The sequence below is a fragment of the Ruditapes philippinarum genome, unplaced genomic scaffold, assembly GCF_026571515.1.
Source record: "Ruditapes philippinarum isolate M1 unplaced genomic scaffold, ASM2657151v2 ctg3079_1_1_1_1, whole genome shotgun sequence".
Classification (NCBI taxonomy): Eukaryota; Metazoa; Mollusca; class Bivalvia; order Venerida; family Veneridae; genus Ruditapes; species Ruditapes philippinarum.
Genome location: NW_026859501.1, coordinates 7441 through 138047, shown reverse-complemented (window position 1 = coordinate 138047; position 130607 = coordinate 7441). Strand labels below are relative to the sequence as shown.

Sequence of the window (130607 nt, the reverse complement as noted above, 5' to 3'; positions counted from 1 at the left end):
AATTCTGCGAAATGCACTTCAGATAATTACATAAACCAAAAATAAAATTTAACACTTCCTTCTTCCGTGTGTATATATGTATAAAACAGAAATGTTAGTAAAACATAGCTAGAAGCAAAATCGCCATAAATTAATGTAAAATTATCATTATCAATTCGAATGCTAACTGTATTGGTAATATAGTAGAGCAATCATATTCCACATATTGGAAAATGTGAAACATTTATGCTAATATCTAATAATTAAGATTATATTTTCAAGATATGAAAGGTAATGGATACATCATTCCTATTCATCTTAGTAATTGCTAAAGATTGCTGTATGAACGAATAATCTGATATTTCTGACTTTACATTCCCCGCCTTAAAAACGTTGTTAAGTTTATTATTAAACAACTTTGCGATATTATACCAATATATCAGCATACCAATAGCTGATTGGGAAAACTACAGATGTGTCATTTTGCATACACGAAAATTAATTGTAAAATTGTAAAATAAGTAAGGAATGCGTTGACTAGAGGAGAAACGCATCAGCTAAAAGTATAGTGTTTTTGCTGAAGGTATACCACACATATGGAATCGGAATAAAAGGGAAGTTTAGTTAAAAAAATAACTAGAATAAATTCAGTACACGGTAAATGATCTATATATTCAGAAAAACTTCAAAGACAATTATTAAATAAATTATTTATAAATGGAAATGAGTGGAATATGCTTTCATGTTGCTTAGATATACACACCTATAAGGATGTCTATTAAGTTTCTCTCTTATTGGCCGCTGATAAATTCAGGTTAAAGATATGGAAACATGGTGATTGGCTGCGGATATTGCATGTCAATTTGACCTTATTGTTGATCGCATATTACTTCGGAAGTATGAATAGTTTTATAGATACATCGGGGATTAGCTTGGAAAAAACCCACATTTGCTGTATCCCGAAAAACATTTGCTGATATCAAGAGGGTTCACAGAAGTAAAATAGCAATAACTTTGTTAGGCTCACTGAGTAGCTATGTGAAAACAATTACTGTTAGAAACTGAACGTAGTAAAACATTTGAACGTTGAGCAGGATTAGTTTGATTTCTTGTTTGTTTTTGTCGGTCGCTGACACATGAAATATATTTGGCTAATTTCGGGTGTTACAATCTTAAATAAACACCAAATATTAATTCCACCTCACATACTAGAGCTAAGAGATGCACAGACTCCATTCATTCGAACCCATTTAGTCGCCTCTTACAATCACTCGAGGGTAAACGATGGCTACAAAGCTGATGCCTCACTGCTTACTGGGAACCACTCAACCACAAAGGAGGGGTGGTGGGGGTTGGGGCAAATTTCGTTGTATTATAAACTTTAATAACAAACAAACACGTATTTTCCGTTTACCCCAAAGCACATGGAACCCTTCAAGATTTCATATACGGATGATGTTTTATTAATTTAGTATACTTTATTGCGAGGATATCGTGTGATAACATTCTTTTTTCAGTTTGTTGACACTAATTATAAAATACAACGTATTTTATGTATTATCGGCATCTCCCTAATAAAACTTATTCCTACCAGTATATCTCGTTTATATGTAATTGATATAAAGAAAATACACATATTTTGACCTCTCATTTACAAATCGCTGCTTGGTAACGTACGTGTAAGATCCTCAAACTTTAGAATATTTTTTTTCATTAAACCTACATTTGTACTTAAATATCTGAGCTTTAAATAAATATTATCGTTCCACCTCAATTAAACATTAGACTGTTAAAAGCGATTTTTCTAAAAGTAACTGAAATGATGACTATTTATAAGCACATATAAATTATCTTTCCGCATTCTGTTTCTTTATACAAAGTCATTAACAATGATAAATGTAATTTTCATATTACAGCTGTCATATGTCGTCAATATTAGTGAGAGAATGTCGTTTGTTTTAGTATTTTGGTTAGAGATGTGAATTTTCAATTACCTCAAAGTATGATCAATCTGAGACGATTACCAGTATTTTAATGTTTCTATTGATGTAGACCAAATTGACATTTACATGCTCTTGGTTCCGTACTTTTCTTAATATTGGTTCCTTACTTCTTCTTAAAAAAAAAACAACAACAAAAAACACAAAAAAGAAACAAAAACAAACAATGAATAAACTAAAACAAACAGCAACAAACAAATCCTAAATTCTTAATAAACTGTTCCGATTAAACTCTTTCCAGTGTAATAAATTTATTAAGACATATTCTTTTGCTATTTTATTATAGCATTCAGTATGCATGTGTATCAACATGTTCTTTTTTATGTCTGAATGTTACTGCCGATGTCTGAAAGCTTAACATTTGTTTTTTATCAGACGTTTGATCGTTTTTTTTTCTGATAAAGGCAAAAGAAAAATAAATTTATTTTTGGACTTTAATTAGGTAGAGTTTTGGCATCTTATAAGTACATACATACACACAGTACATTATACAATAGTTGTATCCGGGACTCAGAAAATGTGAGTTTTCAGGTACAAAACAAATTTTGACGTTTTATAGCTTCACAAAGCACATAAGTAACAATAGAACAATAGATTAGTGAATATGTCAATATGTGTTATTTTCGAGCCGTAACTGTACATGTTGGTATCCCCGGACTAGCTTGGAAAACCCAAGATATTCCTAATTCCAGAGTGATTCTATTATAGACATATGACGAGGTCAATATATATTATGTAACATTTAGAACCTGTGAAAAGATACGATAATTCGTCATTTTGCGGACTCGTGATGTCGGCGATAGTCAGCTCACCAAAACGATCCTACTAGAACGGTATACGATATCAGAAGATAGATAAAAATTTAATTGATATATCAGTTTTGTATTGCACGTGGTAAATGAATTTAAAATATTTTGTGAGTGGTAAATGTAACAGGTGTGTTTGTGTGCAAGCTTTCCACTTTATCAAACACCGACAAACATTTCCGGCAGTTACATTAAAATCAAAAGTAAATAAGATCAACATAGTTTGATTCATTTTTTAAGGAAAATCATTTATATTAGACGTGCACATTTATATAATGTTTTTGTTCATTGACAACCCCCCCCCCTCAAAAAAGGGGGGGGGGGGAAACAACAGCAACAGTAACGAAAGAGAGCAAAGCTGTGAAGACCTCAGCTTAAAACATCAATTTACGAAATTCAATCTTCAATCTAACGCATGCTTATCTTTTTAACGAAATGCAAACATTTCTTGAAATCATATCTTAAAAAGACAAGAAAACAAAGCTTTTCGTTTATAAATTTAAATATTTAAGGATCTCCCATCAGGAAAGCCATAAAGATGAAAATAAAAAAAATAGATTAAGTGAGTACTTAAAATGGAAAAATATGAATATGGTGATAAGACGTATACGTAAAGTTAATTGTAAATAGACACTTAGGAGTAAAATTGTTAGTCTGACGTGAGTAAAATGCATTTAAAATGCAATAAAAATCATTCTTCGGGAAAAACGAGGAAATGGAAAGTTCTGAAATTTGCACATAAGTTATTGGTTCAGACCTTCACCAAATGGTACACAAATCTCGGAGAAATATTCTCCAGTCATATCGTGTCACAAAATTTCGGTTACATGGATATGTGATCTATTCATATCGTTACACTATGATGATAACATATTAAACTAACTCTCTGTGGATGAACTCTTACTTGTTTCTTTATATCATGTCTGGACATCACAAAATCTTCAATAAATAAAGCAGTATACAGTTGGAGCACATGCGTGAGATCGTCTTCTTTGTAAGAGGTGACTTGGGACAAATAAATGTCGTCTGATGCCATATTATAAGCTATATACATTTCATATCAAACATAAAGTGAAATAATTTGTCATTATATAAATATTAATGTTTCGATGGCTGAAGATAAAGACATGTCTTAAAGTAAAAAATAGACTTTTCAAGTATAAGTACTGTCTGGGGTCTATCATGCTATAGCAAAACTATGCAGTTATGATAAATCTGACCATGCCTTGAGACGTTTTGAGATGATTTATCTCTTCTCTTTTGAAAATACTTACGGTCTATATTTCGTTGTGGTTTTAGTAAAGAGTTTCCCAGTCAAGCTAACACTATGAAAAAGATATGGTTATGCCCAAGCTTTACTGGCAGATAATGACATTAAGTTCCTCTTTGTGCCATATGTATCAGGCTATTAGATACAAACTGTAATCGACAGAAATTATGATATATCAGTTCACTCAGGCTAGTGTACAATTGTACACAAAAATGTTCGTTAAAAAGACAATTTATTACCAATGATGATTAATATAATAAGGCCACATAAAACATGAAACCAAATATCAAGTAGGGTGAAAGCGAACTTGCCATAGTTACATACTAGCTTTTTTTTAAATTTTAACAACATTAAGCTACATTATAACTTATCTTAATAATTACAAATATTATAATTATATGACTGTGTTCTTTATCGAGTACATCAAATACAACACAGTACTTACAAATACAAATACTTACAGTATTTAAATCATTTTGTTGTATGAAACCAATATATTTCACTCGTGGTTATTGTGACAACTGAAAGTAACTAACTGTTTCTTTGACATGATTCCTTCATAATGATTACAATCAATGTCATACCGACTTCTATAAAAATTGCTGCAGTAGAACAAGCTACATAACTGAGCTATTAAGGAGAATAAGCATATTGAAAACAGTTTCTCGTCTTACCTGTGTTCCTCTTATTCTGTAGGATATAATCTTGTAGTCTTATTATATATGATAAAAAAGATCAACAAGGAATAGCGCCGTTCAATGAACCCTACACGACCCAGCAACAAGAACCAGTGGCGCGGACCCAAAGAGGACCTCAAACAAAAACAGGACAGGACACTGACTTTTATTATCATGATACTCATCTATGAACGTCATAGGGATTCAGTTTTTTTCCTAGGACCATTTTTATACTTTGTCCAAGGTTTATTAGACGCCGCGTTCACGATATGCATTTGTCCATACATCAATGGGGAACATCTAGGACTTGATTTTTAGTGTGTTTTTTTTTCTTTTAACAAACTCACAATGTTTTCACGCGCACTATCAGAGAGGTGGTTCTCCCTAAACCGCTAAGAAAGTACGTCAAACTCTGTGCACCGGCTACGCTACGGCCAGTAAGGGGAGATCACTGCAGAACAGTTCGTTCTGAAAATCATTGGAACATTATGCGATTCGTACAAATATTAAAATGGACATATTTTTGGCACATACTGTCTTGAATTTATTTTACTTAATTATACCAATCATTTCAATTTTACTTGTTATCAAATTTATTTTGCTTCGACCAGACGTTTCAATCTTTGTCGCAACAAACATTTTAGAATTTCAGACATGGCATTACCTTGTGAATTTATGCATTAGCTTCAACTTTTTTTACAAAAATATGTAACTTAACTTAACTAAATGGGACAAATATAGTTAATATGAGCAATTTTGATATTAAAAAAAAACAAACATTTAGATTGCTACAGACAAAATTTGATGATCATCCATTTATTAATGTGTTGTAAAATGTGCCTAAGACTGTCTTTCGGAATTGCGATCTTTCTTTTTTACACATCTTAGAAATTAGATAATAACATTATCTCAGTATATAATATACATGAAAACTGTTTGCCAGGATGATGCCACAAGTTAATATTTATTTCAAATAACATAGGTATATCAGTCAACGTGATCATCCGTCAATAATTTAGAATGAGATGATGTTCAAAGGTTTTTTTGTTTATTTTTTGCTTTAGCCGCCTCTAAAAGGGGTCAATCAAAATAATATGAGCAAACTTGATAACAGACTACCTAAGTATGCTACAGACAAAGATTTATGATCATCCATCAATTAGTTTTGTAGAAAAAGACGTTTAAAGGTAGTTCTATTTTTAGCATTAGTGGTCCCTAAAGGGGGCCAATCAAGTTAATATGAGCAAACATGATAAAAGACTACACAAGAATGCTACAAACATAACTTTGTATCTTTTTCAATGTAACAATTGTATATGCTATGGGCTGGTGGCCTAAATCAATAAATTCTGTTCTGTTCTGTATAGACAATATTAGGTGAAATTGGTTCTGTACAAGGAAACGTTTAAATGTATTTCTATTTTTAGCTTTAGGGGCCAATCAAATTAATATGAGCAAACTTGATTCAAAGACTACCTCAGATTTCTATAGACAAAGTTTGGTGATCCTCCATCAATTAGTTTTGTAAATGGAGACGTTTAAATGTAATTCTACTTTAACCTTCAGCGGCCCCAAAAAGGAGCCAATCAAATTAATATGAGCAAACTCGATAAAAAACTACCTAAGAATGCTACAGTTTGGTGATCTTCCATCAATTAGCTCAGTGGGAGATGATGTTCATACATTTTTTCTATGTCTAGCTTAAGCGGCCATAAAAGGGGCCAATAAAATTGATATGAGCAAATTTGATACGACACTACCTAAGAGGGCTACAGACAAAATTTGGTGATCATCCATCAATTAGTTCTGTAGAAGTAAACGTTTAAATGTATTTCTATTTTTAGCTTTAGCAGCCCCTAAAAGGGGTCAATCAAATGAATATGAGCAAACCTGATCAAAATCTACCTTAGAATGCTACATACAAAGTTTGCTGATCATTCATCAATTTGTTCTGTAGAAAAAGATGTTTAAAGTTTTTTTTCTGTTTTTAGTTCTAGCGACCCTAAAAAGGGCCAATCAAATTAAAATGAACAAATTTGATAAACGACTACTTAAGGATGCTACAGACAAGTTTTGGGGATCATCCTTCACTTAATTAAGTAGTAGATGATGTGTAAAGGTTTGAACTATTTTAAGCTCTTTTGACCCCTTTAAATTAGTATCCCCCTACTAATAGTTTAATCAAAATCTATAGAGCTCCACGACAATACATTCTTGAACATATATTTAACTGATCATAATTTCTCCTTTGCCCTATTAGAAAAATATATTGCTTTCTTAAGATTACACATTTTTTCATAATAATGCAAAAAGCGGAGAACACAATACCTGACTGGTAGCCTGTAGTAAGATTTATGCATAATTTGGAACAATATGTTTTATTGATAATTAAAATAATTTGATACAAAAGTAAAAAAAAATCTTACAAAGCACATTGATGTGAAAAGAGCCACTGTCTGTGCCTATTTCCTGTGGACATCCAGTTGGTCTCATTATATCTTGAACGGTACATCTATACAACATGTCATCATGCTTGGTAACAATCTGTATGTACAGTGTTTGTGTATTCCATTATCTGTTATCACCGTTCCTTGTCCACTTAAATGTTGTAGATTCAGGATTTCCGTTAATAATAGGACATTGAACATTTACACTCGAACTTGCAACAATGTCTTGATTATCCAATTTTGTAATCTCTGGAGCATCTGTTAAGATAAAATGAACAATTGCATTAGTGTGTGTAAAGCAAACAAAAAAGAAAGATACGGCTATAAATAGTTATCACTTGAACCAATTTTATGAGTTTGGATAGAATGCTAATCAAAATGATTTATTTTTATTGAAGCAAGACCTGTCCCCGCTTTCTCTGTACCGGGAAGTTGAAAAAGGCGACAAGAAGGGGACATTATTCTGTGAACATATGTAGTTTCATAACCACTGATACCTTGCCAAAATTCCAATTTTTTTTAGTTAATTCCGCCTATTTATTTGTCGTGTAGGCCGTATGTACTCTGTTATTTGAAGACCAAATGCCGCCTTTCACAGAGAATAGCGTGCCGTGCCGTATTGCATGTTTAGTGATAACCGCCGAATAAACACATTAGCAGCTACTTCTAAATTAATAACTTTATATCAATATTTAAATGTGCATTGCATATTCATAGACTCATTTGTAATAAAAACATGTGATATTAACACAGAAATTACATCAACATTTTATTATCAGAGTTTAAAAAATCATTTTTGAAAAATCATTTTAAACAATGCATGGGTGAGGAACTGTTACACGAGGGATGGAGTTCTTATGATAACTTGTTTGGAGTTCTTATGATATCTGTCACGGAATTCCTGGAAAATGTTACGGATTTCTGTGCAAAACTTGGAGTTCTCACGTGAAAAATGATCATTTTGTACCTTTAAATGGGGAGTTTGCGGTGCTAATTAAACTATGATATTTAAGCTTGCCCTACTAATTGTATAATGTTTCAGAAAAACCTTTTCTTCCATTTTTCACCGCCTTTTTTTAAAAAAAACATCTGGTAGTTTTGAGTAAAATTTCCAAATTACTTGCACATACGAATATATAGATTCTATTGACCTTTTCATTTGTGATCTTCTTCGTTGCTATACTTAATGACCTAATTATAAAGGAGAGTTGCAAGCATAAAGCCCAGGCTAACAAAAATATATCCGATTTTTCAAATGTCACGAAGTTCTTGTGATAACTCAAAATATGTGCTGGAGTTCTTATGATAACTTTTGTTACTGCCAGTGTGTTTCTAATATAAAGAAGGAGAATAATGAACACGTATTTTTTCTATTACTATGTCTTTTAAACAAACAACCGCCTAATCAAAGATTTGTTTTGAATATCTAAACATATGTGAATTTGGCAAGTAAAGATGTTCAATTATTTAGTAAGAAATGTAAGTACATAATATATTGAAGCTTAAGCTTTTGGTGTTGTTTCCTCTCTTTATTTCTCCAAATGTTGGTTCCATTCTGTTTGTGGCAAATATTGTATATGTTCCATTATGTTGTCTGTTGACTCTGTTTACATTTAGAGTTTTTGTAGATGATGTAGTAGGCCCCAACCAAGATTTTGTAGCTTCTGGTTTACTGTTGACGGAACAGGTTATGCTGAAGGAACTAAACTCCTTAACATCTATGTTGTTTGATACTGATATAGGAGATCCATTGAAGTATTGAAGTTTACAATCCCGGATTTCGGGTGGATCTAAAAGTAGGTTAATCATTGAAAATATGTAGATGTTAATTTCAATGGCTAGCAAAATGTATTTGATTAGGGTATCTAGCTGTGCATTATACGAAAATTCTTATCAACTTTGATTCCTCATTCAGGAAATTAAATTTAAATATTACACTTAAAACGTTTCTCAAATCGACTTAAAATGAGTATAGATGTGAAAATATGCACAAAGAAACTTTTCTTAAATGAAAATCATACACTTAATACAACAGTTATATCTAAATGACATACAAACAGGCTTCATAATATGCCCCTTTCAAACAGACAGGACAATCAAGTGCATTATTACAAAATGTTAAGTGCACTAAAACGGATGAAAAAAGGGGTAAAACATGTTCAAAATACCAATTACCCTCTGGTTGGTAGTCGGAGATGCGTGCAAATAACCACATATGTCTCCTCCTTTATTCTGTGTTCAAACTGTATGATGTGTTTGAACAGTGCATGCTGGTAATAGTGGCTTAAATGATTAACTACCAGCGTTAAATAGTAGGGAATTCCGAATAACCAGCTAGTAGGTACTTGGTTATTCGAATATCCAACAACCATCTACATTTACGTTCATTATTTAAAGAAAAAAACTTTTAAAGAAACAAACGGTTGGTTAAAAGAAAAAAATCACATTATAACAGACATTAAATATATTATGATCAATTTATTTTGTCGACATCTTTAACCTAGTAACGAAACTTACACAGTATAATAAACGTAAGTATGGATGAGTAAGATCCCTGCTGTATTACACCTTGTGTTTCCATCATTGTATTTTTAGCTGTACATGTCTTCTTCTGGTTTTTCTTGATTTATTTTAATTGTTAGACTGGCATTACCAACTGTCTGTCCTGTCCATGTGTAAGTTGGATCAAGATTTACCTCAAACTTGCAAACAAAAGTTATCAGAACATCTCTTATAACATAAATTGTATTTCCAGGCATTTGTTGTCCGGTAATTGTTTCATAATATGTACTGTTGGAGTTGATGGAGGAACTAAAGTTGTTGAATTAAAACATGTAAATTACTATGATAATGATAACATATGTTTGAGAATGTTTAAATACGAATATAATATAATTATTAAATAAAGAACGTTTAATGCCCCGACTCAGGTTCTTATCACTCAAACTATTCAAAAAAGGTTTACCCAATCACACAATTATGGACATCAAAATTGGCAAAAGAAAATGTAAACACAGTTATATAGCTTGACAGAGTCAATGCATTTTGCAATTATGAAAAGAAAATATGTTGCAATATACATGAGCAAAATAAGTGGAAAGGAGCGTTATAATATGCAGATAATACCCTTGAAATTGTTAATGGTGCGCTTATGTTAATACTTATTACTCTAATAAACTTTCTCTGAAGCTATGTCGACAAAGGCAAAACGATGCTTTTTTTTTGCTTCAACTCTCTCAATCATTTTAAATGTTTACCTTATAAAACATAATTTTAATTTTTCTAGTTAAATTAAGCACCAATTATAAACAAAAAACTAAAATACAAATCCTGTCATTTTAGATGACTACCAGTAACTTTGTCTTCTTTAATCACTTAAAACTAATCATAATTTTATCAGACATTATCAGGAGAAAAAAAACACGATATGCTCAATTTCATAAAAAAATCTTCAGGGTTCAAACTGCAATCGCCATGACTGCTATTACATTTGACTACTATCAAAGCAACAGTCTAGATTAATGTTTGCATCCTTCTTTATCAATTTGACAAGAAAATTTAGAATACTTACATAGAACATTTATTTTCACTGTATACCTATTGTTTCCTATTTGTGTATCTCCGCTTGATGGTACCATTGTGTTTTGTGCTGTACATGTATACTGACCATCATCTTGTTTCTGGACATGGACAAATTGGAGTGTGTTCCCAGCTTTTGTAAAACTACCTGTCTTATTCCAACTGTAGCTGTCTTGGTAAGGTTTACCATTACTTTCACAAACAACAGATCTTGACTTTCCATCAATAAAGTTAATAGGCCCAGAAATTGCAGTACCTTTGACTTTGAATCTTGGACTGTCGGGCGTATCTAAAAACAGACACTATATTCACTACAGATATTTTGAAACTTAAAGATAAGACATAGCCTAACCTCCAATTTAAGTCTATAATAGGTATCGCTTCAACAAAACTTTCTCTATTTTACCAGTTATGTAGATTAAAGCTTTAATATCACGAACTGAAATACAACGATTTGTACATAAACAAATATTGCTTGCACATTTGTAATTAATAAACTTTTAACATTTCGTTTTTACTGTAGAATTGCACGGTCCTATCCAATCAGCTCGTTTTGAAAAGCATTAAGTATTCACATTCGAATATGTTTGACGTTTATTTCCGCATCAAGAACAAACAAACTATAAAATGGCAAATTTAAATGATGTACAATTAAATGTAACATGACCATTTAACTTGAGACATACATGCATATAAAAATGCGTAAAATAAGTAATGCGTAAGCAATCGATATTTGAAATTCAAAGCTGTGTATTAAGTCAGCCATTCTCCCAAAATTGAAGCACTTTTGGTTAACAAAAAATGAAAAATCTGACTTTCATAAACAACGTTTTCAATGATTTGCCTTTAATGTTCAATACCTTGGACAGATTGTGTGGAAGTTTAACACACACCATTCGCTTCGTTTGTATACTGAAAGCTTTTGAAGTTAGTTACTGAATTACATGTACATTGTTACGGAACATATATATACCATAGGAATTACTTTGGAGGTATTGTTTTACTAACATTTTAATTAAACAATCCAGAAGAATATGCATTGTAAAGTTGAAGACCAATGGTTACCTTGAGCAAAAATATGTTATGCCATATCTTATTCTGAAACGTGTATACTTCGTATTTGAAAAGCTTGTATAAGCAAATATTTTCGTAACTAAAGATTGACATTGTTTCGATACAATGCTCAAACAAATACTGTCATAAAAGTTATCGAATTATATCTAAAATAGAAGCAGAAAACAAATAAAGCATATCTTTTTATCGGTGTAACGTTACCAAAAAAAACTTCGCTGCACAAATGTTCATCAAACAGTCCTTATGATCTGTTACGGAACATAGGTGAAAAATTATAAAACATAGGATTTATAACTCAATATTTTCACTCTTTAAAATTACTTAAACAATTTAAATGTGGTATCTTCACTAACAGCATCAATCATAAAACACTGTATCAATTAAAAATAACATCAACAGTTTAATTTAGTGAGTAGTGCAGGAAAAGATATCTGTTACGGAACATATGTTATGGAAAATAAAATATAATGTTTTTCACTGAAAACGAACAAGAATTCTTTTTTTTTCACTTTTATTTGCTTTATTTCTGCCTAATTTACACAAATTGGTTGTAATGTTATAATGTTTTATGTAGTTCTCTCTACATTTTCATCACCAGTGCTTTTTCTTTTTTGAATGGGAACATACTTTTTTCTGCTTTCTTTCTCTCTTAAATGATTTGTTGTTTTCCCCTCTCTGCTTTTGTCTTTTGTATTTCTGTATTCAAAAGCACCATTCTAAAATAGAAAATCGTTGCATATTATAAATTTATTAACCTTGATACATGAACATCATTAAAATAATTATTTTTATCATGATTATTATTAATTTAACAATTACATAATAATCATCATTTTTATCATTATTACATTAATATCATTATTAATATTACTTTTTTCATGATAACTGTAATTATAAAACTTTTAGATAATGTAAGTGACATAATGATACAATTTTGGTATTTTATAAATAGTTAAAAAACATAAAAAATCATATTCAAACATAGCATTTATGAATGCTATGTTCCGTAGCAAATTTGATATGTTCTGTAACGGAAAGCTGTAACGTTACAACACAATACAAATCATGTTAGACTTCCAGTTAATATGGGACACCAATTTCATATATTTTTATAATGAAAAAACTCACTGGAACAGTTTTTATAAACAAACTGAATATATTTATTATGGTGCTGAAAAAAGATGATAGAAGACTATGCTTCCGTAACAAATTGCCTTTGACTATTTGATAAACTGTGCACTTCTTTTTCATCGAAATATGTGTTCCATGTTTGAAACCAATCATTCATTTAAAATTGTTAAATAACTATGGATAAAGTACATATATGACATCAGATTATGATCTCAAAATAATTAACAATGTTCCGTAACAAATATTTTAAACAGGTGAAAATATGTTGCAATATGCAAAATAAGTGGAAATGAGCGTTATAATATGCAGATAATACCCTTGAAATTGTTAATGGTGCGCTTATGTTAATACTTATTACTCTAATAAACTTTCTCTGAAGCTATGTCGACAAAGGCAAAACGATGCTTTTTTTTGCTTCAACTCTCTCAATCATTTTAAATGTTTACCTTATAAAACATAATTTTAATTTTTCTAGTTAAATTAAGCACCAATTACAAACAAAAAACTAAAATACAAATCCTGTCATTTTAGATGACTACCAGTAACTTTGTCTTCTTTAATCACTTAATACTAATCATAATTTTATCAGACATTATCAGGAGAAAAAAAACACGATATGCTCAATTTCATAAAAAAATCTTCAGGGTTCACACTGCAATCGCCATGACTGCTATTACATTTGACTACTATCAAAGCAACAGTCTAGATGAATGTTTGCATCCTTCTTTATCAATTTGACAAGAAAATTTAGAATACTTACATAGAACATTTATTTTCACTGTAGACCTATTGTTTCCTGTTTGTGTATCTCCGCTTGATGGTACCATTGTGTTTTGTGCTGTACATGTATACTGACCATCATCTTGTTTCTGGACATGGACAAATTGGAGTGTGTTCCCAGCTTTTGTAAAACTACCTGTCTTATTCCAACTGTAGCTGTCTTGGTAAAGTTTACCATTACTTTCACAAACAACAGATCTTGACTTTCCATCAATAAAGTTAATAGGCCCAGAAATTGCAGTACCTTTGACTTTGAATCTTGGACTGTCGGGCGTATCTAAAAACAGACACTATATTCACTACTGTACAGATAGTTTGAAACTTAAAGATAAGACATAGCCTAACCTCCGATTTAAGTCTATAATAGGTATCGCTTCAACAAAACTTTCTCTATTTTACCAGTTATGTAGATTAAAGCTTTAATATCACGAACTGAAATACAACGATTTGTACATAAACAAATATTGCTTGCACATTTGTAATTAATAAACTTTTAACATTTCGTTTTTACTGTAGAATTGCACGGTCCTTTCCAATCAGCTCGTTGTGAAAAGCATTACGTATTCACATTCGAATATGTTTGACGTTTATTTCCGCATCAAGAACAAACAAACTGTAAAATGGCAAATTTAAATGATGTACAATTAAATGTAACATGACCATTTAACTTGAGACATACATGCATATAAAAATGCGTAAAATAAGTTATGCGTAAGCAATCGATATTTGAAATTCAAAGCTGTGTATTAAGTCAGCCATTCTCCCAAAATTGAAGCACTTTTGGTTAACAAAAAATGAAAAATCTGACTTTCATAAACAACGTTTTCAATGATTTGCTTTTAATGTTCAATACCTTGGACAGATTGTGTGGAAGTTTAACACACACCATTCGCTTCGTTTGTATACTGAAAGCTTTTGAAGTTAGTTACTGAATTACATTGTTACGGAACATATATATACCATATGAATTACTTTGGAGGTATTGTTTTACTAACATTTTAAATTAAACAATCCAGAAGAATATGCATTGTAAAGTTGAAGACCAATGGTTACCTTGAGCAAAAATAGTTTATGCCATATCTTATTCTGAAACGTGTATACTTCGTATTTGAAAAACTTGTATAAGCAAATATTTTCGTAACTAAAGATTGACATTGTTTCGATACAATGCTCAAACAAATACTGTCATAAAAGTTATCGAATTATATCTAAAATAGAAGCAGAAAACAAATAAAGCATAACTTTTTATCGGTGTAACGTTACCAAAAAAAACTTCGCTGCACAAATGTTCATCAAACAGTCCTTATGATCTGTTACGGAACATAGGTGAAAAATTATAAAACATAGGATTTATAACTCAATATTTGCACTCTTTAAAATAACTTAAACAATTTAAATGTGGTATCTTCACTAACAACATCAATCATAAAACACTGTATCAATTAAAAATAACATCAACAGTTTAATTTAGTGAGTAATGCAGGAAAAGATATCTGTTACGGAACATATGTTATGGAAAATAAAATATTATGTTTTTCACTGAAAACGAACAAGAATTCTTTTTTTTTCACTTTTATTTGCTTTATTTCTGCAGCCTAATTTACACAAATTTGTTGTAATGTTATAATGTTTTATGTAGTTCTCTCTACATTTTCTTCACTAGTGCTTTTTCTTTTTTGAGTGGGATAATACTTTTTTCTGCTTTTTTTCTCTTTTAAATGATTTGTTCTTTTCTCCTCTCTGCTTTTGTCTTTTGTATTTCTGTATTTAAAAGCACCATTCTAAAATAGAAAATCGTTTTATATTATAAATTTATTAACCTTGATACATGAACATCATTAAAAATATTATTTTTATCATGATTTAATTATTAATATAACAATTAAATAATAATCATCATTTTTATCCTTATTACATTAATATCTTTATTAATATTACTTTTTTCATGATAACTGTAATTATAAAACTTTTAGATAATGTAAGTGACATAATGATACAATTTTGGTATTTTATAAATAGTTAAAAAACATAAAAAATCATATTCAAACATAGCATTTATGAATGCTATGTTCCGTAACAAATTTGATATGTTCTGTAACGGAAAGCTGTAACGTTACAACACAATACAAATCATGTTAGACTTCCAGTTAATATGGGACACCAATTTCATATATCTTTATAATGAAAAAACTCACTGGAACAGTTTTTATAAACAAACTGAATATATTTATTATGATGCTGAAAAAAGATGATAGAAGACTATGCTTCCGTAACAAATTGCCTTTGACTATTTGATAAACTGTGCACTTCTTTTTCATCGAAATATGGGTTCCATGTTTGAAACCAATCATTCATTTAAAATTGTTAAATAACTATGGATAAAGTACATATATGACATCAGATTATGATCTCAAAATAATTAACAATGTTCCGTAACAAATATTTTAAACAGGTAAAAAAAAAATAGCATCAACTTGCTACTTTTGCCTCTGTGGTTTGCTGAAAATAAAGCTTGCAATCGATTTATATCTGTAAAATTTATCATGTAAGTAACATAATTGTAAAAATATCGTTATCAAATCAAAAACAGTGGTTGCCAAAATAAAGTACAGTGACTGCCAATTACCTCCAGTTGCCCAGTTGTATCATAAAAGTCAATTAAAATGTTGCATGTATACCTCTTAGTGACGTATTATTGGGAGCGGTGATAGGCAAAAAAGTCATGGAAACATAGTGAAATTAGACTTCTAGGGGGGTGTTTTGAAAAGATAATAAGTTATTTCCTTAGAAACGACCATGGAATCCTGCCAAATACGAAAATGATTGTGCGTTAAGCGTGTAATTTGTATGATCAAAAAGATATTAAAAGATGTATATCATAAGCACATAGTTCATGATGTTGATTATTTGTGTCACGTTATTTAAATCTTCCATAAAGTCAAAAGTTATTGAGAACAAATAACCTTGACCTTGGGGTAGCAACCTGGATATAACTTGGAGGAAGCAACCTGGATGTTTTACTCTGCAGATTGTGTTATGGTGGGCGTCATTTGTGACAAGTTATTTGAAAACCTTTAAATTATCAATAAGATATAGAGCGGATATGAAAGATTGATGTTTTAACATTTGACCTTAAGGGTAGTGGCTAAAATAGTGTGGTCTCCAAAATGTTTAATAACGGTGATCATTGCTGCCAAATTATCTCAAATGTTATGTTGAGGACACGAAATGTAGACTTCTTGACACTTGAACGTTAAATGTGACCTTGACTTTGAGGGTAGCGCCATAATAGTGAACACTTATGCCTAGTTATTTTAAAACATTTTCACCGGTTTTAACGTTATGGAGCAGACTCGAAACGTAGTATATTTGCTCGCATATTGGCATAGACTGATTTTTAAAAATGTCATAAAATGCCAATCATTTACCGCCTGGCGCCCACGCGGCGACCGTCCGATCCATTTATAAATCGCAAAAACGCCGTCGGGACATTGGGCTGCGACCTCTGGTCTTAAAATGCTGTCTGTAACATTAATTCGGCATAATAACGCCCGGCGACAGTTTCACTCATGACCACGCAAGGTATCAGATTAAAAATCGGCCAGCGTTTGCGAAATCGTCAAAACCGCCGATTTTGTAAAAATAGTTAAATCGGCGGCGGCCGTTTTGTTTGTGACCTAGGCATTAAGCTAGATAATTAAGCGTCGTTGTATTTGCTAAATGCTAAATATCTCGGACTAGATCTATCTGCTGACCTTAAATTTAATACACATATATCTCGAATAACTTCCAATGCAAACAGATCCCTTGGCTTTATTAAAAGAAATGTCATCACTAAAAATGAGAAAGTAAAAGAACTAGCATACAAGTCCCTGGTCCGCCCACAGGTTGAATATGCCTCATCTATTTGGTCTCCTTATACTAAAACCAACATTGACAAAGTTGAGATGATCCAGAGACGTGCAATAAGATGGGTTAAAAGGATTACTCCCCTCACTCTAGTGTCACAGCCATGCAGGAAGAACTGGGCTGGCGATCCCTTGAACATCGCAGACTGGACTGTAGACTGATAATGTTTTATAAGATATACCATAACCTAGTTGCAATTAATCTCCCAACTTATGTTCAAACCCCACATAGATTAACCAGACATATGCATCCCTATCCCTACGTCAAATACAGGTATCCTCCGACTACCATAAGTACTCTTTCTTCCCTCATAGCATTATACTATGGAATAAACTTCCTAGTAACATTGCCACCCTGCCCAACCTGAGTCAGTTCAAACAGGCAGTGGTGGGTTTGCAGTACTAGTCTTACTCCAGTCTTTTTAAACTATTTTATCTCTTATCATCTTGTTTCACTATTAACATTTTAACCATGACTAGAATACATTTTCAGTCTCACCTTCCAAGCATGTCAATGTTTGGACTTTTCTTTTTAGCTTTTCTCTTCACCTTTTACTAACAATCCGACGTGCACTAAATTCCTGCCTTTAACACTCGTAAGAGGGGTTGGCAGTATCCAGAGATAGATAGATTTGCATGTAGATTGGATTCCTTGTTGAAGATTAAATACTACTGTAAGATAAATACTGTTGCAACAACCTATCAAAATTAGTATTCGAGATTAGCATTCCAATCGCCGTAAAAGCATGTAGTGTTTAAATCATATAAGTTTAAAACTGAAATTACGTAGAGAAATGGATAGATAGAATAATAGATAACATGACAACAATAAATAGAATAACAACTAACACAAAACCTGCACATTGACAGAGACACACTGTGTCCCAGCTTATGGATGTGAAGATTGACAAGTACATGATCTATCAGGACCACGTGTAGCAAACCAGGTGACTGTCTTAGTAACTGTTGCTCCAGTTATTTCTGTAGACAATCCATTATTAAAGCAATTCCATGTCAATATTGCTAGTGGATTTCCCCCTTGATAATACATGACAGTTGACCTTGGCTATTTTCAATGACTTTGTAAGAACTTCCATTTGAATAATTTTGTATATAAGGTGCACTTTCTGGGCTATCTGTAAATAAACGATATCAGGACATGTACAGCGGTAAGAAATATGATCAAATGTAAATCAATGAGTTATATTATTTCTATAACACATCGCTCATAATCAACTCAACTCGTTGCAATAAATCAGTTTTTAAGAAACATAAAAACTTGTAATATTTGCATATAACACACTTCCATTGAACAAATGCATAACGAGCAAGTATTTCAACAGATGGATAATTGTTCAAAACATCCGACATTCAAATCACTGGTTATATCTTTACAGTCATACACGTATTGTGAAAATGTCTTTTAATGGAAATAATTGAGTGTGTTTTCAAAATAAAATTATATGTACGAATGAAAGAATGAAGTTTTATTTGTAATCTGCATTTTCCAGTACGTATAACTATATTTCTACTGCGTTGCTAACGCAGCAAGGGTTATTTTTGCATATTTTGACCAATTATTAGTAATTTACCTAGGTTGTAAGTGCCATTGATGATGTGTAAATTGTATTCTTTTGGTAACTTTACAATTATATACTGTTAACTACATTTTCAAGTTTTCAAGAAAATTAACATAAATCTGGAGATGTGCTGCTTTTATAATTTTGAATGTTTGAAACTTCTACTTTGAGTCGATCATATTCAACGACTAGTGTTAATTTAATTGAAAGAACTAAAAAGCTACAATATTTTCAATTTGTTATAATGTTTTTTGGCAAGTTCGTTGCTGTGAATATACTGGATCATATATCATGTTACTAAAAATATATTCTTATACATGTTTTTTACACCAACTTGCGCTATTGTGTGTTTGACAGTAAAGCTTACACTGAACACCCATTTGAAATTTTGTTGACATCACCGGGGTTCTTCCTCCTGGAATGTTTAAAACTTGGCAGTATATATTATATTTTATCTGTTGTCATTTATTGATGGGGTATACTTGAGCACACTTGTCGATTTTTCTAGATCACCAACACTTTCTGTTGTAGAAGAGACTTCACTTGTCACCTGTTTTTTACCAGATATCATTATACCATGTTATATTTGCTGCAGGTCGTGAAGTTGATATCTCACAGGTAAATATTGTCTCAACATTTTCTCTAATTGCTCCAGTAGGTGGTGTTAAACTTACACTGTTTACAGACACTGTAATATAAATAAAAAGTGGTTATAAAGTACTGTTTTATGTTGTTACAAAGATAAGTCAGTAAATTGGAACTGTGTCAATGTAAAATAATATATGCCAAGCATTTGACCGTGATTTTGAGGTCATTGTTCGTAAGATACGATATTAAATCTTCAGCTGTAATTTACCCAGAAAAAACAAAAACCCAGGAAAATTTTTTATCATATCGGTCTACCCGATTAATACAAATTTGAAAGCAAAGACACCTCTCGGTGCTCAACAGATATTTTATAACATTATTAGGGTATGACATTGGAATGAAAACAAAACAGCATGTAAACTTTCACTTTATATACATCATACAAGTATTTTGTACAGGGTCGCGGTATTTTTCTAAAGAATTGTGAGTCTTTTCATTTCATTTCATTTCATTTTTCATGAAAATATGCTAATTAATAATTTAAAAAGAGGTTTATATTAATAAAGCAAAAATATACAATATACTTGGATTTAATATATACATACCTATTATTGAGAAAGCGTTTTCTAAATTTCAAGGCAAGTCACAAAATGATGGTTAAAGATTCTAGTTCAATAATACCCTTTATTGTATGTTTTAATACATCTCTGCTTAATATTGGTGAAATCTTAAATCAATATTGTAATCTATTACTTTTGTCTGATAAAGAAAGCGTTCAGTATATACATACCAAATTCAAACCTATTTTAGCTTATAGACGTCCTAAAATATATTCGAGCTTATCTTTTGAGAAGTGCTTTACTTGATCGTACATTTTTATCTATCCAATGTTAACGAAGTAGATGTTCACATTGTAACAATATTATTGTTGGTTCACAATTTAATTGCAGCATTACAGGTCGTTCTTTTGATTTACATAATGATGTTAACTGTACTACGAGTAATGTAATTTACCTCATTGCATGTAAAGGCTGTAATAAGCAAAACGTAGGTCAAACTAATCAAAATGTATCGTGCAGAAATAATAAACATAGATTTGATATAAGAAATTGTAACGTTAATCCAGTTTCACATGTTGCGATCCATTTCGGATCACCTGAAACAAATTGTTCATTGTCAGATTTTTCATTTTTGCCTATCGAAATTATCGATAACAACATGGACCGTTTATGTAAAGAATCTTTTCGGATCTATGATTCCAAATGGACTAAATAATAGTTTGTTTTATTTATAATGTCTTAAATGAAATTATTATGCTTTTTTCTTTACTCTTATTTTTCTTAACACTGTCTTATAGAAATCTGTAGCACCATTGATCCATTTTAATTCATGTACCAGCTTTGTTTATAACATAAATATTTGTTTCTATATGTTATCATATTTTGCCGCTAAACGCCATAACGTTTTCCGCGCGTTTTACGCGTGTTCCGTTATGACGTGGCTTTCAGTAATTTTATTATGTTTTGCACTGATGAAGGCATATAGCCAAAACGTATGCAATAGATAATTACTGAATATTCGAGTTTGTGTGGCCCGTCAGTTTATTTAACAGTATATATATAACTGTTGACTGAAATGGCATAATATAGAGGATATTTGTTTGTTTGTGTGTAAGATGAAATTTTATTTCATCGAGTGGGCTTTAAAAACAGTATTCTCCACGAGTGAGAATACTGTTTTTAAAGTTCACGAGATGAAATAAAATTACATCTTACACAACAAACAGACAAATATTTATTTTATTTTATGCTTAAAAACAAGTGAAAACGAAATTTCCATAATTTAAACGTTAATATTAAAATTTGTTTCCCTCATTGAGAGCCCAATTTAGACGGAATTTCACATTAAAAACAAGAAGTCTTGAGCTGAAAAATAAGTCCGCCAATCAAGGTTAAATCAAGGTTAAATGACGGTGATATTTATTCATTTTATTAAAAAAATATGAATGATCGCTTGTTTTAATAATAAAAACAAACAATTCTTGTCGGAGAAAAAGTCCAACCATCCATCCATATTTCTGTTACTTACTGCGAATTTATATTAGACCTGGCTTTGTAAAATGTAAGCGGCATCCATTTTTTAAAGTTGTGTATTTCATGGGAGGAAAATAATTGTGTAAGATTCAGAGGGATATAATTTGGATTTGTTAGTCATACACCTTTTTAAAAGAAAGAAAACTTATTTGAGGATTGTAACAGACAAAAAATAAGTGTTGACAGAAGTGAAAACATTCAGAAAAGGAGCTAGGAAAATGGAAAACTTGAAAGCTTGCTAAGGAACGCTGGGTTGTTTTACTTATTCTACGAGTGATGGCTGTCAATGCTTTTCAATTTTTCATAAAGCATACGGCAGTTATTGCTCGTAGGATACTTTAATATGCCCAAATGTCATCAAGAGCAGTTTTGCATTGGGAACGAATGTATTTTTCAGACTGTAAAAACGAAACAAAAAAATTTAGAGACGAAATTTGGTGATTGGAATTTGAATGAATAGAAGTAAGTTTTCTCCATTTATTACTTTTGACATTTAAGTTATTTATCTATTTTAGCTTTGCTATTTCTTTTAACAGCCTGACATTGTCAGAATTGTCAGTAAAAATAAAATTGAGGTACCACATGGGGAAAATCTTAAAAAAGTAGTTTCGTCATTGAAAAAAGTGAAATTATATTTTCATAATTTTCTCTGTGAAATTATCAAATATAATTTTCACGGATAAATCAGTAATCCACTGAAAAGCATAAAATAAAGTTATCTTAATTGTTTTTCCACTATTATTGTTTATAAAAATGAAAGACTATTACCTTGAACTGTTACGGTAACATAATTACTGTATAAGTATTCTTGAGCAGCAACTGCACATTGCCAACTGTTACCATTATTCATGTTGGAAATCTGTTTAACGGTAAATGTTGCCTGATTTGTAGATAGACAGTCATATTCACATAATGAGGAGTTTGGTGGATCACGAAATGGTGTACATGCTGGTGATATGATAAGGGCAAGTGTATTTCCATTCAAAAACCATGAAAATCCAGACACTGTCTCACTACCAGTGTATGTACATGTCCATGTAAAGGATTCTCCTACAGCTGCTAGAGCAGGCCATGGTGTCAGTATAACATCAGCTTTGACCGCAAACAAACCTATAATTTAAATATCAAACAAATAATAACTAAAAATAATTAGAAATTTGCACAAAACTGTTATCATACAATTACAATTTTGAAATGATGATTGAATAGTTAGAACATGTCAATAGACTACAAAATGTATAAAAGTAAAAATGCGCGAATTTATATATATATTTATGTAATAAATGATATAGAATAATCACCACTGAATAATACAAATGATTTTTGGGGAGTTTCAGTTTTAGAGACACGATGTAGCGTGCACACAAGTCGATAATAATTTGAGATGGTATTAGATCACATCACGATTGTTAATTTATATCCAATTATCAGACAGGTAATGTATTTCTGGAAACTATATTTTCAATTGACTGTATCTGCTTAATAGGCATTCTTCGAAATGTATTAACATTTGTTCTATTCATCACTAAGTTCCATGTGTATATGTTTATATACCTTGTTTATCTTACTTCGCACACGGCAATAATCTCTACACCTCATTCATATTATCTATATATGTAAACGAATAGGTCACTCGTATTTATTTTAGATCTACTCCCATTCCGCGAGAATAAGAGGATACGTAACCAGGAGCTCGGGTTGAATACAAGTTTAAATTCTATCTGGATATATGAAGTAAGTTTTCTTTTAAAAATCTCTAAATTCATCTCCAAGTATTCTTTAATTAACATGTGTTGTTTTTAAATATGATCATGTTGTATATATGTTCACACTCATGTTCGTCTCTGAAAGTTAAAGTGATTGCTTTTATTCCCCAAAGCTTAGATATATTCATGGCGGAAACCTGAAAAACCGGGTCTCCGCTTAACCTGGCTTCTTAGCATGTCAGGCACAAGAGGTTGTTTGTTCTTTTCAAATGTGCAACATTTATTTAATTTTATTCAAACCATGATCGATTGTTCACTCCTGTTTTATCTTTTCAAAAGATTTTGTAAAAACATATTTCATCCTTAATGTTTCCAGGTACTCAAAATATATACAGTTTTCTGTAAAATCTTAACAAAGCATGGCACACATAAAAACGCATTCGTTATTAATATTATCTAATTTAGTTATAGAAGTTGTTGTCGGGATATATACGGGATAATATTGCCGCCAGTCTAGCAAGCCCGCGTAGATCAATCGGTTCAAGCGCGAGACTTATGACCTCGACATTGATTTAAACAAAATGATAACTTGAAATGCTATGAAACAAAATTATTGAATATAATTTGTTCCGACTTTTTTTGCACTGTTTATTTGAGCAGTCTGAATGTGTTATGCACTAGTACAAGTTGTCTGTATGAAATATTGTCAAAACTTTTTTCAAAAGTTGCTTTGTGGTATTACCACCTTTGTCATTAATATGTCCTGACATGTAATATAACAGAATTACTCTTCAATGTGCAAATATTTCTCAACAGATTTCGAACAAATGTCAATAGCATTGTTTGTCACCAAAGGCTGTAGTACATATTATCAGATGTTTGTTTGAAAAAAATTAATAATAATAATACATAAACAAACTGAATGTGAGAGTCAATATTATTAAAATAACTAAATTTAAAATTGAATAGTAAAATTATAGTAACAAATAACTGAGGAGACGGATAACTATATTCAAATAGACTATTGCCTTGTTTTCATTTAATTTAGTATAATCAAGGCATTTTTAGATTCAGTTTAACACTTCTTAATATATCAAGTACATATATACATAAAGGTTATACAAGATAACAGATATACATTTATATATTGACAACCTCAAACTGTTTAATATATTAAACGTATTTTTAACACAAATAGCAAGTATTCATTCATAAACTCTGTTTAACAATCAAAGAGTTACATATATGAAACAAGAGCCCGGTTTGAGCCGGGTGATGCTCCCCGAATAGGTTTTGGACACAATAAAGTACACCACTTGTAGTTTCAGATTTATGTCCCTGGAAAAAGTTCAAAGTGCAATGATTCCAAGATAAGGCAAGGCAGAGTTACTGTTCTTTGCACTGCACTTTTAATCAATGTGATCTATCAACCTACAAAGTTTCTTGTTCTTATCTCTTATGGTTTCCGAGTTATGTCCCGGACAACTTCAAAAAGTAAAAATAAACAAAGGGCAATAACTCCTGAATTAGGCACAGCAGAGTTATGATTCTTGTGCACTGTACATCTACCTATTGAGGTATATCTACCTACAAAGTTTCATGTTGATATCTCTTATAGTTTTACAGCTATGTCCTGGACAAGATTTTTCTAAAAGGGGAGATAATTCAAAAATGAGGCTTAACAGAGTTATAGTTCTTTTGCACTACATTTCTACTTAATGAGATCTATCTACCTACAATGTTTCATCTTGATATCTCTTTTAGTTTTAGAGTTATGTTCCGGACAAAGTTCAAAGTGTTAAAATTAACAAAGGGCAATAATTCCAAAATTAGGACAAATAGAGTTATTGTTCTTATGCACAGCACATCTACCCATCGTGATCTATTCACCTATAAAGTTTCATGTTGATATCTCTTATAGTTTTAGAGTTATGTCCCGGACAAGATTTTTCTATAAGGAGAGATAATTCAAAAACCGGGCAAAATAGAGTTTTGGTTCTTTGACACTGCAATCCCTCTCAATGCCCTCTACCACTGTATGAAGTTTAAACAAATTATCTCCAAGGGTTTTCAAGTTATGCTCCGGACAAGACAACGGACGGACAGACGGACGGACGTTCTAACAGGAGAGTAATAATGTGGCTACTCTATTGTTCTCTCTTTTGTTTTTTTAGCCACACAAAAGAAAATAGCCACATAAAAGCATTACGGAATGAATGACATCAAAGAGAAAAGAACAGTTACCTATTGTCCCTCTAGCCACATAATTACTCTCCTGTGAGTGCGGACGGACGGACAGACGGACAAGGCGCCGACTATATGCTCCCCTGAAATTTTTTGGGGAGCATATAAACATATTAATTATCTTCTAAAGATTTGAATGTATTATTCAAAACATTCCAGAAAGTATAACTCACATGTTTGCAATATCAAAATTCCAAAGAGCATTTTTAACTATTTATATTCCCTCCTAAGCCAATAACTTGTTTATACAGGATAAATCAGGAAGTAAAATATGTTAAACGCATGATCTTATTTATAAAGTAGGTTGTAAACATTTAGTCGAATAAAAAGTCAGGTTAAGATTTCATGATATGTTAATCTAAATAAATAGATTATTTATTGAACAAAAAAAAACTTTTTCTGTGTTTAAGTGCAGATATACGTATATATAAAGATCGATTAAACAACAGTATTCTCATGTATTTCAAGAGCGTTTCTATATGATTTCTTTCGTACAAATTTATTGCGTTTACGGAAACTGATAAAATGGTAATTAAATAGTGTATGTGGACCAAAAACCACACATTAATACCACATCCCAGCAACTCCTTATCACAGCCTTCTGATATTTGGTATACAGTATAAATAGATAGTTCCGTACCGTGGGGCTTGATAACAGGTCTGTCGCCCATCCACTTCTCGTTTACCGACTGTCAATAGTAGAAAATTTTCGTAACATCACAGCCTCATGATAATAGGTATACATAATGCTCTCTGAACCATGTTTTATTCTCAGATTGAAAACAATAGGACAGGATCATGATACTTAAAAACTGAAGTCTCGTTATTAACTGATGCCTTTGAAAATTTTTAATGATTTATACAGAATTGTTTCACAAATAACAATATTATGAAAATGTGTCTGAAATATGATAAAAACTGTCTTTCTAATTATGTATTCCAAGCAGAAAAAGAGAGCTTTATCGCTTTTTAGCTACCTACAAACTATACCAATGATACTGTTTTATAGTCTCCTGGGACATAAAATGTTTTCTACGGGCAGAATATCACAATATCTCATTAATATTAAAAGCATTTAATCCTACAGGGGTTTAACTTAATATCAATGGAATACAAGAATATCTAAGTTTTGTTCAGTGATGCTAAAAAGGAAGAATTAAATTGAAAACTAATAAAAATCATACAAGAAGAGAATTAAAAAATGTGACAAGGAAGTAAATGAACACAACATCTTATTATTTCCAAGAACAAGATTGATAACAATAAATCATTTATTTTGCTGATTATGGCTTTATTTCGCTGGTACGACGGGAAATAAGTCTGATATACTTTATGCAATGGTGTTATACACTTATAATTTAACAAAAACCCTATCTTGAAAATGCTTTAAAAATAAATGTAATTTTATTTTGTTTATATTGAATATCTTTGATTTGTGATATTGAATAAAGTCTATTGTTTGTCAATTACACAATTGTTGTCCTTGCTTTTGAAATGTCTGGCAAATGTGATACAAACGTAACTGCTGATGATTTTAAAGAATCTTACTATATTGTATTGTTGAAAAAAAAACACTATATCAAAATAGCATAAATACATTTTAGGTAATATTTTGACTGATAAGGAATAACATGTCAGCAAACGTCTTAACGTTAGTATATTTAAGTACCAGTTAGGAACTTTTAAGCAACGTAATGCTTGGGCAAGTGAATCGTTCTAACAGAAATTGACATAAATGATGATAATGATACAAATATGCCGTAAGATTTTAAATGATAGACGACTAGATAATGGTTAAAATAAGATGTGTTTATCAATTTTCCTCCCGTGTGCATAACAAACTGTCAATTCAACACAAGGCCAAAAATAAAATGAACAAATATTTATAAAATCAAGTTGTATGTCAATATTTTAATGTATAACTTGAGCATTATATTCCCCAGACTTCTTTTTTATCAGTATTAATGCTAGTGGAAAACATATTACACTATTCAGTTAAACATGACACATATCAGATTAACGTCATTGCAGTGATTTTTCTTCTTTTTAGTTCGGTTGAAGGGAAGGAAAGGCGAGACGTATTATATATCATGCATTTTAAAAATCTGTCGTCTCCTTATTATTATTGAAGGTTTTTAAGTTCATTGTAAAATAATGTAACATTTACTCAGGTAAAGATAACATGACATTCGGAAATGCTAAAATAGTTTAATCCACCGATATGTGAGGTGCTTGCAAGTGCCTGTAAAAAAAAGAACTCGTGAAGGCACACAATCATGAGGTCGCCACGTGTAAAGCTGGAAGATCAATGTACGGTGTGACTTAAAATCCAACAAAAACAGTTGGCATATCAAAATAATGAACACAACATGAAGAGATTAAACTGTCAGATATCATCTATAAATTTGAAGTCGGAACAAATACAATTCAGATAAAAAGGCAAAAAGTAGTGCACAGCGAAACAATCTTTTACGCATTTTATAATATCCAGGTCAATAATGTAAAAATTGAATGGTATCTTTTTCATATAAAGTTTAGTTCTATTAAGGGGGAGTAAAATTCATTTTTTTTCAGGGGAAACAACAAAATTGAATTCAACTGTAGCAGGGTTAATATACCTTAGAATATTTACTTATTTTGATGTATGTTGTTTTTTTTTATTTTCAAAGTGCTTAAATATGTTAAGAAATAACCAGTTAAGCGCTGACATTGTACTTATATGTTAGTAATTTACACATACATGTATATGTCCTTATCTGAGAAAAGTAACGCGACAGCCGCACAACTCATTTAACGGGACATTTTTTAAAAAAACTTTATGGTACACCAAAATACATAAGACAAACATGGATCATGCCTAAAATTCGCCGAAACTAGATGTAAAACCTGAAAAAATCACGTCATTTGAGCAATAGAAAATAAGATAAGCGCAACAAATTTCAGTTGCTTTCTCAGACATCTGAAAAATGAACGGCTTTCTGATGCTGCATATTAGTGATTAGTCATTTGTCAGAAGATTTGTTGCGACTCCTTTGTTAAAGAATGTATAAAATTTCAAACCATATTGATAATTGAGTCAAATTGAAATAAATGTCTTAGTTATACTTTTTTCCCTTTGTTGAGAAAACTTTATTTTCCCAACTTGGATAAACAGTAAACAAACCAATTGTAATAAAATGTTGAGTGTAATAAAATTTAAGAACTTATTGATAGAAACAGAGGAGTTTTGATTAATGACACAAGTACAAATTTAAATAACTGTTTTGAAATAATTTCAAACAAGATGGTAAGCAAAGAAATACGCATTATTTATGAAGTGGTAAAATAAGAAAACATATTATTTCATATGGTGTTGACATAATCTGAAGATTTTTTTTTAATTTGAAAGATAAAATAACATTTATTTTGATGACTATTATATACTTTCTTGGCGAATATACTGTGCTTTGGGTGAACACTTTCTTCTCACGATGTCGTTTACATTAACAGCATTTTATCTAATCGGGAATAGTCTTACTGAAATCATATGCGCTAATATCTCGTCTTTCTAAGATAGTGGGAACAACTTTATTATAGTTAAAAGCCAACACTCAATCGAAATAACAATTTTTGATCCGTGTTATTGTAGTATACATTACTTGTGAGAAACAAAAAAATATCTTTGTAACTAATGTACCTAATATAACTAAATCACACAGGAATTCGTCAATTCTATAAGATTTTCTTTTCTTTATATTTTGTATAGAGTGTATAAACAGGCTGTCAGTGAAAAGCCAGCCCGATTTTTATCAGAGTTTGAGAATGAAACAAGAGCCTGGATGATGTAAAATGTGTTAAATTCAAAAGGGCCATATTTTTTATCTCCAAAGTCCATGTTAGAAATTATCAGTAGTGGCCAGTGCCCATTAATGCTCTCAAATTAGTGTATGAATTTCAATCATATCCCCTGAATATTTTTAATGGATATACTTGCAAATTTACCGATTTCCAGGGGAGTACAATTGCTTTCCTTTTTCGTTTCGAGAATAAAAGAATGTGAAATAAGTCACAGCAGAGACAAATAAAATGTCAGTATTGATGATAAGAAATGAAAAAAAATGCATTTAAAAACTTGACATCTGAAAAAAGACAGTGTGTCCCATTTAGATTGACTGTCCGCTGCTTTTCTACATGACATAAGCTTAGTTCTTCAAATATAGTGATTATTTTTATAGTAACACGTATATATAACACATATAGAATAATCAATATATTACTGCGTACTGTATTTGATATATTGTATCTTGTGAATATTGAATTTCCTTTTATTGATTTTTGAATTCAAAAGAGCATATTCTTCAAGTTGATATTTTAGAATAATGTTCTTCTGTTTTATTGTATTATCAACTTGTTGTTTAACAGACATCACATACCTTCAATGGTAAGAAAACAATTCAGATAACAATAGTCAATAGATTCTCTTTAAGAAAGAAAAGATGACCTAAATATTATTTAGTCTGTACAAATATGAATCGTAAATTTACAAGTTAAAATCATTTATACTCACATGCTCTCATAAGCTGTATCACTAGTAAGCTTCAATAAAATCTATTTTCTGTCATTTTGTTGTCAAATTTCGCACAAATACTTATGACATTTAAGAACAAGGAAGGATAGTTTTATTATTACCACCATCAAACGATGTTTAGTTACACAGGAAGTAGTTTATTTTTTAACATTAAACGAGTAAGAAGTATAATTAACCATATGAAAAATACACAGATATACTGCTACATTTTAAATAAGCAATATTATTATTGTTATCATTCATCATCATCATCATCATCGTTTACGTAGCCATCGTCGTTGTTGTCGGTCATGTCGTCGTCATCATCATCATCATCAATATCATCATCATCATCATCATCATCAATAATATCATCATCATCATCATTATGAACATCATCATCAACATCATTAACATCATCATCGTCATCACCATTATTATTATTTGAATTCGTTGAAGCTCTACCGATCATGAAAATGTCAAAAGACAGCCAAAATATTTCAACTTATACCTGAACGTTGTAAGTTTTATATATTGCAGAACCTCACTGTTTTTTTTATAGAAAGTTGATGAATCAGTAGTCAATTCAATATAAAGTGAATTGGTTCATTATGAAAAATTTGCTAATCTATAAAAATATATTGACAGTTTTGAGTATCATACGTGACAACAAAGTCAAACATAATTATATAGTTAGATTTTATTGACTTGTCAATTATGAATACATTATAGCACGCACTTAAATATTCGATCCCACTTCGATTCTGTCAGTACAGGTTGCGAGAATTAATGTGGAGTTTATAACTAACCTTTGGAAAACTCCCACTAGCTTAATTTATAGCTTCTCTTAACATCGACAATATCACAGTTTGTTACGTGATTACCTTATATATGAGAGGTGCAAGGTTCGATCCATTCTTTTACGAGGGGTGTTCAAAAAGTTTTGAGACTAATGTTCTATCGTAGAAAACAACCATTCAATTTGCAATTCTTATTTTTAGCCTTTCGATGACAATCGTGTAAAATTTCATTGAAATCAATTTATGCGTTTAAAAGTAATTGTATATTATTTATCATATACTCGAATACACTGGTCATTTGTACACGTAAATATGAAACCTAGTGAAAAAATAGAAATTCGAGGATACATAAAAGTGCGGCGTAGTTTAGAAATAACTGCAGAGAAGATTCTAAATGAAGTGCATAGTCACCTTGGAATCAATAGTGTATCGAAAAGCACTGTGTACAGGTGGTTCAAAGCATTTACTAGTACTAAAGACAGGAACCGTTCTGGCAGACCTCAGACAGCAATCACTTCCAGAAACATTGCTGCTGTGAAAACAAAAAAAGATGATGCTCGGTACACGGTACGTGAGATAGCTTATTATCTGAACTTATCAACGGGTACCATTCAGACCATTCTGACGAAGGAATTGAATTTAAGAAAAGTTTGTGACAGATGGGTACCCCATCTCCTGACCAAGGATCAGAAAAAGGAAAGAGTGCGTCTTGCGAAAGAAACATTGAAAAAATTCAAAAAGCTAGATTCAAGGAAAATAAATGAACTAATTACGGGAGACGAAACATGGATCTACTATTTTGAGCCCAAGAGACGCATAAACAACAAGCAATGGCTCCGCAAGGACCAGGCTAGACCCACCATTGCTAAAAGGACTAAGAGCGCTAAAAAAGTGATGTATGCGGTTTTCTTTAATTCGCAAGGCACTGTGGTACAAGTTGCAGTTCCAGGAGGGAAAACTGTCACTGGAAAGTTCTACCGGGATAAGATTTTGAAACGTGTCAAGGCGTTTTATGAAAATCGTCGCCGAAGAACTGGTTTAAGAGGGTTGTACCTCATTCATGATAACGTTTCATCTCATAAATGTGATATAGTACAAAGGTTCATGGAGGAAGAAAAAATTGTACAAGTGAAGCACCCCCCTTATTCTCCCGATCTAAGTTCGTGCGACCTTTTCCTTTTTCTTGAAGTCTGGACGGCGTTACGAATCACGCAGTGCGCTGGGATATGCGCTCTACCAGTGCCTTTTGGGTATCCCCAAGGGAAACTACTCTGACGCTTTCCGGAGGTGGATAGATCGGCTTCAGAAGTGTATTCGGGTTCGTGGAATCTATTTTGAGGGATTAAAAAAATCAAACAATACATTATTGAGTCACTACAGATACATAATCCGGTACTGCTTACTTTATATACACGTAGTATCCAAGAACAAACTATTATAATTCATCATATAAATGTTAAAACGAGATCACATAGAACTGGATCACATTTTCTTTCAAGAAATATCTTGTATGAATACCTAAATGATACATTTCCATCAATATTCAAAATACTTATTTAGCATCGTAGACCAAACCGCCCGTAACTAATTTTCTAACCAATTGTAATGGTGAAGCATCGAATTTGAATTGACAGAAGATGAAAAACATAAAACACAATATAAACACGTGTTACGACAACATTGGATAAAAGTAGCATACCAATAAGTAATGTTAACAATAAGAAAATAAGTTTTGGTTGAACTTTTAAGTTTTGAAGTTTATCTTAAATTCCGATAACATAATAAACGGTTTATATTCTTTATTCTGCCAACAAATGATTATAAAAATAGTTTCAATACCATAAATATTTGATCCTTAAACTCACGCGAGTATGAAGATTCAAAGGGCAACATTACATATTGACGAATTAGGCATAATAAAGTGTAAAAAATGCAATAACATAGCTCTATATTTAATGAGCATTGTATCAAAATAATAGGATAGTGATCGTCTATTGTTTAAATATTGTTGGCCATAAATCATATGCGTTAATATAATTTATGAATTAAAATATATAAATGACAAAGGACAATTAGGATTTTTTATGTATGCAACAATGTTTTAAAGACATAAACGGACCTAACGAATCTTCTTCAACAAATTGTAAGATGTTTTATTTCATATACATTTGTATGTAATTATATTTTTTCGTAACAAAACAACTCCGATATAAAGGTTAATACTACTGATATATAGGAGATATAAATATTTATAATATACTAATAAATAAAATATAGAGAAATATTGATGAAATAAAATTCGTATTTTCATTTTCCGATTTTCACTGCAGTCTACCATATTTTCCGTATTTTCACTGCTGTGGAACATTTTTTCATATTTTTACTGGTGTCTTGTCGGACTTCTTTTCAATTCAGAAATATGCAAAATTTAAAGGCCATTCTTTCAAACTGTGAGAAAAGAGAAAAATGTAAACAAAATTCAAGTTTATTGGTATAAATAAAGGATTTATTTTCATCTCGTTCAATTATTATTTCACTAGTGGCTACAGCCGCTCATGGAATTTTTAATTTCATACCACTCGATGAAAAAGTTGAATATCCTCTATATCTTACAGATAAACAGCGACCTTTCTTCATTTTTGTATAATTTACGATACAACATGTCAAGATTTTTTACCTGCTGTAATGATCGTGTCAACTTCATATATTCATGAAAATATCCAGCATGACAAAACTCATCATTTTTGAGAAAATTTGATTAAAATAATACACTATAACAGTCATTTCTGTAAATTAAGAAAAAGCAAGATTCAAGCAAAGGTATAGCTCTTAGAGAAGTTTATAATTAAGAAATAATATCGGTCTTAGCGGTGTTTTTAACACAGGTTTGGAGTTTTGATGCGTAGGAATTGAACACGAAAGCTGTAGGCCTGAGTGGTTAAAACCGGTGTTAAATAGTCGATCAAGACCGCTAAGACCGATATTATTTCGATTCTAACACGAGAAAATAAGGAAAGTCACTAATGTTACTTTTTCAAGCGGAAACATAACTTCCGGTGCCGATTTTCGAATAACGCCGTTCGATTGTCGCACCCTACTGTTGCGAAGATATAGAAATTATTAAACAAAATAAATGATAAGAAAAACACGTTATTTTATCAATTAAAATTTATGTCGTATTGTGTTTACATCAGTGCTTCATTTATCATTCTTGTATGTATGAAATAATGTAAGCTTGTTTCTGAATTAGTTAACTGTTTTGGGATACACTTTTGCTTGTGTCCCTTGTTGTTTTCTCGTCTACGGTAAGTATCTTCCCCATTGCCTCTAGTTTTTATTTCTTTGATTAACCCCCCCCCCCTTCTCCCGGTCTCCTGTCCCCTTCCCCTTTGTGGGCCTATTATTATTTTCTTTGAATTCCTAATCAGTTACAAATTGTTTGTCGTTTAATGATTAACGTGTCGTTGCCCTGTCCTTTTTATGTTTGGGGTCCGCCTGGGCTCCTTGCCATTGGTTCTTGTTGCTGGGTCATATGGGGGTTGCGTTCATTGAACGCCGCCTTTCCTTGTTGATCTTGTTTTTCATATTTTACTTAGGATGACGTCATTACGCTGCTTACGGATTGGCGCCGTTTTGTCAAAATAAATTAACTGATATGGATCAAATATGTGGTGTTAGTGTATGTGAGACATTTCGGTATTGTATTAAAAGAAAACATTATAGGAACTGAAAATATAGATAAAAAATATTTTTATTGTTGCTTTAAAAGGCTTTGTAAACTTTATCATGGAGGTTCGTTTTTGCAATTAGTCGTCAGGTTGACAGCTTAAGAAAACCTCTGAGACATAAGATACATCTTCGAAGAATTTATTCTACTTATTGGCCAGTACCATGTTAATTTAAATAAAATGGTTAAAAACCCAGTCATGCTCGTTTTACTGATCAGATACGAATTTTAATGTTTAATTATTCATTCTTCTTACCGAACAACAAGCTATTGATATGGAATTTTATTATACAAAATGTTGGACATAATCCAAATATTGTAAACTGTATTTCATAATATTCTTTCATTAATGTATTTACATTTTACTGATCTTTAGTGTACATGCAGGCGAAACATCTATTTTTTGAACATTTTAATCATCTATAAATATTGGATAAGTTATCCTTTAAATGATAATGTATGTCTTTTAGGTTTTGTTTTAACTTTGATATCAACAATACTTTGAGCTTTTTTTTCAGACCCACCATGATTTGTAAACTACTGATATCAACAGCTGTTTTCCACTTTGCACACGGTAAGTTGTAGGTCACGTGACCATCATTTATTGTTATATTTTCCTTCAAATAGCACTATATAATCTACCGAATAATAAGAGGTTGGTACTTGGTTGATGCTCGCCATTTGCCATTATCGCATATCTGTGAGCAATATCCATGTATATAATTTACGTCTTTAAATAATATCTAAAATATGCCTGCAATAAAATATCATGAGGTGTGTTGCAACAAAATATCACGGTGTTTAAACACCACAGCTTATATTGGTCGTCATCCTGTCTAAGAAACGAACAGTTGTCAGTGTTAACAAATATATGTCATTCAGTTTAAGTTTTCCAAACTAGTTGGACACTATTATGTGCCTAGAAACAGATTTCACAAAATAAAGACGAGAAAAATTCACTCTATTGTTGTTTATGTTCTTTCTTTGTGACAATGTCATTAAAAGTTGTTCTTGTCAGGCTTGGTGGTTGAATGGATCCGGTGTTTTCAAGTCACATATCAACACAACTCCATATAGATGTCCCGCGTCTCCTGATTTAGATATTTCCCTTGTATTGTTGATGTTGGTTTCATATTGTCTTTAAAATTTCATATGATATATTTGGAGATACAGCTCTAGATCTAAGTTATAACTGATAGACTCTTTGTCTTCTATTGTTTTTAAAAAAACTTTTGTCTTCATGTCTACTTTCTATCTGAAATTCATGTAATTTAAGGGTTTTCTGTTGATCACCTTTTGCTCTGGCATAGTTATTTGAATTTTTGTCTCAAGATTAAAGTCTTTGTTGATTTCACATGATAATGTCATGCTAATCTAAAATTTTGTCTGCACGTAACTACAAATATTTCAACTTAACGACAATAGCAATCTTAAAAATTCACTGAGAGCTATTTGCGCACGTGCGCTAATTCACTCGCCATTTATAGGAAAATAATGCCGAATAGCAAGGCGACTGAAATTGGATAATGACGTAGTTTTTGCCATAATGACCTTGAAAAATCCTACATTCTGATGCAATATATAGTAACCTAGGTATTTAAGGTAAATTAAACATTTTCAATCTGTTTAAAGTGACGATTTCTTTATTGATTCACTATACATTTCGAAGAATAATACTAAAATAAATATGGAGTCAACAACATTAGTTGTATTGAAATACTAGTGACTCAAATATACGTATTTATTACAGGTATTACCTTAAGTTGTGTTCCTGACGTGCCTGAAAATCACTCAAATATATCATGTACCTGTACAAATACAACAAAAAATGGCATTGAATGGCGACGTAACTCGCAAATTGTTACAAGATGTTCAGGAACTAAAGATAATTGCTTTCCGCCTTCCCTAAAACACAAGTCATCTGTTTCTAGTGATGAATTTTACCTGGAAGTTAGCCCTTACTCATACAAAGATTGTGCAACATATAGTTGCAAAGACATAAGCACAGCTGAAGAAGTCTTTGCCACAACATCGATAGCAGGTATTGTGACTCTGTTTATCAACAATCAAAGAAGAATATTGTTGCATATCATTTTCGAGAAATAAACACAAATATAATAAAACCATATATTCGCATTGTTTATAAAATTAATTGTATTATTTGAATTTTGTTTAGCAAAAGCCTTTTGATTCTTGTCTTACAGGTAAAGTTTTCTTTTATTTTAAAGAAACCGAAACCTCAGATCTTCCCCTTTAACTGTTACATATTTAAGCATATTGTATTAAAAAATATTTGCAAGACTGATCTACCTTTTCGGTCTAAAAGCTTTTTTAACTACATATTTTGTTTTGTTTTTATTTTGCCAAGTTTGTTTATGTCAAAGATTTTTTTTCTTTACAATTGCAGACTTTGACAAGAGAAGTATTACAACAGAGGAACCTGGAGCTAATACAGATGGCCAAATTATGGTCAATACGGGATGCGTTTTCCCAACATCTAACATAACTGTTACATGGTACAAAATTGAGGTAGGTTGATAGATGTTCTTCATCTATTTGCAAGCACTTTTCTAGCAATTAGGACTTTTTTTACTGGAATTGTCCTTAGAAGTGAGTATTACACTAAAGTTTATCACTGCAATTAACCATTTATCGTAGCAATAGTGACTGTATTGTAAAAGAAGATACAAAATGAAGTCGCTGGAACTTGAACCCATAATCTCAAAATAATAATTATACCTTTCCCTTTAACGTTTACTCAATAAGTCAACTAAAAATTTATGCAAGTACTGTTCTGACATTTTTTTAAATAAAATCGCCTCTATAATTTGACATACGTTTGTAAGTATACTTAGCAAATAGTAAGGAAAAGAAGAGTAGTGTCGTTTCGTTTATTATTTTGGCCCGTCTGTTATATATTGCTGGGTTCCTTGCCGGTGATCTTGCAGTGGGGGATGCGGTCATTAAATGCCGCCCTTCCTTTTTGATTTTGTTTTTTAATGTTTTGTTGGTGAACTTACCGAATTGTCTATAAGGTTTTGTTTATGCCTGTCATTTACTGTTAATTACTGTTATTTAACTGTAAATGACAATTGTATCTGACTCCTGTGTGTCGTGTTCAGTGGAACAGAGACATGACATCAAGTCTGTATTACTTTAAAGTTCAAAGCACAATTGTAGTCGGAATGTCACAAATTAGTCAAGAGATGTTTCGTTTGCAAAGATGCAGTTCGAAAGTGGTCTCAATTTTGCTCGTACTAAGCAACAAAACGGCATCTTCATGGCTACGTGTTAGGAAGCCAATTATGCGGCAACTGCAACGACAAAGACATTTCCATGACAATGTTTCTTTGTTGAAACGTTTTTTTTGAAAACGTGCTGTTAAATATAAATTCCGTTAATACTAAATTATCTTATCTTACACCTTACCTCAATAATGTTTCAAAACACGCAAACGAAAAGCTGGAAACAAAGTGATCCCTCGGAAGCATTAATTACAACATAATTACATTAAAATTGAAGACTCAGTTTGATTGAGTCAGTACATGAAGGATTATGAATAAATGCAACATCCGTCACACCACATGGATAATACTAAACTGCATACCGAAATGTATACTTGCCATTTGTAGATGGTTGTCTTGAACGGATAATATCATATTTCAGACGTTGAATGACAACTGAACAACAATATTTTCGACTCCAATTTTCGAAAAGCGGAGCTATTGTAATGACCCACTGGGTTGAATTGAAGGCGGCGTTGGAGGCGGCGTCAACATTTCTTACTTTCGGTAACAGACAACAATTTTAACAACCTTATTAGACGTTGATGTACCTTGATACATTTTACCGGTCACACACATTTTTTTAAAGTAAAAAATCATTAGTTTTGTAATAGGATAAAGATTATGGTCCATTTCTCAGAAACTAACAAAGCTTTCCACTACAAAATTGGAATTTTGTTTTTTAATCACAATGTCAAAAAAATTCGGACAATTTCGATTTCTTGGGAGCTATAAGTATAACAGAAATATGAAAATTGAAGACTAGGTTTGATTGGGTCTCTACATGAGGGATAGGGAAAAAAGCGGTACTTATATGTCAAAACATAGAAGTGACTGAAACACTAGTATTTGCATTTAATAATATTTAGTCTTTATTTTGTAATACTAGGATATTAATAACCGCTGGATACACGCTACAGTAAATCGAAAACCGGTATTCGATTGATACATTGTTTTGAATGTTCCATCATTGGCATTTACTTGGAAACGGTCAGCAATTGTTTCTTGAATTTAAATACAGGAGAAAATTGTTTAAATTTGTTGTGATTAATACTTCCGAGTGATCACTTTTTCTCATTTTCCTTTTTTTAGATACTTACTTAAAACATTCAAACATACAACACATCAATCTTAATGTATTTCTAATATAATTCAAAAATATATTCCATTAAACAATTTATTTTCTCAAAAAAACTATTCTCAACCTAAACTCAATCTCAAACTAAACATGTCCTATATTTCCCTAATTTGATATTTCATCAGTTTCTTATTCTTTATTTCTCACCAAAAGAAATAAAAATAAAATAAATAAAAATACAATTCGAAAAAACATAGTTCCTCATTTGCCTTACAAATATAGCACACGTAATACCGGATATTTGGAATTTCTTTGGCCCGAGAGGAAACAATAAAATAATAAAGTACCTGATATATAGGATGTATAAGAAAATGTTACTATTATTAGGACACAAGTCTTTCCCTCATTTACAAAGACATTTTCAGACTTATCTAAATACCAATTTCTCAAACGTCCTTTTTTCAACAGAGAACACGATATCGTAAGCACCAGACATCTGAAATTTCTGCGTATCGGTAAATAAAATACTGCTCTGATCCTCCTCACGGACGAAACCAAACTGACCCTTTCGCACGTATGGCTGTGTTTATGAGTTTGTTTACCCTCGCCACCGCTTTTTCAATACAAATGCTTTCTTACATATCGTGTTGAGAATAAAACAATGATTTTGATTAGCTCATTACAGAAAAAATTATAATAATAATACAAATAATAATAATAATGATAACAAAAAAAAACAACGTTTCTTGATACTGATTCTAACTTAATCTTATTAGCCTCTGAAGATGTTTTACGTACAAATTATTGTTAAACTGAAATATAAACTGATCGAATGATCATTCCCTATACTAAGACAGATTTAATAGTAAAAATGACTAAAATATCTACTCTTTACATCATGATAACTTTATTTATAGATTTTTTTTCCTAATGCAAATTGCAAATTTCGAAAGGGAAGGAAATCAGGTTCAAAAATTTTCTCGTCCTTTGAAATCATTGATTCCAACACATAAAGTGTTGAAATTGAGTACTTTTTCGTTATTTCTTATGTACAGATTCAATCAAACCGTGTCTGCAATTTTAATGTTATTTTGTTGTATTAATTGTTTCGATTGATCACTCTTTATCCCAGAAATATTTTTTGCGTTTCCTGGTACCATACTTAAATGGTTCCCTTAGGGAGCGTGAGGGATATGTAACATCTATTCATTATCCCTCATGTACAAACTCATTCAAACCGAGTTTGCAATATTCCTTTTATTTTATTGTGATTACTGCTTCCGGGGGATAATCCCATTTTCAGATTTTAATATTCACAACAACAGATGTCAAGTTGTAAAAAGTTGTCCGTACTTCACTTTAGTGCTGTTGTTTCTGGTCCATCGCAATCAATGATCCAGATACAGTTAAAATTTGACTACCGCTTAAGCCGGTGGAGGGGAGTTGCATCTTTCTTAAGCCCTCATTATACAGACCAAGTCTTCAATTTTCATGTTATTTTGTTGTGATTAATGCTTCCGATTGATCACTATTTTACCTTATTTCTTTTCTTAAAAACGAAAGTCTGGGACAGAAGTGATTTTTTTCGAATGTATTTAAAAAAATAAAATTTATGACAGAATGGAACAGAAGAAGATTTTACAGCCATACAATCATCAGAAAGGTCGAATTGTTCACGTACATGCAATACAGAGACAGATGAAAAAGTTGAAAGTGGATTTACTCATACTGAATATACTGGTTCCGACTATGTGGAGGTCGTCTATAAGGTTACAGTCACACACAACTTATACATAGACGAAGTATTTACATGGACGTCATCGAAATACCGACTTAAAGCAGGTACTACTAAAACTGTGTGTCTTCTTTTTGTTTCATGTATTCCAAGACTGCGTTTGCATATACATGTATTAACCATAATGTCTAGCATAAATATATTATGTAACATATCACGTAACCGCGCTTTTCAATCATTCAGGCGTCATTATTTGTATAATATTTAGTTCAAAATTTTTTGCACATTTTTTTTTTCATTTTCAGTTCAAAGCCCTTAAAACTATTCAATGTAAACACAAACCATGTTTATGCAAAGTTCAAGGCACTAAAACTATTCAGTGTTAACCTTTTGTAAATTGCATATTGCATATTTGTAGCCAACGTAATGACAACATACATGTCTAATGACATTTCAGCATAAATATATAAATTAAATTGATTATGTGTGTTCTTAATATCAGTACCTTCAACTTACTTAAACAATTAGCAATAATACTTGTAATTTTATAAATAGAGGCATACGATGGATTAAATTTAGTTGTTGGCCACATTTTAGTAGGATCTAGTGCAATTATGAATTGCAGGTGAATTGTGACATAAAATTTCATTCTATTTTTTATGTTAGAGAACGAATAAATATGTTACAAGTTGAAAATTAAATGCTTTGTTGTTGTAAGCTTGACTTTTAATATGGAATTTTGATTATATTTTGTACAAAAAATGACGTTTTCTAGGACAATCTTTACTAAATTTTTCTCCTATGTTTAGAAAATATGAAAATTGTTTTGCATGGACCTTGCTTGGTTGTGGTTTTTTAAATGTTGAATTCTGCTTAAGCCGGTGCTAGGGGACGTGGACGGCAACTTTCACTTTACAGTACCGTCCATTAACAGGCTCAATCAAACCGAGTCTGCAACATTTTCAATTTTGCCGTGTTGGGCTTTCTTTAAGGATTCTTATTTTCTCTATTTTATCGCCACGTCAGCGTTGTTTGTGCCGTGTGGAGGCTGTAAAAGGTCGCAACGTACATTCAATCAGAGATGTTATATTTCCGATCCTTAAAGATCGTTCAGCACGACATAATTGTTGTGCTTGTGGTAATTTAGTTCTTTCTATTCGGCTATTTTCTTGTTGGGTATTCCTCACTTGAATACTGTTGAATCACCCTTAGGATATGTGGGCTGCTTTTTAAATTTGTCTTTTGACGTCTTATCTGTGATATGCAGGCTTCATTACATCTGATCCCCTTTGTAAATTCCATTTTATTTAGTTCCGCCCATTGTTTTCTCGTTTAGGGCACACGCATTATTTTACTTGGGGACCATATGCCGCTTTTCATGAAATGGCACTTACGTGTCACATTGAAGGTTCTATGATATTTACCGCCATATGAACACATCTGCGGATGTTTCAAAATTCAAAATTATACCATTTTCATTTTAAATGTTGAATTCTGCTTAAGCCGGTGCTAGGGACGTGGACGGTAGCTTGCACTTTACAGTACCGTCCATGAACAGGCTCAATCAAACCGAGCCTGCAACATTTTCAATTTTGCCGTGTTGGGCTTCCCTTAGGGATTCTTATTTTCTCTATTTTGTGTACTGATGGGAGCACACATAATTTTGAAACAAACATCACCAATATAAAATGAACTGAATGACTGTCGTCATGTAAGGTACCACACCACAACCAACTCCATATGCCGGTCCTGCATCTACAACAACCAAGTCTCAAGATATAGAAATACCTGCTTTTTTATAGTTCAAAGTCTTGTTTTTGTGGTTCTGATTCTGATTATCATAACCTGTATACAATTAAGGAAATACACTAAAAGAAAGATGATTAACGGAGCTGGCCCAAATACTAAAGATGCTAAGTAATTATTTCCAATTACATCATAAATGTACCAACAAAACGACAAAGTACTATGACAATAATGATGATTTTTTTATTAAGAGCATATGTCATGCACAGGGTATCTTAAGCACAAAGAAAAAACACACACAAACACAGTATGATTGAAAAATGTATATAGATGAAATAAATTGTAATATGGTGATATGGTTAACCATTGTTCTGTAAATCTGAATAACCATGGCTATATCTGCATTTTGAGCTTGACTATATGAAGTGTTATGATAGCTGTCCTACTCACACGGTGTTCGCGACCAGATTTCAGATTTAAGTTTTAGTATAGTAATTTTTTTTTATTATTACCCACACCTTTTTCGTAACATAATTTCCCATAGGCCTCTGGAAGTTATTCTTACTGTTAATGCAAGTGTACCACCTGACAAAGAAATATATACTGTTACATGCGTTAAGTATTTTTCACAGTATATAATCTGGTCACGTGGTCTGTTTTCTAAATACAATGGCCGCCATTTTTTTCTCGATTCATTGTTATTTTCGAAGTTTACCACAGTAGGGGATCACAAGAGCTACTATGACCACCATTAAAATTTAGATGCTTGCACCCTGGAGTGCTTTTCGCGTATAAAATATCTATTTGTTGAAAAGTCCAAAAGTAAACATCCGTTTTCACCGGAATTTATTGCAATATAATTAAGTATGTGTCAAACTGGGACATACAGGCTTGTAAAGGATTATTTAACAATTTTAATCAGTGAAACATTACAGATATGCTGGGCATACATAGGATTTCGTCGTTATTTTGAAAATACATAGGTCAAAAACCATGCGAAGAATATTATGGATACAGAAGGATCAGATTTTACTGATCATAACCGTATAAATGGGTTTGTGTTTTGTTTTCTAAATAAAACACGGCTTATTTTATGTTTATGACTGGTAGATATCATCACTTGCTTAAAGAATAAAAGAAAAACAACTCAAGTAGGCTTACTGTACAGTACACTTAAAACTTAAAAGTTGAGGACAGTTTAGTTATTGTTACTCTTGGTTTATTTTTGTTACAGTTAGATTTAGTTGACAATTTCATATGAACACAGTATTTGTTCGGGGTAATAAAATAAATAACACATGGGTTTGTGAGTAACAGTAAAAATATCATCCCTAGTTAAATACTGTTACCCTCGGCTACGCCTCGGATTTTAGTATTTTCTCAGGATGATATTTTTACTGTTACCCACAAACTAGTTCTGGCTTCCAAAACTTTATATGCCGCTTTTTTGTTACATGTGATGCGGCATTAAAGTTTTGGATTAGACCCGTTACGAAACCTATCCAGAATAACAGAAGTTGATTTAACCTTACTTTATAGCTAGTTCAAATCTTTTTTGTGCATTTTTCGATAGAACAATTATTTTTTATATTATTCTTTACCATTTAAAGTATCAAAATCTTAATACCGTTATTAAAATTGCCTATTTAACTGTAAAACAACAATTTCGCCGATTACAGTCGGTCATGGCATTTAGGAGCTACGCGAGACCTCGTAGGACGTCATTCGCGGGAACCGATTAAAGTAGAGTCCTCACGTGAACTATATTTTGAACATCTTTGTTGACACGATTTCAATATTTATAATTCAAGATAATGTTTTTATTTATTTTCTTTAATGTTTAGTACTAAAATATGATAATATTGAATACAAAAGTCAGTAAATCACCTTTTTCATTACCTTAAAACATGTAATTTATAAAAATGTTTAAAGCACATGGGTTCTGTTTTCTTAACCGTCCGCCCAAATTAACCCGTGAAGGACAAACTCGTAATCACGTGGTCACACAATTTTGGCAATATGGCGGCCAGGTGCTGATTTTCTTACCTGTCGGAAATTATTAGGTAGTTTATGTTCGTAATAAGATTTTTATATGCCCATCCTTGGCTTATTAACATATTATACATAGTTTTATCAAGGTATGCTTCATTATACTTCATGGCGTGTTCGATGAATGAATACGAGCGTGTCAGATTCCTGGCACGATTATTGGTGGACTTTCCCTACGGGTCTGTCTTCAGCGGTCACGTCCATGTCATAGTATATAAACGGGTACGCTGAAGACCTTTAGCTACCGACAAACCAATGTGTTATTGATATACTATTACTTTTTCATTTGTTAAGGTAAAAACTTCAAACTTCAAATATATAAATTATTATCACCCACATTATGTAAGACAGAACTCATAATATGCATGCATATTTTCTGAATTATGCCCCGTCCTTGAACTTGGCGTTTGTTCTCTTACTTCTTTATTTTTTAACGATTTACTTTAAACGTAAAAGTCACGTTTCATATCATCTCCCATATGATTATAATATGAAAGGTTCATAAATCAAATGTTTATATTTAGAATAATCTTTCAGTTAAAATACTTCAAGATCTTTCCTTATCTTTTTCTGTTACTACTTTATTTCTTCAGGTATTTAAATCAAACTTCAAAAATATGTTTCTAATCAACACATTTGTCATCTTGTTGGATTTATTACAGTAGCTCTAGTATTTTCAGAATAATATCATTATGGAATTTATTTTATAATAGTAGTATATTTTTGTACGCCCGTCAATATAACATATTACAAATATTCACTGCAGAAGGGGATTTAGCTGTACTTCAGACTGCCTTGTTTATGTAACGATGTCTTTGGCAGGTAGTTTCCTTCAATGGTCCTTTATGTTTGTGAAATAAGGGGTCACTATGGTCAAGGTTACCTTTTTATAATAATGTTATTTTTTTGCTCTTTTTTCTTTATTTTTAAATTCATTTTTTTCGTGTTTAATATGGACATTCTAGGGACATCCTGTTCCTTTGTGATTAATGAAGGGGACAATGTAAAAGAGAGTTTTAATTTTTTTTTATAAACAAAGGTTAACTTTATTCAATTGACTGAAGTCTTTTATATTTGGTAGGAACATGTAACTTAGGAATCTTTGGGTTTTTTAAAATGGAGCTACGGTCAATCTGATAAAGGTCACCTGTGCTAAAATAGATCTTTTTGCCATATATTTTTATTTATTGACAGATGCCTTTCATATTTTCATTCAGTTAGGGTAGGGGTCAGTGGGTCAAGGACAACTGTGCTAATAATAGATTTCTACACATTTGCTTATACATTCCTTATTTTTGGCTTGATGATATTTTTTATATTTGAAAGGACAGCATCTTGCACGATTATTTTTCTATTGGATTGAATTAGGGGTCAGTTGAATCAAGGTCACCTGTGCTTACAATAGATTTTTGCACTTTTGCCCAATCAGCCTTTATTTTTGGACATATTCTTGCATTTCTGACAGGACGATATCTTGTATGGTTTTCTTCCTATGGATTGAGTTCAGTGGGTCACGATCAGGGGTAAAAATTCTACTTTATTTCTTCAGGTATTTAAATCAAACTTCAAAAATATGTTTCTAATCAACACATTTGTCATCTTGTTGGATTTATTACAGTAGCTCTAGTATTTTCAGAATAATATCATTATGGAATTTATTTTATAATAGTAGTATATTTTTTGTACGCCCGTCAATATAACATATTACAAATATTCACTGCAGAAGGGGATTTAGCTGTACTTCAGACTGCCTTGTTTATGTAACGATGTCTTTGGCAGGTAGTTTCCTTCAATGGTCCTTTATGTTTGTGAAATAAGGGGTCACTATGGTCAAGGTTACCTTTTTATAATAATGTTATTTTTTTTGCTCTTTTTTCTTTATTTTTAAATTCATTTTTTTCGTGTTTAATATGGACATTCTAGGACATCCTGTTCCTTTGTGATTAATGAAGGGGACAATGTAAAAGAGAGTTTTAATTTTTTTTTATAAACAAAGGTTAACTTTATTCAATTGACTGAAGTCTTTTATATTTGGTAGGAACATGTAACTTAGGAATCTTTGGGTTTTTTTTAAAATGGAGCTACGGTCAATCTGATAAAAGGTCACCTGTGCTAAAATAGATCTTTTTGCCATATATTTTTATTTATTGACAGATGCCTTTCATATTTTCATTCAGTTAGGGTAGGGGGTCAGTGGGTCAAGGACAACTGTGCTAATAATAGATTTCTACACATTTGCTTATACATTCCTTATTTTTGGCTTGATGATATTTTTATATATTTGAAAGGACAGCATCTTGCACGATATTTTTCTATTGGATTGAATTAGGGGTCAGTTGAATCAAGGTCACCTGTGCTTACAATAGATTTTTGCACTTTTGCCCAATCAGCCTTTATTTTTGGACATATTCTTGCATTTCTGACAGGACGATATCTTGTATGGTTTTCTTCCTATGGATTGAGTTCAGTGGGTCACGATCAGGGGTAAAAATTCGATTTGTACATTTTTGCTTATGCGGCCTTTTTTTGTATACTGTTTCATATTTGGAATGAACAAACATTGGATGGTATAGTGTTGAGAGGAGTCACAAGTACATGATCACGGGCTAACATTATAGCTTTTACACTTTTTATGCAGTGATTAATGCTTACAAACGAACGCCTTGTTTCCAGAATTTGTATTTTTTTACCAAGGTCTCATACTTACAAGGAACATCCCTAAAGGTGGTGCTCAAAGTTTTGATGAAGTTTCGGTTGACTAGGTTCAAGGTCAAGGTCTTGCATTTACATATATTTGATAAAGATTTATTGGTTAGTTGAATAGTTTGTAACTTCATCACAAGTCATATCAATGACTTGCCAACTTATATTTTTAACAATTACAAACGCAATGACTTTGGTAAGTTAAAACTGTGTTTTCAGTTTTTTAGCATTTTTTCTGTCCAGTTATTAGTCAATCGTCGCTGCCTCTTCTGACAGCTCTTGTTTATGAAGTTTTTGACTCTCTTACAATTATTTTGTTTTGTAAATAAGTCATGATTATTCTCCAAAGCATTTGAAATGTGTTCAATGGTCTGATGTCATTTGAATTATATATTTTCTTAAAGAAATCAAAATGGACCGACTCTTTTGATTGTTGTAGTTTGTGTTAAAATATAAATTTCTGCTCTATTAAATGGTCGCATAACTCCTCGTTATAACCGGATCTCGTTATAACCCGGACAGAATAACTTGAGAAATCGACACCGTCGATCATCATCTATTTCTATTTTTGCTTTTGTACATCCTTTTTGAATGTTATATACTGAGAGGTTACTATTTCCACTCAGTTTTTTTATATAAATACACATGTATATACAGTCAGGACTCAATACATCAGAATCTATTATACTGACAAATTCAAATAACGTCAGTGAATTAGTAGGAACCATTTTTTTCAACGTTATTATAATCCTTTATAACGGAAAATTTGTATTCCGACTCCGACACAATGAAATTGGAAACCAAACGTGTTAGTTTCTATACAATCAGTACCCGTTAAACTGACACTTGGTCAGTCAAGCGCGCGTATCATAGAGCCGTGAACAAAAGTCGCAAGGTGTTAAAAGAGGTATTGTAGCTTGGTAAGTTGATTCTTACACCTTATTACAATACCAACGCGTTTTTGTCAGCTGAATTTTGTTACTGTACACTTGCCATCTTGTGACTTTTTTATTAAAATAATTGCAGAACCTCAAGCTAAACGTCAACAGACTAATTTAACTTTTGAACAAACTACGAAATCATTTCCTATAAATAAAGGCCTATCATTGTATGTGCTTTTAGTTTATAAAGTTTTATCATTTTCATGTCAATATTTAACTATTTTATTTGTTATCATTTTAATTAAGTTGTTGTATTATGTGAAAGATATGTAATGTGTATAATAAAATGTTTATTATAGATCTAAATACATAATGTTCAGAAACCAGTGAATAAGCATATCATTACATGATGAACGATGAAATTTAATATACTGACAAATTCGATATACTGACATATCCTTTGGGAACCAACAGTGTAGTTGTAATGAGTCCTGACTGTAAATATATCTAGCTATCATAGAATTTAAACAAAACATATGAAAATACACAATGCACTGTATTAACAGGTCATGCTTTGTCTTTCCTTTGGGATTCATCAAAGGATATCATTTTCAAAACAACCTGCTGGTTTGATTTTATAAGACCTGAATGCAAAATGTTATTAATATTGCTAAAAGTTTGTAGTATGTTGGTTTGGATAATATCTAGTAAATCTTAAAATGGTTATTATCTTGATCTCATTTTCAGGTGTGTGCTTTATTGTCGATACAAGTAGTTTGATTATTTCAACTGTTCTATTTAATTCAAGCAATGATGTCACTCAGTTTATGATGTAATTTAAAGATACAATTAAAGTATTTATTTTTTTAAAAGTTCACCTGAGCAAAGTCACAAAATCATGTGATAAATTTGTTCCGTTTTAAAGTGATAAAAAGCTATACAAATGTATTTGACACACACATGTGTCATTCCATTATATTACCATAATATATTACTATAATGAATTAATCGTAACTTACTTACTTACTTATCGTTGTATCTGCAGATCTAGCAATATTATCAGGATTTTGGTATATTAAACTTTTGAAAAAAATAATACGTTCGTACATATAAAGCTTCCATGATATGAGGAAAGTTTGTAACTCTAACAAACTTTTGTGAAGATAAGTTATGATATACTTTCTTCTCTTTGTTAGCATCTGAAAGGTGATCAATGATCGGATGCCTTTATAATTATATCCTTTCTAGAACCAATCAAAATGAACCGAATTCCACCTCATTTAATTTGAAGAAGCTTGTGTTCTGCTCTATCAAATAACTGTTAAGGCTTGAGAGCAAATATTAAATATTTCAATTGTTTCTCCGGGTTATACATCCAGTTGAAATAAATCTTAAAGGCAAAATTTATTTTGGAAGAAGTCATATACCAAGGATTAGAAGCATTTATTGAGGATGAAATTTTGTCTTTATCAAATACAGACCTATTAATTGTTACAGCTGTATAATATATTTGTCTGAATAAAAGATCCATATCTATACTGGGGTCACAGGGTCAAAGGTCAGTATCAAATGACCTTAATATTGTTAACAATTTAATACTGTCAAACGTAATAGGATGATCACTTATATCGAGTACATTAATTTTATGCCCTAAAAATTTTGCTTATATTATGTTATTATACCACTTGCGTCTTTCCGTCCTTCCGTCGTAGCACTACACCTACAACAATGTGGCCATACCACGTGACTTTTCGGGTACGGAACACGCCGATTTTTCACCCGATTCAGGTATGTTTTTTATTCACAACTTATTTATTACTCAATCGATTTTGATCAGATAAGGCGCAGAGTACCCGTTATTATATTAGCTATCCACGGTATATCAAAATTCTGAAAACCCCTGAATGGTTTTTGAGAACATTCGAGTACAGTTTTCTTTTCATTGCCTGGGCCGAGGGGAACGGTACACACTCATTTGTCATAACAAGCAATTTCTAGCAAGTCATATGTTTTTTGACACTATTTCATAGAAAAATACATGTTAAATCTGATATATTTACTATGTCCAATGTATCGAGTGAATGCAGTGATGTTTTAGCATATTTTCATAAAGTTATGTTGAAATAGTACGGAACACACTGTTATTTCAAAAGATACGGTACACACACAATTTCTGTCTTTGTAATAATTCTAAAATAATTAGATATATTAAAATTTAATTTAAGTTATAATGTGAGTGATTTTTTTCATAGTTATAGATCTACATTTTATTAATTTAAACGAGAACCCAGGGACCTGTTTTGCAATGTATCATAATGCTTACTGTTAATGTTTATATGTATTTGTGCACTATATTTCAAGAGATCACGCTTAACATTTACAACCTCCATGTAATTATCCTATTTAAAATCACCTAGGGTATGTTAAACACTTCGATCTTCACAGAATCAGGTAGTTGCGCTCTATAGAAAAGAAATGTTGTTACATAATGCTGTGTTTGTTGTTGTTTTAGTTTAAGTGAAGTAAGATATGTCTTTTTGCTTCATCCTGAAAAAAATAAAACAAGGTCCTAAATCGCTGAAAAGTATCATTACTTGATAACAATTTATATATATTTATATTTTGTTAATAATAAGCAAGTCATTAAGTACAATTTTGCAATACCATGGTCATGTTTAATTAAATTAAATCACAGAAGGTGCTGAATTTGTTTGGGTCTCAGAATGTCAGAAAGGTGAAGGCTGTGAGATTGTAAACCAATTTGTTTTTGTATAGTGCCACCAATGTTGTTTCTAGTGTCATAACTGGTAGTAAATTGGCTATAAGGCTTATTGCAACACTGATATGTAATTCATTGTTTTTTTAGCTTAAACAATTAAAAAAAAAAAAAAAAAAAAAAAAAAAAAAAAAAAAACATGAGTTGCCTTAACTTGGATTTGAATTCAGGACATTTCTCTTCCTAAACGAGGTGTAACCCCTCGACCACGGGGAATTTATAAGATAACAGCCTGAAGAAAACCATATCATTCTAAATTAGGGTTTGTAACCCTTATTAATTTCGTTTGACACTGATGTAAATAATCATGGAGCTTAATATTACATGTATATCTGTAAAGTATTACACAATATTTGAAATCTTTGACCAATCTGGAACTACTTTTTCTTTTGAGAAGGCTTGAAAATTAATGCGCCCGTCATTTGACTATCTTAACACAGTGACCCCCCCCCCCTTATTTTTTCAGCGTTAGAGTACATATAAGGGTAAGTAACCGCTTCCAGGGGTTCGGACTACTTTCTTATTCTGCAAATAAGCATATCAGAGCCTGAAATTTCGCTACCATTATGTGTTTGGTCTCACGACCGAAACAAATAAAAATGTAGTCGCCATTGCTTAAATTTTTAATGTTTAAAGGCATAAAGCTTTAAGAATAACTTTTAATTCATGTAATTAGGTCATTTTAGTTTGGTTTCACGGCTCATAAACTGACATTATTATGTGGCGACTTTCGAGTTTTACAAGTGCCCCTTTGGGTATAAATAAAGGAACGAACGGGCACCTGAGTAAAACGACCGACTGGTAGTAAGAAAACTTTCTCACATAAAAAATCGAAACATCGAAGTCACTTGTGGTCTCGTACCTTCTTCATGTAGTATATAAAACAGAACGCAGCCTCCAAAATTCATAGCATTTGAATGACAAAATGGGTATTATTAAAATATCATTTTATTTTTAACACAAGCACGCAAGCACACATATCCATGAACTCAAGTGTTAAATGCATCTTGAAATGAAAGTGCAAGATAGACATAATGTTACCAAATTTCCTAACATGTATACCCTTACATGTATATGTAAGAGGGTTACCTTGTATAAACTACGTTACGTTATATAACAGGCCTTGTTCCCATATGGGTTCTTCAAATTATCAAATTATTAATTTTGATTGCACGTAAAACTGCGAAATATAATTGTCCATATGTAGATAATTTGATAATTTAGATACAGGCAGTTAGTTTGGGACCCTGGCAGATGATGTACCAAATATCATGTGACCGAAAAAAACTTTAAACTTTCCGTGATTTAAAAAATCCACTGACACCAAAACCAGCGTTTTTTCTCCAAATTCGATTATTTAAACAACAGTTTGCAAGGAACAATTATTTCCAACTTACTCCAACTAACTTCTTGTTTGTTTATACATTCATGCTACGTTTAGACAGTCATTTATATATTCGAACAAACAAATCAAATGAAATAATATTCGCACATAACAGATGTCCATGAATTTCACAATTCGTTTTATAATCCAAAAAATATACCTAATTGTTTCAAATGAAAATCAAAACAAAACAAAATTTTGAATGATACCCTCCCTAAAATTTTAACATTTTATAGCCAAATATTAATTGCTCAACATATAAAATCGAATTTTGCGCAACGTACTCTCAAAATGTTCTTTTATTTTTTGAATAATCCTGTTTACATCAAACTGTAGGCATAAGGATACTTTGCAGAACAGGTCCCAGGGTTCTCGTTTAAATTAATAACATGTATAACTATGAAAAAATCACTCACATTATAATTTAAATTAATTTTTTTATACATTTTATTTTAGAATTGTTTCAAAGACAGAAATTGTGTGTGTACCGTATCTTTTGAAATAACAGTGTGTTCCGTATCATTTCAACATCACTTTATGAAAATATGCTTAAACATCACTGCATTCACTCGATACATTGGACATAGTAAATATATCAGATTTAACATGTATTTTTCTATGAAATAGTGTCAAAAAACATATGACTTTTTAGAAATCGCCTGTTATGCCAAATGAGTATGTACCGTTCCCCTCGACCCAGGCAATGAAAAGAAAACTGTACTCGAATGTTCTCAAAAACCATTCAGGGGTTTTCAGAATTGTGATATACCGTGGATAACTGATACAATTACGGGTACTCTGCGCCTTATCTGATCAAAATCGGTTGAGTAATAAATAAGTTATGAATAAAAAACATACCTGAATCGGGTGAAAAATCGGCTTGTTCCGTACCCGAAAAGTCACGTGGTATGGTCACATTGTACAAGATAACAACTTGATGGTAGTGCTTTTGAAACAGCAACTGTATATATATGAAGGCTCTTCAGTTATAAAGGAGGATTACTTTTTGGAGGAGGTAACATTTTATTGAATTCCCATGTCTTACAAATGCTTCATCCTTACTAAAATAAAAAATCTTTTGGGCTTATGATGCTCCGCCTAGTGGTGCTCTTGTTTTGTATTTGGATTTTACAACAAATAAATATAGCTTTTTTTCCTTTTTATTTTTGATGATGTTTTTCTTTTTAACTTATTTATAATAGAAAATAATTACATTAATGCCTTTTACTGATGACAAAACCAAAATGATCTGCATATTCTGACCTTTATGATACTAACACATCTTTTCATGATTCAGGGGCTTTGTGAGTGTGTGCCTGCATGTGCGTGTTATATAGTAAAATTTAAAAAAAAACAACACTGGTCCAATTTCCACCAAGCTAATTGCCAGGACCATTCCTTGGGTGAAGGTCTTTTAAAGTTGTTCAAAAGAATAGATATTTTGCATAAGGCATTGTTTGGTGAATCCCTACCAAGATTTTGCAAATTCTAGCCCAGAGGTCAAATTTGGCATACCCTGTGAGCAATGTGTTTTCCTTATAATTATGAATAAATAAGTAAAAAAAGAAAAAAATCTGCATAATTACAATGGCTATAGATTAGTTATTTAGCATGAAATATTGTCTAGTGAAGACATTTTGTGTCAAATAATTGAAACTGTCAAATGCAATTCCTTTTCTTCAAATCATAGTTGAATAATGAAAGGGAAACAACTCATATTTTAATGTATTTCATACATGTATACATATTTATAATTTTTCGGGAAAAAAATCAATAGCTGGAAGTTAGTCTAAAGGTCATGGCCTGGTAATTTTCAGAGATATTGATGAAAGGATTTAAGACAACAACCTCTGGCAAGGGAGATGAGAGCTTTGCAAGAATATTTGTGAAATAATTTGAGCACATAGTCATGATAAGGACATTATGATTCTTTCCATGTATATAATGATGATTTCAAACTGTACGTGGCGACATGGCCGAGTGGTTAACGCGTCCGACTAGTAGTCTCTAGCCGCATGGGTTCAAACCCCGTCAGGGTCAAGTTGTTTTTTCCTTGAGCAAGAATCTTTACACTCATTGCTCAGTAGTGGTTGGTTCCAGGAACGGATTCGAAAGTGTGTTTTTCAGCTTATAGCTTCCTACACAGTCGAACTTAAATAAATTCTGTATAAACCAAATTTTAACTGTTTTCAGATTTAGGTAATGCTTAATTGCAAAGATAGTATTTAAAGCTTCACACCTCAAGATGAGCCAAAGTATTTCATAAAATTCAATCTGTAGAAAAATGTATTAAGATCTTAAGAAAAGTTAAAAGATTCAATATGCAATTAATTATTTACACGTTATGTGCGATTAATGACTGATTTTGCAATATCAATCACTATTAAACTACTGCGTTTGCGCAGTAAAAGGTATTTATGTATATTTTGACCTCTTTTCGGTTACGGTAGTTTACGTGGATTGAAAATGCCGTTTGTAATGTGTAAATTACTTTCTTTGTTTACTTCACTGTATTTTACTTTTAAATACTTTTTTTTCAAAATTGTCATGAAAATTAGCAAGAATGTTGAGGCATGCTTAAAGAGCGATAACTGTAATTGTATTTCAAAGTTTAATACAGCTATGTAATAAAGGAAATGCCTAATTGTTTGTCAAGTGAGAATTCTTTTATTTTTAATCAATTATTACACTATGGCCTTTTATCTAAAAAGTAAGCATATCTCATTTGAAATGCTGAAATATGACCTTGATTTCACTAGACAGTGCTGCATTATGGCAAAATTCAATTATACAGAAACAAAATACAAATATACTGTTCCTACTTTTTGGTGTTGAATTATTGCGGTGGCATAGCATTTTTGCTATGTCTTTACTTTGGAATTACTGGATGTTTGCTTCAGGATATCATTTTCAAAACAATCTGATAAGAACTGAATGCAAAATAATTGTTATAGCTGTAAGTTTGTAGTATTTTGTTTTGGATGAAAACCTTATTTGGATTATTATTATCTTTTTCTTATTTTCACATTTGCACTTTATTTATTTCAATACTTGTACTTTGATTATTACAACAGTTTTATTTTATATAAGCAATGCTGTCACTCAGTTTTTAAAAAAAATCACAAAAAAGCTTGCTTTCATCAATTCTCCAAAAAAATGTAAACTGTAAATGGATATATAATAAACAGCCTAGTTATTTTATCACGCAGTACTTTACTTATAATGATATCATGTATAGGAACAATGACACAATTAACCATAAAGCTCACCTTAGCAAAATCATGTGATATCTTTGTTCCTTTTGCATAAATGTGTACAGAAGAGTCTGTATCAAATAACCAGGAAAATATTAATATATTTAATGTCTTTGATGTAATGTAGTAATGTGTAGGTATGTCATCTAATGACTCAAAGGTCTGAATAGATTGTCAGAGGCACTATAAGAAAATTGATTGAATTATTTAAATATTACTTACAATGGTAGAGTTGTTCAAATATATTTATACCCCCACATAACATAGTTTTGGGGGCTTTATAGGAATCACTTTGTCTCGTTCCATTCTGTATTTTGCCATCCCACTATCTTAAGAACTACTAAAGGTATAGATTTGAAACTTTAAAAATGTGCCGTAGTGGCTATAGTTGTGTCACTTTAAATAATTAATTCTGATTAAGAACATGATAAAATGAAATGAATGACTGGTGTCTGTGTAATTTCAGGTACCACAACACCACCAACTTCAACTACCACATCACCACCACCACCAGCAGCTTCATCCACCACTCCCCCATCTACAACAACCAAATCACCAGATAAAAAAACAACTGTTATTATTATAGTTGCAAGTGTTGTTGGAGGGGTTGCTATTGTGGTTCTGAGTATCATAGCCTGTATAAAGTTAAGGAAAAACACTAATACGAAGAAGAAAGAAGGAATACGGGGCTGGCCCAAAAACTAAAGATAGAAAGGAGATGTCCTCATTTTGACAGCAAACTTAGCAACAAAACAACAGAGTATTATGGCAATAATGAAAGGGATTGTTATGGTTTTGAAAAAGTGATAAAAACAACACAAATATATTTCATTATATTACGATATTGAATTTATTGTTGCATGTGCAGACCTAGCATTTATCAAGATTTCGCACTGAAAGTCCAGATCCATGTATCGAACTTCAGAAATGTAATATTTTAGACTGAAAACTTCCAATATGGGGAAAATTGGTAACTCGTTTACAAACCTTTCTGTAAATAAGTCATGAAAAATTTACTTTTCCTACACTTATGTTTCCTTTGAGCATTTGAGAGATGATCATTGATCCGATGTTCTTTGAATTATATCTTTTCTTAAAGAAATAAAAATGGACCAAATTTTACCAAAGAAAAAAATTGTATTTGCTTGTAGTAGATTGTGTTAGCATATTATTTTCTGCTTTATGAAATGGTCAAAGATTAAGAGCAAAGAATATATTTTTCAAATGTTTCACCTGGTTATACATCTTGTTGATGTAAACCTGAAACACCAAATTTGTTTTGAAACAATGAAATATATATCAAAGGATAGCTTTGATATAAACATTTGTTTACGATGTTATTGTATGTTCATCAACTATTATAGACTTTTAATTATCATCTTAAATGGTTTTCTCTGTATAAGGTAATTGTATCTTAATCAAATTTAGATTATTAATTATTGTCTTAAATGGTTATCTTAATAATGTATTTGTCTATTACTAGAACACTTAATCAGTATAATAAATTCGTTGCAATATAGCAGAAATGCGTAATAACATTTGTTAATGTCATACTTATTTTAAAATGTGCCATTTGTGTTATAATTAATATATTGGTCGTAATTTTGTATTTGGATTTTGCACAAAAATATATAGTGCCTTTTTATTTTTTGATGAATGGATATTTTTTTTAATTTAATTTATTTATTATGTTGATTTATTATAACATTGACCTTCACACATAAATGACATTGACCTTGAATATTAAATGACTGAAATGTACTCTTCTGTGGTGTAACTGGCTATTACTTTGTTCTTAATAAACTGATTGACTTCATAATGATACCTTCATGTATATCAACCTACTGCTTATAAATGTTCTTTTCCATGAAGGTTTAATTAATATATATTATAATATGTTATTAAAAAGCAACCATAGGAAAAGACCTTCTAAAAGGTTAAACCGACATTGACCCTTTAATTGACTGTTAAAGTCTACTAATTAAACCTCTATAAACATTACATAGGGTCCAAATTGGCCCTGTCACAGGAGGTCATGAATGTTCTTCAATCATTCCCCTTGCTATAAAATAGTCCAGCACGAAAGGGTAAACTCGTATTTGAAATGCCTGTCATGCATGTGTTTCCGTAATGAAATGTTTCAAAAAAGGTTCGCATTGCTACCAGAATAAATCTTAGGACTGTTAAGTCTTATGGTGTTAAATAGAATATTTTTAATTGTATTCGACGGATATAATGCGGAAAAGCCATAACCCCTGGCCAATTTTGACATTTTCATAATGAAAGATAAACACAGGCAATTGTCTGATACTGCGAATTCACTTATATTCGTGGGCATGAAATTTCATAGTTTTATCGAAAACGGCATTTTCGTTGGTTCTTAAATTCGTGGATTTTCAATTTCTTGTAAAAAATAAAATAAATTACCTTATGTAAAGTTATCTTTGACTTAATCGCATCGCATTTTACTTACCGCATGTACATATCTTTAAGCATCACACAGCGCTTGTCAATAGATTTAATCAATGCCTCTGGTCATTCAGTACACAAAAATCGGCTGAAAAGCGCCGATGCATGTTTGTAATATATAGAATAGAGACATGACAAGAAGTATTTGTTGGGATAAAATTTCGTTGGATCTTAAATTCGTGGATTGACCTACCCACGAACACCACGAAAATTCATGCCCCACGAATAATAATGATTTTACAGTATCAAAATCTGGTAGTCAATCATGACTAAACAGTAAATGTAAAAGCTTAAATTTGGCATGTTTAAACTTGACTTTGACCGTTATTTGACCTTGACATTTAAGGTAAAAAAAGTGAATTTGCTTGAATTTGACTAAGAAAAAATTAGTAAAAATACTTTGATATGTAAATGATCCATACCTCAATGTTTTGAAACAGCACAATTTTATGCTTCATATAATACTTATCTAAGGCGTGGGCGTTGGTAACTCTGTTACAAATTCTTGTTTTTAATTGGTTGATCAAATAATCATTATCACTAAGACGTTTATTGTATCATATGATATTAAACATTAAGTGAAAATTGTTTGTTTGTTTAATTGGGTTTCACGTCACACCGACACAGTATAGGTCATATGGCGATGTTCCAGCTTTATTGTTGGAGGAAAACCTCAGATGCCCTTCCGTTCATTGTTTCAGGCACCTGAGTGAAACCACCGAACGTTCCTAAAGCAAGCTGCATAGCTCCCTCATTATTGAAAATAGGTATACTAAACGTTTATTCTAATGTAACGTAAACTAAGTTATATTGGCGCAATTTAAACAAATAACATAATCATTATAGTGAATAAACACTTAAATCATTTCAGTTAGCGATAATCTTTATTCAAAACTAGCATACAAGTATTATAAAAATGTCTAAATATAATAAGTGTTTAACAAAAGTCATGTACAACTGAAGATATTAATAAAGAGGTGGACAATGCTAAATACTTTACAACTTAATTACATTGCATATCTGGATCTGGAAAAGACACATTGAACTGATGCTCAACCGGTACCGCTCCATTATAAGTATGTGTTTTTATGTACAAAAGCATTATATACGTCCTCGTTTTGATCCCCCATTTTATACATTGTCCTCCTCAGCTTTAAAGTTAGTCAGAGAGAAATACAGCTTGCCGTGTACTCTGTCTTGTGGGCCTTTCCTTGGAGGATGCGTTCTTTGAATGCCGCCCTTCCTTCTTGATTATGTTTTTTTTATATTTGTTACATATATGAATTTGACCCGAGTGTTTCGTTTATAGATGATATCTGCCTCCATTCTATAATAAAGGTAAAACAAGTCTGTAGTGACCATGGAATTCTACTATATATTATACCAGTTATATAGATAAAGACAAAAGCTTGGTAATTATAAAAATGTTTCAAAACCAAACTCTCTACGGAACTTGCTATATAAAGTGCAAACATCTTATCTAAGATAACATGCCAATGGAAGGCCGTGTGAAAATATTCTACATGGCGAACACAAAAATGTTTATTCAAGAGTATAAGTTTTAATACGTCCGGGACTGGCGTTCAACATTGATAGATGCAGAGACTTTGGAAAAAAATTCTGAGGGAGGATTTTTAAATTAAATTTCAAAAGAATCATCTAAGGTAAATCAGCAGTTTCTGAACCTTTAATTTTCAAACTATAACGACATGATGTTAGAGGTTATCCGGATACATTTCAATAAGAAAATCCGCTCCTCCAAATAAAAAAATATAAAATATAGAATGAAGGTGATGATAATATTGTGTTTTTTTTTTAATGTTAGCAATTGATACTAAAAGAATGGTATGTAAAAACAACATTTCCTTACTTTTATTTCTTTTAACAAAGGGTTTGCTTCTGTTGATTATTTGTATGACTATTGAACGAAATTTATGTTTGTTAATAAGATATCTTTGATGGACTTCTCTTGTCTTAAAACTTTGTTTCAAATTTTGTTCGCTGTCCCTTTATAGTTCTTTTATGTTTTTATTGTATTTCTATCGAGTGGTAACGCGAAAATACGATGTCATTTATGGTAAACCGTATTTCTGTTATGGGTACGTCAATCTTGAAACGCAAAATAACTTCTCTTGACGGAAGGTCGTTGGTTCTATTCATGCCCGCTGAAATATTGAACTGAGGTCTTCCTCAACTCGTAAAGCTAGGGAGTCGTCATATGATCATTTAGATTGTATTGCGTCGTGAGAAACTCAGTTTTCTAAACAGTAACATTAATCCCAAAGCTTTGAGTGTCAAACACTGAAAACATATATTGATGCTATAAAGAATACAGGAGAAAAAACATTATTACAAAATTTATAGATGACACAACATTTAGAGATGAATTCGGAAGCTTGCTTATTATTTAATTAATGGATTTTGTTTATGACTTTCATTTATAACGAAAGCCCATACAGAAACTTAAATATGTCTTTAAGTTAGATAAGGCATGTTATCTTTCTAAGTATGTACATATTGAACTTAAAGACGTTATTATAGTGTTTAGTATACAATAGCTCGATGATTGCATTCTTATTATAGCCTGACATAAATGATAGATAGAAACATTTTAACAATTTGACACGTACTTGAAAAGCCTACAGATAATTGCGTTGTTTCTTTTAAAGTTATAGCTCGGTATAAATTTGATCTTAATATACCCAGAAGATGATACCTCACATACAATGGTTTTTAAATTCTCTCTCCCCCCCCCAAAAAAAAAACAACAAACAACAAAAACGATACTAGTCCTGTGTAAATAATGTCTTTGATTATAGTTATACATGTCATATTTTACAATTCCAGATCATTTCTTAGTGTTTTTCTTTTCAATTACTTGTATCTTTTTAACTTTCTGTTTGTCATAATAGAAAAAGAATGTCATAGCCAGTACAATATCTAAAAAAGATAACATGTTATCTATTTGAAGATATAGAACTAACATGGGAAGAAATGTATTAACTATAAGGAAGCTCAGTCGGTCAAGCAATGGAACGATATTCCGAAAGTCTCAACTTCGAAATTCCAGCCAGACTGCACATTGTCCCCAAACTGTTACGCTTATGTCATTTATCTATCTTTCGTAACATTGGGCATTAGCTTTTAGCAAAATCGAAGAATGGAAATTTATAATGTTAGTGGAAAAATAAAGATTTGGCAAAATATCCACATACATGTCTTTATAGGTCGTCGGTGTGTACACATACCATTTTCAGATAATTCCTTATCAAATAAATGTAATTGCTATTTTAGTAAAGTATTTCCATGATATATAGGCAGTGAAAGTATACTTTCACAATACAATTATTAATATTAGATTTCCTTACAACCGAATTTTATTTAAATGTGGATAATAAAAAATGAAAGGAAATTCCGCCAGAAATACACCTAGTCGAAAGTAACATGTACTAAATACACTAGGGAAAACGAAAGTAACATGTACATGGTTACGAAACGCACAAAATACCGACATACATCATTAAAAATCGTCAAAGTTTACATTCGATAAATAATCAATATAAACATTGTAACGTCAGTATTTGATGACGTCATAAATGACTTAAAGCCATTTCAATGCATGCAAATAACAGACAATTTGTTTCTTCGTGAATGGAATATAAAATTATGTTTCAAATTGTGAAGACCGGCTCCTACGCCTCTCCTGAAAATATTCCATCTGATGCTAATTCGATGAAATATACTTTGATCTTTTATGCTAAAAACCAAACAATCTATATTTATACGATGACGCCATTCAACACCTCTAAACATGAAGATATTTGAACATGTTTTTTATATTCCACCGTATAAGAATAAAACAAAACAACAACAACAAAAAAACAACAAATCAAGGCTTGAAAGAACATTCATTTAAACAAGAAAATGTGAGATATAGTTTATCCAGATGAACAACAGTTACGTTTGTATATGAAACATTTGTCCGATTTGAATGTATATGGAACAGTTGTTCAATTAGCTTGACCATTTTTAGAATAGTAAAAATATCATGGAGTGTCCGATAAAAAAAAGTTAAGAATGTCAAAGAATTCAGTTTGTTATCTAGGTATTGCATACTAAACATTTCTGATAAAGACAAAACTGAGCAGTAAACGATATGAATGCATTGGTGATACTCTCCACGAAATTTGCAAAGTAATGTCCATACATCTTATCCAGGCTTAAATTTCAATAAAAAGATGGTGTGAAAGTATTCCACATGACAGGCACAAGTATAATTGACGAGTTTCTGAACTCTTAATACACTAGGGAAATTCATATTTTATATTTTTGGTAACGCTACCTATCATTTATATGTGCACATAGCGTTCACAAATTCTTGTATATAAATATGATGTCAGCACTTTGCACGACCATTAAATCCAGAAATGATTTAATTTAGATTTCCCAAAAGCTTTTATATCTTTGGTATAATACTTTAAATTTTATATTTGGCAATAGTTATTAATTTGCCAATAGCGCCATCCGTCTCTTACTGTTGTTGCTTTTTGGCAATAAGTCCAGTTATAGTGATATTGTATTTAGCATGGAAGTAAAAATACTACTTTGTTGATATTTGACTGCTTCTATAACAAATTATTTCTCATTTAGCGTTTTTTTCTTAGCATGGTCTTAAAGCATTGTTTAACGTTTTAAAACTGATGTTTGTCATTTCAAAAGAAGTAACTATTTATTCGCGTGTTAGGTAAACCGTGCCATTAACAAAGAAAAAAACCCGCATAAATAGCCACATAGCCTGGTAAAATACATTCTTGTTACAATAACACTACATTTTCTTATTTCAATTGATTACACATTCAGAATTGGGCTTTATCATTACAATGACAATCTTTATGACGGTTGATTGGTTGTACATCCTTGTATATGCTAAAAAGCACCATATTCATCTCCTAGCAAGCTACAGTCTACAATATTTATTTCCAAACATTTATATTGTTTCTTTTATAAGATTTAACCAGCACTTTTGAAATATTCATAGCAAGCTATACAGATTGGAGTAACGTCTTCCGTTAAAAGTTGAGCATCTATAACTACATCTAAGAATAACATTTTGACCATGACGCTTAAGGAGAGATATATAGAGGATATTTGTTTGTTTGTGTGTAAGATGAAATTTTATTTCATCTCGTGGGCTTAAAAAACAGTATTCTCACTCGTGGCTACGCCACTCGTGAGAATACTGTTTTTAAAGTTCACGAGATGAAATAAAATTACATCTTACACAAAAAACAAACAAAATTTCTTTTTATTTTATGCTTTAAAACAAGTTAAAACGAAATTTCCTTAATATTTACGTTAATATTAAAATCTGTTTCCCCATTTAGAGCCTCAAAAAAGTCGAATTTCTCATTAAATACAAGAAGTCATGGGCTGAAAAATAAGTTCCACAATCAACGTTAAATGGTGGTGATAGTATTCATTTTATTAAAAAAAATATGTCTGACTGCATGTTTAAATAATAAAAACAAACAATTCTAGTAGGAGAAAAATCCAACCATCCATCCATATTTCTGTTACTGGCTGCGAATTTATATTAGACCTGGCTATGTTAAATGTAAGCGGCCGCCATTTTTAAAGTTGTGTATTTCACTGGAGGAAAATAATTGTGTTTGATTCAGAGGGATATCATTTGGATTTGTTAGTCATACACCTTTTTAAAAGAAAGAAAACTTATTTGAGGATTGTAATAGACAATAAATAAGTGTTGACAGATGTGTAAACATTCAAAAAAGTGGATAGGAAATTGGAAAACTTGGAAGCCTTACGAACGCTGGGTTGTATACATATTCTTCGAATGAAAGCTGCGGCATTGCTTTTCAAGTTTTCATAAAGCATACGACAGTTTTTGCTCGTAGGATACTTAAATATTCCCAAATGTCATCAAGAGCAGTTTTGCAAGAGGAAGGAATGTATTTTTCAGACTGTAAAAATGAAACAAAAAATTAAAGAGACGATATTTGGTGATTGGTAATTTGAATGAATAGAAGTAACTTACTGTAAGTTTTCTTCTTTTTATTACTTTTGACATATAAGTTATTTATCAATTTCCGCTTTGCTTTTCTTTACACAGCCTGACATTGACGGAATAGTCAAATAAAATTGAGGTACCACATGGGGGAAATCTTAAAAAAGTACATGTAGTTTCGTCATTGAAAAGTGTGAAATTATATTTTGATAATTTTCACTGTGAAATTATCAAATATAATTTTCACGGATAAATATGTAATCAACTGAAAAGCATAAAATAAAGTTGGTGAATTTATTAAGACAAAGGTTGATATCGTGAAGTTGGATAAGTACTGCTTTATCCCAATTTGGTTTCCATCTAGATGCAATAAGTTTACTTATTGAGGTTTTAAACTCACTATTTGGTAACGATGAATCTACTTGTTGATGATTATTATTGGATGCATACTATGATAACCCTGTAGACAAAAAGAAATTGAAATGTTTCTGTGTTAGTTAATGGGTATACGTAAGTTTTATCTAATAAAATATTTTTCATAAAAATTATTAACAGTAAAATTGCATTGTTTCCATAAACGAATAGTAGATTCTCGAATGTAATATAAATTTCGTTAATTTTTAACACACATTGAAAGGTTCTTGTGCAAAATATTGTGCCGCTCTTTTAATAAAGATTTTAATCGTTTAGCAATGACGAGTCATTCAATTTTAGAAAAATATACTAACAGTGACGTCATGCCCATCCAAGGGTATAATTATAGTTAGTTAATAGGTGAAATTCAAAATAAATTAACACTCCAAAATTCCATTACATTTTATGATTTGATCTGCATAAACGATAAGATGGAAGTACATATTTATTTTTTAGATCGATTGTGATGAAATCCGTTCCTAGTACCAACCAGTTGTAAGCAATTGAATCCCATGAGAAGTTTCTTGCTCAAGGAAAGAACAGCTTGCCCCTGACAGGGTTTGAACCCACGCGGTCAGCAATCCTTAGATTAGAAGGATGTTTATGTTAATATCCATTTAAATTTACTTGTAACGTTCAATTTATGAAAAAGTTGGGCAATATTTGTATATTTGATTCTGATTTACATTTTATCCTAAACATTTTGCAATGTTAACAGTAAGTCAGTTACCGTTTTAACAGTCATTGTTTTGAAATGTATTGCTAATTTTGTTCAACATTACAAACACATGATCATAATGTCACTTTAAACCATGTCCCCTATATACACATACGTGTATACAGGTCCGCAAAGAAAGGAGAACAACGTGCTATATACACATACGTGTATGAAGGTCCGCAAAGGAGAACAACGTGCTATATTATAGGTTATTTTTGTTTACTCGATATCAAATACATGTAATGATACTTTATGATACTAGACTATATTTAGAGTTATCAGACTGCATTTAAATAAAGAGTGTTGGTGAAATATTGATTACACTTACCATCTCTTTTTTAGACGAAGATATATGGTTTTAGTGAAAATTGATGAAGAATCAAAATGAAAGCAATAGAATGCACACTTTCTCACTGTCAAACTGAGATAACTCAGTTGTATATTTCAAAACTTGGAATATTTATGTTTATGTTTGGCAGATTTATCTTTTTATCCCAAACATTTTCCAATATCAACGGTAGGCCAATTGCCGTCATAATAGTCAATCTTTTGATATATGAGCGTAATGTCACTTTAGTGTTGTAAGTCTTATTCAAATTATCTTAAGAGTTCTCGTGCAGTACAAGTAAGAATATTCAATAGATTTAAATGATTTCGCCGAAAAGTACAATTATAATAAAATACACAGGAACATATGTTTTTTTGTGCCCCCACGTTAGTGGCGGGCATTTAGATTTACCCTTGTCCGTCCGTCTGTCCGTCCGTCCTTCCGTCCGTCCGTCCGTCCGTTCACTTTTGTGTCGCACGTAACTCAAAAATTATTTGACCTAGAGTCATGAAACTTTATAGGAATGTTGATCAGCATGTGTAGTTGTGCACCTGGGTATTTTCGTGTGGATATTTTCAGTATTTTCAGAGTTATTGCCCTTGACTTAGTAAAATTTTGCAATTTTCAACTTGTGTCGCATGCAACTCAAAAAGTATTTGACCTAGAGTCATGAAACTTTACAGGAATGTTGATCAGCATGTGTGGTTGTGCACCTGGGTATTTTCGTCTGGATATTTTTAGTATTTTCAGAGTTATTGCCCTTGACTTAGTAAAAGTTTGCAATTTTCAACTTGTGTCGCATGTAACTCAAAAAGTGTTTGACCTAGAGTCATAAAACTTTACAGGAATGTTGATCAGCATGTGTTGTTGTGCACCTGGGTATTTTCGTCTGGATATTTTTAGTATTTTCAGAGTTATTGCCCTTGACTTAGTAAAATTTTGCAATTTTCAACTTGTGTCGCATGTAACTCAAAAAGTATTTGACCTAGAGTCATGAAACTTTACAGGAATGTTGATCAGCATGTGTAGTTGTGCACCTGGGTATTTTCGTGTGGGTATTTTAGTATTTTCAGAGTTAATGCCCTTGACTTAGTAAAATTTTGCAATTTTCAACTTGTGTCGCACGTAACTCAAAAGTATTTGACCTAGAGTCATGAAACTTTACAGGAATGTTGATCAGCATGTGTTGTTGTGCACCTGGGTATTTTCGTCTGGATATTTTTAGTATTTTCAGAGTTATTGCCCTTGACTTAGAAATTTTTTGCAATTTTCAACTTGTGTCGCAAGTTACTCAAAAAGGATTTGATATAGTCATTAAACCTTATGGGCAGGTTGCTCAGCATATTTAGATTTGTACCTGGGGTTTCCGTTGTGGATTTATCCAGTATTTGTAGAGTTATTTCCCTTAACTTAGTTAAAAGATTGACAGAACAGTGGCGCGGTGGGGGCACCCGTGTCATATGGACACATTTCTAGTTTCAGTAGTTAATTGCATCTGAAGTATATTTGCTTTTTTTTTCATTTTCTTAATATTTGGTGTTCATTATTACTTATTCGGTTATGACACATACAAGGAACGATTATCTAAGAGGCAAATGCCATTTCCATTTTACTTTTTAAATTGTATGGTACTTTAAATAGAACGTTGAGTCGTCTTTTAAGGATTCGAGAACGTTTCTGTCGTCTGAAACGAGAAAGCTTTGTTATTGCATGTTTCTGTAAAGTTCTCAATGCTTAAAGATTAAAGAGTCTGTTTTGGATATTATGGCCATTGTTGAATATACAATGTCAGAATTTAAAGTTACAGCTAAATACAAACAATAATTGAGCCGTGCCATGACAAAACTACCATAGTGGGTTTGCGACCAGCATGGACCAGACCAGCCTGCGCTTCCGCGCAGTCTGGTCAGCATCCATGCAATTTGCTATCAGTTTCTCTACTTGTAATAGGGTTTGTAAGCGAACAGCATGGATCCTGATCAGACTGTGCGAATGCGCAGGCTGGTCTGAATCCATGCTGGTCGCAAACGCATTACGTTGGTTTTGTCGTGACGCAGCTCAATTGTACACTGTCGTCCTAGACAAAGATTAAAAATCATGTGGCTAACTCAATTTGTCGAACATAAGTAAGGATATTATCCAATAATGCATTATTGAAGCAAATAAAATCACGTAATCAAACCTGTCTACTTTAATTCTAAAATTTAATAACAATATAACATGTAGTTTGTAATTAAGAAGCCGTATCTGCTCACCTCTTAGAGATCTTGAACATGTATGTACCCGGAAGAAGGTTGCTCAGCCGTAAAGATGGTATATTAAAGGGAATTATAGAATTTGCAGTTGACTTCGTATATTTTAGCTCACCTTTCACAAAGTGACATGGTGAGCTTTTGTCATCGCTTTTCGTCCGGCATTCGTCCGTCCGTCGTCGTCCGTCCATAACATTTTGCTTTAAACTACATCTTCCTATTAACCTCTGAGCCAACTTCACAGGAATGTTCCTTCGGTAGTCAACTTAATCATTTAGTTAAACTCTGCAAACTCTTCAAAAAAATCTGTGGGATTTATTCATATGTTTTCCTTTCAGTACTAAAAAAAATGCCGCAGTTTTGGTTGAAATTATATGGATGTTTGCTAGAATAAAAAAATAAAATCAAGTCTGTCTGTCTGTCTATAAAAATGAGATAAATGAACTGAATGGCTGATGTATGTGTATTTTCAGGTACCACAGTACCACCAACTGCTTCTACTACATCAACACCAACTCCATCTACAACAATCATAGTTCTAAGTGTTGTTGGAGGGGCTATTGTAATTCTAATAATATGTATCATAGTCTGCATACTAATAAGGAAAAAGTCTAATAGAGAGAAGAAATACAGAGCTGACTCAGAAAATGAAGAGATGCCACAAGTAGACATAAATGTGACCAAGCAACAGTAAAACAAAGTATTTTGACAATAACGATGTAATGATGTTTTGCTTATATTGAAAATGCAATACAAGATATCTAAATGAAAAAAAACATAGCAGATACCATTTCTAGACTTCTAAATTATTAATTGAAGTTTTGAAAAAAAGTTAAAAAATAAAAAAAATACCCAAAAGTATTTCTCTTGCCTTCCATTATATTACTATATTGAATTTGTTGTTGCATGTGCAGACCTATCATTTATCAAGAGTTTGCACTGAAAGTCCAGATCAATGTATCAATCTTCAGAAATATTACATTTGTAGACGCAATACTTCCAACATGGGAAAAATTGGTAATTCTTTTACAAACTTTTCTGTAGATAAGTCATGATAAATTATGTTTCCTTTGAGCATTTGGGAGGTGATCATTGATCTGATGTTCTTTGAATTATATCTTAAAGAAATCAAAATGGACCAAATTTTACCATACAATAAAAATTGTATTTTGATTTTAGTGGCTTTATCATGCAATTCAAAAAGGAAAAAAGGTAATGCTCGACAGTGAAATATTCATTGCAAGTTATGCAGATTAGAGTAGATCGCCTCTAGTTAAAATGTGAGAATGTGTAGCTACATCTTAGCAGAACAACCTGAACATGAGATAAAGTTCAACTTGGTTATTTTATAAAGACAAAGTGTTGATATCATGTAGTTTGTTAAATACAGCTCTGTCCCAATTCGGAAACAATTTGGTCTCCATTCAGATTAAATAAGTTTACTAATTTAAGGTTTAAACTCACTATTTGGTAACGAATCTTTTCCTGGTTAAAATTATTATTTGGTACCTACTATGATATTACTGTAGATAAATAAATTTGAAATGTTTCTGTGGTACTTAAATTGTAAATCCTATGTAATGAGATATATTTTGTTATAAAATTTATTAACAGTAAAATTGCATTGTTCCATAAACTGATAGTGGATTATCGAAAGAGATGTACTATAAGATGTCGTTTATATTCAATACACATGAATATTGTACAAGTATAAGCCATTCTATTCTGAAGAAATACACTCCTTTTAAATAAAATAAGAAACAATAAAAAACTTTAACATTAACAGCAAATAAAACGTGTGACATAATGTCCATCAATGGTATATAGTATGAAAACAGGTGAAGTTCAAAGTAAATTAACATCTTGCCAAAATTACTTTCAATGCTATGTTTGATTCGCATGAACGAGAGGAAGTAAGTTTAGTTTTAAAATAAAATATTTTAGTTCGATTGTATTGGAAACTATAAGCGTTTGGAACACTCCCGAATCCGTTCCTTAATTTAAACCAACCAGTACTAAGCAATTAATCTAAAGTTACTTGCTCAAGGAAACAACGGCCTGCTCCTGACGGGATTTGAACACACGCGGTCAGCAATCTTCAGATTTGAAGGAAATTTATGAAAATATCTATTGCAAATTCACCTTTAGCGTTCAGTTTATAAAATGAGTTGGGTATTTTTGTTATAGTTGAGGCTTATTTATATTTTATCCTTAACATTTTACAATGTCGACTGTTGGTCGATTACCATTTTAACAGGCAATCTTTTTAAATATATATCCAATTTTGATCAACATGACAATACAAAATGAACATAATGTTACTATAAACCATGTGGTCTATATCAAAAGACGCGTATAAAGGTCATCAAAGGGGAACAACGTGCTCTTACTAATATTGTAGCTTATTTGTGTTTTATACTCGATATGAAATACATGTAAGCATACTTTATGAGACTGGACTATATTTAGAGGCCTTAGACTGCATTTAAGTTAAGAGTGTTAAGTGTTATTGACAGAGTGATTATATTTACCATCTCCTGTTAAGACAAAGATATATAGTTTTTGAGGAAAATTGATGACAAATCAAAATGAAAGCAATAGAATGTTCACTTTGTCACTGCCAAACTGAAATAACTCAGTTGTATATTTAAAAAAAATGAACTGTCTAATGGCGATTGTATAATAATTGATAATTACAAATGTATAGGATAAAACTGCCTAAAATATAAAAAGACTGACCAACTATTTTCTTAAGTTAACATAATAATTTCAAAAAGATATCTATAAATATTTATGTCGGTCACGAGTGTTATTTATTACTCACGTGACGTTAAGTATCAGGTTGAAAACAAATATGACAAAATAAAAATATTATTTACAGTAAAATGCAATGAACCGCTATCATATTAATTTGATTTCCATCGTTATTCATCGTTCTACCCATTTAAAGGTATATAATGAGTGCATTGGTGGAAATCAAAATAAGTTTTTTGTGATAATTCCTTTCAATTTTATAATTTCCTTCGCACGAATGATGAATAACTCACGTAAAAGGAAATGGCTGTGAATATCCGTCGGAGTTTCTCTGCAACGTTAAAATTATAACATATTTGGAAGAATTATCATTTAATCCCAAACATTTTCCAATATCAACTGTTTGCCAATTTCCATAATAATTGTCAATCTTTTGAAATATGAGCAAAATGTCACTTTAGTGTTGTAAGTCTTGTTCAATTATCTTAAGGGTTCTTGTGCTGCCAAAGTAAGGATATTCAATAGATTAAAATTATTTTGCCGAAAAGTACTCGTACAATGAAAATAAATTTAACAGGAACATATTGTTCATTGAGTAGTTTATTGGCTCTTCAGTAAATTTGCTTATTTTTCACCTTCTTGATATTTGGTGTTCAGTGTTACTTGTTCGGTATGCGACACATACAAGGAAAGAGTATCTACGCGGTAAATGTCTCTCTCTTACATTTTACTTTATAAAGTGTATGGTACTAAAAATAGAAAGTTGAGTGTTCTTTCAAGGATTCGATTCATATTCAGTCTGAAACGTTAACTAAAGTTTTGTTATTGCATGTTTTCTGAATGTTCTTAAAGCTTAATGATTACTATATCTGCGTTTGGGTAATATGATTGTTCATTTTTGAAATATACAATGTCAAAATTTAAAGTTACACGAAATACCAAACATGACTGAACCCTGTCCTTGATTACGAGTTTATTCCATATAATGTAAAAACGCAAGATTGAAAATCATTAGCCTGACATAAGTAAGGCTATTATCTAATACCGAGTTATTGAAGCAAAATATTATAGTTCAAAGTATAACATCAGAGTGGGACAATCTTTTTATAATTACATTAAAGGGCATATAAATATATTATTCTAAACATTTTTCGAAACCAGCTGTTAGTCAGTTACAGTTAAAACAGACTGTAAGTCAATCTTTTGAAATATATAGTCCATTTAGCAGAACTTGGCAATTAAAATGTGGGTATATCCCTTTAACTGACGCACCATCTGCATGATGTTGTTTTGTCTGTGAAACCTTCTTATAGCAATAGATATGTATTTTGTAACTCGCATAACCAGAACTAAAAGAATGGTATATTAAAATATATAGCAAGAAAATGTTAAAATAAAAGTAAACTCTCTAGGGGTCTGACACATAATGCAGAAACACGTTATTCAAGACGAAATAAAAAACAACCGTGCGAAAGCATTCTAACTGCCTTATTATGGGTGTATAGTATATGGGTGAGAATGCCCGGAAGGAAATTTCAAATCTCAATGGGATATAGCTCAGAATATGTTTGATATAATACATATTTTGTGGAGACTTTTGATATTAGAACACTGTAGACGTTCTTGATTTATTTCGAAGAATATAAACACACCAGACACCGAACAATTCATCATGATATCAAATATTAGTAATGAAAATAATTAAATAGTAAATTTAAAAGAGTGTGAATTACGATTAAAAAGAACTAAACCCTATCCAATGAACCAAAACTGACAAGCTACAGCTAATGATATTATATGACTACAAATTTTCTCTTATTGCTTTTGACAGTTAATATATGGAGAATATTATATGAGAGAAAGATTTATACTGAATTTGTTGAACGAGTTGTATAAAATTATATTGTTCGAGCCTCTGGACAACATATAATTATTTTATTCAACGAGTTCAATAAATTAAGTAATGAATCTACACGAAAATAATATTCTTTTAATCACATAACAAATTAACCATCTCATTCGTAATTTTAGAAAAGAATACAAATATATTTGTTTTATTAACACCAAAGTTGTAAGTTTAAAGCATTCAGGTTATTTTCTATAATTAGATAGGCGTACCATACCTCAACACTAAAATAATGATATGATTTTACTTGCTGATGAGACTGCCAGTGCACTTATTTTACTAATCCTCTTATTTAAGGCATTTTCCCGGAATAAATATTCGTGAAATACATGTTTGTCATGCTCTGAGACTCTGTTAATCCTGACTGAAGAGAATACAGATTATAAATATGAAAATCACGTTATTGTTTCTCTGCACGTGCCATTCTCTTAATTAATAGTTTAAAAAAGTTATAAAGAATATACAAACTATTAAAACATGTTATATATACCGATAACACTAAGACTCTACAATAATTTAAGGGTACGCTGTAAGAAAGTTTTCATTTCAAGTTTCATTTTTTTCCAATTACTATTGAATATTGGAAGAAAATTTGTAGGTTCTCCTAAAAGTATTTTGATAATAGTGTCACCTGTTGGAATTTGCTTCTGCTTCGGGAACTATATATTTTGCTTGCGTGTATTTATCTAGCATTTGAATTGTGGAGTATGTGTTTTTGAAAGCCAGGTTGTTCCAATATGATACGTAAATGAGGTTATAACAAATTCATCGCAAATATAGGTTTCAGATATTATTGCTGCTGCTCTTTTCCGTTAAATACCAAAATTGAATTGACTAGTTAAATGAAAAAGTTTAACTTAAAAAAGCAAGCAATTATTCCCAAAATCATGTAGTTTAGGTTCATCGGACCGACGTTAATGTGGAGGTTTAAAAACATCAATAAATTATAGCAGTTCAATTCAATACGAAGATTTTATGCACTTTATTGATAATAATAAAAATTGAACATATTAATAATCCTACGTATTAGGATAAAAATTCATTTTGACAGATAATCCATTATTTTCGGAACATGATGTAATTTCAGTACCAACATTTACTTCTTAATTTTGCTGTTGTATAAAGTATTTGTTTCCGCAGGTTTACAGCATGCATGCATGTGCATATATATGTAATAAAACGATATGCTAAACACATATCGTGGTTCATCAAAATACATTTGTGTTGTATCAGCGTATGCTATTATACTACAAGGTGTGTATCACGTCGTCTCGCGAGAATAAATGATAGTTAAAATGACCACGCCCTAGTACTTATTCTCGTGTAATAAAGGTTGACTTAAAACTATAATTTCTCTGTTATACGGCTGATTGCCACTGTCATGACACATCTCATAGAAGGATAAATATAATAACAAAACAGATATAAGCAGACACATCCTGTACGAAATTTTCTGCACGGAAATGGGGCGGAATTCAAAGGCAGATTCCGCCCAGAAATTTAAATTCTCCCCCGAATATACAAGTGTTAAACCATTTGCTTTTGGCACGGATTCCGGCCGGATTCCAGGCGAAAATGGAACGGATTCTGGGCGGAATTGGGACGAAATATGCAAATGAGTTGGGCGAAATTTTGAAGCGGAATCTTGGGGAGCGGAACCTTGGGCGGAATTTCGGAGCGGAATTGTCAAACAAGATTCTGGCGGAATTCTGGGGGCGAATTTTATGAGTTTAACATGATCACATATTTTGGGATAAAATTATCAATAATGTATCACATTAAATTTTCTTTCACAAAATTTAATAAAAAAAAAAATATCATATCCTTTAGTCCAAATACAGAATAGAATACCCTACATTCACTATAACACAAACAGTTTTTTTCTAGCTGCAGGTTTTTGGAATCTTAGAATCCAACACTTTGTGTTTTTTTTGCAATTTATTTTGCTGGAAGTGTTTCAATCATAAATTTGTTTCAAATGTTTCTGATTATTTAAATTACTATTTCTTTAATCCATGTCTGTTTTAAGTTCACTGCCTGTGTTTCCTAGAACTTCTTGTGGTTGTGCTCACCTTTAATAATAAAATTCATAATTAATTAAACAAATTTTTTGTAATGAATTGAGCCGTGTCATGACAAAACCAACATAATGGGTTTGCGACCAGCATGGATCCAGACCAGCCTGCGCATCCGCGCGGTCTCATCAGATCCATGCTGCTTACAATCCCTAAATTACAAAAGTAGAGAAACTGATGGCGAACAGCATGGATTTCTGATCAGACTGCGCTGAGGCGCAGGCCATGGTCTGGATCCATGCTGGTCGCAAACCCCATTATGTTGGTTTTGTCATGACACGGCTCAATTAATTTTTATTGCATAATAATATGCAGTTATATTTTATATTTTTTAATAATATCAAATTTATGTTTCAACAGTATTAATACAGTCAGCACTTAAGTCCCTGAGCAGCCTGCAAATTATGAGTGTAAAATGTAATTTTAGATTGTTCCATTGGAAAGACAACACAAACATGTAAAATAATAAAAGATTATGATGACCCTGTTTCAACTGTACAAACTACTACTGATGTACCATTTTAGTCCTATTTAATCAAATTTATATTACCGTAATTTGTTTAATTTCCAGGGAAATGAAAAAGATATACTTACATGCTATTTATACAATATAGATCTACACAATCATTATATTAACAAAAAAATCATTGAATAATTTTTAACTTGCAAATAATACATGTATTAAAGATTTAAAACAATTATCAGAAAAAAAAAAAACAAATGTATGAAGTTGAAAATATTAAAACAACAATGACTCTTGTTACAAATTTTAGTTGGCTACTTTAGTATTGATAGTCTGTCATATAAAATTAATGTAACTAAAAGTTAATAATTACCTGATTATGTTATACATCTCCTTGTCCCATGTTATCATACCAATTACTTTAACACTTTGAGATCTTAAACAAAACTTTACCCCAAAATTGTATTAAAATATCAAGTACATCCTCTTTTTTGCTGACCAGATATCTTAGAATTCAAAATTCACAACAGTTTTACTGTATAATGGACCGGTCCATCATTATGTAAAACAGGGTTTAATTTACTCATTCATCTTAACTTTCATTCATTGAATGTAAAAGAAAAATCAAACAACAAATAGATATATATAAAATTTAAAAAAACAATTACAAATTTTTGTACAAAAAAATTGCATATGTCCTAGACAAATTCTACATATGCAATTTAATAATGTTTTCTCTCCCCAAAATAATTACATGGAACAGCCTGATCTGATGGAATGATCAGTCATGCATAGATGATGGGAAACTGCTGGTCAGTAGAGTTTTATCAGAGCTGTGATCTGTGTAGAGTGTAAAAAATCTGGGTGAATATAATTCAGTGAATATAACATTTGTAGTATTTATTTACCTATGGTAAATAAAAGCAATTATTGGGCATATTGGGTTGATCAATTTTATATACATTAAAAGGGCATAATATATGAGATTATTCATGCACTGTTTTGTTTTGTTTATTTTTTTCTATAACAAAATCATGAATTCTTAGAATTTAAAATGGCAAGCACACTTATAATCTTGTCCCGATGTGACTGCCCTATATTCTATAGTATATTCAAAATTTAAAAAAGCATTATTATTTTTTAATGTTGCTTTTAGATGATTTGTCCTAAATCATATTTTAAAAATTCATAATACAGTAAATGTATTATAATTACAAGCTGTATGAAAAATCTTTATATATATAAACTTAAGTATTTTGGAGGTGAATGTTTTTCAAATTTCTACACTAAGATTATTACAGTTGTTTTCAGTACAAAAAATATAAATTAGTCTGACAATATATTATTAATGCCACATTTTTTATCTAAAAAGAAGGCCTATTTTAATGTCTAAAAAAAATATTAATTCTAAAAATACACCTGTAATTATTGGTTCAGCAAAAAAAATAAGTACAGTAGGTAAAATTTCAATGTCTGCAATTGCAAAAACAAGAGTACAATTATGATTTGGACATCTTATATGTGAAATTCTGTTCAAGAAAAATATTTAAGTATAGAATTCCGCCCGTAGTGAAGACTATTCCTACCCAAAAAAATTTCAAAGTGGAAAATTCTGTCCAAGATGAAATGTTTAAGTATAAATTCTGCTCAAAATAAAATTCCAGCCGGAATTTTTCTAGTTTTCCGCCCAGAAAAGTGAACAAAATATTTTTCTTGTGAGACAGAATGGCACGGATTTTGCGTTTCCGTCCCTGGTCCGCCCATTGCGTTTCCGTCCCTGGTCCGCCCAGAAATCACTGATTCCGTGCCAATTCCGTGCCAATTCCGCCCAGAATCCGTGCCAAAATTTCGTACAGGATGTTTCCATTATAATAAAAAGCACATTATACCACAGAAACGAATCGTTTTTTTTCTTTCTTTAAAAAAAGAAAAAAACGACTTTTATAACATTTAAAAGATAGGTTTAGAGGATGTCAAATGCTTATCACTTACAGTAAGTATCAAAATGGATATATAGTAGTATTTTGACTTCCGTACAAAACTATACATATTGACAAAGGCAGCAGAGACAATACGCATGGTTCATGTAAATGGTCAATGAGTAACGTTTCGGAAACTATAAACAAAAACACTAGAAATAAAAGGTTACTGGGAAATTAACATAAAAAATGTCTTAGTCATAATGGGCCTTTAAGTTACATAGTACTTTTGCAAATATCATAGATTGATTTACAATAATGTTAAATGACAAAATTATATCTTATCCACTTTAAATAAGAAGATCTTCAAGCCACACTTATCTTAAATTAACGTCCATTTCAAGCTGTCAAGGATATAGACTGTTTTGAATCCCTTGCAATATTGTGAAATTCTGCGAAATGCACTTCAGATAATTACATAAACCAAAAAAATATTTAACACTTCCTTCTTCCGTGTGTATATGTATAAAACAGAAAGGTTAGTAATACATAACTAGAAGCAAAATCGCCATAAATTAATGTAAAATTGTCATGTATCAATTCGAATGCTTACTGTATTGGTAGTATAATAGAGCAATCATTTTCCACATATTGGACAATGTGTAACATTTACGCTAATATTTAATAATTAAGAGTATATTTTCAAGATATGAAAAGTAATTGATACATCATTCCTACTCATCTTAGTAATTGTATAAGATTGCTGTATGAACGACTAATTTGATATTTCAAACTTTAAGTTCCCAGCCTTAAAAACCTTGTTAAGTTTATTATTCAACATCTTTGCGATATTATACCAATATATTAGCACACCAATAGCTGATAGGGAAAACTAAAAATGTGTTATATTGCATACACGACAATTATTAAAATTGTAAAATAAGTAAGGAATGCGTTGACTAGAGGAGAAACGCATCAGCTAATAGTATAGTGTTTTTGCTGAAGGTATTCCACACATATGTAATCGGAATAAAAGGGAAATTTAGTTTAAAAAATAACTACAGTAAATCCAGTACACGGTAAATGATCTATATATTCAGATAATTGTCAAAGACAATTATTACATAAATAATGTATTAATGGAAATGGGTGGAATATGCTTCCAAGTTACTTAGATATACACATCTATAAAGATGTCTATTAAGTTTCTCTCTTATTGGCCGCTGATAAATTCAGGTTATAGATATGAAAAACAGCGTGATTGGCTGCGGATATTGCATGTCAATTTGACCTTATTGTTGATTATATGTTACTTCGGAATTATGAATAGTTTTATAGACACATCGGGATTAGCTTGGAAAAAATCCGCATTTGCTATATCCCGAAAAACATTTGCTGATATCAAGAGGGTTCACAGAAGTAAAATAGCAATCACTTTGTTAAACTCACTGAGTATCTATGTGAAAACAGTTACTGTTAGAAACTGAACGTAGTAAAACATTTGAAGGTTGCGGAAAATGAGTTTCATTTCTTGTTTGTTTTTTCCACTGAAACATGAAAGATATTTGGCTCATTTCGGGTGTTACAAACATAAATCAACACCAAAGATTAATTACACCTCATATGCTAGAGCTAACAGATGCAAAGACTCCATTCATTCGAACCCATTTAGTCGCCTCTTACAATCACGCGAGGGTTAACGATCGGTACAAAGCTGATGCCTCACTGCTTACTGGCAACCACTCAACCACAAAGGAACAAATTTCGAAGTATTATTATCTTTAATAAAAAAAAAAGAAACACGTATTTTCCTTTTAACCCAAAACACATTGAACCCTACAAGATTTCATATATGGATGATGTTTTATTAATCAAGTATACTTTATCATATGATAACATTTTTTTTTTCAGTTTGTTGACACTAATAATGAAATGCAACGTATTTTATGTATTATCGGCATCTCCCTAATAAAACCTACTGCTATATCTTGTTTATATGTAAAAAGACATAAAGAAAATACACATATTGTGTCCTCTCATTTACAAGTCGCTGCTTGTTATCGTACGTGTAAGATCCTCAAACTTTAGAATTATTCTTTCATTAAACCCCTATTTGTACTTAAATATCTGAGCTTTTATTGAATATTATCGTTCCATCTTAATTAAACATTAGACTTTCTAAATGTAACTGAAAATAATAAAATATTTATAATCACATATAAATTATCTTTCCGCATTTTGTTTCTTTATACGAACTCATTAACTATGATAAATGTTATTTTCATATTACAGCTGTCGTGTGTCGTTTATATTAGTGCGAGAATGGCGTTTGTTTTAATATTTTGGGAAGAGATATGAATTTTCAATTACCACAAAGTATGATCAATCTGAAATGATCACCAATATTTTAATGTTTCAATTAAGGTAGACCAAATTGACATATACATGCTCTTGGTTCCTTACTTTTTGTAAAAAAAAACAACAACAACAAATAAACAAACAAAACAGCACCAACAAAAAATACAAAAACAGCACAAACAAACAACGAATAAACTAAAGAAACAAAGAAAAAAAAAAACCCGAAACCTTGATAAACTCATTCCTGTGTTATAAATTTACTAAGACATATGGTTTTGCTATTTTATTGTAGCATTAAGTATGCATGTGTATCAACATGTTTTTTATGTCTAAATGTTACTGCCGATGTCTGAAAGCTTAACATTTGTTTATTATCAGACATTTGATCGTTATTTTCTGATAAAGGCAAATGAAAAATAAATTTATTTTTGGAATTTATTAGGTAAAGTTTTGGCATCTTATAAGTACATACATACACATAGCACATTATACAATAGTTGTATCCAGTACTCAGCAAATTTGAGTTTTCCGGTACAAAACAAATTTCGCCGTTATAGCTTCACAAAGCACTTCCGGTTACAATAGAACAATAGATAAGTCAATATGTGTTATTTTCTAGCCGTCACTGTACATGTTGGTATCCCCGGACTAACTTGGAAAACCCAAGATATTCTTAATTCCGGAGTGACTCTTTTATAGATTTATGAGGAGGTCAATATATATTATGTAACATTAAGATCCTGTGAAAAGATACGATAATTCGTCATTTTGCGGACTCGTGATGTCGGCGATAGTCAGCCAACCAAAACGACCCTATTAGAACGGTTTACGATATATTTTTGTAGACACACCGATAAGTTGAAAAATTCTAATATGTATTGGAATGTTAAACACGCTTTACCACTTAAATACACTGATTTAAACTTTTTTGTATTTTCTACCTAATCCCATATTAAACAATTTATACCATAATGTACAGTGGTTGACAGAGTCAAATGCCTTTTTCAAGTCGATAAAAGCACACGGTAATCGCATATTTATGTGGTAAAACCTGGTTTATGTTGCACTTTTTCATTATCCTTCTTGTACAGACTCAATCAAACCGAGTTTGCAATTTCCATGTAATTTTGTTGTGATTAATCTTTCCGAGGGATCGCTTTGTTTCCAGATTTTTATATAAAATAATGTAACACAAAATTGCATCTTCTGTAAAACAAAGTGTGCGTTATTCTCTTCAAAGTATTGATCCACCTTATTTGTCAAGATACCCACAGTTACTTAGTAATGCGATGCAACGAAAATTGTTAACATTACCATTATCGCCCTTTTTATGAAGAGGTATTATAAACCCTTTAGGTCAAATTTCTGGAAAAAAACTGTATCACAAAAACTCAGTGATATGACCTACTAATATATTAAAACAATATACCAATTATTCGTTAAACGACCAGACGATTTGTTTTGTCGTCTATCATGTATTCTACTTATTAAAATTATTTTTAAAAAAAAGTTTCAATTTCTACAAACAAATTCGAACAATATTCAATTAAAATGAACAATACGGTATGTAAATATGACCGTTATAGAGTATAGAGTATATTTTTATTAAATCTTGAAATCAACTGATCAGATTGTTTATTATCTGAAATAAGTGGACCTTTTAAATAACTTTATATAAGGCAACCAAAAAATAATAATAAAAATTACAACGTGATTTTAACGCTGAGTCACATGTATATTATTCGATAACATCTTCAGACATTACAGGTCGTATCAGTTTATTTCTTGTTATCCAATTCTGTTTAAACAATTCCTAACGTTTTGCATTAATAACATCATATGTCTCCTTGTTTTCCCTCAACTTGTCATCCAGTGACATATACTCGTTCGTATCAATGTTTGAACTCGAAATCACAGCGTTTGACATTTCTGTACATTCGTGTTCATTATTTTCCGTTGCTGAGTATGATAAATTAGCATACGCTGGGACGCCTTTCCCTGCCCTAGATAAGAACATAATGTATGTAAGGTAAAATATATGCTTTTCAACAATACAATTTAAGCAATTGATGCAAGTTTTTTTTTTACAATTGATGCTTATGTTCCTTTACATGTACCGGGCTAATGTCAATTTAATTTAACCATACATGAACATAAAAGGTGTCAACAAATAAGTATTAACAATAATATATAGAAGTATATAAATCTAGACTTACGAGGAGGTCACGTGCATTTCAATTTTATCTGAAATATACAATGTTTTAATAGCTATTAAAGAGACATTTACTCAAATAAGAAGAAACTCCTTCAATACAATTTTAAACTCAATTCACTTTGGAGAAATTTAAAGATACGTATTTAAAATGCAGAAATATCAATTTTATCTTATAATGTAAACAATGTAATTCATTTGTAACACAATTTAAGAATTTGTCTAGAACAAACATAAATATATTTTCGCTTACTTATTTACCTGAGATAAGCTTATGTTTCTTATAAATCAAAAGTAAATATTAAAAGTAAATGTTATAAACATGAATTCTGTAACAAAAATCAGAGACAGGTTTACGTTGTTCACCCTTTGTTCGCTTCAAGAGTAAAGTGATGTATCCAGCATAACATGCCAATAAGATTATGACTATTCCGAGGACACATCCAACGATTATTGTTGTTGTCTTTTCATTATGGCAACTATCAGTATCACAATCTGATGATCTTTCTGAAAGAGAGGAAGTCATTTTCATTTGCATAGATTTGTTTTTGCTTTTTTTTGTTCCGTTGAAGTGAAAGGCTATGTCATACTTTCATATATAAGTTATGCAATTTATTTAATATGTTTAGGATCAAACATTGTATCTCTCATAACATTATTTTAGGCATTGACAGGTTAAGGAAATGATTCTATCTATCAAACATGAATAATTCGATATCTTAGTAAATCAAAAATGAAATCAGAGGCGAGTGAATCCAAGTGGACCTATTCTAACGTACCGCATAGAACTTAACAAAGGGTCAGACTTAAATGTCGTGTAAAGGTTTTAGATACATTATCTATTTTATGACTCAAAATATATATCTTTTAAAATAAAAACTCATTTATACTTCACGCTTAGCTAAACGAATAAATATTTCAATCTTCGATGATAGAATTTATCCTTGATAACCCGATAACCTACTAAATTCTGTAATACATGTGCATTTAAAGTATGCATATTCTATCAAGGTCAGGCTTTAACGTTAATACCGAATTATAAAAATGCCATTTTATGTATGACAGTAGGAACTTTACCATTTTATAGATATTTGTTTGTTTGTGCGTAAGACATATATTAAGTTTTATGTCATCGAGTAAGCTTGAAAACCAGTATTCTAACGAATGGCTCCAACTTAAGCCAGACTGGTTCTCAACTTCAAAGCGCGACACTTTTTAATGCAGTGAAGTTGAATTTGTTGAAATATTTTGTAAAAGAAGTATAACGGTCAGATATTTAATGTTGATTTCGCCTGTTTCATTGTTTACATTGATGTGTAAGGTTAATATTGACCATCATCGTGGAGAATAATATCTACTGTGCCGAAGGACAAACACACAAACAGGATGATGTGAAAATATTGGAAGTTCAATGAAATATATTTTAAAGTAGATGTTTTTCCGGCGAATATTTATATCTTGTGTTACAGTATCATTATAGAGGTTGACCTAATATATTTTATTTTTCAAAACAGCTTGAATAAAGTTTTAATGATTTAGATGCCGGAAATGACAAAGGTACATTTGATTTGCAAATTAAGGCGTTTGAAGCGCCGCACCCGAAGTGTCTATGTAGATGACCGTGGCCTGCATTTACATCCTTCTGCGCTTCTACAAGATTTGTACATTCTATGTAAATGTAAAACGCGTATATTCGCCTTTTGATGCAAGTTAAAAGATTTCAGTGTTAATTAAAAATTGGCATTAGATACAAAACTGTAGATGTTCTTATAAATGATACATTTTATTCCCAGAAGCCAGCGCAAACGTTCACATGTATATTTTCTTCAAACAAAATAAGGATTCGCAAAAAAGATTTTTTATATGCCTTACGTCAATTTTGCATAACCAAATTTCGTTTGTAAAAATGATGATAAAGTAAATGAATGATAGTTCTATGAATGCTGATTTACCTGTTCTAATTCCCAACACAGCAGTTTGGCTTGAATTTCCAATTTTGTTTCTTGCATATAAAACAAAATTATACAGTGTTCCACTGGTAAGTGATGTAACAGTATAGCTCATATTTTTCTCTCCATTATCAGAAATATTGATATCTGTCCAAAACATATCTGAATTTGTCTTGTATCTTAGAACAAATGTCTGACGTGGACCACCATCAAAACCTGGTATCCAATGCACTGTTATAGATGACTCTGTCAAGTTTTCGTATAAATGCTGAAATCCCTGTGGATTCTCTGGTATATCTTTTAACAAAAAATATTCATTTATTTATTTTTACTCATAAAACGGTGTAATATCAGCCAAATATATATCATATTTGTAAACAAAATAGATATGAAAAATAAATATGAAAGTTGGCAGAGCAAATAAATTATTGTATACTATGTTCTCCGATGTGTCTCTACTGTATTCATTTCATCATCATCGTCAGAATTAAACTGCTTCTGTTTAAGATAGCTGGTTATGTCAAAGATGACTGTGAAAATACGTGAACTGAATTTGAACCGCGTGAAGCGCCAATGAAAATCAATGTATAACTGTGCGCTACACAATTTCAAAAACTTAGAATATAGGTGTAGCCGAAGGCAACATTTTTTTTTTTTGTGAATGTAATATAGAATAATATGGTTATTTGTTTTCATTTTTCGTGACTTTTTGACTTACCATGGCAAAATTTCTATATGAATGAAAATGAAAATATATATGGCATTTCATCATATTTCGAGAAATATATTGCATACTTCACTCAAACAAATTGATAACAGCTTAACTCTACGTACTTTATTGATATGTTTATAAGCAGTGATTGTGTGTGTGCTCGCGCTTGCGTGTTTGCGTGCGTGTGTGCATACGTGCGTCCGTGCGCGCTCGCGCGTGCGTGTGTAAAATGTATGTTCATAACATAAATGCATGAATTATCTTTATAAGGTAAAGTCACAAATAGATTATCATTAACACATGCATAAAAATTAAATTAACAAAAAAGAAAGGTTAGAGATAAAATATTTAAAAACAAAACGATTGTATTTACCTTCTGGAATAAGAGTATAATGTTGTATGAAGATATCAATTTCATTTTCAATCTTCAGCTGATATTCTCCATAATCAGACGTTGACACATTGTTGATAGTAAGATTTGTATCTACTCCTGTTATTGATATGGATGTATGAGTATTGTTTGACAGTTCCTTCCATACTGTTCCTTGTTTTCTGTACCATGTAAATATTGGAATTGGGTATGCAAGTCCCTTAAAGCTAAATGAAGACTGAATTCTTAAGGCACTATTCACATTTCCTTTTACTGGGGTCAAAGGCCGTGGATAACCTGAGAAGAACATTTATAACATTTATTCCCTTTGGTATTCATGCAACAGGAATATAATTTTTAATAGTGTAATAAATTACCTCCATATATTTCGATAAAAAAGAAATAACCTTAAAGCTAGATATAAGTCCACTCTTTTGTTTACGAACGTACAGCATAAAAGCAGTTAAGGGCGTTCACATTGCCTAAACACGATTTTGTGATTTAAGTGGAGTTTTTTATGTTTACAAATTATCTTGTTGGGAGTCCAGTTTTAAATTGACTGAAACATTTATCAAACTTAAGTATATTTCAATGTCAATAATGAACAACCAATAAACATGAATCATAGTTGAAAATTTGAATATCTTTAATACTCACATCTTACAAACAGAGTTAGTTTTTTTTCAGATACTTTTCCTAAATTATACGCATTACTAGCAGAGCATGTATATACACCAGTATCAAGACATGTCGCCTTAGTGTGATTGTAAATCAAAGTTTTGGTACTTTCCTTTCTATAAAATGTTTTGTCTGGAAGTTGAATTTTAATACTGGAGCCAGGGTTACTGTCTACCGTGCAGATGAATTGTACATCTGCTTTCTCATCCACTGTGACAGAAAGTTGAGAACTTTGATTTCCCTTGACAATAAATGATGTAACTGATGCCATATCTGAAATAAGTAATTAATAAAGCTAGTAAAATTTGTAACTACATACTTCACCACAAAAATCTTAAGTAGTACTTGTAAATGACAGTTTTACGTTGTATACTATTTTTGTGTTAATCGGATACCAACAAAAACAAACAGTTACACAACAAAAGCAACAGCCGAGCAGGGGCAACGCGCCACTTTTTCTTATTTCCAAAAGCATACACATCTAGGGAAGTGTATGTTCAAACATTATATATTTATGTGAACAGTGGACAAAATCAAATTAAAATGTCATATTTAATCTATATAGTTAAAGTCATTTACAAATAATATTCGTATTTGAATTTTTTAATATGTCTATGTTTTCAGTTATCAGAGTTGCTTTTTTCAAAGTATCATATCTGTCATAGTCACTTTAATTTCAAGGTCAAACTTGAATAAGTTAACATGCTCGTAAGGTAATTAGTGTTGTTTGTAAAAAAATGAGTCAAATCCAAGTAACAAAGGTAACACAACTCAGGTGAACTTTAATAATTTGATTTTAAAGGTCGTGGTCATTATAAGGTCAAGGAAATGTGTGAATTTCTCAACAGATCGGTTTTTAACATGCGTGTCATTTTTTCAAATAACTGATGTTATCTTAAAATACATAGCACGTTACCACCAAATTTAGGTAAAATTCAATAATTTAACCCTGATGCCAAGGTCTTTTAAAGGTTTAGGTCAAGATTAAGCTTAAACAATTCAATACATCTGTTTTCACCAAGTTAAGGCTAAATTTTTAATGAATAAGAATGTTTACGTAAGTTAAGCAAAACTAAATAACTAAAATAGAGAAAAAGGAATCCATAAAGAAAGACGTCAAAATTGAAAACAATGCAGGCTCGGTTTGATTGAGCCTGTTCATGAACGGTACTGTCAAGTGCAAACTACCGTCACATCCCCTAGTCCCGGCTTTAATACCATTTCAAGGTTTTAATTTGTTAATTTTTTTTTAAATTTATTTTAACAGAAATATATGCAAAGATAGTTAAGAAATATACATTGAAATAAATTGAAAATCGTATTTTTATACTTTTCTTAGCCAATTTTTTAGTGAAAAGCGTTTAAACGTCTTTTATTTTGTTTATATTTTTTTACAATTTGAATAATTATTCCGAAAAACGAATTGCGCGAATGATCTGAAATTTTGCACAAAGATAAGTGGTCTAAACCTAGTTCAAATGGTCCATTAATCTGGAAAAACTGTTTCCAGTCCCATGATGGCAATTTTTTCAATCACAATATTGCAAAAGAGGAGAACACATTAAACTTATAAGAGGAATACAATACCTGACTGGTAAACCTGTAAAATGTATGCATAATTTCGGACGCTTTTTTTTGGTTGATAATAAAAAGAAAATAATACAAAAGTAAAAAAATTCTTACAAAGCACACTGAGGTGAAATGAGCCACTGTCTGTGCCTGTTTCATGTGCACTTCCAGTTGGTCTCATTATGTTTTGCACGGTACAAGTATACATCATGTCATCATTCTTAGAAACATTCTGTATGTACAATGTTTGTGTACTCCATGTTCTGTTATCACCATTCCTTGTCCACTTAAACGTTGTAGGGTTAGGATTTCCTTTTATAATAGGACATTGAACATTAACACTTGAACCTGCAACAATGTCTTGATTATCCAATGTTGTTATCTCTGGAGCATCTGTTAAGATAAAATGAATAATTGCAAAAGTGTGTGTAATGCAAACAAAAAAATAGATCCAGCTATAAAAAGCTATCACTTGAACCCAATTTATAAATTTAGATAGAATTCTAAACAAAAATGACTTATTTTAATTAAAACAAGCCTTGTCCACACTTTGGAACATTGGAAAGTTGAAAAAGGCGACATTAAAACGAACATTATTCTGCAACATTTGTAGCTTCATAACTTCAGATACTCTGCCAAAATTCCAATATTTTTGTAAGTTAGTTTCTTCTATTGTAGGCTACACGTACTCTTTTATCTTGGGACTATATGCCGCTTTTCATAGATTGAAACTAACATGTCGTATTCGAGGTTTTATGACATCCGCCTAACAAACACATCAGCGGATGTTTATAATCCAAATAACACCATTTTTGATAAAAACATCCGATGTCAACCAACATTTTATAATTCAAGTTTAAAAAATTATTTTAGAAAACTCATTTCAATCAATATGGATGCAGAATAATGGAAACATTCCTCATGTCTTTGACTCTATCTGTCACATATATTTATAAAGAATTTTGAAATAAACAACAGCCTTAAAAGTAAAAGTAGAAATTATGAAGCCATTAGTATAAATAGAACTAAAGATATACTCAACTTACCGGGTTAGGTTAATAATATCCAAAAGGCTGAAGGGTAATTGCTTAAAAAATTGAAACCCTAGCTTTGTTACTTGCCCAGATCACGAGCTGTGTATTTATTAGTAAATGTGTAAAAATATGAAGCCGTTGGTACCAGTAGCACTTATGAAAAGTCCAACATGCCATTTAAGATTATCCTGGTGCAGATTATGGACAGACAGACGGGCGGACGGCTTAATTACCATATCCTGGTACATAAAAATGGTAGAAGGGGTATACAGTTATTTCCAAGTCTCGTAGAAACAGTTTCATTAATGTTTGAAGATGACATTTCATTACTTTCTAATACTAAAACAATAATGTATTGCATCTGTTTTGTATTTTTAATTTATTGTTAATTATATCGATAAGACTAAAGTACGTGTTTATAAATGAAGAAGGCAAATAAGTAGAAAAGAGCGTTGAAATATGCAGCTAATTAATACCCTTGAAATTTTTAATGGTTTCGCGTATGTTTCGCTTATGTTAATACTTATTACTTTAATATACTTTCTCTTTTTAAAAATGCTACAAAGGCAAAACGATGCTTCATTAGGCTCAACCCTCTCAATCATTTTAAATGTTTACTTTTTAAAAAAAATATTTTTATTTTCTAATTAAAAAATGCATCAATTATACACACAAAACTATAATACATATCCTGTCATTTTAGATGTCCACCAGTATATTTGTCTCTCTTAAATGACTTAATACTAATAACAATTTTATAAGACATTCTCAGGAGTAAAAAACAAATATTCTTAATTTCATAAAAATCTTCATAAATGTCTTCAGCGTTCACACTGCAATCGTCATGATTGCTATTACACTTTAAAAGGTTACTTAAATGATCAAATCAACAATCTAAAGTAATGTTTGCATCCTTTGTTATCAATTAAAAAAGAAATATACAGTACTTACATAGTACATTTATTTTTACAGTAGAACTATTACTTCCTGTTTGAGTATCTCCGCTTGATGGTACCATTGTGTTTTGTGCTGAACATATGTACTGACCGTCATCTTGTTTCTGGACAGGATTAAATGTGAGTGTATCTCCAGCTCTACTAGAACTACCTGCCTTATTCCAACTGTAGCTGTCTGGGTTAGGTTTACCATTACTTTTACATAAAACAGAGCTTGACTTTCCATCAATAAAGTTAATAGGCCCAGAAACTGCAGTACCTTTGACTTTGATTCTTGGACTGTCTGGCGTATCTAAAAACAGACACTATATTTACTACAGATATTTGAAACTTAAAGATAAGACATAGTCTAACCTCCAACTTAAGCCTATAGTAGGTATCGCTTCAACAAAACTTTCTCTATTTTAACAGTTATGTAGATTAAAGCTTTAATATTACGAATTGAAATACAATGATTTGTACATTAACAAATATTGCGTGCACATTTGTAATCAAAACAATTTTAATAGTTCGTGTTTACTGTAGAATTGCACGGTCCTTACCAACCAGCTCGTTTTAAAAAGCATTAAGTATCCACATTCGAATATGTGTGACGTTTATTTCCGTATCAAGAACAAACAAACTATAAAATGGCAAATTTAAATGATGTACAATTAAATGTTAAATAACCATTTAACTTGAGACATATAAGCATATAAAAATGCGTAAAATAGGTCATGTGAATGCAACCGATATTTGAAATTCAAAGCTGTGCATTAAGTACTGTATAGACAATTGAACGCTTGCTGATCCTTTTGTTTATTTATATAGAATTTTTTTTTAACATTTTGTTTTTCTGAAAATAGATACCGGTCAACTAATGACAAATTATTTTCAAAGATGGATGATATAATTCCTTAAGCAAAAATATGCGTTGTAAAAGCCAATTTTGATCGTATTGAAACCTGCCTTGTCACTTATTTGTCGGATGACAAAATAACGATAAGACACTAAGCGGAGAGTTTATAATTTAATTACGGGACATGTTTACTATCTGCTAGATAAAATAAACACGAGATCAACAAATCAGACACCACCATTGTTACCCTGTTAATGATAATTATCTGTAAGTTGTTTCTTTTAATATAAGATGGCTCAATACGTGCGTTATTCTTGCATATCACACTGGTGTTTCCACGCCGAAAATTTCATCTGGCATGGGTGTGCCAGATTAGTGGCGTGCTGTACAATGGCACGCATAGGATGACGTAATTTTACCGTTATAAATGAAATTGTAATTTCATACGCTGTTGTAAGAAAATATGTACGGGCGTAATGATATATATTTCAATGGAAAATTGTTTTATTAAGATACAGAGTTTAAGGTATAAGGATATATAGTAGAATATGCAATAAAAAATAGCTATATAATTATGTTTGCGGTTGTGATCGTTATATCCGTCCCTCGGGAATCCGCCCATGGGGGAGGAAACTCGTCAATCCTCGTTACCGCCAAATGGACGGGTCCCCTCGGGACGGATATTACAATAGGATTTTTTTTTAAAGATAAAGAGTTTAAAATATAAGAATATATGTTATACAGCAATGCACTCAAAACTATGTTTTCATTTTTTATCTAAATAAATATATAGTAATTTTTGTGCATAAGATACTAGCTTAAATAACAAATACGGTACCTTCTATTTTCACGGACTAAATAAAGGTTAAATCTTTATGAACCCTTAACGATATAAGTGTTTAACTATATTTTTCAAGATCAAGTAATAAACATCTAAGGAAGCGTGCACACATTGCATGTAGTAGATTAATTTGATTTTTATTTATTTCTAATTCGACAGTCTTTGATCAAACAAATGTTAAAATGTGCCGGGTACAAGTTGTGTAACATTTCTACACATTTTTGTGTAAAAAAACATTTTTTACATGTGTAGTTTGTGAGCTGAGTATTTCGAAATGATAGCAAGTTATTACAATAAATCGACCATGGACTCCTGACATAATACGAACATGATTGTGTGAAACTTGAGATGCATTAAGTGTGTAATTTGTGATATCATACAAATTCTCGGGTTGACTGATAAAAGCCTTATCTTAATAAAATTGCATAGGTTGAACATTCTAATGTTGTTTTGTTTGTAATGTTACACTTAAAAATGAAAACGTTATTTAGTTATCTGCGGATTTCATTAATTCGTTGTCTAATATCTCTTCGTCTGATAGATGCATGTATGACCTTCAAATGTCTGACTGTAGGGCAATTAAAACAAGGAGACAGCTAAATCTCCTATCGCAGCGGACATAAATATGTACTTCTTGACCTTTAACCAACTACGACCTTGATGTTGTGCCATGCATATCATACGTAAATAAACTTATGGTGGTGATTATTTGTGCCCCGATATTTAAAATCTTCCATAAAGTCTATAGTTATGGAGAACATATAACCAAAGTCTAAAGTTATGGAGAACATATAACCTTGACCATGGTGGTAGCAACCAGGATAAACTTGAGGGTAGCAACATGGATGTTTTGCTCTGCAGTTTTTTTTATGGTTGGGATCATTTGTGCCAAGTTACATGAAAACCCTTGAATTGCCAATAAGTTATAGAGCGGATATAAAAAATTGATGTTTCAACATTGACCTTTGAGTGTGACCCTTGCCTTAAGGGAAGCGACTTGATTGTTGTGCTCTTTGTATCGTCTTATAATGGTGATTATTTCTGCCAAGATATTTTAAAAACATTGCAACGGTTTAAATGATATGTAGGGGACACGAAAGGTAGACTTCTTAACACTATACTTTTAAGTGTGACTTTAACCACACCACGAGGGTAGCAACATAATTCTACGCTCTGCAAATTGTCCCATAATGGTGATTACTTTGCCAAATTATTTTAAAACGTTTTCACCGGTTTAAAACTTATAGAGCAGACACAAAACGTAGATTATTTAACACCTGACCTTTAAGTTTGACCTTGGCCATAGGGGTAGCTACTTAATGTTGGCGCTCTGCCCATCGTCTATTATGGTGATCACTTAATATGCTAAAATGTTGTAGTTTTTTTAAGAAAATAAATCAGCGGTTTAAATGTTATGATGCAGAAAGGAAATGTAGCCTTTTAACACTTAACTTTAACGCGTGACCTTGATCTTGAGGTTAGCAATCCATTTATTGCGTTTTGTACATCGCCTCATAATGTTTATCACGTGTGCCAAGTTATTTTAAAAAATCCAGCTGTTTAAAAGTTATAGAGTGGCAACAACTTATCAAAGTTAGCATTCGAGATTAGCATTCCAATCGCCGAAATAGCATGTATAATTTACGTCATGTAAGTTTAAAGCTTGAACTAGGAAAAGAAAATTTATATAAATAGATAAAACGACAACTTACACAAAACCTGCACAATGACAGAGACAGACTGTGTCCCAGTTATTGGATGTGAAGATTGACAAGTACAGGATCTATCAGGACCACGTGTAGCAAACCAGGTGACTGTCTTAGTAACTGTTGTTCCACTTGTGTCTGTAGACAATCCATTGTTAAAACAATTCCATGCCAATGTTGCTAATGGATTTCCTCCCTTAATAATACACGACAGTTCACCTCGGCTATTTTCAATGACTTTGTAAGTTCTTCCATTAGAGAAGTATTGTATATAAGGTGCACTTTCTGGGCTATCTGTAAATAAACGGTATCAGTACAAATGTAAGAATTATGATCAAATGTGAAATTTTAATCGTTGACTTGTACCTTTTATAATAACAAATCGCACATTATCACCTCAATTCTTGGAAAAAATTCTGGCATAATTTTATAAGAAACTAGCTTTGAAAAAAATGCATGTAGAGCATATATTTAAATACATGGATAATTATTCAAGACGTCCGTCAGCCAAACCAGTGCTTATATATTTTCAGTCATATAGGTATGCACGTATTGTAAAAATGTTTTATTAATTTGATTATTTTAGTGTGTTATCAAAATAAAATAATGTGTACGAATGAAAGAATGAAGTTTTAGTTGTAATGGTTTTATGCAAACTTAATTAAGAAAATTATTCTTACTATGGAGTAAATTCCTCTTTAAACTTTTGTTCGTATATAATACTTTTAAAATAAAGAATCCAAATCATATTCAGTGAAACACTAAAGGATTATTGTTTGGTTTTATTAACCTGTCAATTCCATACTAATTACACGGTCAATGCACACAATATATTAATCTTCGAAAGATTTTCGGTAATTTCCGTGAGATTTACTCAGTGAGATTTGATTAAATATAATTTGTGCCTATGGAGCAATTACACTGTGCGGTATAGCGAAGTAGGGTAAACTACAGGTTAATGATTTCTAAATGAGATCGAGACCGCGTACCTCCAATGTTTTTTGGGGTTTTTTTTCTTCTTCTTATAACTATTTTCAACATTATCGGAACTATAATTGCTTGTTATGTTGTTCGTTTTGATTTAATATGTTTAGCAATTAAACTCCTTTTAAAAAACATGCTTTCATAATAAAAATTTATTATGAATTCGGATTAAAATTAGAAAATGTCGTTTCAATGGTGTTAAACACAATACAAATTGAGACAATATTTCTTAGTTGATTCATATATATGTGTAGACAATATTGGAAGCACTCGGCCATTTTCATGAAAATGTACTGCAAAAATAAAAAAAAGAGTAGGCCTTAAAACAACGGCAAAAGTAGGGATCGAACTACAGTCCCCCAGTATATTATACAATCACTCTACCGGCTGTGCTATCGCGGATTTGACAAGGGATATACATTAAGCTGGTGTGACTTCTCAAAACATTAATTTTTTACTTCATATTAATTCTCGTAAACAACACGGACAGAAACGAAGTGAAATCAAATATTTAAATGAGTGCTATAAGGTATTCAAAATTGACAGGTCATTAAAATCAGACTATACTGGTTTGTGTTTTCATTTTTTAATATGAATTAATCAAATATGGCCGTTTCTTTTGTTAATAATTTTTAATGTTTGAAACGTCGATTTTAAGTCGATCATGTTGATACCATCTACATCAACGGCTAGTGTTAATTCAATTGAAATAACTAAAAAGCTGTAACATTTTCAATTTGTAATAATGTCTTTTAGACACGTTCATTTCTGTGTTTCAACTGGATCATATATCATGTTTCTAAAAATAAGTATGCATGTTTTGTTTTACATCAACTTGCACTGTTGTGTGTTTGACAGTAAAACTTACATTGAACATCCATTTGGAATTTTGTTGACATCATCGGGGTTCTTCCTGGAATGTTTAAAGCTTGACAGTATATCTTATATCTGTTGTCGCTTCTTGATGGCGTATACTTTAGCACACTTGTTGACTTTTCTAGATTAACAGCACTTTCTGTTGTAGAAGATACTTTACTTGTTATCACCTGATTTTGACCAGTTGTGGACTCTCTATACCATGTTATATTTGCTGCAGGTCGTGAAGAAGATGTCTGACAGGTGAATATTGTCTCAACATTTTCTCTTATAGAACCAGTAGGTGGTGTTAAACTTACATTGTTTACAGAAACTGTAATATAAATAAGGATTGGTTGTAAAGTACTCATGTTTTACACAGTCAAGTCATTGCCAAAAAATTGTTGTCTAAACATTTTATCTTATAGATCTCCAGTAGCTGGTGTTAAACTAACACTACTTACACACACTGTAAAATGAGTAAAGATTGATTGTAAAGTACTGTTTCATGTTTTTATAAAATAGAACTGTATAATTATATATGGCAAACACTTAAACTTGATTTTGAAGTAAGTGTTCCTAATATATTACCAAAAAAACTTAAGCTGTATTTAACCTCAACAAAATAAAAAGCAATAATATCGGAATAGCCGATCTGATTTTTAAAAAGTATAATTTTCAAACACAAATTTTAAGTTTTTATATTATTGGATATATGGACACTTTATTAAAGAATACATAACACATTACCAATGACTATTAAGATCACGTTGTTATTTTTAACAGAACAGAAGAAAATATTCAGCATGATCAGCTACGATTGCATCATTTCCAAATTACCACGAATGTTACTTTATAATTATTGCATATATCAAAGAACTGTGACTTTATACTTTTGTACTTATTACTTGATCTAAAAATGTTACTGTCACATTAACAATGAATATATAAACATAAAATGAAATAAAACTTTAAATTGTTATAATTAAATGTATATACACTATTTGTAAATAATGATTCAGCATTTATAAAAGGTAATAAATAAAATTACTGCCTAAAAAAAAAACAAGAATAAAGATCAACAAGGCAAAGGCATCGTTCACAGGACGCGGCCCCCGACACACTCAAAAAGCCTAGAGCGGACATAAGGGTGAAAGGAGTGGGACATGTAATGTAAACTGTCATAGTATTACTTGAACATTATACTGACGTATTAGATACTGCATATCTTTAACATTTACTTGTATAAACTGTATGTATACAATGTTGTTATAACTGTAGCATTATAATAATCATTCTGTTTACACAAATTCTGGTCAAAATGCTTCTGTATGCAAGAATAAAATATAGCATACATCAATTTGTTGACACTGTAAGAGTTGATACATGGTGTATATATATATAATAATAACCTTGAACCAATACAGTAACATTATCACTGTATATATATCCTGGAGCAGCAACAGCACATCGCCAATCGTTACCATTATTCATGTCAGAAATCTGCTTGACTGTAAATGTTGCCTGATTTGCAGATAGACATGCATATTCATATAGTGAGGAATCAGGTGGTCCGGGATTCCCAAATGGTGTACATGCTGGTGACAGGATAACGGCAAGTGTATTTCCATTTAGACTCCACAGAAAACCCAACACTGTCTCACTACCATTATATGTACATGTCCATGTAAACGATTCTTGGTCAACTGCTAGAGCAGATAATGGTGATAATATAACACTGCTGTTTACTACATACAAATCTGTAATTTAAAGATCAAATATTAAAAAAAACCTTGACATAATTAAACATTTTAGCAAATAACATCATCATAAAATTTCAATTTTGAAATGATATTTGAATAGTTAAAACGAGTCAATAAAATGTAAAATGTATAAAAATTAAAATATGTATGTAATAAAGTATTTAGAATATTCAAAACTAAATACTTCCACTGAATTCTTTTGTTTCACTTAAATAGACACGGTTTAGCTGTTGCTAAATTTTTACACACATGTCAATCATTGCATTGCATGTAACGAAGCCGAGAATAATTGGAGATGTTTAATTTTTATATAAACGCATTCGTTATTTATATTTTCTAATTTAGTTATAGAAGTTGTTGACCGGATTAAGGGAGAATATTGCCTGTACAAGATAAAATGGTCCATGACACAACTCAAGCAACCCCGCATAGCTCAATCGGTTCAAGCGCGACACTTGTAATCTCGACATTGTGGGTGGCCAGCTATAATGTTTAAGTCTTTCATATAAGACTTAAAATCAAGGTCACGTGTTTGAGTTCTTAAACACTAAATAAACAAGAGATGCTTCTGGAATTGGGGCATCTTTTTATCCTCCAAAATCTAAAATGACTAAAGCTCGTAAAATTGACTCTCCTTTTTTTCCTCCAAAATCTAAAATGACTAATGCTCGTACTCGCCAATATGGGAAAATAGTTGCTAGTAAAAACACAAACACACGTACACGCGCACTCATGCGCGCGCGCACTCACACACACCTACCAAAGCTCGCACGCACGCAGACATATCTCCCGTATATCAAAATCTGGCAACAAAAGTGATCCCTCGGAAGCATTAATTACAACAAAATTACAAGAAAATTGCAGACTCAGTTTGATTGAGTCTGTACATGAGGGATAATGAATACGTGCAACATCCCTCACGCCCACTAGCACCGGCTTGAGCGGTACTCAATTCTCAACACTTAATAGTGCTGGCATCAATGATCCCGAAGGACCAGAAAAGTATAACAACACTGAAGTAAAGTACAGCTGCCACACAGCACTTCACACCTGCTGTTGTGAAGTATAAAATTCTGGAAACAAAATTGATCCCTCGGAAGCATTAATCACAACAAAATTACAAGAGAATTGCAGACTCGGTTTGATTGTTTCTGTACATGAGGGATAATCAAGTCAGTACTTGTATAACAAATTTATCATAACGCAAAATGTTATCAACCTCAGTTATACGACTGTTGGTAAGATTAAATAAGATGGCGTCAGACGTCAAATGGCTACGCATGTGATGCGCAATTAAAAAGATTTTAAATATAAAGTCATCAAAGCGTTGTAATTTTTAACTCGAAGTAAACACACATAATTATAAAAATATGCCATAACGACAAAAACGCAATATGAAATTTCATGCACATAAAACGGTATAACATGTAATGATCTGCGATGCAGAAATACACTCAATTCCTCTTTTTTGGCGTGTTTTGGTTCTTCTTGTAATATATGGCAGATTATACAAAGTGTTTAAGACAATCTGAATTCGAGTTCATTTTCATTATTACAAATGTCTGTATATATATGTTTATCGCAATATCGTTAATTGAAATACAGTCAATTCTAATCTCCGAAATTAAGCAAAATGATAACTTAAAATGCTATGAAACAAAATTGAATATAATTTAGTTCGACTTTTGTTATATGAGCAGTCTGAATGTGTTATGCACTACTAAAAGTTGTCTGTATGGAATATTGTCAAATTTTATTCAAAAGTTGCTTTGTGGTATTACCACTTTTGTCGTTAAAATGTCCTCACATGTAATATAACAGAATTACTCTTCACTGTGCAAATATTTCTCAACAGATTTCGAACAAATGTCAATAGCATTTTTGACACCAAAGGCTGTAGTTCATATTATCAGAGGAAAAACATAATTATAACAATATATAAACAAACTGAATGTGAGAGTCAATATCATTAAAATAATTCAAAAATTGAATAGTAATATTATAGTAACAAATAACTGAGGAGACGGAAAACTATATTCAAATAGACTATTGCATTGTTTCCATTTAATTAAGTATAATCAACGCATTTTCAGATTCACTTTACACCTCTTTATATAACAAGTACATATATACATATATGTTATACAAGATAACAAATATGCTTTTATATGTTTACGACCTCAAACTGTAAATTAAATATATTAAACGTATTGTTTAACACAAATAGCAAGTATTCATTCATAAACTCTGTTTAACAATCAAACAGTTACATATATGAAAAACATATCAATTATCTTCTTACGATTTGAATGTATTATTCGAAACATTCCAGAAAATATAAAATATGATAAACAAGATCAACAAGGAAAGGCAACGTTCAATGAACGTTTAATAAACTCACATGTTTGCAATATCAAAATTCCAAAGAGCATTTTGTTAAACTATTTATATTCCATCCAAAGTCAATAACCTGTTTATAAAGGATAAATCAGGAAGTAAAATATGTTAAACGCATGATCTGATTTATAAAGTAGGTTGTAGACATTGAATCGAATGAAAGGCAGGTTTAAATTTCATGACATGTTTATCTAAATAAATAGATTATTTACTGAACAGAGAAACAACTTTCTCAGTGTTTAAGTGCAGATATACGTATATATGGAAAGATTGGTTAATCAACAGTATTTTCATTTGTATTTCACGAGTGTTTCAATGTGATTTTTTTTTTCGTACAAATTTACTGCGTTTACAGAAACGGATAAAATTGTATTTAAATATTGTAGGTGGACCAAAAACGACTCATTAATACGCATCCCAGCAATTACTTATCACAGCCTCCTGATACACTTGTATTTGTTATACAGTATAAATAGCTGGTTCCGTACCTTGGGGCTTGATTACAGGTCTGTCGCCCAACCACTTCTTGCATACCGACTTTTAGACATTATTGGTCTATGGTTGAAAATTTTCGCAACATCCAAGCCTCATGATAATAGGTATACAAATGCTCTCTTTAACCCATTCTTTATCCTAAGATTGAAAACAATAGGAGAGGATCATGATACTTAAAAACTGAAATATCGTTATTAACTGATGACTTTGGAAACTTTAAATGATTTATACAAAATTGTTTAACAAATAACAAAACATGTATAATTAAAATGTGTCTGAAATATGATAAAAATGTATTTCTAATTGTGTATTCCAACTATTTTAAGAAAGCTTTATCTCTTTGTTTTACCTTTTCTTCCTACAAATTGTACCAATGATATTGCTTCATACTCTCCTGGGACACAGACTGTTTTCTACGGGCAGAATATTACAATATCTTGTTACCATCAACAGCATTTAATCCTATAGTGGATCTTTAATATCACTGGAATACAAGAATATCTAAGTTTTGTTCATTTATGCTAAAAAGGAATAATTAAATTGAAATCTAAAACAAACATACAATAAAAGAATTTAAAAATATGACAAGGAAGTAAATGTACACCACATCTTATTATTTCCAAGAACATGATTGATAACAATCAATGATCATTTTATTTTGCTGATAATGGCTTTATTTCGCTGGTACGAAGGGAAATAAGTCTGATATAATTTATTCAATGGTGTTATTCACTTATATGATTTAACAAAAACCCTATCTTGAAAATGCTTTAAAAATAAATTCAATTTCATTTTGTTTATAATAAATATCTTTGATTTGTTATATTGGATAAAGTCTATTGTTTGTCAATTACACTATTGTTGTCCTTGCTTTTGTAATGTTTGGCATATGAGTTACAAACGTAACTGCTAATTAATTATCTTGAAGAATCTTATTATAATGTATTGTTGATAATAAAACACTGTATCAAAGCAGCATAAATATAACTGTAGGTAATATATTGACTAAAATGGACCGTCTGCCTACTTTAACTCTTTAAGAATGACATGTCAGCAAACGTCTTAACGTAAGTATATAAAAGTACCAGTAAAGACCTTTTAAGCAACGTAATGCTTGGCCAAGTGAATCGTTCTAACAGAAATTGACATATATGATGATAAATGATACAAACATGCCGTAAGATTTTAAATGATAGACGACTAGATAATGGTCAGAATAAGATGTGCCTATCAATTTTCATCTCTGGTGCATATACAAACTTTTAATTCATCAGAAGGGCAAACATGAATTGAACATTTTTTTTCCAATGTCAAGTTGCGTGTCGATATTTTAGTGTGCCTTCTAGGTACCCTGCTGTGGTAGCTTGGGTGTGTCGGGCTGCGTCCTGTAAACGTTGCCCTTGCCTCGTTGATCTTTATTCTACTTTTTTTCTTTTTTTCAAGCATCATGTTTCCAACTCTCTTTTTAACAGTATTAAACCTCGCTGAAAACATGTATCACATAGCAGTTAAACAAGACACTTAATATTTAAAGACCAACAGCATGCCAGTGATTTAACTTTTTTTTGTGTGGCTTAAGAAAAATGGTGGCAAGAATTATTCTGTTTTGTACATTTTGACATCTGTCGTTACCTATTTAATATTTTAAGTTTATTAAATTCTTTGTAAAATGATGTAACATTTACTTAGGTAAAGGTAGAAGAACATTTGGAAATGCTGTCGCATGGAATATTGTATTTCACCGACAATTTTGGTGCTTGCACGTGAAGGAAATAACACGCGAAGGGGCACAACTAGTAAAGCTGGAACAGCGTGGCTTAAAATCCAGTTCGACATTTTGAAAAATAATGAACACAACATAGAGTGATTAAACAAATTAAAAAAATGTGCATAGCAGGACAATATTTTACGTATTTTAATACATTTATAGCAATACGTCTTTGCTGAATAATGTGAGAATTACACGCAATCTTTTTCATATAGAGTTAGTTCTAAATGCCGGTATATGTCTTTATCTGAAAAAATAACGTGTCCGTCAAAAATGTTTAATAACAAGGCGACAGAGACACAGCTCATAAAACGGGACAATCGTTGGAAAATACACCAAAAGACACTATCATGTGTAATCATGGATCTTGTCTAAAATTCATTGAAACTTGATGGTAAACCTGAAAATGTCATACTTAAATTCAGTTCATTTGAACAATATGAAATAGAACTTGAGCATAAAAGTTATTTTGTTTGTTTTGTCAGACATTTGGAAATGTACTGCTTCCTGATGCTACAGATTATGATTAGTCATACGTCAGAATATTTGTAGCAAATATATTGCTTACGAAACTACTTACATAACATATGAAATTCCAGACCGTATCGATAAGTAAGGTAAATTAAAATAAATGCCTTACTTGAGGTTATCTCCCTTTGTTAAGATGACTTAATTTCCCTGTATTAAGATGTAACAATTGGAATAACAGTAAACGACACAAAACCCATTGCAACAACATGTTGAAAGAGGATAAACCAAAAATGATGTTATGTATCATGAATTTTCGGCAAATTGTTACACCTACTCGCCATACATACATATAATGTATCATATAGATTAACAATTTAATATAAACATAGGGGTTTTGATTAATGACACAAGTTTAATTTAACTGTTAAATACAATTTCAAACAAGATTATAAGCAAAGAAATATGCGTTACTTATAAAGTGGTGAAATTGGAAAACAGAAGTGCACATATTATTTTATTCCATATGATGTTGACAGAATCTGAATGTTTTTTTTTAATTTTAAAGATAAAATCGTATTCATTTTGATCATTATTATATACTATACTTGGGGGATTTACTGTGCTTTGGGTGACACTATCTTCCAACGACGCGTTGTACATTAACAGCATTTTATCCAACTGGGAATCGCCTTACTGGAATCATCTGCGCTAATATCTTGCTTTTCTCAGATAGTAGGAATTTAGTTGAATTTTCCGCCTACGAATGTTTTATAAATAAAAGCCAACACTCAATCTGAATAACAATTTCTGATCCTTGTTATTGTTGAATACACAAAAAGTATCTTCGTAACTAAAGTAACTAAATCACAGAGGATTTAGTCAATTTCATAAGATTTTCCTTTTTTAAATTTCTTTATGGAGTGTATAAAAGAGCTCTCAGTAGGACAGCGTGTCCGACTTTTTATCAGTGTGTGTCAATGAAACAAGAGCATGGATAATGTAAAATTTGTTAAATTCAAAAATTTTGAAAACTTCATGAAAACATTTACAATGATCTAAACTGCGGATTGCAAAATATGTTAAAAAACAAACCATATTTATCATGTAAATTTCAGATTGAGACAACATTTCAGTTAAAGCTGAGTCCAGGGACATGTAACCATCACCATTGTATACACAAAATAGCTAAAAAGATATTTCATATTATAATAGAAATATAAAAGCAGGTGACAACGTTTGTAAAATAAAAAAAAAAAATAAAAAAAATAATAAAAAACACGAAAGAAAACATAATGAAAACTTATAACAATTATCAAAACTGCGGTTTGCAAAACATGTTAAGAAAGAAACCTTATTTATTATGTAAATGATCTAAGTGATAAATGTTAAAATGAGAAGACGCGTTTTGTGACATTACACGCAGATTTTTAAAGCTGATTACGGTACTTCACTTGATTAAAATGGCATCCCTGTGTATGCGAAGTGCAATGAAGCAAAGAACATTTCATCTCAAACCTACGTTGCTGATTTAAATAACGTTGCATCCCTATATAACGTTATGTTTATGATTTATTCATTGTTTTCTTTAGTTTTTAAATCTTCTTATTAAAATTAATAAATGATAAAATGCACAAATGGCACTATAATGAAAATGTGTATAAAATACGTTAAAATGTCTTTATAATGTTGTATTCTAAGCAGATAAACAAATCTTCATCGCCTTTTACTTTTCCAGCTAAAAACTACACCAGTGACATTGTTTCATAATCTCCTGGGGGTAAAGAATGTTTTCTGCAAGCAATCTATCACAATAACTCGTTACCATTAATAGCTTTTAATCTTATAGGGGATCTTTTTAATATAGCTTGAATACAAGAACATCTAAGTATTGCCACAATATTATTTAGTTATGCTTAAAAGGAACAATGGAATTGGAATATAAAAAAAAATTACAATAAAAGAATGTATAAATGTGTCAAAAAAGTAAATACAAACATAAATATTAATTTGAAAAACGATAAGGTAAAATTTAACCAATATTCATGTAAATATCCATACCTAAATGAACTCAAACTCAAAGCAGAGCCTTACCATTTCCCAGAACATGATTAATGACAATAAACCATTTGATTTTGCTGATTATGACTTTATTTTCCTAGGACGAGGGAATATAGGTCTGTACTACTACTACTAGTATATGTTTATTTAATTCAATAAATGATAGGATTAATACAATTTTGATGAGTGATAAAATATGTTTTTGCCAATTACACAATTATTGTCCATACTGTAGTAAGGTCTGGCAAATGAGGTACAATCTTTTGAAATAGCACAATTTTATGCTTCATATACTACTTCCCTATGGCGGGGACGTTGGTAACTCTGTTACAAATTCTTGATCAAAATAATCATTATCACTAAGACGTTTATTATATGATATTTAACGTTTATTGAAAATTGTCTGTTTGTTTAATAAGGTTTTACGTCACACCGACACAGTATAGGTCATATGGCGACGTTCCAGCTTTACTGGTGGAGGAAAACCTCCGATGCCCTTCCGTGCATTATTTCAGGCACGAACGGGCACCTGAGTAGAACCACCGACGTTCGTCCCGTAAGCAAGCTGGATAGTTTCCTCATTATTGAAAATACGTATACCAAACGTGTATTCTAAACTAACGTTAACTAAGTTTTATTGCCGCAATATAAACAAATAACATAATAGTTAATTAACACTTAAATCATTTCACTAAACGACAATTTTAATTAAAAACTAGCATACATGTTTAACAAAAAATATCTAAAAGTAATAAGTGTTCAACAAAAATCATGTACGACTTAAGTTATAAATATAGAGGTAAACAATGCTAAAGACTTTATTACTTAATTAAATTCGGAAGATGATTTTAGAAAACAAGTCCAAGACATATATAAATTCATTTCCATTGTTTTTTATTTTCATCATCAAAAATTTAAGCCAAACAAGAAATGAATTTCCGTTGACAGAAATATCTTTACAAAACATTGAAAATACCCCAGTGTTTCAATATCTGCATATCTGGATACTCTAAATGACAACTTAAACGGGTGCTCCACCGGTATCGCTCCATAATATGTATGTGTTTTTATGTGCAAAAGCATTATTTATGTCCTCGTTTTGATCCCCCATTTTATATATTGTTTTGATGTCCTCTTCAGCTTCAAATACGTCATAGATAATTAAAGCTTGCTATGTACTCCGTCTTAATTGGTGTCCTTTTTGCTCCTTGTCGGTGGGCCTGCCTATGGGGGATGCATTCATTGAGTGCCGCCTTTCCTTGTTGTTCATGTGCTTTTTTATATTTGTTACTTAATATATGAATTTGACCCGAGTTTAAAAGTCACCAAGTGTTTTGTTTATAGATTATATCTGAAATAAAAGCAAAACAAGTCTGTAGTCACCATGGAATTCTACCTGATATTATACCAGTTATATAGATAACGACAAAAGCTTGGTAATTATAAAAAACATTTTAAAACTAAACTCTCTACGGAACTTGCAATATAAAATGCATACATCATATCTAAGATAGCATGCCAATGGAAGGCCGTGTGAAAATATTCTGCATGGCAAACCCACGAATCTTTATTTCAGAGATTAGTTTTAATACGTCAGGATTGGCGTCAACATTGATAGATGCAGTTACTTTGGGAACGATTTCTGAGGGAGGATTTTAAAATTAAATTAAAAAAAATTATGTCAAATAAAAAATTTTTTTTGCATATCAGAAGTTTCTGAACTTTCAATGTTCAAACTGTATCAGACGACATGATGTTGGATGTTATTCAGATACATTTCAATAAGAAAATCCGCTCCTACATAAAATACAAAAATATACAATGAAAGAAAGAAAGTGAAAAGTTTAAAGTTACACGTGTCATAAAGTTGATGATAATATTGTTATTTTGTAATGTTAGCAATTTACGTAAAATTTTCTTCTTTCCCGACAAATTCATGCTCTCATATTACTGTCCTGTCTAAATAATACAATGCCGTTATAGTTCGTACTAAAGGAATGGTATTTAGAAACGGTATTTCCTTACTTTTGTATTCCTTTTAACACAAGGTTTCCTTCTTTTGGTGATGTGTATGGTTCTTGAACGAAGTTTATGTTATGTTGATTATAAGATATTTATAATCGACTTTGTTTTTGTCTTTGTCTTTAATGTCATCATTAAAATCGAATGTTATAAAGGAAAGTCTTTATAAAGTATACTATAAATATAAAATGATTTGCTGTAAAATTCTCTTTTTAAAGTATGAGTTTATTTAAAATTATCTTCCCTTTTCGATTTTATATTACGTATTGAAAGAGAGAAATATATAACAGGTGATAAATCATTGACAAGAAAACATTTTTAACAAATTTAACATCTCAAAAGTAGATTTTGAAAAATATATTATACAAATATGGACTTTTTAGCTGTTGAATATGATGTGATATGTACTGAAAAAATTAATATATCGCCTCGGTCAATATTAATTTTTCAGTACATATCACATCATATTCAACAGCTAAAAAGTACATATCTGTTTTATTATATAATCTATAAATAGCTTTTATATGGTTCTTGATGCTGGGTCATACGGGGGTTGCGTTCATTGAACGCCGCCTTTCCTTGTTGATCTTGTTTATCATATTTTATCACATCTGCCATTGCATACGACGGAAATCATTATTTTTCAGCTTGTCTACTGATTCCATAATTCTTATGTACACCCAACTCAACGTTTTTTCAGAATAATAACAACAAACTAGGCGTGACGTCACGTCAAAGTATCGCGTCTTTTAGGGATTTCCAGAAAATCCATTTTTAGAAGAAAAACCGGTGAATGTACTCTGAAAATCTATTATACTCTGATATTGACCTGTTATTTTTTACAAAAAGTTGCTTGTTAGCCAATCAGGGAAAGGCATTTCAAAGCTATTTATAGATTATATAATAAAAATCTATATGCTTTATCAAAACCAAATTTCAAGAGTTTCGGTTATATTCTATTTATCAACTCAGCATACTTAAGACTAAAAATATAGTTATTCTTGCTGATGGGACTGCCTGTGCATTATTTTCCTAATCCTCTTATAAAACAAGGAATTCTCTGTGAATAAACATTCGTGAAATACGTGTTGTCATGCTCTGAGACTGTTAATCCTGACGATAGTTGAAGAGAATACAGATTATTGATAAGGAAATCACGTGATTGTGCATCTGCACGTGATATTTTTAAGTCATATTGTAATAAAGATTATAAAGAATAAACAAACTATCAAAACATGTTATTTTTACCGATACCACTAGTACTCAATAATTGATAATTAAAGAGTATGCTGTAAAAAATATTTTCAAGTTTTATTGTTGTTTTAATTACTCTTGAATATTTGAATAAAATTGTCAAGGGGTTCCGAAAATATTTCGATTAAATAGTTACTTCCTTTAATTAGTTACTACACGGGGAACAATAAACTAAAATATCTTGTCAACTGGTATTTATCTAGCCTTTAAATTGTGAAGTATGTGTTTTGAAAACGGGGTTGTTCCAGTATGATATATAAATGAGGTTGTAACGAATTCAACGCAATGAGATTCACATTAATTCAGTTTCAGATATCATAGCTGTTTGTTCTGTTCCGTCAACGTCGTTTTAGCGGGACGGACAAAAACCAACCTGTAAAAACTCCACAACTATAAATTTTATATAGTGGAGATATGATATTTATTTCCCAGTTTTGAACAATTATTTAAATCCATGCATGCATGTGCATAAATATATATAATAAAGCAATATGGTAAACAAAGGTCGTTGTCCATCAAGATATACATGTATTTGTGTTGCATCAGCGTAGGCTGTTATACCACAAGGTGTGTTTCCCGTCGTCTTGCGAGAGTAAAAAAGAGTTAAAATGGCCACGCCCTAGTACTTACTCCCGTATAATAAAAGTTGACTTAAAACATCTCTGTTATACGACCGATTTCCACAGGAAAACTGTCATGGAACATATCATAGAAGGACAAATATTTTAATAAACTGGACATCAAAATAAATATGTTTCCTTTAAAGGCACATTATGTCTCAGTAACAAATTTTTTTCTTTCTTTCAAAAAGCCAAAAATGACTTTTATAATATTTAAAAGATGGGTTTAGAGGATGTCAAATGTTTATTACTTGCGGAAATTAGCGCAGGAAGTGAATTAATTTGTCATAAAAGTAGCAAAATATAAATATAGTGGTATTTTGACTTCCAATTACAGTTATTGACAACGGCTAAACATAGTTCAGGTAAATGGCCAATTAGTAATGTTTCGGAAACCATCAACAAAAAAAATAAACACAACAAAACACTAAAAGTAAAGGGCTTATGAGAAATAAACTTAAAATAATTTCTTAGCCTTAATTGGCCTTTAAGTTACAAAGTAATTTTGCAAAATGACACAGACTGTTTTGCAATAATGTTAAATGACGGGATATGAGAATTTATACCGATACAATTATATCTTATACACTTTAAATAAGAAGATCTCCGAGCCACAATTATAGTATATCAACGTAAATGTCAAACTTTCAAGGATATTGACGCTTTTGAATCCCTTGCAATATTGTAAAAATCTGCGAAATGCACTTCAGTCAATTACATAAAACAAAAATATATTTAACACTTCCTTCTTCCGTGTGTACATGTATAAAACAGAAAGGTTAGTGACACATAACTAGAAGCAATATCACCATAAATTCATGTATAATTATCATATACATGTATCAAATCGAATGCTTACTGTATTTGTAGTATAATAGAGCAATCATATTCCACATATTGGAAAATGTATAAGTTTTATGCTAATATTTAATAATTAAGAGTATATTTTCATTCCTATTCTGCTTGGTAATTGTATAAGATTGCTGTATGAACGAATAATCTGATATTTTTGAATTTAAATTCCCGGCGTTAAAAACGTTCAAAGGTTTAATATAAAGCATCTTTACGATATTATACGAATATATTAGCATACCAATAGCTGATAGGAAGAACTAAGAATGCATCATATTGCATACACGAAAATTAAAAAAAAAGTAAAATAAGTAAGGATTGAGTTGACTAGAAGAGGAGGAGAAATACATCATTACTACAAATGTGCCATATTGTATTCACACAAACCTTTAAAATTGTAAAATGATTAAGGAAGAGAAATACATTTGCGCCGAAGGTATAGAACACAAATGCAATCGGAATAAAAGGAAAATTCTTCTTTAAAAGTAAATGGAGTAAAGTAGAATATGCTTCAATGTTTCTTAAATATACACATCCATTAAGATGACTATCAAGTTTCTCTGATAAATTCAGATGAATGATTTGAAAAACAGGGTGATTGGCAGCAGATATTGCATGTCAGTTTGACCTAGTTGTTAATTGCACATGTGGGGTCAGTAGACTTACTTCGGAGTTATGAATACTTGTGTATTTTAAGCTTATCGGGGTGTTATGGACAAATTGGGGGATTAGCTTAAAAACACCCATAGTTGCCGTATTCTGGATAACATTTCCTGATATCAAGAGAGTACACAGCGATAAAATAGCAATCACTTTGTTACGCTCACTAAAAAGCAATGTTAATACAGATACTGTTAGAAACAGAACGTAGTAAAACATTCGAACGTTGTGCAGGATTAGTTTAATTTCTTGTTTTTTTTTACGCTGCAACATGAAAGATATTTGGATAACCTCGGGTGTTACAAACTTAAACCAACACCACGGGTCAAACCCACCTCACCAATTAGAGCTAAGAGATGCAAAGATTCCAGTCATTTGAACCCATTTAGCCGCCTCTTACAATCACGCGGGGGTAACCGTGGGCTACAATGCTGATGATTCTATGCGTATTGGCAACCCCTCAACCACAAAGGAGGAGTGGTGGGGGTTTAGGGCAAATTTCGTACCTTCTCATAAACTGCTCATTTAAATGGCTTAACGGACTACGATTTTCGACTTCGTATTATTTTTGTTAGGATAAATTTACAAACTGCAACAATCTTTAAGGGAAAACTTTATTCTTTGTTATGTGTAACTATAAAAAATAATATATGTCGTCTTATATTTTACAGTAAGCTACAAGTATTAAATATTTCTTTTAGAAGTTAATCTTAGACTTATAAATGTTCATATAAAAAAAGCAATTGATATAAAGAACATATCGATTGATATGAATTGTTGTAATATAAATATTATTGTTGCGATGACTCAAGATCAAGACATGTCTTTTGCAAATGAGTACTATCTAGAGTCTTACAAAGCTATAAATATAATAAGTCTGAAACATTTTGGCATTTTATTTTCAATTAATTTTAAACGAGACAGTATTTGTACTGAAGAAAAATATGATACAGTCACCGGATTATGTATTTTGGAAGGTGTAAATTAAGGCCTAGCAAGAACGGCACAAATGTATGAATACTAGTTTAGGTTTTAATTTGAAATGGAATGATATCAAAGAAAAAAAATGAAAAAACCTTTTAATAAACACCCGTGGACTACGCTGTCGTTAGTAATATTGTACAGTATTACTTTTTTATTTAAAAATTCATGTTCTGTTTAAATTAATATTTTGAATTTGGAGACAAAGAAGAAATAATCTGTTAATTTGACATAAACATGTAGGTTAAATTTCAAATTCAATTATTGAGAAGACATATCGTACAAAAAACACAAGACGAAATGTACATATTTTATAGTTGTGTACATGTATATACTATGATTTTACAATTGCGGCGTTCCATAGTTCTGTTAGTGTTATATTTTGATACGGTACACAAAGCCAACTATATCGTGAGTTAATACAGTACGATATTTATCGGGTAATACATGTATATTATACACACAGCATTTATGTTATCAAATCCCTATTTGCACTTAAATATTTGAGCTTTTTAATGACCTAATTATCCTTCCATCTTAATTACACATTGGACTGTAAAGCACCTTTTCTTAAAGTAACTCAAATAAAAAAAGTATTTATAGCAATATATAAATTACCTTTCCGCATTCTGTTTCTTTATACGAACTCATTAACAATGATGAATGTAACTTTCATATTACAGCTGTCTTATTTTGTTAATATTTGTGCGAGAATGTCGTTTGTTTTAATAATTTGATAAAAGATGTTTATTCATCGCAAAGTATGATCAATCTAAAATGATCACCGGTGAATTCATGTTTCAACTCACGTAGAACAAAATGACACAAACATGTCTTTGGTTCCTTACTTTTTCTAAAAAACAAAAAAAACAAAAAAAAAACAAAAAAACAAAACAAAAAAACAACAACAGCAAAAACAAACAAACAAACTTGATAAACTGTTCAGCTTCAACTCCTTTCAGTGTAATACAATTGATAAGAAATATGTTTCGAAGAAAACATATTTTTATCTTAGTGTAGCATTAAGTATGCATGCGTATCGAAATATATGTATAAATGTGTAATTCCGATGAATAACCGGAGTGAGGTTATAAAAAACTTATGTTGAGGTCAATATATGATTTTCCGAACCTGAGAACAGATATATGGACCGAGAACAATAATCCGTCGTTTTGCGGACTCGTGATATCGGCGGTAGTCAGTCAATTAAAACGGCGATAATAGAACCGTATACGATATTAGAAGATAATGAATGTCAGCTATAAATATACTTGATAAATAAGTTTTGTATACCACGCGGTAAATGTAATACAAATTAATTTGTGAGTGGTAAAAGTTTGTGAGCTGTCCACTGTATCAAACACCAGCAAACATTTCCGGTAGTTACTTAAACAACCAAAGAAAATAAGATGAGTTTAATTCATTTTTACGAAGAAAATTCTTTTTGATCAGATTTGCACATATATATACAATGTATCTACTAATTTCATGGAAAACCAACAACAACAGAAAACTTAAAAAGATCAATGCTGTGAAGATGTCAGCATAAAATATCAATTTACATAATACATTTACATAAATATTTATTTAACGCATGCTTATCTCAAGGCAATGGAAACATTTCTTATAATTATATTATCCGAACAAGACACGAAAACAAAGCCTCTTGTTAACAAATTCAAATATTAAAGGAGCTCCACTTCAGATAAAAATACATAGATTAAGTGAGGCACTTAAAATAAAAAAATATGAATATGATGATAAAATGTATACTTAAAACTTATTGTAAATCGATACTTAGTAATAAAATTGTGAGTCTGACGTGAGTGAAATGCATTGAAAATGCAATAAAAATCATTCTTCTGGAAAAACGAGGGAAAGGAAAGTTCTGAAATTTGCACATAAGTTATTAGTTCAGACCTTCACCAAATGGTTCACATATCTCAGAGAAATATTTTACAGTCCCATCGTGTCAGAAAATCTCGGTTGAGTCCTTTTAATGAACTACAACTTAGAGTACATGTATATGAGATATATTCATATCGTAATACAATAATGTTAAACATATCTTACTAACTCTCTGTGGATGTAATCTTACCTGTATCTTTATATCATGTCTGGACATCACAAGATATTCGCTATAATAACGCAGTTTACAATTGGAGCGCATGCGTGAGATCGTGTTCTTTGAATGAGATAACCTGGGACAAATAAATGTCGTTTGATGCCACATTATAATCTATATACATTTCATATAAAAATAAAGTGATATAATCTGTCATTATATAAATATTAATGTTGTGATGGCTGAAGCTAAAGACATGTCTTTAAATATAAAATAGACTTTTCACGTGTAAGTACTGTCTGGGGACAATCGTGCTGTAGCAAAACTATGCAATGATGATAAATCTGACGATGCCTGGAGAAGTTTTGAGATGATTTACCTATCTTTGGGAAATAATTACGGTCTATATTTCATTGTGGTTTTAGTAAAGAGTTTCCCAGTCAAGCTGACACTATGAAATGGATATGGTTATGAACAAGCTTTACTGGTAGGTGATGACATTGAGTTCCCCTTTGTGCCATGTGTATCAGGCTATTAGACACAAACTTTGATGGACAGTCATTAAGATATATCATTTCACTCAGGCTAGTGTACAATTGTACACCGCAAGACTATGCTCGTTAAAAAGATGGTTTAATACTCATGAATACTATGAAAGAGTTTCCCCATATAAAAGTTAAATGTCAAGAGGGAAATAAAAGTCGAAAAAATAATTTTTAATAATATATATTTGCCCATAAATGTTTTTAGTTGTTTCCCTTAAAGCCTAAAAAATTTCATTTATTACACTTAATAAAATTGATGCGTGTCGTTTTCAGAAAAAAAGCAGAATCCCTAAAGAAAGCGCAACACGACAAAATTGAAAATATTGCAGGCTCGGTTTGATTAAGCCTGTTCATGTACAACTTAAATGTTTAAAGGTTTAAACCCTGTTAAATTTAAAGAGACATTTACTTTGGTCTAGAATTTTCAAAATGTTCGTTTTTGTTGGAAGATTGAACTTGGTAAAGTACGTTATATGGTTAATTAATGATACTTTTCAAAAGACAATATATGTAATCACTGTTGAAACGAGTTGCACCACTAAAGCGTATCATTTTGTTACATTAACGACACATAACTGCATGTTTTAAGATCTTTTTTGCAGTTGTAAAACATCAAATATGCAGTAAATCCAATATTTTAACATTATTAAAACAAGTTTGACATTTCTAAAGAAATAAAAAGATGATGATTTCTGAGGCATAATGAACCTTTAAAATATTCAACAATTGACAAGTCTTCATGGTGCAAGTTGTTGATAATGAATTCGTAATATATCAAACACGTCCTGTAACCTTTTTAAAAGCAATAATTGCAAATCTTACAATCCTATTCCAAATATGTTACTCTTTCTAAGACAGTGTCGATGTTGAAATTAAAAACTGTCATTAGTTGTAGTAGTTTTTAAGAGGTGTAGAGTTGAAATCATTCTAAATTATAACTTGCTCTTGATCACAAAACGCGTTTTGAAACAATCAATGCCAGTATAAAACCTTCTTCATATATCGCATTGAATCGAACAAATGGCAATACAGTTGTTACAAAGAATAATTTTAAATGCACATCAATTGAATAATACTTCTGGTCAAATAAAATGTGTTAAACAATTGATAAATGCATCAAGTACAATGAGGGTGTTATTTTTGTAAATCTTCCCTTCATACATCTGCTTGTATATCTCAATAAACACATTTGTTGTATGACTGATAACAATATAAAATCATAGCTAATTAAATATATGAGTGTGGCGAAAGCAACGATAATGTGTTGTCACGAGTACTTGCTACTCCTTTCTACGGTTTATCTCCCTCCGGCACTGAAGTCTTTAGTAATCTCCATATATGAACACAACAATGGAAGAGTGTTATAAACAGAAATAAACACATACATTGTTTTCAGGGATATTTAGAGTATTACCAAAGACGTCTTTATTTTAAATAATCATACTACACAAATGACATGATGGTCATCGATTTTGTTGTTTGCCACACTGTTTATTATTGAATTCTTTGTAAAATGTTAGCTATAAATTATTTAAAATGCGCTGCACTTTTTCCTCTTTGCTAATGATTTTACGTACAATACAATATTGATATAGAAAGACTGATGTCAACCTTTATACATACTCGTATTATACAGACTTAAAGTTTTCTGTTTCAACTAAAAAATCAAATAGTTTGTAACCATAAAATTCCTGTACAAATTCAAACATTTGCACATTTCCAAATGTCAAAGCAGACATGATTTTCTTTTTATAACACCCATAAATTAAGACATGTAAATGACTTTATAAACTATGAAACATCTAATGGTTAATCAGAAAGTGAACATATATGATATATACCATCAAACGTATTCTTTTCACTACTTATAAATGTATTTTCAGTGTCATTTACTACATACAACAAAAACCTATGAATGTACAATGATCCAAAATAACAACAGGTGCCCGTTTCAATTATTCAAACAATATTTTATATCACGAAAACTTTACAATTAAATAATTTAAAAATATCGTGTTCACCATTTTGGAAATTGTCGACTTGCAGTGCAAACCAATAGAAATTAAGACAAAGAGCTTGCATAAATAGTTCAACGCATTCTTAATAACTTTATGATATCCAGAAACAATGCATCTTTGTCAAATAATGTGAAAAGGGAAGAACTTTTAATAATTTAAAATAGGTTCACAAAAATAAATTTGCAGAAAACGACATTGGCATGATGCAATAGTATATCACAAACGAACATTTACTTTAATAGGCCAGACAATATACATCATAATTATTCTAAACGAAACATACGATAGGAGTGCATGCTTTTATCTAGAATTAAGTCTTTGTATCTGGCTTGCTCTTAGTTATATTATGATGCGATACAACGATAAATAGAACAAAAATCCTTCTTTACTGTTTATTTCACTTGCATTATTTTATACGGCTTTTCTTCAAATATGAAGCCAGTGAATTCACATTGTAAATTATTCATCTGCAAATTATGTTCTTTTATTTTGTTTTATTTCATGTGAATGAGAATTATATCGTATATGAGTGTGAAAGTTCTAAAACCTATACTGAGACAACAAAATGATATAATCCTACGTTAAGTCATCAAATACAATGAGATTTATTTTATAGAACATCAATAAATATTATTTCTGTTAAACAAGTATTTCAAATAAAATTATTTTGTCCGTTTTTCAGATACTTAAACACGGTAAAACGGAAATCACATTTGATGGCAAACTAAATAATTATTACATTATTTAACATAAGGCGCGCTTTAAAAGTAGTTTTATCAAGTTTAATAAAATAAGGATAAGGCTATCTAAGCTTCGTTTCTTCAAACAGTACATTTATGTCACTAAAACTTTCAATGCAATAATTTATGTATTATAATAAAACGTTCGAAAATGATGCCAAGTATCTATTTTAGATATTTTTATAGCAACGGTTTTGATGCAAAATATTTACTAACTATGCATGTAACACAAAAAGGTAACAATTGATCATGTCTCGCATGCTGTATTATTCCATTCTTTTTAAATTATCATTGGGAAGATGTGACGTTTAATAATGCTATTGCATGGTTCTACGTTTAAAATTTTCAAATTTGTTAAAAACAATTAACGCATAATTGGGTTACGTATGTGTTTGTGTTTCTTTCAATATTACAGCAAAACATTTTTATTTTATTTTTCTTGAATAAATTGCATACCTTGGAAAACAAATTGTTATTTGTCTATTTAAGTACATTTAAAATTGAGTTGATAGATATTCTTTAGGCTTAAAACTATTCAAAATGTAATTATCCATGGCTAAAACTGACACAAATGCCAATTTCCGATTGAGGGAACATTTTAGTTAAAGCCGATAATTTCCAAGACAACATATAATGATCACCACGGTAAACACAAGGTAGTTAGAACGATCTTCCATGCCATAATACAAATATAAAGGGTTTTGATAACGTATGTAAAACGGAACACAAACGGAAGAAGACTTCACGAAAGAAAACATAATGAAAACCTATAACAATTATCAATACTGCGTATTGCAAAACATGTGAAGAAAGAAACCTTATTTATTATGTAAATGATCTAAGTGATAAATGTTAAAATTAGAAGACGCGTTTTGTGACATTACACGCAGATTGTTAAAGCTGATTACGGTACTTCACTTAATTAAAATGGCATGCCTGTATATGCGAAGTGCAAGGAAAGAAATCACACTTCATCTCAAACCTACGTTGCTGATTAAAATAGCGTTGCATCCTTATATAACGTTATATTTATGATTTATTCATTGTTTTCTTTAGTTTTTAAAGTCTTCTTATTAAAGTTAATAAACATTTAAATGCACAAATGGCACTATAATGCAAATGTGTATAAAATAGGTTAACAATGTCTTTCTAATTAATGTATTCTAAGCAGATAAACAAATTTTCATCGCCTGTTTCCTTTTGTAGCTAAAAAACTACATCAGTGATATTGTTTCATACTCTCCTGGAGGTAAAGAATGTTTTCTACGAGCAATATATCACAAGAACTCATTATCATTAACAGATTTTAATCCTATAGGGAGGGGATCTACTTAATATCGCTTAAATACAAGAATAACTATAGCCACAATATTGTTCAGTTATGCTTAAAAGGAACAATGGAACTGATATCTAAAAATCATACAATTAAAGAATTTAAAAATCTGACAGGAAAGTAAATGAAAACGAACAAGAAAAAATAATATCTATATGCAAAATTATAAGAGTATGGTTGTCAATATGCATGTCTATATCCATTACTAATGAACTCAAATTCAAAACAGAGACTTGCCATTTCCCAGGACATGATTAATGACAATAAATCATTTAATTTTTCCGATTTTTTGCTTTACTTTCCTAGGACGAGGGAATACTGTGATACGATATGTACAATTCAATAAATGATAAATTTAATACACTTATTATCTAACAAAAAATAAAACAAAACTAAATTTCTTCGAAAATTGCTTTGATTTAAAATTATTGTGAATCTATTTTGTTCAAATTGAATTACTTTGATTTGTGATAAGTGATAAAATATATTTTGTGTCAATAACACTTGTTGTCCTTGCTTTTGTATATCTGGCAAATGAGGTACAAACGTAACTGCTTATGATTTATCTGAAAGAATCTCATTAAAATGTTTTGTTGATAGCAAAACACTATATCAAAACAGCATTAATACAACTTTAGGTTATGTTTTGACTGAAATGGACAGTCTGCCTACTTAAACGTTTTAAGAATAACATGTCAGCAAACATCTTAACGTTAAGTATGTTAAAGTACCAGTTAAGACCTTTTTAAGCAACGTAATGGTTGGACTAGTGAATCGTGCTAACATAAATTGACATAAATGCTGATAAATGATACAAACATGCCGTAAGACTTTAAATGATAGAGGACTAGATAATGGTCAGAATAAGATGTGCTAATCAATTTTCCTCTCTAGTGCATATACCAAAAGTCAATTCAACAAAAGGTCAAAATGACTCAAATCAATGTTTTATAAAATACAGGTGTGTGCCGATACTTTAGTGTGTGACTTGAGCAGCATATTCCCCAGTCTTCTTTTTATCAGTATCAGTGGAAAACATATTACACAATTCAGTTAAACATGACGCATATATTAAATGATCAAATCAACGTCATGTCAGTGATTTTTCTTCTTTTCAGTTCGGTTGAAGGTAAGGAAAGGTATGACGTATTATATATTATGCATTTTTAAAATCTGTCGTCTCCTAATTAATATGTTAAGGTTTTTAAGTACATTGTAAAATAATGTAACATTTATCCAGGAAAAGATAGCATAACATTCGGAAATGCTAAAATATTGATATCCAGCGACATATGAGGTGCTTGCAAGTGCATGTATAAAAAACTCATGCAGGCGAAAAATCATGAAGTATCCTCTAGTAAAGCAGGAAGATCAACGTACGGTGTGACTTAAAATCCAACAAAAAAAACCTTAACCGTTGGCATATCAAAATAATGAACACAACATGAAGAGATTAAACTGGCAGATAATATCTATAAATTTGTAGCCTTGAAGTTTTTACGAATACAGTTCAGATACAGAGCCAATAGACGTGCAAAGCGAAACAATCGTGTTTACACTTTTATTATATTCAGGTCAATAATGTAAAAATTGAATGATATCATTTTCATATAAAGACAAGCATTTGATAGTATTGCGGGCAATACAGTAGTCCCCTACCGGTCCCTCAAAAAGTTCTTTAATTGTCATACACTCCTGTGTATTGCCATTTATAATGAATTTGAGGATGAAGTCTGTATTTGAAAATATCAACCACAAAACATAATAAAATAAGTTTGTCTATATCACAGTAATGTGTTAAGTTTCCATGCTTAGTAAGGAAATTATGTTTATACAACCTTGTCATATTATTACGATGTGGGATTTTAAAGTAAATCCTATAAGGAATGAAGAAGTTGGAGTGAAAATACCAGTTTCTCGAAAAAAATCTAAGTTAAAGGGGGACATAATTCTGGAAATAGTCTTGCTAGAGTATTTAACCTTCTCAAAAATGTCGAGTGATAATAAGAAACATATATATGAAGTTTGAAGTAGATACATTAGGAAATAAAGAAGTTACTTAAAAAGACAACATTTTTTCCCCTAAAAAATCTAAGTTCAAGGGAGGTAATACTGATATTTTTTGTGCTAGAGTTATAAACCTTGTCACATATGATGTGGTTGATGACCAGAAACTTATATTTTAAAGTTTGAAGTAAACACCTTAAGAAATAAAGAACATATAGTGAAAAAGCTGAAAAATTTAAATCAGAAATCTTGAAATTCAGGCTATTTGTTGCCATAGCAACCAGAATTTTTCACATAGGAAGAAAAGAAAAAGATGTGCATAATCTCCAGACTGCCATCTACCCATATTTCAAGTTTCATAAAAATATTTTCAGTACTTTTTGAGTTATCACTGGATCCAGTTTATGTGTTAAATTTGCCATATTTTCAGACTATTTGTTAATATTTAAAAAAATCAAAGTTAAAAGGGGGGAACAAAATTTCGGGGTTGGGTTTGTAAAGTTTTAATTTTCTCAAAAATTCAAGGATAATAAGAAACATTATATTTTCAATTTGAAGGTGGGATACTTGGGAAAATTATAAAGAAGTTATTTAAAAAAAGGGAAAACCCATTTTTTCCGCCAAAAAAATCTAATTTCCCCAAGGGAGGTAATCCCGATATTTTTTGTGGCAGGTTAAAAACCTTTTTTAAACCAAAATGATGGGGGTTTGGTGCCCAAAAATTATAATTTTAAATTTTTAAAAAGTAAACACCTTAAAATAAAGCCCCATATAGGGGAAAAAGCAAAAAATTTTAAAATAGAAATTTTTGAAATTTTTAGGCTATTTGTTGCCAAAAGCAAACCAGAATTTTCAACAGGAAAAAAAGGGAAAAAGTTGCTTTTTAATTTCTCCAGCCTCCCAAATCTACCCATATTTCAAGTTTCATAAAAATATTTTCAGTACTTTTTGAGTTATCACTGGATCCAGTTTATGTGTTAAATTTGCCATATTTTCAGACTATTTGTTGCCATAGCAACCAGAATTTTCAACATAGGAAGAAAAAAAAAAGACGTGCATAATCTCCATTACTGCCATCTATCCATATATCAAGTTTCATAAAAATATTTTCAGTACTTTTTGTGTTATCGCGGGATCCAGTTTTGTGGACGGACGGACTGACGGACTGACAGACAGACAGACAGACGGACAGACAGACGGACAGACAGACGGACAGACGGACGGAGGGTAAACCTAAAGTCCCCTCCGGTTAAACCGGTAGGGGACTAATAAGTTCTATTAAGAGGGAGTAAAATTCATGTTTGTTTTTTTACAGGGGAAACAACAAAATTCAAAATTCAATTGAAGCAGGGTTAATATACCGTAGAATATTTACTTATTTTGATGTATGTTTTTTTTTTTCGCTTTTCAAAGTGCTAAAAATGCCTAGAAATAACAAGGTAAGCGCTGACATTGTACTAATGTGTTATTTATTTCCAAATATATGCCCTTGTCTTAGAAAAGTAACGCGACAGCGGCAAAACTCATTAAACGGGACTTTTTAAAACTTTATGATACCCCAAAATACATGAAACTAACATGGATCATGTCTAAAATTCGCCGAAACTTGATGTAAAACCTGAAAAATTCACGTCATTTGAGCAATAAAAAATATGATTGAGCACAACAAATTTCAGTTGCTTTCTCAGACATTTGAAAAATGAACGGCTGTCTGATGCTGCATATTAATGATTACTAGTAGTCATTCGTCAGAAGATTTGTTGCAACTCCATTGTTAAAGCATGTATAATATTTCGAACCGTAGCGATAATTGAGTCAAATTGAAATAAATGTTTTAGTTATGGTTATTTCCCTTTGTTGAGAAAACTTTATTTTCCCCACTTGGATAAACAGTAAACAAACCAATTGTAATAAAATGTTGAGTGTTAAAAGACGATAAAATATCCCCATGTTTAGTATTTCGTATCATGAACTATAGGTAAATCGTGAAATCTACTTGCCATACAGCCATATATTTCTAAAATAATTTAACAACTTATTGATATAAACAGAGGAGTTTTGATTAATGAAACAAATACAAATTAAAATAACTGTTTTGAAATAATTTCAAACAAGATGGTAAGCAAAGACATACACATTATTTATGAAGTGGTAAAATAGGAAAACAGAAGTGCACATATTATTTCATATGGTGTTGACAGAATCTGAAGTGTTTTTTTTATAATTTGAAAGATAAAATAGTATTTATTTTGTTCACTATTATATACTTTCATAAAACTGTGCTTTGGGTGAATACTATCTTCCCACGATGTCGTTTACATAAACAGAATTTTATACAATTTGGAATAGTACTGAAATCATCTGTGCTGATATCTCGTTTTTGTAAGAAAGTAGGAACAAATTTATTATAATTAAAAGCCAACACTCAATTTAAATAACATTTTTTGGTCCTTGTTATTGTTGTATACATAACTCGTGACAAACAAAAATGTATCTTCGTAAGTAAAGTATCTAAAGTACTAAATCACACAGGAATTCGTCAATTCTATAACATTTTCCTTTCTTTTATATTTCTATACAGTGTATAAACGGGCTGTCAGTGAAATACAAGCCCGATTTTTATCAGTGCTTGACAATGAAACAAGAGCCTGGATGATGTAAAGTGTGTTAAATTCAAAAGGGCCATCTTTATTTTCTCCGAAATCCATGTTATAATTATTAGCATTGGCCAGTGCCCTTTCATGCTCTCAAATAAGTGTATGAATTTCAATCCTTTCCCCTGAAGAGTTGTATGGATATGCTTGCAAGTTAACCGATTTTTCAGGTGAGGACAATTGCTTTCTATTTAAATAAAAAGGTGGGTGAAATAATCCACATCAGAAGAATAGTTTTATTATTTACCACATCAAACGATTGTTTAGGGTTACACAGGAACTTTACTTTTTTAATATTTAATCGAGTAAGAAGTATAAATAACCATGTGAAAAAATACACAGATATAACGCTACATTTTAAATAAGCAATATTATTGTTATCATCATCATCATCATCGTTTACGTAGCCATCGTCGTTGTTGTCGGTCCAGTCGTCGTCATCATCATCATAATCATCAATATCATTATGAACATCAACAACATCATCATTATCATCATGAACATCATCATCATCACCATTATCATTATTGAAATTCGTTAAAGCTCGACTGACCATGAAAGTGTCAAAGGACAGCCAAAATATTTCAACTTATACCTGGACGTTGTAAGTTTAATATAATGCAGAACCTCATGGTTGTTTTATAGAGACAGTTGATTGATCAGTATTCAATTCAATATAAAGTGAATTGGTTCAAAATGAAAGGTCTGCTATTCTATAAAAATATATTGACAGTTTCGAGTACCATACGTGACAACAAAGCAAGAAAGGATTATATACTTAGTATGATTTTATTGACTTGTCAGTTATAAATACATTATAGCACTCATTAAAATATTCGATCCCACTTCGGTTCTGACCGTATAGTTTTTGAGAATTTATGTGGAGTATATAATTAACCTTTGACAAAACTTCCACTAGCTTAATGTAGAGCTTCTCTTAACATTCACAATAGCACAGTTGGTTACGTGATTACCTTATATATGAGAGGTCCGAGGTTCAATCCATTCTTTTAGACTTGTTCTTTCTTTATTTTAAGTCTATTTTAAATTGGCTACACGGATATGAAACAACTTAAAAACACTGAATTGTCATGTTTTCTAATGTATTTTACGGCACTGAAAAGACATTTATTGATTTCAATCGGAATGAATTTTGAATACTATTTATTGAACAAAGTTATAAACAAAAAAATAATATTACAAACAAAGCAAAACATATAAAAAAACAAAAAGAACAAACATAACTTCAAAACAGTTGAAAAATGTTATGAATAAGAACAAAATCCTGGACATACGCGGTCTCGATCATCTCGGTCACGAAGGACATTTTGAAATTATAAATCCGTAGTCTACCCCATTTCCCTATAACGGTCAGCGTAACTAATACATAGAAACAAGTTGAATTTAATCACATCTTATTGCGTACATCTCACGAAATGTACCGACAGTTATCGAATATTATAGCATAAAATCGACTATTTTTCCCTCTTTTGCCCATGTTATAACGGGACCAAAACCATGTGTTAACATAGTCACGCGCTCTTGTTATAGCCCGGTTTCAACTATGCGCAATACATACAGGGCCCAGTAAACAAACAAACAAAAAATGACGATTTGGCCTGTTTGCCGAAGAGTCATGCGCTCTTGTTATATTGAAATTTATTGATTCGAGGGCCTCAGTCGCATATTCAAGTAACTATGCCGGAAAAACGGCGTATAGACATCGGTGCTAATCTTGGTTGTCGCCCTTTCTAAGAAACGGACAGTTGTCAATGTAAACAAATACAGTAGAATCTACCTGTCATTCAGTTTAACACTCCGATTAACTTACAAAACTAGATAACACAAAATTAATATGAGAAAATGTTTTTTATTTATGTTAATGTTGATAAATGCTCTTTATATTTCTTTGAGAGAATAATGCTTAGTGCCTGATTTTTTTATAAACTTGTTTGCTTGAAAAAAAAACCGATTCTGATGTCACTGATCTTTTTTCTACCGTCAATCTGAAATCATTCTAAGAATTTCTGAGGGTCATGTTTTGTCTTGGGTAGAGGGTAGAGTAATGTAGTAATGTAACGTTTTTTTTCTTGAGATAATAAATCTCAAAAGGCCAAGCTTTGTTAAATCAATTAAAATTCAAAATTTCGTTCGGTTCCGAGAATTTTCCAAGTTGTTGGCCCCGGAAAAATGAAACGCATACGTAAAACATAGAATTGGATAAATACCGTCCAAGCTCAAGACTTTAATGCAATTGTGTTTTGTATAAACTATACATCACAAATCTGTTTGAAAAATTTATGCTATAATAGCGTCAACGCACGTTTATTTCGTGTTATAAAGTCTGCAGAGTCCCTCGGAACTGTTGGAGCCCTCGCCCTACCGGGCTCGGGCACCAACCGTTCCTCGGGACTAGATGCAGACGTTATAACACGGAAAAACGTGCGTTAACCCTATATTAATATATTCTGTGCATTGACGGTATAATCAATATGGAATTGACAGCTTAATAAAATCAAACAATACATGAATGTGTTAGATATATAATCCGGTACCGCTTACTTTTTTATACATGTATTTTGCAAGAACAAAATATTATTCATCATATAAATGTTAAAACGAGATCACATAAAACTGGATCACATTTTCTTTCAAGAAATATCTTGTATAAATACCTAAATCTATTATCAATATTTAAATATTTATTTAAAATCGTAGACCAAAACACCCGTACCTAATTAACTAACCAATTGTAATGGTGAAGCATCGAATTTGAATTGACAGAAGATGAAAAACATAAGACGCAATATAAACACAGTGTTACGACAACATTGGATAAAAGTAGCATACCATTTAGTTATGACAGCGATTATTAAATAATTTTAGGTGGAATTTTTGAAGTTTATCTTAAATTCCTTTAACATAATAGACGGTTAATTTTCTTTATTCTCCCAACAAATGTTTAAATTAGAATAGTTTCAATACAAAAAATATTTGATCATTTAACTAACGCGGAGATCAGCTGGCTAATTATAATTGAGTATGAAGATTCAAAGGGCGATATTACAAATTGACGAATTAGGCATAATAAGGTGTAAAAATTTCAATAACATAGCTTAATGTTTAATTAACATTGTATCAAAAGAATATAATAGTGTCGGTCTATTGTTTAAAAATTGTTTGCCATAAATCATACGCGTTGATATAATTTATTAATTAAACTATTTAAATAGCAAAGGACAATTAGGATTTATTATGTATGCAATACTGTTTTAAAGACATAAACGGACCTAACGATTCTTCTTCAACAAGTGGTAAGATGCTTTATTTCAAATACATTTGTATGTAATTATATTTTTTTTGTAGTAAAACAACCACGATATGAAGGTTGATACTGATGAAATATAGGATATATAAATATTTATCTTATACTTATAAATGAAATATTGAGAAACATCGATAAAATAAAATTTGTTTTTTCATTTTCCGTATTTTCACTGCAGTGTAGCATATTTTCCGTATTTTCACTGCAGTGGAACATATTTTTTATATTTTCACTGGTTTCTTGCTGGACTACTGCCAAATTCAGATAATATACAAAATTTTAAGGCCAGTCTTTCAAACTGTGAGAAAAGAGATAAATGTAAGAAAATTCAAGTTTATTTGTATAAATAATGGATTTATTTCCATCTTGTGCTATGAAAATTATCATATTTCACTAGTGGCTACAACCGCTTATGAAATGTTTAATTTCATACCACTCGATAAAAAAGTTGAATATCCTCTATATCTTAGAGTTAAACAGTGATCTTTCTTCATTTTTGTCTGATTTACGATACAACATGTCGGACGTTTTTACCTGCTCATAATTGTGTCTTGTTGACACAGTGACAACTTTAAAGAGAAATGCAAGATACTTCTTCATATATTCATGAAAATATCCAACATAGCAATGACAAAACTCATCATTTTGGAGAATTATTGATTAAAAGAATACGCCATAACAAACATTTCTGTAAATTAAGAAAAAGCAAGATTCAGGCAAAGGTATAGCTCTTAGAGAAGTATATAGTTAAGAAAAAATATCTGTCTAAGCGGTGTTTTTAACACCGGTTTGGAGTTTTGATGCGTATGAATTGACCACGAAGGGCGTAGGCCTGAATGGTTATTGTTTTGCATCAAAACGACAAAACCGGTGTTAAATAGCCATTAAACACCGCTAAGACCGATATTATTTCAATTCTAGCACTAGAAAATAAGGAAGATCACTAATGCTATTTTTTTCAAGCGAAAATAACTTCCGGTGCCGATTTTCGTATAACGCTTTTCGATTTTCGCACCCTACTGTTGCGAAGATATAGAAATTATTAAACAAAAGAAATAATCAGAAAAAAACGTTATTTTATCAAGTTTTTTGACAATAAAAACTTACGTGGTATTGTGTTTACATCAGTGCCCCATTTATCATTCTTGTATGTATGCAATAATGTCAGCTTGGTTATGAATGAGTTGTTTACTTTGGATGACGTCATTACGCTGCTTACGGATTGGCGCCGTTTGGTCAAAAAACAAACTGATATGGATCAAATATGGGGCGTTAGTGTATGTGAGATATTATTTCGGTATTGTATGAAAAGAAAACAATATAAGAACTGAAAATATAAATAAAAATGTTTTAATTGTTGCTTAAAAAGGCTTTGTAAACTATATAATCGAGGTTTTCTTTTGCAAACAGTCGTCAGAATGACTGATTAAGAAAACCTCTGAGAAATAAGATACATCTTTGAAGAATTCATTCTACTTATTGACCAGTATCATGCTTATTTAAATAAAATGGTTAAAAACCCAGTCATGCTCGTTTTACTGATAAAGTACGAATTTTTATTAACTGTTCAAGTATTCATTCTACTTACCGAACAACAAGATATTCATATGGAACTTTATTTTACAAAATAATGGACAGAATCCTGATATTGTAACTGTATTTCTTAATATTCTTTCATTAATGTATTTACATTTTACTGATCCTTAGTGTACATGCAGGCGAAACATCTATTTTTGAACTTTTTAATCATCTATAAAGATTGGATAAGCTATTCTTTAAATGATAATATATCTTTTTTAATGTTTTAAATTTGATATCAACAATACTTTTAGCTTATTTTCAGACCCACCATGATTTTTAAACTACTGATATCAACAGCTGTTTTCCACTTTGCACACGGTAAGTTGTATGGTCACGTGACCATCATTTATTATTATACTTTCCTTCAAATTACACGATATGATCTACCGAATAATAAGAGATTGGTACTTGGTTAATGCTCGCCATTTGCCATTATCGCATAAATTTGAGCAATATTCATGTATATACGTCTTTAAATAATATCTAAGGTGTGCCTGCAATAAAATATCATGAGGTGTGTTTGCAATAAAATATCACGGCGTTTAAACACCACAGCTAATCTTGGTCGTCACCCTGTCTATGAAACGGACAGTTGTCAGTGTAAACAAATATATATGTCAAATTCGAGCTTCTAGGTCCCAGTTCGTGCTCTGGTTGAGTTCAGGTCCACGAAAAAGCAGTCAGGGGCAACTGTAAAATAAAGACGAGAACAATTCACTTCATTGTTGTTTATGTTCTTTCTTTTGTCAAAATATCATTAAAAGTTGTTCTTGTCAGGCTTGTTGGTTAAAAGGGTCCGATGCTTTCAAGTCACATATCAACTCAACTCCATATAGATGTCCCGCGACTCCTGATTGAGATATTTCTCTTGTATTGTTGATGTTGGTTTCATATTGTCTTTAAAATTTCATATGATTTATTTGGAGATACAGCTCTAAAACTAAGTTATAACGCAAGTAAGACATTGAGACCCCTTGCCTTCTCTACGCATAACGATATTAAGATGACTTCTAGACTCATTGGCACTTAAACCCCTTTTGACATGACTTTTCGACCCCTAGTGGGTAAGAAATTTCGACCCTATCTTATTTTTGTGCTTAAGAATCACAGATACTTCGAGATATAATTTAAAGTAAATAGCAATTATTTTAATTTTTTTCATAAAAATATACGTTAAAATATTGAAAACGTATGGTAAAGTAATAATTTAACATTGTTTTTATTCGTATAATGTTATGTTACATAGAGAATAACATGCTACTGTCTTTTGATATCAATTTTATCAGGTGAGGCTGATATGGGCTAGAAAGGGCGAGGCTTGCCGAGCCCTTTCTGCCCATATCAGCCTCGCCTGATAAAATTGATATCAAAAGACAGTAGCATGTTTTTCTATTTATCATGTAACACATAATAACTGTCAAAATAACAAAATAATCTACTTTTAAATAGCGAATTTTGTTAAAAAGGGGAATTTTTGTTCAAAGAAATAATTCTTGAAAACAAATTCCTCCGCCCCTGACTCTTAGAATTTGTAATTGGCGGCCATTTTTTCGTTCGACTCGGATAAAAGATACAACAAAATGTAGGCCTAATACGATAACATTCTTACCTTTAATTTAAACATCGATCCAAAAATCCGCTTAGAATCACATAAACTAAACTTTACTGCAATTTTTGTCTTGAATTGTCAAATTCAAAAGTTCACGATAATTTCAATCACAGAAAAGTCAAATCGGCAATCAAACACAAGCTACACAAACATGCGTCTTATTTTTTAAACGAATCAATTTGTTCACTTATTAAATAATAATCCGGCGAAATAAAGCAAACATTTACAAGTTCTCAAAGAAAATCGTCAGCCTGTTTGTAATGATTACATGTATAGTATGACGTGAAAATCGATGATGTCATTTACAATATAAATTATGACGTCACTTCATTTAGTTGGTGCTAAAACTATTCGCTATCTAATTTATTTGTAATTGAAAACGAAATAATGAATAAATAAATTTCGCATATTGATTTCAAGACTTGTAAGGGTATGAGATTACATTGTAGAATTCACATGCTGATGAAAATGCTCGAATATAAGCAATTGAAAAAAAGTCCGTTAAAATGGGCGGGGCTAATTTTTGATATCAGGTTACTGACGTGATATCAAACATAATTATCAGGCAAGTGTTATCGGGCAGTTACCATAGCAGTTGCATGATAAATATAATTGTAGGTAGGCAACATAGCAGGTATAACATTTAATTTTAATTTATGTTAATATAAAATGCCTGGGAGTGATATATCAAAAAAGACTAAAGGTGGAGGAATTATGATGGTAATGATAATAATGAAAATGCGCGATTTGTGTATTCCGTATTTATTCATAACTACAATTTCTGCAAGTTTGTAAAGATTTAGTTTATTTTTCTGTGAGAAACACATGCATGTTATATTGGCGATGAATTATTTTACATGTCTACACAATTAAGTTGATATATTCAATTGACTAGTCAAAGTAGCAATGAATGATCTCATTTTTATGGTATTTACAGTCCGAATTAATAATTAAAAAACAAATTACCAATCAATCAATAAATGGTTGTTATTTGAAAACGATCTTCATGTTGCTATTTTATAACTAAAATGTAAATTATGATATTTAAAATTGTAGTGATATTGACAAAAAATGATATTGTGTCATCTATTTCTTATATAATTTGTAACATAAAAAAACAAGTTAATCTCAAAAATGTTTTATTACATCTCACATACGCATTTTTCTCATACATTGAGTGAAATATTGCCATAATAAGCTTCAAAAGTAATATGTTTTGGACAATAACAAGTTAAGAAATTATTTAATTATTGAATATAAGTCCATACATGTTCCTTGAATCAAAATGTATCTAACACAACAAATGTCATATGAAAAATTAATAAAAACGGAAAAGTACAGCAAAAACACAACACTTATTGATTCGATACACCGGTGAAAAAAAAAGATGGTCCCGTTTATTGTTGGTACATTAATACTGTACTGGTATTAGTGATATTATAATTTTGCTTGTGATTTCAGTGCCAGATAAGGATTTTTTTTAAGTTTAATTTAACATTTCTTATTGTTTGGCAATATTGACCTGAGTCTGTAATAATTTTCGGAAGTAATTTGTTACTTTTCTTAATTTGATACATTTACTTTTTGATTTGTAACGATAGAAAAGTTATCGATACTTAATTAATTTCATACTAACATCCTCGAAAATATATTTTTATTTCATCTATAACAACACACGTACGTGTTTTTTTATTCAAATATAGTATTTAAAGGACCAATAAGCTTAAGATTTCCTGATATAAGTAGTTCGATTTACAGAAAGTAACAAGTGCACATGGACATAATGTCAATATTTGCTTAGAAAAAGGTGAATTACAAAACGACTGATAGATATTTATATCATAAACAAACAACATTACAATTTTTCATTGCAATTACTGTTATTAGTCCCCTACCGGTTTAACCGGAGGGAACTTTAGGTTTACCCTCCGTCCGTCTGTCCGTCCGTCTGTCAGTCCGTCCTTCCACAAAACTGGATCCCGCGATAACGCAAAAAGTACTGAAAATATTTTTATGAAACTTGATATATGGATAGATGGCAGTATGGAAATTCTGCACGACTTTTTTGTTCTACCTATGTTGAAAATACTGGTTGCTATGGCAACAAATAGTCTGAAAATATGGCAAATTTAACACATAAACTGGATCCAGTGATAACTCAATAAGTACTGAAAATATTTTTATGAAACTTGAAATATGGGTAGATGGCAGTCTGGAGATTATGCACATCTTTTTCTTTACTTCCTATGTTGACAAATCTGGTTGCTATGGCAACAAATAGCCTGAATTTCAAGATTTCTGATTTAAATTTGTCAGCTTTTTTACTATAAGTTCTTTATTTCTTTAGGTGTTAACTTCAAACTTTAAATATAAGTTTCTAGTAATCAACCACATCATATGTGACAAGGTTTACAACTCTAGCACAAAAATTATCAGTAGTACCTCCCTTGAACTTAGAATTTTTATGTAAAAAAATGTTGTCTTTTTTAAATAACTTCTTTATTTCCTAATGTATCTACTTCAAACTTCATATATATGTTTCTTATTATCACTCAATATTTTTGAGAAGGTTAAATACTCTAGCAAGACTATTTCCAGAATTATCTCCCCCTTGAACTTAGATTTTTTTCGAGAAATTGGTATTTTTCACTCCAACTTCTTTATTCTAATAGGATTTACTTTAAAATCCCACATCGTAATAATATGACAAGGTTGTATAAACATAATTTCCTTACTAGGCAGGGGAACTTTACACATTACTGTGATATAGACAAACTTTGAACTCAAAAGATTTAAGTTCATTTATGTCATTCATTCACTGGTAAAATTGAATGGCCAATGGTCCATCAGAATGTTGCTGGGGTTCTAACCGGTAGGGGACTTATGGATTGCTTGCAATACTATGATAATTGCTTGTTTCTGATATTACGCGTATGTATACAAATAAATATAATATATTATACTTTCTGTTTAAATGTTGTGCGTGTCTTTCAGTTCCTTAAATAAAATACTTAACTTATATATAACAAATAACGGCTCAATAGGATTTCACTTATTATTCAGCATATCTATTAGATTATATATAATTAACTTGTAAACAAATTAATTTTTTTCCATACATTGACGTTTTTAAGCACATTATGTTTACGAAGTGAACGTCTTCAAGAACATTATAAAGA

At 31.1% G+C, this 130607-nt stretch overlaps 4 protein-coding genes across 5 annotated transcripts in view; 2 read left to right on the top strand and 2 right to left on the bottom strand.

Moving 5' to 3' along the window:
- Nucleotides 1-22642: 22642 nt before the first annotated feature.
- LOC132756726 (uncharacterized) lies at nucleotides 22643-26165 on the bottom strand. Its single transcript, XM_060747860.1, has 2 exons — nucleotides 26036-26165; nucleotides 22643-23022 (listed from the first exon to the last, which is right to left on the bottom strand). Exons 1-2 carry the CDS (start codon nucleotides 26064-26066, stop codon nucleotides 22658-22660), a joined length of 396 nt encoding a protein of 131 aa, XP_060603843.1. The 5' UTR covers nucleotides 26067-26165; the 3' UTR covers nucleotides 22643-22657.
- LOC132756724 (location of vulva defective 1-like) lies at nucleotides 23513-68873 on the top strand. 2 transcript variants are annotated; one of them, XM_060747858.1, is made up of 6 exons: nucleotides 23513-23646; nucleotides 35454-35509; nucleotides 36686-36976; nucleotides 37343-37464; nucleotides 40917-41139; nucleotides 68505-68873. In XM_060747858.1, the coding sequence occupies exons 1-6, from the start codon at nucleotides 23642-23644 to the stop codon at nucleotides 68723-68725; spliced, it is 918 nt and encodes a 305-aa protein (XP_060603841.1). In that variant the 5' UTR covers nucleotides 23513-23641; the 3' UTR covers nucleotides 68726-68873. The 2 variants fall into 2 exon arrangements, with proteins under 2 accessions (XP_060603841.1, XP_060603840.1); XM_060747857.1 differs by lacking the exon at nucleotides 68505-68873 and adding an exon at nucleotides 56292-58603.
- Nucleotides 68874-79938: 11065 nt separating this feature from the next.
- Nucleotides 79939-100314, bottom strand: LOC132756722 (synaptogenesis protein syg-2-like). The gene is made up of 13 exons (XM_060747855.1): nucleotides 100216-100314; nucleotides 99215-99278; nucleotides 95623-95970; nucleotides 94224-94544; nucleotides 92378-92665; nucleotides 88982-89278; nucleotides 87111-87389; nucleotides 85407-85700; nucleotides 84753-85046; nucleotides 83671-83964; nucleotides 82076-82225; nucleotides 81723-81750; nucleotides 79939-81509 (listed from the first exon to the last, which is right to left on the bottom strand). The coding sequence occupies exons 1-13, from the start codon at nucleotides 100312-100314 to the stop codon at nucleotides 81320-81322; spliced, it is 2946 nt and encodes a 981-aa protein (XP_060603838.1). The 3' UTR covers nucleotides 79939-81319.
- Nucleotides 100315-124023: 23709 nt separating this feature from the next.
- The window catches only part of LOC132756727 (uncharacterized), an 11095-nt gene continuing 4511 nt past the window's right edge, over nucleotides 124024-130607 (top strand). The window contains exons 1-2 of the mRNA XM_060747861.1: nucleotides 124024-124227; nucleotides 126071-126137. Of these exons, the coding sequence (XP_060603844.1) occupies nucleotides 126089-126137 (49 nt within the window). The 5' untranslated portion in view covers nucleotides 124024-124227; nucleotides 126071-126088. The remainder of the gene's footprint in view (nucleotides 124228-126070; nucleotides 126138-130607) is intronic.

What these genes read in the sequence shown, in the direction of transcription:
- LOC132756724 (XM_060747857.1), top strand. An exon ending in TGTTTTCCACTTTGCACACG is followed by an intron (nt 35,510 to 36,685) that starts GTAAGTTGTAGG and finishes TATTTATTACAG; the next exon opens with GTATTACCTTAAGTTGTGTT. An exon ending in GAAATACCGACTTAAAGCAG is followed by an intron (nt 41,140 to 56,291) that starts GTACTACTAAAA and finishes GTGTAATTTCAG; the next exon opens with GTACCACAACACCACCAACT.
- LOC132756722 (XM_060747855.1), bottom strand. Translation starts at nt 100,314, where the DNA reads ATGATGCTTGAAAAAAAGAAAAAAAGTAGAATAAAGATCAACGAGGCA. An exon ending in ATTCCAAATGGATGTTCAAT is followed by an intron (nt 92,666 to 94,223) that starts GTAAGTTTTACT and finishes GTTTATTTACAG; the next exon opens with ATAGCCCAGAAAGTGCACCT. An exon ending in TGTGTTGGGAATTAGAACAG is followed by an intron (nt 82,226 to 83,670) that starts GTAAATCAGCAT and finishes CCTCTCTTTCAG; the next exon opens with AAAGATCATCAGATTGTGAT.
- LOC132756726 (XM_060747860.1), bottom strand. Translation starts at nt 26,066, where the DNA reads ATGCTCTTTGGAATTTTGATATTGCAAACAT. An exon ending in AATTTTGATATTGCAAACAT is followed by an intron (nt 23,023 to 26,035) that starts GTGAGTTATACT and finishes TTTAAATTATAG; the next exon opens with GTTTGTTTGCGGTCAAAGCT.